Genomic DNA, 144,179 nt, shown 5'->3' with positions numbered 1-144,179 from the left:
CAAAAATTTTTTTTTTGAGGGAATGTCAAAGAAGAATCAATCTATGGAAGAAACTGATTTAGCTGAAATCAGAAGCAAATTGAAGACCTTGCTGCTTTGATGAAACAGGGCCAGAATGAGACTAATTCACCTAAATGGTGGGAGGCTCAAGAAAACAAGATTACTGCACTGGAGGCAAGGATCACAGTTATGTGGAGGATACACTGAAGATCTTAACTGGCAGAAATGGTGAACAAGAGCAGTCTGCCGGGGATCAGGTATATACTCCTAATAGCTCTAAAAATTGGGAGAAATATCCTGTTATGGTGACTGTAGTTAAAGATAAATCCAGATTCTCTTATAAAACGGATGAACCTGGGATTTTGAAGGATAAGCCTGATGCTTGTTTAGCACTTAAGAACAGTTCTAGGCCTGAGAATCAGATGGGTGACAACAGTAATAATAGGCCTATTATGCTGGGATTGGAAACTGAAAATAGGGGAGCAGGGGGTTCATTTAGCAGTTCAGGGACTATGTGGCATAGACCCAAAATAGAGTTGCCATTTTTTGAGGGGGTAAATCCTAAGGGGTGGATGCATAAGTGTCTCAAGCATTTTTCCTTATGCAAGGTTCCTGTAGATCAAAGGGTAGAAGTGGCTACTATGTATCTTACAAGAAAAGCAAAAATATGGTTTGATGGCTATATTATGCAGAAGCATCATGTAACTTGGCATGAGTTTGAAGCTGATTTGTGCCATAGATTCAGTGATAGGTCTTTTTATGATATTGTGGAGGAATTCACTAAGCTTACACAGAAAGGATCTATTGAAGACTATCAAGAAAGGTTTGAGGAGTTACAACCACACATGTTATTACAAAATCCTACCTTGAGTGAGGATTTCTTTGTGTCACTTTTTATAAGTGGGCTTAGAGATGACATCAAACATAGAGTGAAAGCTCTAGATCCTAAAAATTTATCTGAGGCATGCAAACAAGCTAAGCTCTATGAGTTGTCTGTGGAGTTTGAAAATAGAAGGTTGAGACCTTCCTTTAAAAGCCCACCCTACCCAAACCCCATTAATACTCCCAAGCCAAATTCAGTTCCACTGCCTATTAAATCCTCACCAAATTCCAATCTCATTGATTACGGAAGACAACACAACCTTTGTTTTAAGTGTGGAGAAAAATTTCAGCCATACCATCAATGTAAATCAAGAAACCTCAATATGATGACTGAAGAGGAAAATACTATTCCTACAGAAATTGTTCCTATTGATTCAGACCAGCAGTTAGTACAAGAAGAGGAAAACTTAGAGATATCTATGAATGCTATTACTGGTTGCATTAGTCATAATACCTTGAGGATTCAAGGCACAATACAAGGCAAACCTTTGAATATTTTGATTGACAGTGGAAGTACACATAGCTTTTTGACACCAGAATGGGTTGATGCTGGATTTCAGGTTCTAACTCCCTGTCCTTTAGCTATTACAGTAGCTAATGGCAAACAACTCTATAGTTCAGCTAGATGCAACAAGGTGGAGTGGCAGATGCAAGGGCACTCTTTCATACATGACTTTAGACTCCTTAAATTGGGAGGCAGTGATATGGTTTTAGGGGTTGATTGGATGAAATTATTTAGTCCAATTTTGATGGACTTCAATCAAATGACAATGAGTTTTCAGCATCAAGGTGAAAATATTGTTATACAGGGACAACAACCTTCACTGTTGCAGCAGATTTCAGGTGCTACTTTATTAAAAATGACAGCATCTGAGGCAACTATTTTGGGGCATGTAGTTTTGCTGAGTATGACTGAAATTCCTAAGTCAGTTCCTGCAGCTCTCAAACCTCTTTTAAAGAGATATAGCTCTGTTTTTGATGAGCCTAAAGGATTACCTCCTACAAGGACTCATGATCATGCTATTCCCCTCAAACCTGGTTCTAGTCCTATTAATTTGAGGCCCTACAGATTTCCTCATAACCAGAAAACTGAAGTAGAAAGGCAGATTGCTACAATGTTATCATCTTCTATTATTCAACCTAGCAAGAGTCCCTTTGCTTCTCCATGCCTATTGATAAAGAAAAAGGATGGGACTTGGAGGTTTTGTGTTGATTACAGACAATTGAATAATTTGACAGTTAAAGATAAGTTTCCTATTCCGGTGGTGGAAGATCTATTAGATTAGTTATATGGTGCAGTTTATTTTTCCAATATTGACTTAAGGTCAGGGTATTGGCAAATCAGAATTAAAGAGGATGATATTTACAAAACAACATTTAGAACTCATCAAGGGCATTATGAATTCAAGGTAATGCCTTTTGGTCTTACTAATTCCCCTGCTATATTTCAGGCATTAATGAATGATTTGTTTAAATCATTTCTTAGAAAGTTTGTTTTGGTGTTCTTTGATGATATACTAGTCTACAGTAATTCTATGGCTGAACATATTACTCATTTGCAATCAGTTTTGGAGGTTTTAAAAGCCAATCAGTTATTTGCAAAACTGTCCAAGTGTTTTTTTGGACAGACCCAGGTGAAGTACTTGGGTCATGTTATTTCAGCAGCAGGGGTTGCAACAGATCCTACTAAGATAGAAGCCATGAAGAATTGGCCTCTTCCTAAATCTTTAAAGTCTTTGCGTGGATTTTTGGGCTTAACTGGCTATTATAGGCGGTTTATTAAAAATTATGGTTCCATAAGTAAGCCCTTGACTCAAATGCTTACTAAGGACAGTTTTCATTGGTCTTTTACAACTTTGACTGCTTTTGACAACCTAAAACAGGCTATGTTGTGTTGCTCATGTTTTAGCTTTACCTGATTTCACTAAGAGTTTCTGTTCGGAAACTGATGCAAGTTCAGGAGGCATTGGTGTTGTGTTGTCTCAAAAAGGCAGACCTATTGCTTATCTAAGTAGGGCTCTCAGTCCTCGACATGCTGCCCTCTCCATTTATGATAGGGAGTATCTTGCTATTTTATTAGCATTTTCTAAGTGGAGACATTATTTAGAAAGTAAGCCTTTTATTATTAAAACTGATCATGAGTCTCTAAAGTATCTATTAGAGCATAAACTGACCACCACAATTCAGAAAAAAAGGCTGACTAAATTATTAGGGCTTGATTACTATATTCATTACAGAAAGGGCAAGTCCAATATGGTGGCAGATGCCTTGTCTAGGCAATGGGAGGATCAGGGCCAAATGTTGGCTATGGGGACTACTTTGATCATTGCTACTTGGGTGACAGAAGTTAAAGGCAGCTATAAAGATGATAAATTGGCTGCTGCATGGATTAATATTTTAACTGTGAATGCCAATGCTGATCCTAATTGGAAATTTTCCAAAGGCATACTAAGATTTAAAGGCAGAGTTTACATTAGTCCTACTGGGTCTCTAAGGCTTCAAATTCTCCAAGTATTACATGACTCTCCTCATGGAGGCCATTCAGGGATTCAAGCAACTTACCAGAGGATAAGATCATATTTTTACTGGCCTGGGCTTAAAGGTATGGTAGCTACATATATCAGATGTTGTACAGTCTGCCAACAGACCAAGGTAGAGCATGTACCTAAACCAGGACTGCTACAGCCCTTACCTATTCCTCAACAAGCTTGGGAGGTGGTTATTATGGACTTTATTGATGGGTTACCTACTTCATTAAGGAAGAATTGTATCCTAGTTGTGGTGGATAAGTTCACAAAATACAACCATTTTATGGCATTGTCTCATCCCTACACTGCAGCTGAGGTTGCTAAGCTTTATCTAGACAATGTCTACAAGCTCCATGGTCAGCCTAAATTGGCTAATTTAGATAGGGATAAAACATTCACTAGTCTCTTTTGGAGAGAACTAATGAAGCAGTTGGGTACTACAAACTTATTCAGTACTGCTTACCATCCTGAAACGGATGGTTAAACAGAGAGGGTTAATCAATGTCTTGAGCAATATTTAAAAGGCCTCTGTTTTTTTACAACCTAAACAGTGGGCTAAGTGGTTGGCTCATGCTGAATGGTGGTATAATACTACCTATCACACATCCTTAAACCTAACACCTTTTCAGGCTCTTTATGGTTATAAGCCTCCTATAATGGTTTGGCAACCAGAAGCTACAATGCAGGCTGTGGGAGAAATTATGAAAAGCAGGGAAGAAATCATGCAAATGGTTAAACAACAACTTGAACAAGCTGCTAACCGAATGAAGCAACAGGCAGATAAAAATCGTACAGAAAGAAATTTTGCAGTAGGAGATAAGGTTTACTTGAAGCTGCAGCCTTATCATCAAACATCCCTTGCCCTGAGAAAAAAATCTGAAGTTAGCAGCTAAGTTTTATGGGCCCTACAAAATTATTGAAAGAATAGGAGAAGTCGCTTATAAGTTACAATTACCAGAGACCTCTCGGTTACACCCAGTCTTTCATGTCAGTATGTTGAAGTGGCATATTGGGCCAACAGCAGTATCTTCGACAGAGCCTCCTGTGGTAGATGAAGATGGTCAGTTTCGCTTAGAACCAAGTCAAGTTTTGGGTAGAAGAATTATTAATCGAAACAACAGGCCAGTTACTCAGTTTCTCGTTCGATGAACTAACCTGGACGCCTCGCATGACACTTGGGAAGATTACTCAGTACTACGTGGTCAGTTTCTGTCTTTTGATCCTTGGGGGCAAGGATCATCTCGAGGGGTGGGTATTGTCATGGTGGGAGGAGAAGGGCGAGAACACGAAGAGGGCGAGGAAGAATTGGGGGAAATAAGACGAGGGTTAGGGATTGAGAGAGAACACGAAGAGAGTAAGGGAGAATTGGGGGAAATGAGACGAGGGTTAAGGATTGAGAATAAAGGATTGGGGATTATAGCACGTGAAGTGAACTTACCCTTTGGAGCAGATCATCAGGGAGTGGATTGGATACAGCAGGAGCGGCCCAAGGAAATTATTATATCTGAGCCCAGTAGTTTATATCTGCAAAACAAATGAGGAAAGCATGAAATTGTTAGATTCAGTTACAAAGGACAGCCAGCTGGCATCCTTAAGATTCTGGTATATTGTAACTAAATAAAACAAGATGTGATGATGTATTTCTCTCATGTTATGAATGAACACGAATTTCTTTCTCTGAAATCTCTCCAAATTCTCTCTATTCCTATTATCTACTTTCTTGATTTCTCTTTTATTTACCTCAAACTATAACAATATCCTACTTTATTTTAGGTTCAAGAATGTCTTCTCTTTTTCTGGGATATGGTTTAGCAATGTTATTTACTTTGTTTCAGCCTTTCTTTGCAATGGGTGCTTTAACTTGGATAAGACCAAGAAGAAAAATCTGGCAGCATTTAGGACTCTCAAAGTTTATGAATGCAACAAGAACAAGGTCCGAATTTACTGCTCTTTGTAGGATAATTGGTCGAATTTAGAACTAATCTCTGACAGGGTACAATTTAACCATTCTACTTTTTAATTTGGTTGAGAAAATGGTCAAAAGTGGCAAAATTATTGTGATTGGAAATTTATGAATTTGAAGGTTTACTTAATTTAGTACTTGAGTTTTGTAAACAGGAGCATATAAAATAAATAAATTTTACACTAACATAAATAGATATTTTTCACACACGTATATGCACATATATTAAGAGAGATTCACTTATATTAGAGTAATATTGTAAAAAATATCTTTAAAAGACAATTGGTCTGGTTGGTTCTTGAAGGAAAGAACTCTAGTTTAGTCTCTTCATATATGACCATTCTACTTTCAGTTGAATCAGATGCATTTGAAAACTAACTAGTGCCTGCCCCATCCTACAAGCAAAATCATGCTAATTAAAACATTAAATAACCTCATAACAATCTAGATCTATGTTTCTTATTGAGGTAATTTTATCCGACATCCGTGTCCGACACATTTTTAGATATGATTATAGATATATTATCCTCTAATCACCTTTCAAACACATTAGAACTTTGAAAAAGATTCAACATACCCGTGCACGTATTGGATGGTCACAGCTCAGTCTGAGTAAACATAGAGGCAAATGATGCTAACATAGTTGTTGCTACTAGTTTTAGCAGAATTTCACTTGGGAGGAGATCCATCCATTGATCTTCCAGGCACAACTTTCAATCGCGCAGTGAAGCTGGCAGAGAAATTCGGCAACAGCTTTTGGCCCTCATTACCAAGAAGAAAAACTAGGTATTAGAGAAACAAAAAACAGTGGCATCGGACTTGGTTGATTGCATGCTGATGGTGATGAAGTGAATGACGGAGGTTGTGGTAGGCAGCAAGATCTTAGGCTTCTCTATAGCCAGCCGTGACACACCTAGTACTGCAATCACCTAATTCATTGTTAGCTATCTCCCTGAGGTTTATAGGAGGGTCCTTGAACGTACTTTTTATTTAGATTTTAATTTGGGAATTCAATAATGATGTTGGGAAGTGGTGCAGAGCAAATGGAGGTTTTAAGAAGCAAAGAGGGAGGGGAGGCATTTAGATGGGAAGATATACACAAAATGAAGTACGTGGCATGCGAAGTAACGAGGCTGTGTCCACCTGCTAATGGATCTTTTAGAGAGGCCATCACTGACTTTACTTACGCTGGTTATACTATTCCAAAGGGATGGAAGGTAAGTACCCGAGGCCATATTTCTCATACTAGAGATTATGCATTACGTGACCATTGTTGTTCATCTGTAATTGGTTCAGGCGTTTTGGATGGTGCATATAACAAATAAAAATCCCAAATACTTGCCGGATCCAGAATGATTCGATCCATCAAGATTTGAAGGAAATGGTCCAGCGCCCTAGACGTTCGTACCATTGGGGGAGGTCCTGAAATGTGTCCAGGAAAAGAGTATGCACAACACGAAATCCTGACATTCATCCACAACCTTATCACCAGTTTCAAATGGGTCAAAATCAATCCCAATGAGAAGATTTACTACATTCCAACTCCTATTCCCGAGGAGGGTCTCGTCTCCCCATCAACATTCAACCGATACCCAATTAATTGTTCTCATCTCCCTTGCATCCATATTGACTGTGGAGTTTAAAAATCCCAGAGTATTTGTTGTCTTTCAAATTTTCTATTTGATAAATCTTTGCTGTTTTGTGAAACGATGTAATAATAAATTCTTAATAATAAAGTTAAAAGGGTAATAGTTTTTGGTTGATTTAATTCTACGTTCCTTATCAAACATGCGTACATCTATCTGTTCCATATAAATCCACACCATTGCTGAATGGTTATTAGATGTGAATTCACCGTAAACTCTTGGCACATGAAGAAGAAATGGACCTCAATAATTACCTAAACGTGAATTTTGTCAAATAAGTTCATATTTTATACTAACGGATTGGGATTAAATTCATTAATTTTTTATACATTATATTCTAATACATGAATCATTACATACGTCTCATTCATAAATTATAAATCAAACTTAAAATTAATGATTAAATTACCAAGACAGGAGTTGTTTCCATTTTCCGCTTCAAATTGTGAATACTCATGATAGAATTACAGAATAAAAGATAAGTGGATTCCTAATGAACTTTTGGTGCATCAAGTTAATTGTTTACCCACCAACATATAATCTTAGTATTTCAAACGCAGAAGACACTCCCAGGGAAAAGACTAAACAGTATTAGCTTATGAAATTTAGAATTTAAACCTGTTAACTAGAGGAACATCATCAAATGCATCAACTCACTCCTCTTGATCCTGGAAACAGGAAGAGAACTATATTAACTTCCTATAGAAATTCTTGAATCATATAATAAGTAGAATAACATTGAAATAAACTAAATTTTAGAAGCATCATTGACATGCTGATCTTTTAGATAGTTAAAACTAAATCGACTGTAACTAAAAGTGTCAGAAAAATTGACAACAACCACTTTAGACAAGAGAAATTAACAAGCACCCTTGATATGCTGATTTTCATCAGTATCACAGTTTCACTTAATACAATATTTCTTTTCTTTTCTTCCCATTTTAAAATATATATATATATATATATATATAGTTATTGTTATAAAATATTATCTTAAGAAGAAAGTTCACTAATAATCACCAATTTTTTTTATTCAGATCGATGACTCTAATAGAGTTGCTGGTTGGGTGATGTTGAAGTTGATGATAACGAAACTGGATATCAGGCATGTATAACCTAGCCTAGAATGGCTCCACTGCTGCTAATCCATAAACTCATTTGATACCTTGAGATAAGTGCTAATAGGCCGAAGAAAACTCTAATATTTATATAGACAAAGGATTACCACTAAACAATTAAAACATGAATACGCAACCCAGAAAAGGAAGAGTCAACAATATTAAACCCATAGTTCAATAATGCATTAGGCCAACCTTGGGTGCAGGAGCATCGTCAAGCTTAGGAGGAGTAAAATTTGGAGAATATCCACCTAAAATACTGGAACAATCTGTGTATGCAGATCCAATTCCAACCCCGGCACCAAAAGCTACAGATGCCCATCTAGTCACTGGACTCCCTGGCATGACAAATCAAAGTTATGGATTCAAGGAACTGTTAAGGAAGACAAGCAAAGGAGAAAGTACAAAAATGGAAAGCCACAGAAGCGACAACGCTTGGACATACAACTAATACAAGAAAACTCAAGCAAAACCCAGTGTACTTTGGCTACAGCCTAGATGAACATATAGTAAAAGGTTAAATGCATAATGACTTAAACTGTTTAGGATTTGCTTGGAAGAAATAATAAAATGTTTTAACTCAATGATTGAAGTTGGCTAGGAGGTATAAAACTAAAAACCATTCCTTTTCCTTCTTCCCTCCGTACAAAGCAAAGCAGTATTCAAGTTCTTAATCAATTCTAGGCAATCTACAGCAATGACAAAAAGGAGCTAGTTCTTATATTGGAATATAAGGCAAATCAAAATCAACACACACAGATGCAAGGTTGCTCGAACATCTTAGGCTATGAGATTCACTAGGTACCATATGGTCTCTCAAACTTTTCTCCTTAAGAAAGCCACTTGGTCTGAAACGTTGCCAACTAAATTTATACTAAAGAATACAGTAGCAGATTTAAATAGCAACCACAACGCAATATTGCATCTGCTATTTTTCAGTTACGTCTCTCTTTTCTGTCAAAATTCGCATTTGATATTTGTCGCAGTTGACTCATTACGTTCTCAAGCACAATAGAAAACAAAACATGTCCGCTGACTGCAGTTTAACATATTTCAAGTACATGTATATGCATAATATTTGCATCTAAATCTATGATTGTGGAGCATGCGCATGTAAAATTTGAAAAGCGAATGTCACATAGTGCCAAACAGAATTGAAAGATAAATAATTAGAATATAGTGAAACAATAACAAGAAACTTGGAAAAATGGTGACAAGAAGAAAATCAGAAAGCATAATTTCTAGAACCAATTAGGCCAATCTTCAATCCATAATTTTTAAACATCTTTAAACATCTAGCTTAATAACACTAAATTATAGTCATTAAGTGCGATCCAATTGGGGAAATCGAGAACAATATCTTAAAAGGATAAAAAATAACAAAATTAGGAAAAGAGAGACAGACTGAAGAAAATGAGGCCGGCGAAAGCGCCAGCCAAGGAAGAGTAAACGAAGCGGCGGAGAGAGAGATCGATGCAGGCGTCCCATTTAGCGTCCATGTCATACTTTGACGCCGCCGACTCCTTGATCTCTTCCATTTCAAAACCTTCTTTGAAACTGTTAGTTTCTCTGTTTATTCAGATTGTTGCTCAGATTTACCTTCCTTTTGCTTCGCCTTTTGTTTGTTTTTGGGTAATCGGCCGCAATGGTTCGACGATTGTCTGACGGATGTGTTTCTTACTATGGGAAATGTGATTTTCTGACATGCCGGTACGCATCGTATTTACCTAATTGTCCTTAAGTTCCTAATCTAGCCCAGCACAGTAAAAATTCAATTTTCCAGATTTTTTTAGTTAAAATATGTTTTCAAGTCTCTACTTTTTGTTATTTGAAATTTTGTTATCTGGTTTTATTTTTAATTTATATTATTAGATTTAAAAATTAAAATTCATCTATTCATAATATTACATATCTTTGATACTTTTATCAATTATGCAATAAATAATCAAGACTCAGTGTAATGATTTGACATTCTACCCCCCTGTAATAATAGTCACAAGTTTTGATTTCACATAATTTTAATTCATCAATGAAATAGTTCTATGTTTCGTCATTATATTTAAGAATATTAATTTATTATAAAAAATAATTATGATATAGAGATAAAAAAAAGTCTTGTGAAAAATCAAATAGAAAATGTCAACTTAATATTGCAAATTCACCTAAAAGAATATCAAGTTGTCATTAGTTTTTAACCTTGAGGTCGTGGGATCAAGTCTCACGGAGGGCATTTCATAATTCGGAGGTCTCTTACGGAAGCTGCTCTCAACCTGGTGTTGGGGGTAGCCTACTATCTTACCTCCCCCTTACTCCATATATATGGGAAAAAGGGACATCTATTTTTTTAATAACAAATTTATTAAAAATTAAAAAAATGATAATATTTAATGACTAATTTATCCAAATATAAAAGAGTGCAGGAAATTAAAGGTAATTTTAATTTTAATTTTAAAGTGAAACTTTCATCCCTAAAACATTTAAAGGACTCAACCCAAATAGGTCAGCTCCCAGACCAAACAAAAAAAATAAAGAAGGGCAAAGGCCTAACGCTCAGTCCAACCAAACCTAAGCCAAGGGATGGGCATTATACCCGAACCCGACATGATCCGACATCAGGTCGGGTTTTTTTTTTAAAATTGGGGTCAGGTCAGGTTAGGTTTTTTAAGTGTAATGTTCGGGTCATTTCGATTTAGGGTGAAAATACTCGACCCGACCCGAAAAAATATATAAATTTATCTTAGATATTTATGAATAATTACAATAATACCCCTCTATATATAATTTTTTCAATTAAGTCATTGTTTTTATTAAATAAAAAATAATATTTTATTATTATTTCGGGTCGAGTTTCTAAGTTATATGTCGGGTCGGGTGAAATTTTGTTTTGATCGGGTTGAGTCTCAGGTGAAGGATCCTTTGTTCTCGAGTCAGATCGAGTGGATCAAAAAACTGATCTGACCTGACCCATGTCCATCCCTACCTAAGCCTAAGGCCTTCAAGTTGCACAATAAACGCCAGGCGCTGTTAGGAATGTAAGGTCGATAGAACTCGAATATTATTAAATTTGATTCAATTTTAAAATTTCAAAGTTAAAGTTTGATTTTAATTAAAAGTTTGCAAAAAAACTCAAAATCAAAAATTAAAATTTAACTCGAGCTCGAACAAATTTTAAACTGGATCATTCTTAAATTTAATACAATTGAAATTCAAACTCAAATTCGATTTAAGCTTAAACTAAAAACTTTAACTGGAATATTTAGTACATGAAAATATTATATTATATTTTTATTAAAAAACAATATATAGATTTTGATAATACTAAATCAAATTTAATAACGGGGTGTCTTCTTCGACGTTTTTACCCAAAAATAACTCTGACAATAATTAATTACCTGTAAAACATCGTTTCAATTTTTTTACCAATTTAGCACTTTTTCTGACAAGGTGGGGATGATGACCCGCGTATTTCCCTTACATGGAGCCACATAATAAAAGGCACAGATGACCATCTGCGCCTTATCTGAGTTGGCACCACGTAAGGGAAAGGAGCAGATCATCATCCGCACCTTTTTGGGATTCTGACACACGCCTTTCATTATTGGTTCCAAATTTTTCAACCTTTAAACTCTCACTTCGCATATAAAAAACATCCCCTTCAACCGCAAATATCATCACATCAATTCCTCCTATATTTGCTTCACCAGTTCCTTCGATCTTTTGTTGTAAAGTAATTTTTTAATATATTATATTTATTTTATATATGATTATTTGAAGAAAAAAATTTATTGTACTATTTTTTTTGCAGTTGTAAAATTAAAAAAATGGGATCATACGTCGAGACATTTTTACTGATACGATAACAATATAAAATTATATTATTTAAATTATTGTTTAAATTTTTAAAAAAATTATTAGGTTATATTTTAATTCATATACTATTTATTTAATTAGGCATATTTCTTTGCAGATATAAGACTCTCAATCTTTCAAACTCTCAGAATGACGTGTATTTCAGCTATTGTTTACTATTATGGAGAAATTCGGGAAGATGAAACTGACATTGTGTTCGCGTCAAATCATTCTGTCAAAATATTCTTCAAGAGAAATGTAACTCTTGAGGAGATGATAACGAAGATTTCAAGGAAGGTTCATGTTGGAAGTACTAGAAGACTGTCCTCACTTCAATACAGATTTTCAACATCGGTGTTTCTGTTAACTTATACAACGTTCAAACTATCAAACGATGACAATATTGCAATGATGGTTAATTCTCAAAATCATTATTCAAACATCGATACAGAGATGTATGCGAAATTTATTGAAGTGCGTGTTATTTGTGGTATGTTATTATGCTCTCACTATAGACTAACTCAACAAGCTGATCAAGTTGACATCCCAACTAAAATAATGTGTAATGATTTTAATGTCATAATGAGAAATCCACATCATGATGTCATCTCATCAAGTTCAATGAGGAGACATTCATCAATGGGCTTTGAGAGGGTTTGAGAGGATTTGGTGTGTTTGAATGAAGAAGGGAGGTGTATTTATAGGGAGAGGGGAGGAGTTTAGCTAGATGGGATAATTAATGTGGGAGATATGAATGATTAAAAACTAATTGAAAGACGCAGATGGTGATCCACGCCTTTCTGTCGCGTGTCAGAATCTTAAAAAAGCGCGGATGATGATCCGCGCATTTCCCTTACGTGGCGCCAGCTCGGATAAGACGCAGATGACCATCCACACCTTTCATTATGTGACACCACGTAAGGAAAAGACACGGATGATAATCCGCACCTTGTCAGAATGGGTATTAGATCAGTAAAATTTTTCTGAAACGATATCTGACATGTAATTTATTCCTGTCAAGAGTGATTTTTTTTGCGGGGGTAAAAGCGCCTTATACTTCTCCCCAATTACAGCCTTAGGTGCCATCAATCATCTGCTGCCAACACAATCAGTCAGTCAAACAATTAAATCACAATGTAAGGACGGTCTCAGCCATCATTCGGATACCACTCTTAAAGGGAAAAATCCATGAGATAATGTTATCGAACTTTTTATTTCACGAGATAATGCTTTGGACATATTATTTGCTGAGATAGGGTGAATTCTACAGTGAAGCCGTAGGTCGCCATGCACTCCGGGAGACCAAGGAGCTGAGCTATGCATGCATGTGAGAGCTGTGCATGGGACGTGAACCAAGGAGCCGAGCTATACATGTATGTGGGAGTTGTGCATGGGCCAAGCATGTCGATGTAGGTCGCCATGGAGTCCCGGCGACATGGTAGGTTGCCATGCACGCCCGACGACCAAGGTCCTAGGAGATTCATGCCCGACGACCAAGCTTTAACCCTCTGCTCCCTCATGCATGCATTGCATCCATAGCTGGGAGATTCTTGCATCCATAGCTGTATTATTACAGCGTTAATTTAGCTGCTACATGCATCAAATATTATTGTTCAATTGCAGCCTTTCAACGCTCAATAGTTACACGATTCAACGCTAATATTATTTGCTTCAACAGTTAAATTTAATGACGATGTCCAACGCTCATTTGTTTTATATAAAAGATATGAGGTTTAGGGTAGAAGCAGAAGCACATATAAACTTTGTCGAGGGAAAGAAAATGAAGAAAAGAAGATAAAGGCTCAAACATAGTTCGTGAGGTAATTTTTTATTGTTTAATTTAGTTTATTATATGAAATTATTAGTTTGTTAGTTTAGGGTTTAGGGTAAAACTAAAATTTAGTTAATTAGTTTGTTAGTATAAATTATTAGTTTGTTAATTTAAGTTATATTATATTAGTTTGTTAGTTTAAGTTATATTATATTATATTATATAAAAAATTAGTTAATTAGTTTCTTAGTTTAAGTTATTAAATATAAAAAAATATTTAATTAATTTGTTAGTGTTTATTAAACATATATTAGGTTGTTTGTTGAAGTTGAAGTAATATTATAAAAAAAATTAATTAGTTCTTAATTAGTTTGTTATTTTAACTAAGTTATATTTTAATAAAGAAATAGTTTATTAGTTTAAGTTATATTATAATATATTATATTATATAAAATTAATTTGTTTAATTTATTGTTGTTTAAATAAATATTTTGTTTACACATACAGGGCATTATTCCATAACATTTGCCCACGTACAGATTGATTCGAAGAAAGAAACAAGAAAGGAAAGGAATAAGGCATAAATACGTGGGTAATTTATTATTTTTTGTTGTTGTGTATGTGTAAATTAGTTAGTTAGTAAGTTTATATTAGATTATATAAACTAATTTGTGCGAGATAATTTCCGTTTAAAAAAATATTGTGTTTAAAATTTTTTTAGTAAAAATTAATTGAATGAAATAATCCGGCCAACGCATTATCTCACGAAATAATTCTTTCGAGAATATTATCTCGACAGTTTTGCCTAACAAATTTGTTTGATATTTTTAAAAAATAAAAATTATTATCAAACTAATCATTATTATTAGTATTCATTACTAAATGATTAGTATCAAATCTAAATCATTAAATATTTATAATAAATAATTATTAGTAATCATGACTAAATCATATATTTATTAAATCATTAGATTAATAATAATTATTAAATCATTATTAGTAATATTAGTAATCAATCAATCAAGTTAAATAACAAATTTTATTTGATCATTAATATAATAGTATATTTAATTATTTAATGATTTATGAAATTATCTTATATAATTTTTTAATTTAAACTAATTTATTTTTTTATTTGTAGAGAAAATGAGCAACAACGTTTTCACGATTGTCCATTATAATGGACAGATTATGGAAAATGAGGTCGGAGTAGTTTTTTAGTCTGAAAAACTAATAAATATGATGCTAAAAAAAGACATCACATTTATAGAAATGAAGAATAAGATAGAAAGAAAAATTCGAGTTGCAGTTGATGGTTTGAGGTATAGGTTTATGATATGCCCCAACCCAGTCAGATATACTGCAGTTCCACTTGAAGAAGATGATGATATTGGAACCATGGTTGGATTACATGAGTCAACCAATATAGCAATTATTGAGTTATTTATTGATGTGTGTAACATATGTGATGTTCCTGGGTCATCAAGAGGTGTGGCTCAAAATTCATCTGAAATGGCTTTATATAGTCAGTTTGAGGAGGTGACATACATGTTCCTGAACAGTTTTATGGCACTATTGGAAAGTGTAAATGAAGTCAGGGGGACATCTGCAGCAGCAGAGTATGAGACGAGAAACATACCGGAATTGGATGTTGATATTGATGCTGAAAATCGATAGGGAGAAATTCATGATGATTCAAGCGAAGATGAAGAAACCGAAGAACCCGTTTTGGGCGATTATGAAAATATTTTTGGTGGAGGTGAAATCTGGCACCTAATAAAGCTACTCGTCACATATACGAGATAGACTATGATGCGATGAGGGCACCTGAATTCCCAGACATGCCACATTTACCTTCGTACCAAATGACTGAATCATTCGATAATTCATGTGAATTTTCAGTTAGGGTGCAATTCAGAGGAAAAAATAAAGCTACGCTGGCAATTAAAGAGTACTACATCAAATGCCTTGTTGATGTCCATGTTGCAGAGTCCAACCAGAAAACCCTATACGCGAAGTATGTAAAATATGGCCCAGAGTGCAAGTGGAAGATCAGAGTGTCGAAAAATCAAAAGCACGATGTTTGGGTCATCACGAGGTACAATGATCCGCACACATGTTTGTGAAACTCCATCGAACAAGACCACCGACTATTGGACTCCGATGTAATATGCGAATACGTGAAGGCGATGGTTGAAAATGATCCAATGATATCTTGTTCAGTGTTAGCTGCATCTAGTCGAAGCCAATTTGGATATCAAGTAAAATATGGCAAGGTGTGGAATGCGAAGATAAAGGTAATGAAGCTGACGTATGAAGATTGGGATACATCGTACAATGAGCTACCACATTTGCTACAAGCAATTAAGCGATTTATCCCAGGAACCATAGTGAAGTCTCAAACCATGCCCGCATATGACAAATAATGTCAACTTTTGCCAGGGAAGAAAATATTTCATAGACTATTTTGGGCATTCAAGGCATGTATTGAAGGATTTCCATTTTGCAAACGTATGATCAAAGTAGATGGTACGTGGCTGTATGATCAATACATGCATGTACTTTTGATGGCAGTTGCTCAAGATGGTGAGCGAAATATCTTCCCAATTGCATTCACCATTGTTGAGGGAGAGACAACAGAGGCTTGGGATTTCTTTCTGACCAATCTACGTCAATATGTCATTCGTGAAGATGGAGTTTGCTTGATATCCGATAGAGGAACGAGTATTTTGGCGGTAATTAAACGACCAGGAAGTCGTTGGATACCTCCGTATGCATATCCGGCATTTTGTATCCGTCATATTGGCAAGAATAATATCGACTAGTTTCATAACGCACACATTCGTAGCGAGATAGTCAGCATGGGTAAGTTTTATTTTCAATATTTGTGCATTTTTTACGTAGTTTTTTTAATTGCAGTTTAACACAATATATTATGAAACATGATACGAACTACGTCGACCAAATTTTGACAATAGATTGGAGAATTTAAAGGTATTTTACGATGATCATCGTATTTGGAAGTGGGCTTCAAAAATACCGCGGGAAAAATGGTAAAGATTGGCTAAAGTTTGGTCTGACAAAGGCAAGGAAATTGAGAGTCTCATAAATAGAGGTAAAACTTGGGATCCTACAGTGGTGGAATCAATGGAAGCAAATGAACGATTGGCAACATCAATGGTTGTTCATAATTTCGATCGAGCTGGTCATACTTTTGTCGTGTCGTACATACGCCGTAACGTTGGAAGAGAAGACCAAACATTTAGAGTTGATTTACAACACAAATGGTGTAATTGTGGTCATTTTCAGGCATGGAAATATTCATGTGCTCATGCAGTCGCTGCATGTATGTATACTGGTGTAAGCGCATACACTTATGTTGATGAATACTTTCACCTACTTAGGATATTAAATGTCTATAGCTATGCGTTCAGACAGATCCCGAATGAATCATATTGGCCCAAAAATGATCATGATGAATGGCTGCCAAATCCAATGCTTCGCACAAGTCCAAAGGGTCGACCTGAGTCTACTCGTATTCATATCAGTATGGATTTCCATGCTAGAGAGTGAGGTCAAGCAAAGAGATGCGGATAATGTAGGGGTGAATGTCATTCAAAAAATAATTGTCCTAATTTACCAAGATATAGGCCTCATCATTAGTAATCATATATGTATTTCTATGTATTTATCCGGATTTAATTTTGTAATGATTTATAATTCGAGGACTTGAACATATTTGAATGAATGTGTTGTTCAATTAACGCCATTTTCGTTACATAACTAATACTCATCCATGGAACACTTGTTTGATTTGTAATAATGATAAGATTTGATTTAGTAATGATTTGGTAATTATGATTTAATAATGAATTTATATTTAATATTATAATAATGATTTGATAGTAATGATTAGTAATAATGAAATTATTATTAATATTTAATGATTTGATACTAATGACTAGTAATAATAAAATTATTATTAATATTTAATGATTTGATAGTAATGATTAGTAATAATGAATTATTATTAATATTTAAAGATTTGATAGTAATGATTAGTAATAATGAAATTATTATTAATATTTAATGGTTTGATAGTAATTATTATTAATATTTAATGATTTGATAGTAATTATTAGTAATTATTAGTAATAATTAAATAATAATAATAATTTGATACTAATAAGGTGATAAATTATATATTCACATTGAAGTTGAATTTATGTAATTTTTGTCGATAAATTATTCGATCGAATTTTTTAAATAGAGGAACCTAATTGGTATGACATTTATAATTCGAGGACTTGAACAGATTTGAATGGACATGTGCTTCAATTAACCATAAAAATAATTTAATAATAATTTAATAATGAATTTAATATTTAATGATATGATGGTTTAGTATGATAACAATCATTATAGTAATGATTTGATAATAATCATTATAATAATGATTTAGTAATAATCATTATAATAATAATTTAATAATACTTTTTAAATATTTAATGATTTGATGATTTAGTAATGATTTGATAATATTATTATAATAATGATTTAGTAATAATCATTATAATAATGATTTAATAATAATATAATAATGATTTAATAATAATCATTATAATAATGATTTAATAGAAATTATTTAATAATGATTTAGTAATGATTTTATAATAATGATTTAATACTAATGATTTAATAATTATTACTAATAATTATAGAATAATAACAAATGAGTGTACAAGTGTGGACTACTCGAAATTAAATTTATACGTAGTCGAATTTATTAATGATTTTTAAATATTTAATGATTTGATACTAATGATTTACTAATTATTATTAATATTTAATTATTTGATACCAAATATTTTCTTAAACCTCAGAAATTGTCGCCTCTCTACCATTGTTATGAGGAACGGCTTTCCATTATCCCAAAAATAAGCAAGGTAAGCCGAAGTCTCAAAATTAAAGTCGTCGTCTTGAATGTCGTCAAGAGTTGGCATGAATGAAGCCATATTGTTCCAAGCATTAATGTAGGTTGCATGCTTCTCAACCCAATTAATATTTTCTTTACGACGACCATCAAATCTGTGCAGGTCGTCATGCGTCTCAACCCAGTTCACCTGACGACGACCATCCAAGTTTTGGAGGAGGTCATGATCCCATAGACTCCGCGGAATAGGTTGGTGGAAGTGGAATTACCTCAACACTCTATCCCCAAATTGGATCTCAACAAAAGCAAAATTGATCAATGGTGTAACATCACACCAATATTGAAATCCATCTAAAATATCGTGCGGTATCAACGCAAAAATTTCTTCATTCATGTATGGTCTCCAATTAAACTGTAAAATTACAAAAACAATAAAATTGATTTAAATCAAATAATATAGTTAATTTAAATAATAATTAAAAATAACATATTATACATACCTTATTTTTGGCCTTAATGTCGATCTTTAGCCTGAACTCTTTAATGTTATTATGCACCAACCCCGTGCCTTCAATTTTATGCCTCCATCTGTATATCAATCAAAACAAAAATATGACCATTTTGTTCAATAATTTTAATCAAAATAAATATTTTCTAATTAATATTTTATATTAAAATAGAGGATTCATATTACCTTCCGGCAAGTGAAAAATCAACCGCAGTCCGAGTCTATGCCAAGCCCATGATTATAGCAGCAACAGACATCCACCGATTTCTGTTGTATTATTATCATTCACGACTAATGACGCCTTGCACATCTCACGATACAAGAACACCAATATCGCCGATCCCCAACTATATTGCCTACTATTCTCAAAATTTCTTAAAAAAAGAATATATTGAGTGTGAACATAACTACAAGATTTATCAGACATCAAAATTCCCCCAATCAACTGTAATATATATGCTCGTGTTGCATATATAATTCCGTGCTTCGTACTATTTGGTTGAAGCTGAAATTCATTCTTCAACCATGACAACCTCACACGCCACCCTCTACACTCTGGTGGTACGGGTGTTTTCCCAAGAAACAAGCTGAAAAGTTGTGTTACATTATTAAACTCATGTGACATTACCACTGGCATCCCATTAGTTTGGACCCCGAGTTGCATTACCACATCCTCCAGAGTTATCGTACATTCGCCACATGGCAAATGAAACATGTACGTTTCTGGTCTCCAACGTTCAATCAACGTACTGATCAAACCTGGGTCCAACTTGTAATCTCGCACAAATGTTACATACCAAAATCCAACCTCTTGCAAGTTTTCTTCAATCAATGGGTGTGGCTTGGGCACTTTATGTAGCCGAAGACGAAGGACTCGCTGCTCGTCCTCCTGCAATTAGATAATGCAAAAAAATTATCACAATCATCATAAAATAATATTCAAATATTTATTAATTATAATTTATTAAACAAATATTTTATTCACCATTATTCCCAAATGACTTGAAATATGTTCATTGTCAAGTCTCAGTTGTGGAATTTGGTCAGCCATTGGAATGAATCTGTAAAAAAAATTAAACAACAATATTTAAAAAATCATTTAATATAATCTAATATAAACTAACTAACTAACTTACTAATTTACAACACAACAAAAAAATTAATATAATAACTTATAATATAATAAACTTATAAAGTAAACTTTTTAAAATATAAGCTAACCTATAACTATTAAATTATTTTTTCATTATAATATACTACTAATATTACTAACTAATTTCTTATAATATAAATTCAACAAACAAATATAACTTAACTATTTAACTAACACAAATTAATTAAATAAATTTTTTATATAACTAACGAATAACAAAACAAACTAATTAATTATTTTTAACTATATAACTATCAAACATACTAATTAAATAATTTTTTATTTCTGTATAATATATTTAACTTAAACTAATAATCATATAACCTTAAACTAACAAACTAATTAATTGATTTTTGTTTACCCTAAACACTAAATTAACAAACTAAAAATTTATAATAATAAACTAATTTAAATAATAAAAGTTTACCTCACAAGAGTCTTATCTCCCTTTCTTCTTCTTCCTTTCCTTTCTCCCTTTCTTTATTTCTTTCTTTCTCGGCTGCACTATTTTCTCCCTTTCTTTGGCTGCAATCTCTTCTCCCTTTCTTTCTTTTATGTTCTCACGTTAACCACCTCTCATATATACACAAGCTGCCTCAATTATTTCACCAATAATTGTACAATTCACGGGCTGAAATGGTTCACATGCATGCATCAATAATTGTTGTATGAAGCAGCTGATTTCACACTGCAATTGCAGCCCATATAGCTGCAGCGACATGTAGCGGGGAGCAGAAGGGGACGGCATGCAGCGGGGAGCAAGAGGAGACGTGCAGAAATATGCCATACAAAAAGACAAGGTCGCTGGGAGTGCATGGTGACCTCTTAGGTCGTCCGGAAAGCATGACGACCTATGGGTTGGTTTTTGCATGTGCCATGCAACGTTCAATCAACGTTTATTCTCTTTGTGAGTTCGTCGGAAGCTGACACGTCGTTGGTCGCCCGGAAAGCATGGCGACCTACGGCCAACACTGTTCATTTCGCCCTATTTCATCGATTAATCTTGGGAGTACATTATCACGTGAAATAAAAAATTCGAGAACATTATCTCGTGAAATTAGCCCTCTTAAAGTATTGAGCAATTCTAACTTTGTGTTGAGATCTATAAAGATATTAAGGAAACTTATTGGATTTCCCGTACCCTTTTGAACCTCCACATTTTCATACAACAAAGAATCACATGGCTGGTGAAACTCCAACCCAAACTCTGCCGCCGGTATCTACTACACCAACTGTCTCTGTTTCCGTTACCGAGTCTGTCTCAACGGCCATAGCAGAAAAGCAAGAACAAACGCCGCCACCCGAACTCGTGGAATCTGAACTTGATTCAACGGTTGAGGTGGAAAACCAAGAGATGGCTCCACCTCCACCAGTGGAGTCAGAATCTGAGTCACCAGCTGTGACGGAGAAACCAAATGAAGAAGAGCCGCCAGCTCCGGCAGCATCAACTGTGGTGATGTCGGAATCTGAAATGCATCAACCACCTTCAACGCTGCCTCGAGAGGTGGTTAGGGAGTCGAGGTCGCTGGCGGCGATGATGGATAAAGACAAGACTGAAGCACAAAAGCCTACTCTGACTAGCTGTACAACAACTAGTGCTCAAGAGGTGTCTGCCATTGTTGGCGACAAAAAGATTCCTCAAAATTTAGGCTCTTTCAAAGAGGAAAGTAACAAAGTAGCTGATCTATCCAATGTCGAAAGAAAAGCTTTAGAAGAACTGAAGCAGATTGTTCAAGAAGCCATTGATGCTAATCTCTTCACTTCCGAAACCAATACCGAAGAAAACCCAGAAAACCGAAAGAAAGAACATCCAACAGAGGTTTCCATTTGGGGTATCCCTCTTCTAAAAGATGACAGATCTGATGTCATCCTTTTAAAGTTCTTAAGGGCGAGAGATTTCAAAGTGAAGGAATCGTTTGCAATGATAAAAAACACGATTAAATGGAGGAACGAGTTCCGAATAGATGAGCTCTTGGATGAAGACTTCAGTGATGATATGGAGAAAGTTGTGTTCATGCATGGAAAAGACAGGGAAGGCCATCCTGTTTGTTACAACCTCTACTGGGAGTTCCAGAACAAAGATTTGTACCGGAAAGCATTTTCCGATGAGGAGAAACGAATGAAGTTCCTTCGATGGCGGATTCAGTTCTTAGAGAAGAGCATAAGAAAGCTTGATTTTAGACCTGGTGGAGTTTCCACTGTTTTTCAAGTCAGCGACCTCAAGAATTCTCCTGGACCTGGAAGAAGGGAGCATAGGTTGGCAACAAAATAAGCTCTTGAATTGCTTCAAGATAATTATCCCGAGTTTGTTGCAAAACAGGTTTATTTTGTTCTTTAATGTGAGCTTCAACTTCCATTATTCTCAATCAGATTATTTGTAGATGCATTGATTCTTGCTTTCATGTTTGGTTTAGGTGTTTATAAATGTTCCCTGGTGGTACCTTCATTCTATACAATGATAAGTCAATTCATGAGTCAGAGAACCAAGAGCAAGTTTGTTTTCGCAGGGCCAGCAAAATCTGCTGAAACCCTTTTCAAGTGAGTGATAAGAGTCTTTATGTAAGTGGTTTTCTTTTAAATAGTCCGGGGACGATTAATATTTGTTTAGAAACTTTTTCGGCAATTGACTACGCACACATTCTTCGTACGCTATTCTTTAATTATTGAGGTACCGTATAAGTGGTTATTTTTCAATATCTTTGGTTCCCTGAATTTTGATGGTAAAAACAGATACATACCGCCTGAGCAAGTTCCAATTCAATACGGTGGGTTGAGTGTGGATTATTGTGATTGTAACCCAGAATTCAGTGATGCTGATCCCGCCACTGAAATAACTGTGAAACCAGGAACAAAGCAAACTGTTGAAATAACCATCTATGAGGTGCAGTTATGTTGCTTCTTCAAGCCATTTTTACATTTGATACTTTAGATTAAAGGAAAATTACACCGTTCTTCACTATACTTTATTTTCTCTCTTATTTTGTTATTATATTTTCAATTTTTCTAATTTGCTCATTGAACTTTACAAATTGAATCATTTTGCTTACTCTGCCGTTAACTGTTTAACGGTGTTATGATATGACACAAGAAATGCCGTCGGCCACTATGCCATTTTCATTCTGGCCACAATCGTTGATGGTGGCCGTTCGATCCCAAATTTCATGGGTTGTTTCATGTCGACCCCTGAGTCCGAATCTAGTGGTTATTTCATTGGAAAATATCTCAAACCTCGTGAATCTAGATTAAAACGTTTCGGTTTTCTCACTTTCAATCTCAAAATCATGAACTGCAGAGCAAGTTCCGACAAAATGGAAGTCTGATTTTGACTCACGGTGTCGAGGTTAAGCGACCAATGAAATTTTAGACCGAACGACCACCATCTGCGGTGGTCGACGGTGGCTGGCAGTGGCATCCTCATTCCTTTTGTTAAGGACGTTAGAGAGATAACAGGGGAGTTAGCAAAATGATTCAATCCGTAAATTTCAATGAGCAAATTAGAAAAATTAAAAGTACAATTAGTAAAATAAGAGAGAATAAAGTACAGTGAGGAATAGTGTAATTTACCCTTAGATTAATGGGTAGGTTTTGCATTGCAGAAATGTGTTCTTGTGTGGGAAATCAGGGTGGTTGGATGGGAGGTGAGCTATGGATCAGAATTCAAGCCTAATGCCAAAGATGGCTACATAGTGATAATCCATAAACCCAGAAAGATGAGTGCAAAGGATGAAGCCGTTGTGTCTCAAAGCTTCAAAGTGAGTGAACTGGCTAAAGTGTTTCTTGCAGTTGACAACCCATCATCCAAAAAGAAGAACCTTCTTTATCGGTTTAAGGTTAAACCCTTCTAGGATTGATGCTACTGTTATTCTCACTATGGAACTTGAACATGGAAATTTTAGTTTTTTCTGACAACTTTACCATTATTTTTTATTTATTATTTTGCCTTGTATTTTTGTAAGCTGCTCGCTCGTAGTTTTGGAATTTGTTGGGTTTTGCAACAACAAAATAGATATCGTGTTCGATGAGCAATCACAACCTTTTTTCATTCTCATTCACTTTTCAATTTCTTCATATTATTAGTAGGGTTTGAAGATGGGTGACAAAATGCATAAAGAGAAAATGTAATGGAAAATTGGGGCTTAGTTTTCTTTTTTTTGTGGGATTTTAAAATTAGATTTATTGCAACGATTATTGATTAATCTCAATAGTAAAAAAAGATCCGATCAATCTCAATAATAAAAAAATTTATTTAATTAAAAACTACCATAATTAAATTTTTAAAAGGATCTGATGATTAAATCAAAGGATTCTAACTTCTAATTTTAATTAAGATTTATTTTAAAGTTTAGGATATTGAACCTTTAAATTAAAGGAAAGGGAGGAAAGTATTAATTTAATGTTTTTTTATTAGAGAAATGGTTGAATAAATGTCAGATCAACTGAAATTGAATTATATTATTTTTATGATTAAATGAAAATAAATACATATCAACTTAAAATAAAATTATATTATTTTTATGATTATATGAAAAAAATTACAATCGACGACCGTTCATTCCATTCAAAGTTTAACCTTTACAATAACTGTCGGTTTAAAGAATTAAATTTTTTTAGAAAATAAAAGTCCACATTAACATTTGTTAACAATAAAAAAATACTAATAGTTAACGGAAAGTAGACTAATAAAAGTGAATTAAATAATTAAAATTGATATTTTTTCAAACACAAAAGTAATTGAGATGCCTAATGCAAACTTCTTTATTAAACCTTAACTCTGTTGTGTCGTATCGTATTGTGTCGTATCGTGTGATTTGATAGCCAGCTCTTACTTTAACTATATTGATTGAAACCTGTAGAATTACTTCAAAAGACGTGCATATTCAACATTACAGTTTAAAAAGTTGTGAATGAAAACGAAATATCATTTAAAGGTTAATAAAGTATCTACGTAACTTCTTCAAAGTAACACATGAATTATTTAATTAGAATATAAATATTTTGTGATATTTATACAAATTAAATTATCTAAGTGATTAAAATAATTATTGTTATTAGATATCACATATTTAAGTACTAATGACTGTAAAATTGATTGAACGTTCATTGTAAAATAATTGAAAACACTTATAACATATATTATTTATAATAACTTTAACTTAGTAAAAAAGGTATTTTGTGATATTTAAAGTTATTAAATATAATTATATTATATTATGAATAATATAATATGAATTATTAGTTAACAAAATACATACTTTGATTAAATATAATATATTATAATATATAATCAAATGTTATTAATATTTTGTGATATTTAAAGTTGTTAAATATAATTATATTATGTTATATTATATTATAAATAATTAGTTAACAAAATCACATACTTGATTACAGATAGATATATTATAATATATGATCGAATGTTAAACTTTCAAATGACACTAATTCTAAAAGTACTATTCATATAAAACTATTTTAATCGATTAAATTATTCTTTTATTAAAATAAGTATCGAAGCCGTGACATGAAGAGAGGAAGGTGACCCAAACCAGTAGGTGACTACTAAAGATTCAAGTCATTTTTTGTATTTCGTTTAACTAATAATAACTTTAGTTTTGTTGAACTTAGATGAAATGAAGTAATATTATTTAATTCGTACACATTACTTTTATTAATAAAAATAATTAAATTGTTTTGTTGAACTTTCATTTCATAGGTGAATTTTGTTAGGTGGGATGGCACCCTTTATCTAGGTTTGCATTTAAAAGTAGCATACATATATATAGTTTTAAATAAACAAATAAAGAGATGCAATCATTTTTTAGCCGGGACCAGCCTTTATCCACCGTCTTTCTCTGTTCTCTGTATGTTATGTGTAGTGGTAGAGGCAAGCGTTGTTAAAGAATATATGTGTTGATTTTGAAATTTAATTTTTTTATATTAATTGTTTATTTAAAATTTTATTTATATCAATCTTATATAAAAATTTTATATTACTAATATATATATATATATACTCACTTTAAAAAATAATATTTTCTCGTAATATAACCATTGTTTGACGATCGTTTTTGTTTGTGTTGTTGTCATTGACAAAGGCCACCGGTTTCAAGCCCAAATGGAATTAAGTTGGGCCATATTCTATAACATTGTATTTGTTAGGCCTTAGAGGTTATGAGTCATATCCTACATGTAATTTTGATGAGTTTCTTTGATTGAATTATTAAGACATCGGATTTAAAATTTGATGTTAATCAAGATTGTTTTTTTCGAGACATCAAATTCATAAAACGATAGTCTTAATATATAAGATTAATAGGAAAAAATAGTTTCCTCTCAATTTTTATGCTGTTTGCCTCAAATTTTTTTCATATTTGTTCCTCTCAATTTTTTCACTGTTTACCTTTTTTCTTTTATATATATATATATTTTTGATTGACAATGGTATTAATATTAATATTGATTGAATTGTTGGTATCTATTATTTTTGTTTATTTTCATATATGACATCCTTTATTTTATTTTTTTAGTTTATAATAACTCTCCTTTTACGGCATACTTTCCTACGTCTTTTAACATGTTTTCGGTCTTCTATATTGTTTGTTTGGTCATGTTATTCGTTTAATTTTGTCGGTTGGATTGATTAAGATGATGCTTATTTGTTATCTTACTAGTCTTCCTTGCTTTGAATCATCGAATTAGATTTGAATACACGATTTACGTTCAAAGATAGTTTTCTCACAATGATTGACCCTAATTTACTCTTGTCGGTGGTCTTTTACTAGTATGATTCAATGTTGTGGCTCGTTTGTCGATCTAGTCAAATCTATTTGTATATATATTTTGTTCGAGGTTTTGGGATGAAATTTTCAATATTTTCCTTGTATGATCCTTATATGATCTCAATTGACTAGTTTATTGTTTCATTAATTATAAAAAATATCTTAATTATATGTTTAGTTTATGTTTATGGTTATAAACCTTTGTTATAATTTTAAATATTTCTTTTTTTTAAAAAATAATTCCTTATATTCTCATAAAAGAATTAATCAAGATTGTTAAGTTAATTAGATCATTTAAATGATTCTGTTTAAGTAAATGTTCATGGGTTTTAGTCCAGACGAATTTTTATTAAGTTTAAATGTTTATATATGATTTATTTATTTATTTTTGAAAAGTAGAATTATGATCATAAGGGAGAATCATGCAAAGAAAAAACATTGACACTAACCTCATTAAAAAAAACCTCTTTAAATTTAAATGGATGAAAAAGTGTGCTAAATGTCAAGTCCTGAATATGGAACAAACACATTACACCTCAAATACTCAGCACAGTGAAGCAACAACACCATCTTCACACCCTTAACTGCCTATGACATAACCCCACCAAGGATCATCACAAAACAAAGGTTGCTAATTGCAACAAGCACATGACGCCACACCCCAGTGTAATCATCCATACGCTAAAGGACAGAAACTATAACAAGACAAAATGAAAAAAATAAATTTATTATTTTGGGTCGGGTCGGGTTAGATTTCTAATTCATATATTCGGGTCAGGTCGGGTCGGGTCGGATGAAACTTTATTTTGTTTGGGTCGGGTCGGGTTCGGGTTTAGGGTGAAAAAAACCGGACCGACCCGAAAAAATATATAATTGTACCTTATATATTTAGGAATAATTACAATAATACCCCTCTATATATAATTTTTTTCAATTAAGTCAATGTTTTTATTGAATAAAAATAATTTTTTTATTATTTTGAGTTTTGTCGGGTCGAGTTTCTAATTCATATATTGAATAAAAATAGTTTTTGGTATATTTTTTGGTAACTAATTAACATACTCCGATTAGAATGTATCGAAATATTGCTCTATCTTTTGGTAACTTATTAACATATTTTGATTGCGATGATTTTAACTTATAATGTTTATTAGGATGATTTTTATAATTTATTGAAATGAATAATCAATCAATAAAATAAAAATTTAATATTTTTTAATTTTTATATATATTACTACATGTAAGTTGTAAAATAAATTAAAATAAAGCAAAAAAAATAAGAAGGGTAATTCTGTCATTTTACATTACTGAAATCAAATTCATCTGACATGTCTGCGAACCAAACAGAATATGGAATTGGATTCCGATTCCTATAGATTCCAATTCCTCCACAGATTCCAATTCCCTCGTAAACATTCCAGCGAACCAAACGCCACATAAATTGTCGATTCAATATGCAAAAAAATAAAATAAAATAAAAATTATTTAAAAAAAATTAACAACGACAAATTGGTATTAAATTGACTAAATATGTGTATATTAATAAAGAAAATCAACTCCTCATACACTAAACAACTAACCTAATAATCATAGTCGCATAGTTATAAGGTCAAACACGAATTGGTAAAGAAGTGGTGGATAAGGATGATCCAAGCATTTTTATTGAATATTTCTAGAAGCATCTGTGATGTTTTGAAAGCAGAAATATCTCCTTCATAAAATAATATGATGATTTGGGGTATCTTAGCATTTCGTCAAAATATCCACTTTTTCTATGGGCATTACGTGGACCAAATCCCATCCAAGTTGGATGATAAAATGTTTTGTTAATAAATGAAAGTTTTGCGCTATATTTCCTAAAAGATTAGCAAATATATTTAATTGGTTGATTAATTTATTCATCTTTATTTTATTATTTATTTTTAATTTTTTGTTTAGACCTATTAGAAACATTTTTTTCTTCTTAAAATCCTCATTTATTTTTCCTTTAAGTAAGATTAAAATTAGATTTAAAAATTATTATCGTTAAATCAAATGAAATAAAAAGAGTTAATGGTAGGAAGTGCAACGATTCAATCATGATTTAAGAGCAAAATGTTAATTAAGGTGGTGGGGCATACTCTACATTAAAAATCATCCCTTGGAGTCTCATACTCTGACAACTAGCCTTGATTTTCTGTTTGGTTTTAAGTATCAAACATTGATCTATACAAATTTAAAAATATTTCAGATTTTTATATTTTATAATTTATTTTACGTGGTTTCATTTTGTTTATTATACATGTTATATTCATGTGATGTTTCTTATATTTATCATTATCTTTTGTATGTATAAAATTGTTTATAAATGTCAGCTTAATCAAAGGTGGAGTCGCAATCTTTTTTCTCTTCCATTTTTAATATATAGTTATAAATTGTATAAAAGTAACTTATCAATATACATGTATTTATAAATTGTTGTTTAAACTTGTTCCCATTAAAAAGAATCAATTTATTTAGAAATAATGAAAATAATTTAGAATCGATTTTTACGATGCAATTCAAAAAAAAACGAGGGACAAATTTTGAGTGCATCCAAAGGCAATTAAACTATTAATTGGTCTATCAGACTAGTTTTAGTTTTCCTTTTAATTATAATTGTAGTTATTACATATCAAGCTAGATTTCTGACCGTTTATTTTGCCTGGTTTCACCTATTCATTTTCAGTGTTAATTGCATTGCATATCTTCAAAGTATGACTCTTGTTTTAAAATGGTCCCTAATTTTTTAAATATTTCAATTTCATCCCTAAACTATGATTATCATTCTAAATTAGTCCTCAAATTTTTGAACATTTCAATTTCATCCCAAAAATATGACATGTTTTTTTAAAATTTATCCTCAAGGTTTTTGAACATTCCAGTTTCATCTTAAATTATTTGTATATACTAATCACATCCCTTGTTGGTAAAAACATTAGACTAAGTTATATTATTATATGTTTCAAAAATAAAATTTAGGTTAAGCTATGGTTGAAACTAATTCCACATTTGGAAGAAATTGAAGATGAAATTGGAAGATTTAAAAGCTTGGGAACAAATTTAGAAAGAATGACATAGTTTAGGGATGAAATTAGAATGTTCAAAATTTTAAAGACTAATTTAAAATGAAAGTCATAATTTAGGAATGAAATTATAATATTTAAAAATTTAAGGACCAACTTAAAATGAGGACTATAATTTAGAGATATATAATGCAATCAACTCTTTTATTTATTTATTTTATATATGATCGCGTTGGTTTGTATTTATTATATGAAATGCGTAAATGTAATTTTAATAAATTCTATTAAAGTTATTTAACCGCTTGTTTCTTGTGTTTTTTTTTACAAACCACAATTTCAATTTTTTTCTTGTTAATTATGATTGTTTGTATTTTTTAATTTTTCTTAATTTTTTATATCGTATTTTATTTTTTTTCTTTATTTTGTTTTTTTAGTTTTAATAAATTTATCTCTATGACACGTTTTCATCTGTTTTTATAACACGATTTCCTATGCTTTTTGGTATGATTTCGATTGTTTGACCGCTATCTCATTTAGTTTCTTGGGGTTGGATTTGATGATACTTCAATTGATCAAAATGACACTTATTTATTATCGTGTTGAGCTTTTCTACTTTGGATCCTCGTATTGAATTTAGATATGTGGTTTGCGTTCGGAGATAATTTTCTCACAACGCTCGAGTCTGACTTACGATTGTCGATGGTCTTTTAATAGTTTGATCATCTGTTGTGATTCGTTTGTCAATGAAATTATATATGCTCTTATATATATTTTGTTCGAGCTTTTTAGATTAATTTTTTATATTTTCTTGATATGGTCCTTATATGATATACAATTGTGTTAATAATTATAAAGATGTCCTAATTATTGCATAAAAATGTCCTAGTTATATATTTATTATAATTTTTGATTTTATATTTTTTTAATAATATTAACTTATTCTAATTACATAAAAAATAAAATTCTATTAATGTAGGTAATATTAATCTTCTTAATTAATTATATCACTTGCTCTTAAAGTATGATCCTCATTTTAAATTGATCCTTAAAATTTTGTTTCAATTTTAACCATAAACTATGAATATTATTCTAAATTAGTCTTTAAACTTTTGAACATTTTAATTTCATACCCAAAGTATGACTTTCATTGTAAATCGGTCCTCTAACTTTTTGAACATTCCAATTTCATCCTAAACTATATGTATATGCTAATCACATCCATTGCTAATAAAATTGTTAGGCCAAGTTATATTATTATATGTTTTTTTTAAAAATAAATTTTATGTTAACTATGTTTGAAACTAATTATATATTTGGATGAAATTGGAAGGCTCAAAAGTTTAGGGATTGATTTAGAATGAGAGTCATAATTTAGGGATAAAATTAGAATGTTTAAAAGTTGAAGGACTAATTTAGAATGAGAGTCATAGCTCTGGGATGAAATTGAAATATTAAAAAATTTAAGAACTAATTTAAAATGAGAGTTATAGTTTGAGGACATAACTATAATTTTGTACTTTGATGACTAGTAATGAAGAAAAAGAAACTTTGAAGATTAAATTGCAAACAGAATCTGGGAAATGGGAGCCATAATTAATGTTCCATCTGGACAAGAAAAGGTTCCCTCAAATCACGGTTTCATGTAAATGACACAAAGGCTTTTTACCCAATTGAATATCCGTAGCTTTTTTAAACGTCTCATTTCTATTATTAAAGACAACACATTCATTACAAAAATTAAAATAGATATTAAAATGATACATAAAATTCTAATCAAATATAAATATGATATATGAATTTTAAATTTTTATGGTTATATACATAAATTTTATTATATTTTGATTTTTATAAATAATTAAAATTATTATTAGTATAACATCATTTTAGATTTAAACGTTATCATGACTTGTACTATTAAACTAACAACTCCTTAGTTTAAAATCACTTTTTTTTTATGTTTGTCTATCTTTAAAATTTTACTACAATCGAAATCAATTAATTGATCTAGATTTTAACTTAGGAAGATTTAAATTTCGTTATTTACCTTAAAAATATGGACGATGATGTCACGCTCGACCAGCACGGATGAGCATCGTTAATAATAAGTATCATTAAATTTATTTGTAAAATGTTAAATTATAAAGCACTAAATATATAATTATAAATTAGTTAAAAATCTAAATGTAATTTAACTAAAATATAATATTTATAAAAAATTATTTTTATAATGTTACTTTAATTATAATTAGATTACATATTGATTTGGGAAATTAATAAACTCTAATTTATTTTCATAGCTTTAAAGCTTCCACCTTCGTCACCATCGCCGCCGCCACCAGTATCACTTTTCACCACTCGGAAACGATAAAGACTAAATCGACGACGAAAGATGATATAGGTGATGGCGGTGACGGCAACGGTAACTTCAAAACTATGAAAATAAATTGAGTTTTATAAATTTTCTAAATTAATATTTGATTTAATTATAATTGAAACAAGATTATAAAAACTAATGTTTTACAAATATTGTATTAAAATAAAATACATTTAGATTTTTAACTAAATTATAATTATACATTTATTACTTTATAATTTAAGATTTTATAAATTAATTTGATGGTGTTCATCGTTAATCGTACTCATATACTCTCGACAAACGTTGTAAATTTTTTCTAAAAATATAATATATATCTACTTAAAAATAAGTCCACTCCAATCTAACATTTATGCTCTCTCATTAAGTCAAGTTTCCCAAATCGTAATTGGATTTAATTCTTCTAGTATTTTAAAATTTATATTATATTAAGACCACATTTGTAGTTTTGATAAAGCAATTCTATTTTTATATAGCGATATTAACACTACTCTCATTTAAGATTTGAATGATGTCCATCTTCTGATTATTAAAACAAAAAAAATTGCAACATTGATTTTAAAATTAATTTTTTAAGTATAAAAATTGCTAAATGTGTATTTAATTGTATACACTACATTTTACTTAAAATTAAATTCTCAAACATAACATTATATTAACTTGATGAATACTAGTATAATACAAAATACATTATTATTCTTTATTACTATTACTGTCGGAAAGATCCTTAAGTTTTTTAGGGCTCATGGCGGGGATCGATCCAACTTAATCTTGGAAAAGGTTGAGTTTTAAAATAAAGCAAATAAACATTTTCGGAGTCGCCATCGACCTTTTAAGTTAGGTAGATTGAATACCCAAAAATACATTTTAAAATAATTTTAAGAAAAATAATTTTAAAAGATAAAAAAATGATATGCGTTTAACCAGAATTCGTTTTGAAAAGGGTTCGGAAATCGATTACGTGTGGGGAAGGATTAACATCCCCACAATGCCTGAAATCGGTCCCTGATCGATTATACGTCATCTAAATATTGAAATTGACAAATTCGAATATATATTTAAATTATGACCCTTTTTTAATATATATATATATATATTAATGTTGTTATTTTGCATGAACAATTCTCGAAAATATCATTCTTGTCAGTTAAGGGATCATTTCCATGGATTCCCCATACAAAATAATATTGCTCAAAATTTTAAATAAAATACATACATTAAATATATTAAAACAAAATTCCATTTGAAAATAAAATAGATAATTTTGTTCGAACAATTCTTGGAAACACATTCCTTGTTAGTTAAGGCGGGTATCTATAAATTCCTCGAGTTAAATAATATTTGAAAATATTACAACTAGCGAGTAATTAAAAAAATATGATCGATTGATCAAAATAATAAAGATAGTGACTTTAGGGATTAAAATATACAACCAACAAAGAATAAAGGCAACCATTGCAAATATTTCACAATCTAAGCACTACAACCTTTAATACACCAACTTTAATCATTTAAGACCAAAATGGAAATTATTAAAGTAAGGCATTCAAATTAAAACATTTCTAAAAAAAATAAGATAACAAGTGAAATGGGACTAAAATGAAATAAAAATAAAAAGAATATCCAAATTATAAACCATCAGTGACTAAAATGTATAAATTGAAGATTTCATATATAAATTATAATTAAATAATAAACGGAATACAAACAGTGGTTAAAACGAATAAAAATAAAAATTTGTGACTAAATTTGAATAAACTAAAATAATAAAAATGACTAAATTAAAATAAGCACAAATTAGAGCACAAAATCAAAAAAAATAAATAGAGGACTAGTGATAAAAATATAAAACACGCATAAAGTAGAAGGACCTGTAAGAAATAAACTAAAAAGTTAGTGTTGAGAAATAAAAATGGAAATCACTAAATCAATCCCTAAATATTTTATAAAAAAATAAATAGTCACTACACATGACCAAAATATAAAATATATATAAAATTATAGGGACTAAATAGAAAATATATCAAAAAAATATAACATGAATCAGGAATGGTTAAATTACAAAAATGGTCCCTATATGTGACCATTTTGCAAGAATACGCCAAACTTAGGAGACCTAAGTGTAATTTACCCCTAAAATTTTCTATAAATATCAAATCTTTTATATAAGAGAAAATCGCCTCAGTGACCAAAAATGTCTTATAATATACGATTTTAACCAACTTTTTCCGGATTTGCCAAAATGACCAACAAAATCGCAATGCGATCGCTAATTCGCAACGCGATCTCCATTATCGCAAATTCGCGTTGCATTTCGCGTTGCGATAGTTGGAAATCGCGTTGCGATGGTCTACAGTGTCGTTGCGATTTTCCCAATTCGCAATGCGAATAAGTAAATCGCAATGCGAATTGGGAAAATCGCAATGCGATACTGACTATCGCAATGCGATACTGACTATCGCAATGCGATAATACAAAATCGCAACGAGATACTGACTTTCGCAACGCGATTCTGACTTTCGCAACGCGATTTACATAGCGCCATTCGTATTAACGCGTATTTTTTTTTCAAATTCCAAACACGAATTTTTTCTTAATAAATCGGAAACTGAACCGTCCACAGTAATCGCAACTCATAACCTCAAACCCAAAATCACAACACTCAGTCCCATCTCCATCTCTCACTCTCTACGGTGAAATCCATCCCCATCTCCGAAGATTTCCGTCCCCATAGCCGGCGAAATCCCTCACAACCATTCACAGTCAAAAATCCCTCACAATCATTCAGAAATGGAAAATCAACCTCCGAGTGTTAGTTTTTTTTATTTTTATTTTGAAAATTTTGCATTATTTTAGGTTTTTCATATTGAGATTGATGATAAGTTTACTGGTAATTTCAATAATATATTAACCATTTCACTTAGATTTCTTATTAAATTCATTCGATTGCTGCCAATACTGCTAAACTGTTTAGCCTGTGAAGTTAGTATTTGTCTTTGTTTTGTCTTTTGGTTGAAGTAATGCAGAAGAAGAATAGTTTCGAGAATGAAAATCGCAACGCGGAAATAACTATCGCAACGCGAAATAAAAAACGCAACGCGAAACCAAAATTGCATTGCGATTTTCATTTCGCGTTGCGATTCTCTCGTTGCGATTTTCATTTCGCATTGCGATTTTCATTTCGCGTTGCGATTTTCATTTCGTGTTGCGATTCTCTCGTTGCGATAGTCATTTCGCGTTGCGATTCTCATTATCTCGTTGCGATTTTCATTTCAACCAAAAGACAAAACAATGTTGCAAATTTTAGTTTCAAGAATAAACTACTATTTATGTTTATTGTTTTTGGTATATCTTGACAGTGTAGTTTTTGGTATATCTAACTTGGTATGTTTATTGTTTTTGTAGAAATTTTTTTCGGCTTCATTGACATTAAGGAATAAAGTTAGCCTAGCCACTACAATTGCTTCGAAGCTTTCACTTGCACAAAGAAAATTGTTTGAGGAAACCTGTTTCGGGCCATGGCTGAGAGTACAGCATCCGGGTGGAAATGCTAATTTGACCCATTTGTGGCTTCAGACCATGACTAGAGATCTACCCGACAGTATACAACGTGGTGAGGAAGAGATATGGTTTCATTTTCCACCGGCGTATACTTGTTTTGGGCGGAAGGAGTTCTGCTTAATCACTGGTCTACGATTCGGACACGATGATGTAGGCCGGTACACTCGTCATATCACCCGCCCATCATGGTTATCTAGGGTTTTTCCTGATGAGTCAATAGAGAAGCCGAACTTACACGTCGACGACATGAAGAAATTGTTTAATAAGAAAGATGGTTTTACTCGGATGAATGACGTCGATGTTGTCCGAGTATGCCTTCTACTACTTTTGTATACTGGCTTTTTAGGCAGAGAGGCCAGACAACCTATTCCTCAGGAGCTAATATTATTGGTAGAGGACCTAAATGCATGGAATCTGTTTCCGTGGGGTTCGTATATATGGAAAGCTACCTGGACTAAGTTGTCGTCTGCCTTTGATGACCGCAAAAGTTTGCGGGGCGATGGGTTGAAATACACTTTGTCAGGCTTTGTTTGGGCCTTTAAGGTAAGAATTTCTATATAATGTTTTCAAAATTATAATTAATTATTTAACAATTACTAATGTTTGTTATTATATTGTTTGTAGATTTGGATATTCGAGGCCTTTCCCGCCATGAAGACATATGCAATAAAAACTTCAAATGATATTCTCAGGGCTATTTCCTGGAAGAGGAAACGTCTGTTGGATTGGGAAGACTTAATACCATATGCGACAATAAATAATGTAAGTTAACACAAATACTATCATATATAAACAAGTTATTAATAGTAGACGTTTAACTTTGTTTGAGTTTTTATATTTTTAGGAGGCCAACATTCCATTAATGAGACTGACACCCACGGAGGCTGAGCTTGCCACTGATTGGTGGCAAGCTAGTCAGCGTTTTCTTGATGGCACGAATGATGAGCAGCCTCTACTTCCTCCACTTCGAGAGCCATCACCTCACCCAGAGCCATCACCTGATCGACCCGACTATACACCTCTACAACGAGAGCCATCACCTATCCCGTCACATCATCGAGCCTCTTCTCCACCATCACCTCATGATAGGCGACCGGCAAAGATGCCACGACTTCTATCTCCCTGTTCTCCACCTCCACGGGATGAGTCAAGGGAGTTACGTGATGAGGTCAATGCCTTGCGTGAGGAGATCGATACTCTACGCGATAACGATGGTGCATGGCGTGTGGAGGTCAATGCCTTGCGTGAGGAGATCGGTACTCTACGCGATAACGATGGTGCATGGCGTGTGGAGGTGTCTACTTTACGTGGTGAGGTTGCCGCTCTAAGTGAGATGGTAGTATCGTTGCAGAATGAGGTTCATACTCTACGCAACGAGGTAAGTTTAAGATTTTCCATATTTAACTTGATGATAAATTTACTCGTAATTTCACTTAAATTAACCATTTCACTTAGATTGCTTAGTAAATTTATTCGGTTGCTGCCAATACTGCTAAACTGTTTATTAACACTGTGAAGTTAGTATTTGCCTTTTTGTTTTGTCTTTTGGTTGAAGTAAATTTATTCGGTTGCTGCCAATTCTGCTAAACTGTGTATTCTTTAACATTGTGAAGTTAGTATTTGTCTTTGTTTTGTCTTTTGGTTGAAGTTTTGAAATATATTTGTCTTTGTTTTCACTGTTTAAATATCATGTCCGTTTATTTACTGATATTTGTATTTAATTATTTAGCGGACCGATAAAGTGGATGCTTTACGTCGGGTTTTTCTTACACGACAGAGTTCACGCATCAGACGGCGTGCACGTGCTATTAAGTCTCCGTATACCCCAATAGTGCGAAGACACCGCAAGAAGAAGCCCGACTCGCCTGTCATCCCTCAAGAGTCCACTCCTATCGTTGAAGAGGCCCCTATCATTCCTCGAGAGTCCCCTCCCACCGTTCAAGAGGCCACTGTCATCCCTCAAGAGTCCACTCCTATCATTGAAGAGGCCCATATCATTCCTCGAGAGTCCCCTCCCACCGTTCAAGAGGCCACTGTCATCGTTGAAGAGGCCCCTCCCACCATTCAAGAGCCCGATTCACATGGCGTCATATGTAGGATTCTTGAGAAACCCTCTGACGTGCTGGACATGATGGATTCAAGTTGGCTCTCGTATGAGTTACCGGCCAGTACCATACCGGTATCTGAAGTGGAGAGGGAACAACTACCGGACACAATTCTGGATAATACCCTTTGGGCTAAGACCGCAGTTGATTTTTATCTACATGGGTGAAGCCAGGGGTGTTTCACTGACATATGCAAGCTCAATGATGATATTTATTTGTTGCTTGATCGGTCTTGGTGGGGCATATTATTAGGGGTCGAAGACAATGGCTATTTCGATGGAGGGGTAAGTCTTATATTTTTCTTATATTTTAAGTTGATTATTTTTTTTGTAAATTTATGTAAGTTACTAATATATGTCTTTTTTTGTAAAATAGCATATCGATGCGTGGGTATCACGTCTTCTAATAATTAGGAAACTTAAGGAAAATAAAAGAAATACACGATATACAATTATGCCGACGTCTTTTAACGCCGTTCACTTGAAGAATCAACGAGATGAATCATTTGCGTTGGGCAATGGACAAGCTAAACTTTATCCTGCATGGTGGGAGGTCGATAAGGTTAGTGTTTATTTTAGATTGAGTTTAAAGGTATTCATAAATAAGTGCGCAAATGAATGAATTATTACTTATGATTGCAGGTGTTTATCCCTGTTTTGGAACGTAACCATTGGCTTCTCGTTGAGCTTCAGATCCCATCCCTTAAGGCAATAGTATATGACAGCATGATAAATTACATATCATTGGCTGATTTAAGAGATATTATTAAGGGATGGAGCTCTTATTTGGCTAAATTCTTGGATGCGATAAATTATTGGACTCGTTCTGGAAACAAGAAGCCAAAGAAGCTCAATATTACAGTTAGCAGAGACGAGACCGCACCACAACAAACGAAAGGACCCAGAGGGGATTGTGGTCATCTCGTATGCTTGGTGTTGGACCGTTTGATCACAGGAAGTATAAAGTATCTACCTCCCACCGATATAGATAGAGCTGCAGTAGGCTTGTGGTTTCGACATTATATGGCTAGATCGATATACGAGACGCTGCCTACCTGCATTCGCGTTATAAAAATGTCCATAAACAATTGGTATGTTTATAGGCTTGTGGTTTGAAAATGTTTGGTTAAGTACCTAGAATTCAATAATTTGCTGTTTGTAGGTTTTAGATGTGTAGAAAGTGTTGTTTGAGCAAATGTTTGGTTTATGTAGGTTAATCTCAGAAGTGAGCTACGTGAAAATGATGTATGGCTGCAAAAGTTGATTCAATAGTAGAAGTGTTATTTTCTCTAATAATTATTGCTTATTTTTTGATTGTTTAATTGATTTGTAAAAGGTGATTTGTAAAAGTTGATTTGTTTAATTGATGTTAACATAATTCTTATTTGTGCTTGTTTAATTGATTGAAATGTAATGGTTGATTTTGTTGATTTCAATCTGCATTATGTTGAAGGCAAAAAGTACTATCGCAATGCGAAATGAAAATCGCAACGAGAGAATCGCAACGCGAAATGAAAATCGCAACGAGAGAATCGCAACACGAAATTAAATTCGCGTTGCGATTTTCATTTCGCATTGCGATAGTAATTTCCGCGTTGCGATAGACATTAAGATGATTGCCTATTAAGTGATAACAACTGAACAGATCATAGCAATTTTCAAACTCAAGTTACTAATACATGCCTAACTGAAAATGTTAAAAGTTCACACATAAAATCTACATAATACAACGTTTGCATTTAAAAATCACCTAAGTTAACAGTCCCAAAAGGTGAAGCCAGTTGTGATTGAGATTTTAAAGGTGATTGCGATTTTGATTGCCTTTTTCTTGACACCATATGAGCTTTGGATTTTGATGATGATCCATATTTTGGTAGAGGAAAAGATGATTGTGATGGCACTGGTGATCCACATATCAACCTTATATGACCACTTTCCTTGCACCGACTACATGTCGATCTCTTCTTCTCTTCACCCTTAGACGGTATACGATCGTGACTTTTTGGTCGGCCAGGTAGCCTTCTGTCCATGGCTGGTGGCAAAACTGTTTGTAAGTCATCTGGTATGTCCCACTCAGAAGGATGTGGAATAGGGTAGACAATCTCGACATAAGTCTGTCGATATACTTTTGTAGTGTAGCAATCCATAGCGTATGTGCTTAAATCATCTTGGTTTAGATGAAGAGCAACTTTTATAACATGGCCACACGGATAACCAGATGTTTGCCATTTCATACAACTACACGTCCTTGCATTTAGATCGACAAGCCCATTTAAGTTATTATCCAGTACTTTAAACAAAGTGTTTGAATATGGTTCAACTCTCCATGACGTTGACTTCACAACACATTTCGTTATCTTTTTTCAGTCCATGGTGTAACACGATGTTCCAATGTTCCTGTAAATTTAAATAAATAATACTTAGTAAAAATATATGATAAGTTACGAATTCAAAGAAATAATACCTGCATGGTTTCTTTTCTTGTAGTACCACTGTTGAATAGAGGCTCGAAAAAAACTCCATTAACATAGTAATGAGTAATTTTCGGGAATGACGACTTAGAGCGTTGATTGATTCTGCACTATTAGACGTCATGAGACCATATCTTGCTCCAAGTTGATGTACTCTTGACCATCTTTCAAACCCGACATCTTCTAGTGTTTGAGCACACTGAGGCAAAACACGTCTTAAACAGTTTATATGCTTATTGAAATCCACTTCCCGATAAGCCTTTACAGCCTTCCAGTATGTCCATTTGTGCTTTTTTATACCAACAGACCTTGATTTTAGATTTCTATACAAATGAACACCACAAAGTCCATGAAAAGCATCTGGGAAACACCTTCTAACAGCGTTGTCAATTGAGTTTGCCCTATCGGATATGATTGTCAGATTGCTAATAGGACCTATACAATCCCTAAGATGCCCCATAAACCATGTCCATGAATCAGAGGTTTCAGATTTGCCAACCCCGTAAGCTATTGGCAATATCCCATTGTTAGCATCCATGGCGACTGCTAATAAGTTTACTCCAAGGTATCGACCTTTCAAATGTGCTCCGTCAACTATAATAACTGGGCACATGCAAGTAATAAACGAACGAATCTACAAAATAATATACACAAGAAATATAATCATTAAATGTGAAATGCATGTAACTAACAGAAATGAGTCAACAGAATTATATTGATTTACTAACCGCAGCACCAATGGCGATAAACAGCAACTCAAAGCGTCCATCTCTATCTGTTTTGATATGAGTTACCGACCCAGGATTTTTTAGCTTTTAATTGTGACAATAAGCCGGCAGTTGGGCAAACGATGCTTCTGGCGACCCCTCAACAATTCCAAGGCATAACATTTGGCTCTCCAAGCTTGAGAATATGTATACTAATCTTGAACCGAGCATTCATGTCAGTCATAATTTCATGTCCCCGATATACCCTGCCATTCAAAACATTAACTCAGCCAGAAAACCACCGAAAACCTTTTTGTTTGCCTGTCTATGGTTAGGAAAAACTTGGGTTCTTGAACATGTATGTTTATCAATAAAAGTCCTAACTTGAAACATTTCGCAATCTTTTATCCTCTTTGCAATCATACGCCACGTACAGTTTTTGTCAATCATACACCTTGTTTCGAAATGATCTTTGCTTGATTTGTTAACTTTTAGTTGATAGTCATCTTCCACACATTTCGTATACAAAGCTATCTTCAAGTCTTCCTTGTATCAAAACAATCATCTTTCTTGATACGAATAACTTTTGTGTAACAATCAACTGCTTCTTTGCCAACTCTTCTTCGGTAGCTGAAGTAATTCTGGCATATTCCAGTATACTCCCGTGGCATTTTTTTTCTTCGGGGACTTTTTCTTCTTCTTTTTCTTCTTCAGGATTATATGAATTACAGAATGGATGTTCAACATGTTCATTCACAGTCGTAACTTCCTCCTCATTATCATCAACAACATCTTCCTCGGCAACGGGTGTTTCATCATCAAAATTCGGGTATTGACCAATATCAAAATCATTACACGCAGGGTTTGTTTTTTCTTCTGAAACATCATCAAAATCCGAGTATTGACCAATATCAAAGTCCGGGTATTGACCAAGATCAAATTTCGAATACTGACTAGTACTCACAATTTTTCTCTTGGCTCATCATCGTCTAATTGGTCAATACGAAAACCGGAATTTGGTGCTGAAAGTTGATTTGGATTTGGATTAGATAAAGGTTGTGGGTTTTGAGACCCACTTAGTTGATTACTACCCGCTACTGACCCAATAATACTACTTCTAGGTTCAACAACATACAATGTAACATCATCACTTGAAACATTAATGTAAGCAATGAATCGTTCAACATCTTCATTGTCGGTTAATAAATAAACTTTACCATTTCTCTGATAAGATAGCCTAAATCAACTTAGGGGCTCTAAATTCAATTTCTTTGAAACACGTAACATTAGAGTTTCATAAGTTAATTTCTTTAATGACAGTTTTAGTTGAAGATTCATGGGTAAAGGCTATATTGTAAAACACCATGAACATTCTCCCATGACCCTCCAAAACACAAATCTATCCAAACATGATCAACATTAGATGATTTCATGGTTGTAAATTAATTTACTAAACAAACGAGATGCGAAACTAAGACTTGTTGCCGGATGGGGAAGGATGTCGTTGGATATAGGAACGGATGTCGCCGGAGTGAGTGATAGATGGAGATGGAATAAGTTGCGATTTAGGGATTTAGGTTATGAGTTGTTGCTACTGCGTAGATATATACACAAAAAATTTGGCTTGCGAAACTAAAACCTGTTGCGAACTTTGAAACTCGCATTGCGATTCTGTATTATCTCGTTGCGAAAGTCAGAATCGCGTTGCGAAAGGCAATCATTTGACCATCGCAATGCGAAATGCAAATCGTAACGACAGAATCGCAATGCGAAATGAAAAAGGAGTATATATGTTAACAAAACTTGCATTATGTGTATTTTATGTGTGCACTTTTAACATTTCAGTTAGGCATGTATTAGTAACTTGAGTTTGAACATTTCTATGATCTGTTCAGTTGTTATCACTATTAGACATTCATTTTTGACTATCGCAACGCGAAAATGGCTATCGCAACGCGAAATGGCTATCGCAACGAAAATCGCAATGCGAAATGAAAATCGCATTGCGATTTTCTCGTTGCGATTTTCATTTCGCATTGCGATTTTCATTTCGCATTGCGATTCTCTCGTTGCGATAGTCAGTTTTTTGTTGCGATAGTCTGTTTTGCCTTCACATAATACAGATTGAAAATCAACAAATCAACTATTACATTTCAACACAAATAAGAATTATGTACATCAATTAAACAAATCAACATTACAAATCATCTTTTACAAATCAATTAAACAATCAAAAAAATAATAATAATTATTATTCTTCATCAATTTGAATCAATGAATCAACAACTTTATGACCCCGTACATCCATTTCATGCAGCTTACTTAAAGATTAACCTGCAGAAACCAAACATTTGCTCAAACAAGACTTCCTACACATCTAAAACCTACAAACAGCAAATTATTGAATTCTAGGTACTTAACCAAACATTTTAAAACCAAAAGGAGTATATATATTAACAAAACTTGCATTTGACTTACCAATTAACAATGGACACTTTCATAACGCGGATGCAGGTAGGCAGCGTCTCGAATATATTGCTCTAGCCATATAATGCCGAAACCATAAGCCTACTGCAGCTCTATCTCTATCGGTGGGAGGTAAAAACTCTGTGCTTCCCGTCGTCAAACGCACCAAGCAAAGGCATACGAGAGGACCACAATCCCCTCTGGCTCCCGGCGATTGCTGTGGCGCGGTCTCGTCTCTGACAACTGTGACATTGAACTTCTTTGGCTTCTTGTGTCCAGAATGAGTCCAATAATTAATCTCATCCAAGAATTTAGCCAAATGAGAGCTCCATCCCTTGAAAATATCTCTCAAATCAGACAGTGATATGTAATTGATCATGCTGTCATACACTATTATCTTCAGGGATGGGAGCTGAAGTTGGACGAAGCCAGTGACGACGTTCCAAAAAAGGGATAAACACCTGCAATCAGTAATAATTCATTTATTTCCGCACTTATTTATGAACACCTTTAAAAAATTTAAAAAATAAACACTAACCTTATCGACCTCCCACCATGCATGACAAAGTTTAGCTTGTCCGTTGCCCAACGAAAATGATTCATCTCGTTGATTCTTCAAGTGAACTGCGTGAAAAGCCACCGGCATTATTGTATATAGCGAATTTTTTTTATTTTTCCTAAGCTTCCTTATATTAGTAGACGTGACACCCACGCATCGATATGCTGTTTTACAAAAAATACATATATTAGTGAATTACATTAATTTTTAAACAAATTAATCAAAATCATATATAAGACAAATATAAGACTTACATCCCCATCCAAATAGCCACTATCTTCAACCCCTAATAGTACACCCCACCAAGACCGATCAAGCAACAAAAACATTTCATCGTTGAGTTTGCTGATGTCAGTGTAATACCCTTGGCTCCGCTCATGTAGATAAAAATCAACTGCGGTCTTAGCCCAAAGGGTATTATCCACAATTGTTTTCGGTAGTTGTCTCCTCTCCACTTCAGATACCGGAAGGGTACTAGCTGGTAACTCATACGAGAGCCAACTCTCATCCATCATGTCCGGAACCAGTGGGGGTTTCTCAATACTTCGATATATTACCCCATGTGAATCGGGCTCTGGAATGGTAGGAGGAACCTCTTCAACGATGACAGTGGCCTCTTGAACGGTGGGGGGGAATCTTGAGGGAGGATAGGGGCCTCTTGAACGATTGGAGGGGACTCTTGAGGGATGACCGGTGAGTCGGGCTTCTTCTTGCGGAGTTTTCGCACCATTGGGGTGAACGGAGACGTAATAGCACGTCCACGCCGTCTGATGCGTGAACTCCGTCGTGCAAGGAAAACCCGACGTAAAGCATCCACCTTATCGGGCCGCTAAAAAAATTTAATACATAAATCAGTAAATAAACAGACATGATATTAAACAAAGACAAATATGTTTCAAACTAGCATTGTATTCACCCAAGTCATTATTCTATCATAGTTCACAAAATGCTCAGATAACATTCCAGAAGTAAGCACTTATATAAACATTTAAAAGGACAACATATATAAACATTCCAGAAGAAGAATAGTTTACTTTTGCAACACGAAACTTAAAATCGCAACATGAAAATGACTATCGCAACGCGGAAATGGCTATCGCAATGCGAAATGAAAATCGCAACGACAAAATCGCAATGCGAAATGAAATCGCAACGACAAAATCGCAACGCGAAACATAAATCGCATTGCGATTTCATTCGCGTTGCGATTTTGTCGTTGCGATTTCATTTCGCATTGCGATTTTGTCGTTGCGATTTCATTCGCATTGCGATAGCCATTTCCGCGTTGCGATAGTCATTTTCGTGTTGCGAAAGTAAACTATTCTTCTTATGCAAATGAAACTTGAATGGATTGCATTACTTCAACCAAAAGACAAAAACAAAACCAAAAACAAATACTAACAAAAACAGTTTAGCAGTATTAGCAGCAACCGAATGAATTACGAGTATGAAAAATCTTAAACTTACCTCGTTGCGTAGAGTATGAACCTCATTCTGCAACGATTCTACCATCTCACGTAGAGCGGCTACCTCACCGCGTAATGTAGACACCTCAACACGCCATGCACCATCGTCTTTGCGTAAAGTACCGACCTCCTCACGCAAGGCATTGACCTCATCACGTAACTCCCCTAACTCATCCCGTTGAGGTGGAGGTTGAGAACAGGGAGATAAACGTCGTGGCATCTTTGCCGGTCGCCTATCTTACGGTGATGGTGGAGAAGAGGCTCGATGATGTGACAGAATAGGTGATGGCTGTCGTTGTGGAGGTGTATAGCCGGGTCGATCAGATGATGGCTCTGGGTGAGGTGATAGCTCTAGGCGAGGTGATGGCTCCCAAAGTGGAGGCTGCTCATCAACCGTTCCATCAAAAAATGCTTACTAGCTCAGCTTCCGTGGGTGTCAGCCTCTGTAGAGGAGTGTTGGCCTCCTAACAATATAAAAGCTCAAACAAAGTTAAATGTGTACTAGTAATAACTTGTTTATAAACATATGGTAGTATTTATGTTAACTTACATTATTTATTGTCGTATACCGTAGTAAATCTTCCCATTGCAAGGTCCGTTCCTCTTCCAGGAAATAGCCCTGGGAATATTATTTGAAGTTTTATTGCATATGTCTTCATGGCGGAAAGGCCTCAAATATCCAAATCTACAAACAATATAATAACAAACATTAGTAATTGTTAAATAATTACTTATAATTTTGGAAACATTATATAAAAATTCTTACCTTAAAGGCCCAAATAAAGCCTGTCAAAGTGTATTTGGAACCATCGCCATGCAAACTTTTTCGATCATCCAAGGCAGACGATAACTTATTCCATGTAGCTTTCCATAAATACGAGCCCCACGGAAACAGGTTCCACGCATTTAGGTCTTCTACCAATTTGATTAGATCATTTGGAATAGGTTGTCTGGCCTCTCTGCCTAAAAAGCCGGCATGCAAAAGAATTAGAAGGCATACTCGGACAACGTCGACGTCATCCATCCGAGTAAAACCATTTTTCTTATTCAATAATATCGTCAGGTCTTCCACGTATAGATTCGGCCTCTCCAGCTCAGGAAAAACCCGAGATAACCATGATGGGCGGGTAATATGTCTAGTGTACCGACCTACATCATCGTGTCCGAAGCGTAGACCGGTGATTAAGCAAAACTCCCCCCCCAAAACACGTATACACCGGTGGAAAATCAAACCATATCTCTTCATCACGACGTTGTATAGTATCTGGTAGATCCCTAGTCATGGTTTGAAGAAATAGGTGTGTCAACATCGCATCTCCACCGGGATGTTGTACTTTCAGCCATGGCCCGAAGCAAGTATCCTCAAACATTTTTCTTTGTGCAGGTGAAAGCTTCGACGCAATTGTTTTGGCCAGGTTGACTTTATTTCTTAAGGTTAATTGAGCCGAATAAAAGTTCTACAAAAACAATAAACATACTAAGTTAGATATACCAAAAACTACACTGTGAAGATATACCAAAAACAATAATAAACATAAATAGTAGTAGTTTATTCTTCAAACTTAAATTTGCAACACTGTGAATTTCTTATTTGTCTTTGTTTTTTGGTTGAAGTAATGCAATTCATTCAAGTTTCAATTTGCAGAAGAATAATAGTTTTCTGAAAATGAAAATCGCAACACGAAAATGACTATCGCAACGCGAATTTGACTATCGCAACGAGAATCGCAACGCGAAACTAAATCGCGTTGCGATTTTCATTTCGCGTTGCGATTCTCGGTTAATAATAAGCAATCTAAGTGAAATAGTTATCTATATTGAAATTACCAGTAAACTTATCATCAATTTCAATATGAAAAACCTAATAATAATGCAAAAATTTCAAAAAAAAAATAAAAAAACTAACCCTCGTTGGTTGATTTGGTTGATTTTCTATTTCTGATTGTGAGGGTGGCTCTGAGAGATGGAGATAGACGGATTTCGCCGGAGATGGGGACGGATTTCGTCGGAGATGGTGAGAGAGTGAGAGATGGAGATGAGACTGAGTTGTGATTTTAGGTTTTAGGTTATGAGTTGCAATTACGGGATATACTGTGACGGTTCAGTGTTCCAATATTAATATTCGTGTTTGGAATTTAAAAATAAAATACTTGGCCAGGATACTAATGGCGCTTTGAAAATTGCATTGCGATTATGTATTATCGCGTTGCGAAAGTCAGAATCGCGTTGCGAAAGTCAGTATCTCGTTGCGATTTTGTATTATTGCATTGCGATAGTAAGTATCGCATTGCGATAGTCAGTATCGCATTGCGATTTTCCCAATTCGCGTTGCGATTTACTTATTCGCATTACGAATTGGGAAAATCGCAACGACACTGTAGACCATCGCAACGCGATTTCCAACTATCGCAACGCGAAATGCAACGCGAATTTGCGATAATGGAGATCGCGTTGCGAATTAGCGATCGCATTGCGATTTTGTTGGTCATTTTGGAAAATCCAGAAAAAGTTGGTTAAAATCGTATATTATAAGGCATTTTTGGTCACTGAGGCGATTTTCTCTTTATATAATTTTCATTTTTTATATTTTTTTTAAATTTTTTTCTAGTCGTCTTCAATCTGACCTTCGTTTCGCGAGAATCATCCCTAAGCTTCACAAAAATGGCCAAGAATATCTCGGCTTCTACCATCCGATCTCCGCCGTCCATCGTTGGATCGTCACCATTTTAGAGTATGTTGCTCACCATCCTATTCTCCACATCTTCACCGTTCGATTGTCGAGGTTGACCTCCGATCGCCAGTGAAGCTCCGGTCGAAGGGTAAGAAGCCTTTTCCCTATCTTTTGTTGTCGTTTTTTCATTTTGAATGTCTTTTTTGCTACTGATTTTTGTACCCTTTTGCTTTTCTTGGCTCTAACGAACCCCCTATGACGAGGCCCAGCTCCGACCGAGAGGAAAGTTTGACTCAGGTAAACGAGTCCTTTACCCCTCTTTTCCTTATTTTGGGTTTATTTCGAACCTTTTGCTACTGGAAATATGGTTGTATTGCTTAGTTTTATTGTGAGTAAAAAACTATTGATTATATTCACTGTGTATCGAGATAAAGAATGAAGAAGAAGACTTTGTATTGATTAAAAAATTGAGGAGAATCCTCTGTTACAAGTGTTTTTCCCCTTACACTTTTTCTTCCCCTTCGAACCCCTAATTTTCCAAAAAAACCCCATTATCCTCCTCCAATCTATTTTTTTTTGCTTTGGTTTTATCCACACAGTGCCCTCTGTCTTCTCTTACCAATTTACATCAAATTATCAATAAATTGATTGATTTGCTGTTGGCTTTGCTAATTTGGAAATGAAGTGTTGCAGTGGTTTTTAGGGAGATGGTGTTGTCAGAGGCTTCACGTGGGAGGCAGTAGCATGCGGCAGGAGATGAGCATGGGTACTGCAACCGGGTCCGGGTAGGGCTGTAATCGGGTCGAACTTGGGCTTCGGGTCAGCTGGGTTATATTTTGGGCCCGATTGGGCCTGTTATAATTTGGGGCCCATTTTCGGGTTCTTGTAATTTGGCCTGCAAAGATAATAGAAAAAGTTAATAATAATAATAATAACAATAACGGGTATCCGGACTAAAATGAGTGTCGACAATTATTACGTAAATACTTCCTCTAAAAATGGTTATTGTACTTGTTAGTTTTTAACTTTACATTCAATATGTAATTTGGTCCTAAAACTAGCTTGGAGCTAAAATAAAAAAAGTGAAAGGCCATGTTATATGTCAAATTTAAAGTCAAGGGTCAAATTGCATTCAACAAAAAATCAGGGGCTAAATTACAGTCGGAAGACAAAGTCGGATTAAATTTGATCCAACAAAAAGTGAAGAGCCAAATTATAGCCCCCCAAAAAAACAGAGGTGAAATTGTACTAAAAAAGAGCAAAGAGACGGAGAACAAAATCGAAGTTAAGAACCAAAAGATACATTAAGTCATTAACCCTTACAAAACTAAGACAAAGCTAGATAAATTGTATTGCAGTCAATTGAAAAAACAACCAAACAAGTGGACATCTGTTGTAGTTTTTCGCATTACATTTAAAATATATAGTAACAATAGAATCCATATAACGACTTTGGAAGTAGGTATCTGTTGTCGTTTTTCTTAAATATTTTATATGTGAATATGTATATTATGATTAAATATTATCTTATAATAAACTCAAACTATTTACAAAATATATAATAACAATTATAATAATAAAGTTTATAACAAATGATGAATGAACAATAGACAATAGAGAATATCACCAAGAAATTTACACAAACTTTACATATCCAAAACAAAAGGTATGAAGAATAACAACACTTCCTTTTTCACATTGCACACGTCTCCATCCCCATCCCTTTTCTTCAATAAATAAAAATAAATCCCCCAACAATATATTTATAAAATTAAATTTTCAAACAAAACAAAAAAAGAAACCTTGTTATTTCCTGCCCACGTGCACTGGTTTCCACTTTTTGACAAGTAATTTCCAAGGGAATTATTCACCATTGAAGAAGCTCTCAATCAGAATATGGTTTGGCCTTGGACCTATACAGAAGCTTCTTCTTCTTTGCGCTTTGGTTATCTATGGTGAGCACAATTTTCCCAGCCTCGCCTCTTTTGAAGCTGCCGGAGATCACTGTTTCATCGGCTGCACCTACTTTTCTCGTCTTCGATACGATCACGGTGTATCCATCTTCAGCTATGGGCACAAATTCGGCTCCATAATTCACGTCCCATCCCACAACCCGTAGCTCCCAGACCAGAGCACATTTCTGCTAATTCATCAACCAAATATAGTTCATATGAATTGAATTCAACCCAGTTTTAGATTGTTATTTGATTCATGTATCTTACCCCAGTGGGAAATTCAACGGTGTGTTTGGTTGCTGGTTTGATTATCTTCCGTTGCAGCATCAGAAACGGTGAATTCTTGTTCACTCTCCCTGCTCAATCCACCATACTGAACTGGTACTTGTTCAGGGGCAATATATCTACACATATAATAAGTACAGATATTTTTCTCTATGTTCAACCAATAAATAAATGATTAAGCAAATTAAAATGAAAGAAATTATTGGAGTCCACTTGCCTGAAAAGGATTCTGTTGATTTGGATGGACTTGCAAACACAAACTGCTCTTGGTTCTCTGGGTAAGGAAAGGACTAATCATCAGGTTGAAAGCCAAATACCACCATGGAACATTGATGAACACCTTCAAAATCCAAAACCCATATTCAAAATTTGTTAAAATTTAACACCATGATACACAAAGATTCAATTTTTTTTTCTATATTTGAGAATTTTTATTGTATGTTGACCTGTTTGGCCACAAACTCTGGATAATTATCCTGAAGCAAGTTAAGGGCATGGTTGGTAGCTTGTCTGAGTTCCCTTTTGGCAGGTCCAGGAGAATTCTTGAGATCATTAACCTGAACTATTGTATTGATACCTGTGGGACTGAAATCCAGCTTTCTGATACTTTTTTCCAAGAACTGAATCCTCCATCTCAAGAACTTAGATCGCTTTTCATCGTCTCCAAAAGTTTCTGATACAACTCCTTGTTTTGGAATTCTCCGTAAGCGTTGTAACATACAGGATGACCTTCTTTGTCGAATCCGTGCATGAAAACCACTTTCTCCAGTTCATTTCCAAGGTCTTCTTCCAGCAAACCTTCAACTCCGAACTTCTTTCGCCAGACGACAGTGTTTTTGACCATGTTGAATGCTTCCTTCACTTTGAAATCCCTTGCCCTTAAGAATTTCAATAGGATCACGCTCTTTCATCTGCGAGGAGCGGGATTCCCATATAGATATCTCTTGGAGATGGAGGAACATCAGCTTCCTTTGGCTCATCTTTCGCAACCAACTCTGGTTCCACAGAAGAAGAAACAGTTTCCTCTGGTTTGTCAACTGGAGGAGCCACTGCTACTACGGACTCCTCAATTGCTTCGACAGTCTTGGCACCATCGTCCTCGCCGGCTGGAGCTTTTTCAACCACCTCTGTTTTCACCACAGTCTCGGGTGCCGGCTCCTCGGATGGTGGCGGATTCTTGTCTTCTTCTTCCTTGACTTCAACAGGGGCAGATGCTTCAGCTTCGACTTTTTCAGGAGCTTTCTCTTCAGTTTTTTCTTCAGTGTCAGCAGGAGCAGGTTGGTCTTCCTCTTTCTTTTCCTCGATCGGTGGTTTAGATTCTTTTTCTTTGGCGGAGGAGGTGGGGGTGGAGCACTGAATTCGTTCTTGTTAAGAGCTTCTTGAATAAGTTGCTTAAGCTCTTCGAGAGCCTTCTTCTGTGCGTCAGGAAGTTCACCAACTATTGGTTTCATCTTTGAAAGAAGCGGACTGAGTGACCTTAGCTTCCTTTTCTTCGACCTTAGGCTCCTTCTCCACAGCTTCGACCTCGGCTTGTTTCTCTTCAACAACAGAATCGGGAGCAGCAGGCGGCGCAGCCTCCTCTTTCTCCTTCTCCACAACAACTTCCTCGGCAGGCGCTTCAGCTGCTTCAGGCTTTTGAGTCTCCTCGGCCATGATATAAGCAAAAGCAAAGATGAAAAAGCAGAAGATGGAGAGAATTAGAGAGTTGGTATTGAGTTTGAAAACTGAAGCGAAGGTGGGGCTTAAGATGGGGAGTGATAAGAAGAAATGGAGGCGACGTTGGTTGGAGATGGAGAGAACCGCTCTGCCAGGCCCCTTCGCCAGCTGTTATTATGCCACTTTGTATTTTGGACCCCACTCTTTATTTTCTCTATTATGTTTTTCTTTTTCATAATTTCCATTTTCAATTCTTACTTATAAATATTAAGCATTTTTAGAATCGTAATTATAGCACGTAATTGGAATTTGGGATAAATCCAAAACGCCAGTCAACTGCTAACTCCAAACCCTTCTCTGTGCCATTGGTTTTTAACTTGTATTTTTTTACATGTATTTTAAAATTTGTTACCAGCCCCGCCTTACTATTTGGGTTATTTATTCACATGCCACAGTTCAAAATTTTGTTTTCAGAAATGTATAATTTATTTTTATTTATAAAAATCATCTAAATATCATATAACAAAAAGATATGTCACGTCAAACTTATTTTATTTTTTCAATAAAATATTGTTTTATTAAATAATCATGTTATTTGTGGTGGTCAAATTTTGTTGATAACCATTTAATTTGTATTCAAATACTATTATTATAAGTAGTTTTGATTTTTTATTCAAACTCAATATGCACCTAGAGAAAATTGGCTTTGTCCATGGAAGTAGAAGCAAATTCGAACAATAATAATATTGAATAATATATTGAATCGGATTTAAAATTAATTAAACGGATTTAGGTTTTTAATAAAGTAATTGGTTAAAAACTCTTAGTTAACATTTCACTTCTTTTTGTAAGTTATAATTAAGAGTATGATATTATTTAAAAAATGGATGTAGTTTTTCATATATATTTAAATATTATATGAGATTTAATGTGCTGCCATTTTCATTCTATAGGTTTATATGTTTATCATTTAAATTAATCATGTAAAGTAATAAAAACAAGAATTATTAAAATATCGCATTCCCAAACACACACAAAAGAACATATAATTCGTGTGATGATCATATTTATTTTATAAAATTCATAATTTTAGAATTATTATATCTCATCATGACAATTGATTTTCTGGGTTATCCGCTTGAACAAGTTTTGCTAAACGTCCATCTCATCTACGCATTCGAAATTTGACCTTTACCCAACCATACCGCTTTTCATGCTCATCTTAATTTGCCGGTTTTTATATTTTATTTTAAAATTTTAAATTTAAGCTGCTCATCTTCCTTATTTCTAACTATCTATGTTGTACTGATACGGATAGAGGATGGAAAGCGAAATTTTTTAAAATTATAAAGTACAAATATGATAAGAAAATAATAAACATAAAATAAATTTTAATATTTTTAAAAATAAAAAAATATCATCAATATTTATTGAAATTTACAGTAAACTAGAAATTAATATTTATTGAAAAGACCTAGTGTCCTTTTTCCTTTCGCCTCAGCCGTTTCATTCTTTTTTTTATTTTGGTTTGACAGCCTATATTCTTTGATTCTTATTTTTTTTATATGCATAAACTTTTTTAATATTTTTTAGTTTATAATAATTTTGTCTTTATAACACGTTTTTCTCTATCTATATAACATGTTTCTTTACTTTCAATGCACGTTTTTGGTCTTTAACTGTTTTTAGGGTTGGATTTGTCGTCTTAAATGATCAAGATGGCGTTTATCTCGTTGATCTTCCTTACTTTGGACTCTCGGATTGGACTTGATACCGATTTGTATTCGTAGATAGTTTTCTCACGACGTTTAATTATAAGTATAGTTATCAGTGGTCTTTTAGTAGTTTGATCCCCTGTCGTGGTTCGTTTGCCGATACAGTCAGATTTGTTCAAATTTTTTAGATGAGTTTTAACTTTTTCCTGGTCCTTGAATGATCTTGAGTAGTTAATTTATTGTATCAATGATTATAAGAAAATATTTTAATTATGTTTTTTTTCGAATTTCATTGTAACTTTAAATATTTTCTATTTTTAATAAAATTAACAACTCTATTTGCATTAAAAATAAATTTTACAAAAAAATACAAATACAATGTTAAAGTATTAAATTTCAAAACAATAAATTAAGTCTATGAAACATAAATCAATTATTGTTAATATCCTTTTACATAAATTCGCTCTTCAAATCTGACTCGTCATAAGAGTTCTGCAAGCTCTAAATATCTACATCTCATAAAGAATCAAATGTATCTCTACCAACATCCGTCTTGATATTCTCATCCTCGTATATTTTTAAAATTTTCCTTGGTCCAGTTTTTTTATTCTTTTAACTTTACCATATCAGTTTATTAACTGTTTATGGTAAATTCATTATTCATGCAATATTCCCTTTTTGTATTTTTTAGATAATATAAAAAGGAAAAAGAAAAACGAGAAATATAAGAAGAAAATAAATAGGGAGAAGACACACCCAATTTGTCGGAGTTTCAAATTTTATTTCAGGCCTCATTGGTTAGTATCGTCTCTTGAATCGCATTATTGTTTTTCTAATATATGTTTTTCTAATTTTGTTGAATTTTTAATTAAATTTGTAACAAAAAAATTAAAATATTTGTAAAAAAAATTGTAAACGAAAAATAATCAAAATGATATCAATATAAAATAAGACATGTATAAGAAAAAAGATTTAATGTGGTTTCTGTTTTATCTACCTCTACTGATGTTAGAACAATAATTCACTAAGATACAAAACTGACAGAAACATAAGAACTGAAGGATATTTTCTACACTAACAGTGAAAAATAGAGGATACTCAGAAAACAATGGATAAACTTTCTGCATTTTATTGATAAATCACCAGCCTATAAATAGACAAGTACATAACTAAAAGCAACATGAAAATAGTCACTATCCAACGTGCATAAACAAACTCCTATTAACTAGGAAACAAATTTAAACAAACTACTGAACTCCTAAAGACTAGGACAACCCAAATTCTTTCTTACGTGTGCTGCTACTAATTTATTTAACAATCCCTCTCTTAAACTGATGTTATGTGGTACATAACAGAAAGCAACATGAAAATAGGCACTATCCAACGTGCATCAACAAACTCCTATTAACTAGGAAACAAATTAAAACAAACTACTGAACTCCTAAAGACTAGGAACACTCAAATCCTTTCTTACGTGTACTGCTACTAATTTATTTAACAATCCCTCTCTTAAACTGATGTTCCACACTTAACATCAGTTTACACTTAACATCAGTTTAATGAGACCCAAACTTTGAAGTGGCATCCCTCAAATAAAGTCCTTTGAACTACAAACTCCAAGTAGCTTCCTGAGCTTTTGAAATGCTGGAAATTTGAGAGGTTTTGTTAAAATATCATCAATATGATCTTCACTTCTGCAGTAAACCAAATTAATAACTCCATCATTTGTGAGATCCCTTAAGAAATGATACTTCACATCTATATGTTTGCTTCGACCATGTAGAACAGGATTCTTTGAGAGCTTTATTGCTGAACTGTTGTCACAGTAAATAAGAGTAGGCCTATCTTCTTTGAACTATAGTTCTTGAATAATCTCTTCAGCCAAATAGCTTGACAAGCACAAGTTGTTGCTGCAACAAATTCAGCTTCAGTGGTTGACAATGTGACGATTGTTTGCTTATTTGATGACCATGAAACAACTCCTTCCCAACATGAAAACATATCCGGATGTGCTTTTTCGATCATCAGAATCTCCTGCATAATCATTATCTGTAAAGCCACACAATCTGATTTTTCTCCCTTTTTAAAGAATAGCCCAACTCCTTAGTACCTTGCAAGTACCTAAGAATTCTTTTTGCAGCCAAAAGATGAATCTCTGTTGGACACTCCATGTATCTACTAATGACACTTACAACATGCATTATATCAGGCCTTGTTGCAGTCAAATACATTAAGCTCCCTATATCTGCTTGTAAAGTTTGTTAACCTTGTTTCCTCCCTCATCCTTATTTAGCTTCAAACCAAACTCATGGTGTATTCACAGGATTACAATCCTTCATCTGAAACTTGTCCAAGATTTCTCCCACATACTTCTTTGAGAAATAAAAATGCCAGCAATGATTGCAACACTTCTATGCCAAGAAATAATGCATCATGCCAAGATCATACATTTCAAATTCAGCCATCATGGATTTCTAAAGCTTTCAAACATGGTTGTATTACTTCCAGTATAGATTAGATCATCCATATATAAGCAAACAATGAGCATATTTCCTCCATCTTCAATTTTTTATAAAAAGTGTATATTCATTAAGACATTTTTGAAATCTTTCCTTCAAAAAATAAGTTTATATACGATTATACCAAGCCCGTGGAGCTTGTTTTAATCCATATAGAGCTTTTTTTAACTTATACTTTATGCTCAATGTCAAGTTTTTCATAACCAGGAGGTTGATCGATAATACCTCTTCTTCAAATCTCCATGGAGGAATGTTGATTTCACGTCCAACTGGAATATAAGCCATGAGTTTTGAGCTGTCATAGCAATCACCAACTTGATTGTATCATGCCTTGCAACTGGAGCAAAAACTTCTTTATATAAACACCAAACTCACTTGTAACCCTTAGCTACCAAGCATGCCTTGTGCTTGTCAATCTCACCATTTTCCTTCAAATTTGTCTTGTATACCCACTTTACGCCAATAGTCTTCTGCCCATTTGGAAGATCACATAGCTCCCATGTATCATTTTTTTTCAATGGCTGTAATTTCAGCATCCATAACCTTTCTCCATTTTGGTTCTGTGACAACCACTTCAAAACTAGTAGGATCACAATCTGAAAATAGAGAAAAGTGGGTGTGTGGGTCTTCAGATTGATCAATTCCAGCTACCTCATAATCATGCATCCATGCTGGTCTTCTTCGAACACGTTGAGACCTTTGTGATTCAGCTGCAAGTGGGCTTTGATCAGCTATTGGAATTTTGAGTGACTTCCTCTTCTTGCTCTCCATAGGGTTGATGCCCTTTTTCTTCATCATCAAAATCTGCTGGAATACTTTCTTTAACACCATTATGATTCCATGACCAAGTGACTTCTTCATCAAACCACATCACGGCTAATGACAATTTTCATGGTGCTAGGATTGTATAGTTTATAAGCTTTTGACTTATCACTAACACCAAGAAAAATGTGTTTTTCTCCCTTGTTATCTAGTTTCTTCCTCTTATCATCTGGAATATGGGCATAGGCAATACACCCAAAAATCAAGAAATGATCTACAACAGGTTTCCTTCCGCTCCATGCTTCCTCTGGTGTCATATTTTGAACAACAAATGTAGGACTTCTGTTCAATATATGAATGCTCCAATTCACTACTTGAGGCTAGAAACTTTTTGGAATGCCACTTGTTGTCAAAAGGCTTCGCACCATATTCATAATAGTGCGGTTCTTCCTCTCGCATACACCATTCTGTTGGGGTGTATAAGCTGCTGTAAGTTGTCTCTTGATTCCATGGTTCACAAAAATTTGCAAATTCATGTGAGTTATATTCTCCACCACGATATGTACGAAACTTTTATTGGGCAGCCAACTTCTTTCTCAACAAGTGCTTTATAGCTTTTAAAAGCTACAAAGGCTTCAGATTTTTCTTGCAAAAAAAACCTATATCTTACGACTATAATCATCAATGAAAGTAATTATATATCTTTTACCTCCATTAGAATGTGGTGTTATTGGCCCACAAATTTTGGAATGAACAAGCTCCAATGCTTTCTTCGCTCTCCAAGATTTTTCTTGTGGGAATTGATTACGGTGTTGTTTGCTAACAACACATTCTTCACAAACTTGAGAGGATACTGTAATTTGAGGAAGCCCCGTCACCATGTTCTTTTGTTGTAGTGTTTTCAATCCGCCAAAATTCAGATGCCCGTAGCGAAAGTGCCATAGCCACACCTCATCTTTTAAGTTTTGCTGAGAAGCATGTATGAGATGTATTGTGGAGATATAGTGGAAACAAACGATTCACCGTCATGTTAACTTGAGCAATTAAGCCCAACTTTGCATCTTGAATCTGACATACTCCATCTTTGATAAAAATTTCGTATCATTTTTCTTGTAACTGACCCACACTAAGCAAGTTGGTCTTTAAATCTGACACAAAATAAACATTAGCTATAGTGTGAGTGGAATTTCCTTTGGTTTGGATTGTTACTTTTCCTTTTCCCATAACATAAATTCTAGAGTTGTCACCAAACTTAACAGAGCTGCGAAAGGATTCATCCAAGTCAGAAAATGCCTCCTTCTCTCCACACATGTGATTGCTGCAGTCGGTGTCTAAAAACAACATTTTTTTGTTGAGTTTTGTCTTTCACGTGACACACCATCTAAAGAGACACCTCTTTTTCCTTTCCTGCAAAGTTAGTTTGATTTCCACTTTGTTTATTCAAATCAGTTTGGCATTCTGATTTATAATGGCCATACCTATGACATCTGAAACATTCAACATTGGACTTGTCTGCTGACTTTGATCGATAAGTTGTTGAGTGGTGGCCTCCACGTCCTCTGCCTCTTCCTTGAAATTTACTCTCTTGATGATGATGACTTTGTTGTTGGTTCCCACGTTCATTATTGTTTCTGCCTCCTATTCCTCAACCTCTACATATACCCCTTCCTCTTGAGTTTGAGAAATGAGTAAAGGTGGAAGCCTTTAAAGCTTGCTCCTCTGAAGTTGAACTTCGGTTCATCTTCTGTTCATGGACCAACAAGGAGCTATGCAATTCATCAAGAGAAAATGTATCTATGTCTTTCGATTCTTTAATGGAACATACGACATAATCAAACTTTGGTGTCAGGGAACACAATATCTTTTCAACAATGGTGACATCTTCAATCTTCTCACCATGAAAGCGCATTTTGTTGCTAATCTCCATAGTCCTGGCACAATAGCTGGTGACAGATTCACCATCCTTCATTTGTAGAGTCTCAAAATCTCTTCTCAGAGCTTGAAGCTGTGCACTCTTCACTCTAGTGGAGCCCTCATATTTTTTCTTCATGGAATCTCAAATATCTTTGGAAGTTTCTTTGCTAAGAATTGTTTCCAAGATGGGACAATCAATTTCCTGGAAAAGGTAATTTTTTGGGCATCTGTCAAGACTGCATTAGGTGTTGGTGCTTGAATTCCAGATTCAATAATCGACCAATACTCTTTGGACCGTAGAAAATTCTCCATTAGCATACTCCAATGGTCATAGAGACCATCAAAACGTGGGATCGCCGTCTGCACAAAATTTGAGTATGAAGCCATCAATGTTGTTTGGAAACTCTTTCTCTCTTGGTTTTCTCACGGCTCTTATGCCACTGACAGAAATAGAAGAACTGAAGGATGTTTTCTGCACTAACAGTGAAAAATAGAGGATACTCAGAAAACAGTGAATAAACTTTCTGCATTTTATTGATAAATCACCAGCCTATAAATAGGCAAGTAAATAACTGAAAGTAACATGAAAATAGGCATTATCCAACGTGCATCAACAAACTCCTATTAACTAGGAAACAAATTAAAACAAACAATTGAACTCCTAAAGACTAGGACAACCCAAATACTTTCTTACGTGTCCTGCTACTAATTTATTTAACAAGAACTAAGAATACAAATATATGCTATCTCATGTATCGCAAAACTCAATATATATACCAAAACTCTACGTATCTCATAACATTCTCCCAACATCTCTACAATGTTCATCTCTGTAACGTATATCCTAAAAATTACATAGACTTAGAAAAGGATTATGGTTCTCCAACAATATTTTTCGATCATAATTTTAAAGGTTGGACGTATCCTATACGTATAGAACTCCATTAAATACACTTAATCAACAAATAATATTTAATCAATATAATCGTAATAAAAAGTAACATAATTTTTAACTAAAATTTAAACTAATATCTAACAGAACTGTTGATCTTCATATGACCTGCTAGAAATATCAAAATATCCGTTGAAATACATTTAAAAGTTAGAATGACGTGTGGCAATATACATTTACACATTTTTAAAAATTTTGTATTAAAGATAAATAATGGAACTCTTACTTTATACGAAACATTATAATATTTAAGACATCATCAACCTAATGCGAAAAGCTTTGTAAGATATATTCAAACAATGGCTTAGCACACTTCATCTAAATAAAATAATATTCATCATTTTATTTATTTTTGTTGTTTTTCAAAATGTATAAAGTTGCAAATATACCCATTGGCACTTTGAACGATGGGTCTTACTGTAATAACAATAACAATGGTATTCAATGACTAGTGAAATCAATTATTAGAATATTCAATAAGCATATATATATATATATATATATGTTTATATGAAATTAAAATCTAGAAAGTGACCTCGAACCTTTTCTCATGCAATTTTTCTTTTATGAAAAATCTTCATTTTTAAAGAATATTAATTAAGTAGTTTTTATTTTCCATTTCTGCGTAGGACTAGTACGTATTATGATTTTCTATATAAAATTTAAAAGTTTTAATCTTATCATTTACGTATCTTGCAAGTTTTAATTTTTTTCTTTAATATTTTATAATTAAATAATATAAAAAATATAATGTAAATTTGTAAAAGATTTCTTCAATGATGATGCATCTTGCAGTAACCATAGAATTTTTAAAATGTCAAATATTTTCACAACTCGACATTCATCCAAGGTCCATGCATAACATAAATATTCATAAATGACCTTAAAAATTTGACACAATAATCGTACAAGAATCAACGCTCTTCAAAAATTCTAATATCGATTCCATGTATAGTTTTTAATCATGCCTCCAAACCTCGCTGAATTATTAAGATAATTTGAATAAATTACATTACTTAAAATCATTAAATTAATTGACTAATATAATATTTGATTACATATTTTATAAATATTATTTGAATCATACTTTAAATTTTAAAATTCAAAATAATAATAATTAAATTCAAGGTAAAGCGTACAAATAATCATCTATTATAGGGTAGTACTTTATTGAGTCACTCTACTATAAAAATTATAAAATCATCATCTAAATGTTCATATGTTCCAAACTTGTCATTTTTCGTTAAAAATTTGACGACTGTCTGAGTTAGACGTTAATCTATTGGCTAAGATATGATAAAATCTGATTCAGAACCGTTTGAGTTGTATTTAATGGATCAAATCTCCATTTACATTATATAGTCGAGCCTGTGCTTGAAACGTTATGCTATCGAGCCAATGCTTGAAAGTAATAACAATGTCAATAAACATCATAAAAATATCATTTTATCATATCACAATCAGTAGATTAATGTTCAACTCATATGACCGTCAAATTTTTAAATAAAAAAATGAGTTAGAACATGTAAACAATAAAGTGTCTATTTTATAATTTTTAATAATTGAAAACTCAACAAAATAATATCATATAATTAAAAACTATTATAACTTTTAATAATTTAAGAATTTAATAAAATAACACCTTATATTCAAAGAACATTTGTATACTTTACTTATAATTTTATAACTATAATAAAAGTACCTCCCCAGTAGAAGAACCTACATTCATCCCTAAATATATAAAAACTCTAACATAACAAAAGAGTACAGAGAGACAGACCTGTCATAACAAGAATAAAATCAGAGGAGCCGGTTTTCACGTTGGATCACGCCGGACACCGCATTACAACAACACCCTCTGGTTTGGACACGCGTCTCTGCCCCAGGAACAGGCTGTCATTTGATCACAACAATTATTCAGTTTTTGATTGATGGAAAAAATCTTGTTTATGGAAATCCTTAAGATTCCTCGTTGACATTATCGTCACCATTGCAAAATAGCCGGCCGAAGATGAAAAATAAAGATTGAAATAATTGGACCCACCAAACCCCATTACACAAGTGGTTTCCTTGCATCTCAAAGCAACACAAAGCTGTTGCTTGGTTTTTCTTTGCTGTCCTTTTCGATGCTATTGATTTTTATTTTTATTTTGGGGTAAAACTATTTGTTTTGATTTTTAAAATAAAAAAAATGTTTTTTAAAATAGCATCATCGACAATATATCGTGCCATTCGGATAATCCAAAACCAGGGGGAACTTGGATCTCACATTCTTTTAAGCATTCAACCTCAAAAGATGGCACCAACAAAACATATACACTCACTTTTAAAATATGTTATTTTGATATTAAAATTATGAAAAGGAAAATTACAAAGAAGCACACAATATATAAAAATTTGATACTTACAAATAAATAAATATGTATTTGTGATAGCGTAACATGTTAATGTTCTTGTTGTGTGGGGACCAAGGATACGAAAGACTTGGTCTTTTTGGAGTTACAGAGGTTGCGGTTATATGTATATATGATTATTGGTATTGAAATTTAACGTGAATACACTTATCAATAAATTTTAATGGTAAATATATATATATTATATGTTTTAAAAAATTCTAAGTTCATATTATTATTTTTGTAAGATATATATTATAATTAAATTAAAAAAATTTTAAACAATAATCACTTAAAAAACAGTGTGAGTGACGTCACGTGTCGGACATTCTAATAATGTTTCCCTCGAGTCAAAGTCTCAACTCAACTCGGTGGTTGGGCTTTGGCATGGCAGGAGCAACATGTGACACAAGTATCGGTGGTTGGGTAGTTGGCCCAGTACCTTCAATTTCATTCATTGTTTCCATTGTGCTTTTTGTCATCTTTGCTTCTTCTTTCATTAGCAGCCCAAAATAATTTAGTTCTCTGTCCAATTCTGCTATTAATCCCTGTAATACGTATACGTTATAGATTTAATTATGAATAATTATTTTATGTATTGGAGGTAAAAGAATTCTCATGTTATGAATATTATTTATATATTCTAAATTTAAATTTTAAATCTTAACTTTCTTTGTTTGACAAATAAATCTTAAATAAGACACGTGATAATATTAGAATTCTAATTATTATTTACTAAACTTTTTTAATTTGTTAATAATATTTCTTAACAACTGACAACACCCCCACATACGCAGTTGCTCGAATGAAGGATCTCAAGGAAGAACAACATTGACTTTAACTACCGAGACCACTCAATGAGTTCTAGTTTCATTACAATTATTTATAGTATTATGGTACATATTGATTTCAATTTTTCGACTTTCTCTAAACATATAAGATATATATATTTCTTCATATTATGTTAACGCTTTAATGTTATTTAATATATCAAATACAATCTAAAACAATAAAATACTTTATAATATTATATTTCAAACAAAATATTTTGAGGGTAAAATATTGATGAGAATATAAAAAAGTCAAGAAATTGATGGGAAGAAATAATTTATAAATAATTGCAATCAAAAGATCAAATTGAGTAAAATACAAAGTTAAATGATAAAATTAAAAAAGATATGACATATTTAGTAAAAACAAAATTGGAATTGAAGTTACATAGGTTTTCTACAATGGTATGAGTGTCACACCCCAATTATGGGGTAAATTAATTTTAAAAGAAAATTGTGAATGAGGATGATATAATAGGTAGAAGTGGACAAATTGTTGGGTTGGCATACCATAATTGAAAAAAAAAATTATTATTATACAAACTCAATCATGAAGACAAAAGTCTTTGGAGTCTGACAACCAAATAAAGTTGAAGACCTTGTATCATATACGTGTAGTTTTTTTTTTTGTGTGTTAATTATCTAAGGGTAAAGGGGCACGTAGAAGAGGAATAAGGAGAAAGCTGAAGATAGAGACATGAGAGAGAAAAAAAACAAAGTGAGCGGTATTGGGGATTGGTAACGCCAATTCAATTTTAATTTTGATGGAGAAAATTATGAATTTTTGCAGAACATGAGTTCTTCGAGACTGAGCAATTCGTTCGAAAAGAAAGCTGGTGCCAACTGGGGAGAGAATTCTGGTCCCGGTGGCCTCTAGAAATGGAGCCTGGCTGGAATCGGAGCTATCTGTTCGTTCAGTGTTGTTGCTGCTACTTTTTTCATCATCATCTTCGGAACTCAACAGGGGCAAGCTGATGTTTTAGCGTTACACCGATGACAAGCGAACCGGATGGGAACATGGAGAGCCTTGGATCCGAAACATTTTTGGTAGATCTACAGCTATTTATAAATATTATCGATGATCAGAGGCTAGATTTTTTATAAGGAGATGAGATGATTCGAACAGAATAATTTGGGTTTCGACTAGCGGTCAGTGACGACGGCCGATGTGGTGTCCACCGGCGATTAATGGCGGCCGATGATCAGCCGTTGGAACCTCCTTACTTGAGATATGAAGAGAGCACTGAAGAAAAAAATAGAAACGGTGATGGTTACGTGAAGTGAAGAAGTGATTTCATAATTTCTTTTGAAAATCACGAGTGTGTGGGGTGTGAGATAGTAAGATGGACAAATCATAGTTTCAGTCCTCTCTGTTTGGTAAGGTTCTAACTTTTCCATCAGTTTTAATAAAATTTCAACCAAGCTATGATAGTTTAAATTAATTCAATCTAGTACCTTATTTTAGTTATTAAATATTTTAACGACTCTGAAAGTTTTAGTTTAATCATTTGGGTTCCCGAACTATTAAATTAGTTTCTAATAATCATTTTTATTACGAGGGGAAATATATTGGATTCAAGTTCGTGTATTTGATGGTCCGGGTTCGTGAGAGAAAAATTGGAATCTCGACCCAGTACCTCCCGATCAATCCGTATGCTTTATTATGTATTCGATACATTATGTGTCATGGAATTAAAGTTCGAGATCAAGCGAATGGAGTTTAAATGGTTGATCAGTATGGCACGGAAAGTGAGGTAATACATTACTACCTCTTTATGCTTTATGGAACATGTTGATAATGGATAAATGCATGGACATATATATGATTGGTATATTATGTCTGTTTGATTATGGATGGATTCGAACTGAATACAGTTTAAGTGATAAATTAGTTAAGACTCTATTTGAATTACAAATTTTGTGATTGAGTGATAAAGGAATCAGTCCTGAATATGTAAATTATATTTATCTCATTAAAGGTACTTTGATGATAAATTATGAGAATATTTCGATTGGGTAAAATTACGAAAAATATCCTTATGTTGTAAAAAGACAAGAATTGACACTGGAAGTTGGATAAGAGGTTTGTTAATGAATAATTTAAAGTTTAGAGATTATCCGAAAAAGCGATTAACCCTAGAATCTCTAAATTATAATCATTCTTGTTAAGACTTTTAATACCAAATTATATGGTTAAGAAATTACGAAATTACCCTTGAGAGGAAAAAATAGCTCGAATTAACCCTGAATGGAAAAATAATCAAGAAGTCATGCCTACAACGATGAATTACTAGTTTCATCGTTAAGTTCACACGTTTATACAGAAAATTCCTGATAATTCGTAAATCTCCAAGTTATGAGCAAATAACTGAAGAATAATTTATCGAGGGTGCTATTTTGTCAGAATTGTTTGAAAGAACTAAGTAAATGATAAGTTGGAATTAAATAATAAGACCGGAAGGAAATGATTTAAATACTCTGAATCTATAAAATGACCAAAATACCCCTGGAATGAAAATGACCCAAGAATATCACCAAGCTCAGGAATGACTGGATATCTTTGAGCTCTTAAACGAATGGAATAAAATTGAACACCAGAATGACTAAGATACCCTTATGGCCTAGACTAAGCATATGTTTTGGACTAATTAAGGAATCCAAGTAAATATGGGTGTTGTACTACCCTTAAAAGTTATGGAATAACTTAAGTGAGCTGATCAACCGTAATGATATGTCAGTACCTGAACGACATAGGTATCATTTGAATGTGTATTCGTCTTCTCAAGTTTGGCTTGATGATTTTGGAAGTATTTAGCTTAGCTCAACTCTAGATCGTATTCAGTACTAAGAATTGGATATTTGTTCAACAACTCAACCACAAAGACCAAATTGAATTAAACGGAAGTACAATACGTATCTAAAATTTTGAAATGTTTGAATTACTCTGGAAAATTTTGAAGTAACTGAAATAGACTTGACTGCTAAATGAACTAGGTAACTTTAAGGGCTGAGGATTAAGTAAGAGATTGTAATAAGCCTGAAAACTCGGATGAACTTACGTGATGTATCATCCCTATGAATTATGAACCACAAATCAAGTACGTCGGTATTTTTTAGTATAGTTGAAACGTGGAAATGAAACAAATACCATTAGAATATATGTTCGTCTCCTTAAGTTCTGTTCAGTGTGAGACAGAAGATAATCTATGGATAAAAATATTTGGTATTAAAGAGTAAATACCCCGGAAGATTAATGAATTGACAAGTTGGAAAATATTAGTTCTGGGGGCTATTCATCTGGAGTTGTTAGATAATTCGATTAATCGCCATAGACTGTAAATGTCCTGAATCTTCATTTCTTCCTTACCAGCTCAAGTCATATTCTGAATAACTGATGATTCCGTCAGTTATTGAACTCTTCCAATAGTGATTCTGAATTCTGATATTCTATCGGTATACTGAAGGTTCGTTTTCCTCTACCTGTTAAGATTATCCAATATCTTTGAATAATATCTGTAAATTTTGGTGTGTTTACTACTCACATGAATATTTTATCTGATTTTCAATTTAAATTCTGATATGATACTTGACATGGATTCTGATCTGATATCTGACAGGGATTTTGATCTGATACTTGACTTGGATTCTGATATGATACTTGACCTGGATTTTGATCTCATACTTGACCTGGATTATGTTTTGATTTTTGATTTATCTGTTTACGGACGGACATGTTTTACTTGGGGATAATGTTGGAGGAAGATTACTTGGAGGCTCATCGGCTGTGTGCTCAGGGCCTTACTTACCGGTTCCTCGGCTTTGTGCTCAGGGCCTTACTGGACGTGACGGGGTTGTATGGTTCTAGGGAACCTACACATTTTGTACGTGACAGATGGGGGTATATATATATATGTTTTAAAAGATCTGTATCTTTTTACTGGTTTTACAGGAACACACTAGATAACCTATTCTAATCTCCTGAACTCAATCATTCGAATTATTTCTCTGAACTGAAAGCTCACTGTTTGTTACTACCTGAAATACCAGTATGATATCTGCTCAACATAAAAATCTATGGATGTTCGGAACCAATAAGGAAACATTTGTTTATTTGTATCTGCACGTTCTTTAACATCATCTGGTAGTTCTGTATTACCGAGCTTTTCAAAACTCACTCTGTTACTCACCTTTTCAGGTTAAAAGAATCGTACCAGTTCATCTATCAACATCAGTAAAAAAGTTCTTTCGAGGTTGCTTGCAGAGTATGGTACATGCGATTAGGGGGCATGTAATTGTATTTTGTTTTATATACGAGTCTGAAAATATATTCTATTTCTGCATATTGATAAATGATTTTATGAGTTTACATGTTTTAATAAAAGTTTTAAATTTTTTGCTATTTTTACAATGGGTCGCTCCGATGGCCCTAATGTAACACTCCAGATCGGATCGGGTTATCCGCATTGGTCTGAGGGGGTTACAATGAGAGCATGTGGTTCAAATTTGATAAAAACGAGCTTGAAATGAAGGGTGAATTGAAGAAATAAATAAATCATGAAAAGTTGAAGGATTAAATTGAAAAATAGAAAAACTTGTTGTCAAAAAGAAGAATTGAAAGTACATATGTATTTTAACTTTTAAGATTGTTTAGGAACATATAGTTCAAATTTGGTAAAAAATGATTTAGAATTAACGAGGAATTAATGAAATAAATAAACCAGAGATTAAATTATAAAATTATCAAAATACTTAGTTATTTTTTCAATTTTTGGAGTTACTCAAAATTTTTAAATTTTAACTCGACTCGAACTCGAAAACTGTCTCAATAATTCAAATTGATTTGACTAACTTGAAATTAAAAAAAATAGTTTTTAATTCGAGTCGAATTCCACTCATCCCAATGGCTTAAATTACAATTGTTATCGCATTTTCAATCGTGTTACGTTTATCACAGTTGCAGACATAATAAATATTATTGCTACCATTATGAGTATTACGATCGTGAATTTTTTTTTATAATAAAGTTGATTTTAGAAAAAAGGAACTGTTTTTTTAAATAAAATAACGAAACAATAATGAAAATAATAATTCGCTGTAACTGGTCGCTATTTGTTAAGTTGTGATTATAATCCATTACTATTGATGTGATTATACTTTATACTATTATTTTCTGTCATAATAATTTCAACTGCCACCACCATTACCGTAATATAATAACTATTATTTTACTATCATACCGCTATTTGACTCACCCGCTTCCTCAATGCACACTCGGCTATGGAGCTACGCCACACTCACCAACACTAATCGCAATGGTTTCAGACGCCCATAGGTTCACCATAGTCTCATCTAACCCTCAACATCCCAACTTCTTTTCACCCAAATCATAAGTCCCCGTCACTCCACTAGACCATATTAACATCACTCGTTTCGTTTACTTCCTTCACCATCCTCACCAAATCTATCCCTTACCTCTTTCGGCTAACCCTAGCCCAACCACCAAACCAAACCTCAATGAAAATCAACTATAGCCAATATCAACCAGAAAAAAGAAGAAATCAAGCAAGGGTAAGAACTAAACCACCCTTTTATTCTCGGCCAAGTAGAGTCGGCAGCGGCTCAGGCTCTAGTGGTCGAACAACCCATCCCAACGATGCAAAGATAGCAGCCAACGAAGAAACACATATCTCGATACAAATTTTGTTATAAGAGTCCGATATATATATATATATATATAACTCGAATTCATATATATATATATATATATATATATATATATGTGTGTGTGTGTGTGTGTGAGAGTTTTATATTTAATCAATAGATAAATATATATTAAAAGGCATTTAAAGTTTATATTTTAACCTTAAAAATTTGTAATTTCTTACAATTTAATGAATGCAGTCATCATATATTTTACGCTTGTTCATTTTTTTAATGATTTGTTATTATTACTATTTAATTATTAGTTTTGTTATCATTTATTATTATTATTATTAACATTGGTTCATTTATTTAAAAAAAATGAGATAATAAGTTGTTTTTAACATGGTAACAATTTTTTGAAGCTTTAATCTTCTATAAACGTAATTGATTTTTAAATTTAACTTAATCTTGATGTTGAACACAAATCAAATTATAGATATTGAATTATATTTATCCTAAATCAACCGATAACAATTTCATCTATTGACGAACATTTTAAAATAAAATTATTTTTAAAATCACCTAAATACAATTTTGAAATTATAATTATTTTAAAACCTCAGCTTGTGACGGGATAGTTCTATTCTGTATTTTAAATTAAACCTGGGAATTATTGAGACCGTGACGGAATAAAGTTGCAGAAATTAGTAAAAGAGACGATAGTTTTGGTAGATACGGGCGCGTGACGCCACTCCTAAAGTTGGCAAGTGGATGCTTAAGTTTAGGATATTAACCATACTTAGTATAAAAATTAAGGGATGTTTGATAAAATAAAATGATTAAGCGCTGAATGATTTAATGGTTCTATATGAATTAATGTGACATATTGTTTGATAATGATTATGAATGTACAATCTGAATTGTGAATATTTTTATTTTTACCTTCATATTGATTTATTATATTATAAGATATGATTGTTTAATAAGACAACATGTGAAAAAATAGGTATTATGATAAAATACTAGGTGCTTAATGATTCAGAATGTACTTTAATGCTGAATCATTCAGCAGTGTTTTGTTGTTTCATTCAACATAATCTTCATTCAGAGATGAAAATCAAACACGCTGAATGGTTCTATTCAACAGTAAACAAACGACCTCTAAGTGGAGAAATTTTATTTTGAAAAATGTTTGTGTCTAAAAATATTTTTACTAAAATAAGAGTCTAAAGTTTTCTTAGTTATATTGTTAGGTGTCTAACGTTATATTTTTTTATTTTTAAAACTTTTTAATAATAAAAATATTATTTTTAAAAAATAATAAATAAACTTAATTTATTTTAAAAAAAACTCAAAATTTTACTGAAATTATAAAAAACTCTAAAAAACTAAAATATCTCATTTTAACTCTTATTACCAATGGTCGTCGGTCATCTCTGACCACCATCGTCATCAATCATTTGGGTTTTGATCAGAATTGCACGGTGGTTCAAATAGTGTGACAGTATGACTTATTGATGTCGAGATCGGTCAAAATCGACGGAAAATAACGATGGTAGCATAAAACTCGATGGACCTTTAAACACTTCGCTATAACAAACGATGACAGTTTACGACGAAAGGTCATCGGGGGTTTGCTCAGGGTCAACGTCGGTACTGATAAAGATGACGATAACAATCACGATTGGTCGGTCGGTGACAGTGGAAAGAAGGAATGAGGAAGGGAAAAGGGGGACAAGGGGAGGATCACTAGTAGGCTGTCAAGATTTTTTTAAATAAAAAAATATTTTAAAAATATTTTTTTTAAAATTTTAAATAAACTTTTAAAATTATTAAAACATGACATATCCCTTCACAGTTAAATTTAACAATAATTACGGTTTAAATACTTAAAAATCTTCGAAGAAGAACTAAAATATTTTTTCGAGAGAGGTTACACACTTATTTTTTATTGAGTCAAATATAAATGCATTACACGTGATTGTAATACTTAAGTCTGCAATAATTCCTTTTTTCCGATCTCAATTCCCAATTCTTTCGAAGCTGGTGGAGATGTACAATTCCAATCTGGCCGCGGCTGAAACTCCTCTTTTAGATGACACAGTTCATGCCTGCCTTGATTTCAAAGGCCGCCCTGTCCGCCGCTCAAACTCCGGTGGTTGGAGATCGGCTTCTTTCATCATTCTTGTCGAAGTTGCAGAGAGGTTTGCTTATTTTGGGATCTCTACAAACTTAATTTCTTACTTAACGGGGCCTCTGTCTCAGTCCACTGCCACCGCCGCTGCTCAAGTTAATGCCTGGTCGGGAGCAGCGGCGCTTCTCCCACTGTTGGGTGCTTTTATTGCCGATTCTTTTCTTGGCCGATACCGCACCATCATCGTTGCTTCTCTTGTTTACGTTTTGGTAAATCATTTTTCCCTTCATTCCAAATTTAGAACTTATAGAAGAAGCAATAAATGTTTTAAAATAATTACTTCCAGTGAAACAAATAGTGGAGTTTAAGCTTGGGTTTAGACTTCAGATGCCTTAGCTGAAGCTCTCTTGAACTCACTCATCATTCCCAAATCAAGAAGTTGCTTTCAATTCAAGATTGAGTACACAGCTGTAATGTAAATTTGTAATGGATCAAGCTGTTGCTTAACTGCTGTTGCTTAACTTTCTTAGAAGATTTGGGGAAAATGATGATTGATTAAAGATTAGGGTAAACTACATATTTAGTGACAACTATCATTTTTGTTCTGTTTTGATCACTCAACTATTTTTTCTTTCAAAATAATACCTAGCATTTAGTTATGTTTCATTTTAGTTACTCACGGTTAAAAAATTAATGATGATATTGACGTGTTATCATAAAGTAATACTAATATCATCATTGGAAAAAAAGTAAAATTGATCTTGACAAAAGTTCTATTAACTTTGTAACAATAAATTACTAAAATGAAACCAAAACGTAAAGTTTGATATGATTTAAAAAAATAGTTAAGTGATCAAAACAGAACAAAAATAATAGTTGGAGTACTAAACATGTAGTTTAATGATTTGTACTAATTGATTTTATTTACATATAGGGCCTAGGCTTGTTGACTCTGTCTGCTACTCTTCCATCTGTCACCACTTCTGGTGCCCATAATGCAGATAATGTCACATTAAACACTTCATCAGAGCTTCAGTTTCAAGTGATACTATTCTTCTTCTCACTATATCTGGTAGCATTTGCACAAGGCGGGCACAAACCCTGCGTTCTAGCTTTTGGCGCCGATCAATTTGATGCACAAGACCCTGAGGAGTGCCAAGCCAAGGGTTCTTTCTTTAATTGGTTGTACTTTGGAACTGCTGCTGGTATCTTAGTGACCCTTTTGGTTTTAAATTACATACAAGACAATCTAAGTTGGGTTCTTGGATTTGCAATACCTGGTATTGTGATGGCTTTTTCACTGCTTGCTTTTCTGCTCGGAACGACAACTTACAGATTTAGTGTCAAAGGGGACGAAGTAAGCCCATTTGCGAGGATTGGTCGAGTTTTTGTTTTGGCTGTTAGTAACCGAAAAACAGCTTCTTCAGCAATTGCTAAAGAGGAAGCTCTTCCAACTGAAAGTTCCAAGCAATTCGGGTATGCCGCATATATTTGTATAAAGGAAATTAGGACCATCAATAACTGAAGTCTTAATGCATGGTTTCCTTAAAGGAAATAAACTAAAAATTCTGGAAAATGTTCCTATTTTGCATAATCTATAACGAACCTCTCTAACATGGCAATATGGATTTTGACTGTGGTGGTAGATTTCTCGAGAATGCCTTGCTTGATCCAGATGATACAATGGAGCAGGGAAAGTGTGTAGCATCAGAGGTCGAAGAAGCAAAGGCTGTTTTAAGGCTTGCACCTATATGGGCTGCAAGCTTGATTTATGCAGTTGTTTTTGCACAGTCATCAACATTGTTTACTAAGCAAGGTGCTACAATGGACAGAACAATTACAGCAGGGTTGAAAATACCAGCTGCTTCACTCCAGTGTTTCATAAGCTTTGCAATTATGCTCTTCATTCCTATATATGATCGAATATTTGTTCCTTTTACAAGAGCTGTCACCGGAAAACCAGGTGGAATTACAATGCTGCAAAGAATTGGAACTGGAATTGCTCTATCAGTTATAGCAATGGTGATTGCTGCTTTAGTAGAGATGAAGAGGCTTAGAACTGCTCGAGAACATGGGTTGATAGACCAGCCAAACGTGACAGTTCCAATGCGTGTGTGGTGGTTGATCCCTCAATACTCGTTGTATGGATTATCTGATGTATTTGCCATTGTTGGTCTTCAAGAATTTTTTTATGATCAGATGCCTGATGAATTAAGAAGCATCGGTGTTGCAGTCTACCTTAGCATCATCGGTGTTGGAAGTTTCTTAAGTTGCTTTCTCATCTCTGTTATTGAGAAAGCAACTGGTGGGGATGGCGGAGATAGCTGGTTTGCAGATAATCTAAACAAGGCACATCTTGATTACTTTTATTGGCTGCTTGCCGCGCTTAGTGCTGTGGGATGGGTACTCTATATATTTTCCACAAAATCTTATATTTATGCCAGGGGAGCTACCTTATAAAATTCTTCTAAGCCCTGAATTCGAGTGTTACCGAGTAATTGTAACCGTATTATGTTCTTTTCTAGAGCTTTTCGGAGTAAGATTTGTAATGCAATCAAGGAATACATGTATACATGCTATATGTAGAAGCTATGTCATTTTGAACTTTTCGTTGTTCGTAGACGTATATGTGATTAACACCATATTCATCACATACCTATATCGAACTGACACCCGAACCCAAATAACACAGTTTACAAGATATATATGATTTACTTACCTAGCATAAATATAAGACTTAGTAGAATATACATAGAGAGCTAATCCTATGGCAGTAAGAGCGGCAAGCAGCCAATAAAAGTAATCGATATAAGCTCTGTTCAGATTATCCGCAAACCAACTATCTCGACCATCTTCGCTAGTCACTTTCTCAATAGTAGAGATGAGAAAACTACTTAAAGAAATTTCCAACACCAAAGATGCTAAGGTAGACTGCAAGACCAAAGCTCTTAAATTCACTTGGCACCTAATCATAAAAGAATTCTTGAAAACCAATAATGGTGAACACATCAGATAATCCATACATTGAATATTGAGGGACCAACCACCACACACTTATCGGAACCATCACATTTGGCTTGTCCGCCAACCTATGTTCTCGAGCGGTTTTAAGCCTCTTCATCTCTACTAAAGCAGCAATCACCTTTGCTATGGCAGTCGGTGCAATTCCAGTTCCAATTTTTTGAAGTATTGTAATTCCAGCTGGTTTCCTAGTGAAAGCTCTAGTAAAAGGAACAAACTTTCGATCATGTATAGGAATAAAGAGAAGAACCGAAAGGCTAATGAATGACGGAAGTGTAGCAGCAGGTATTTCGAACCCAGTTGTAATTGATTGGTCCATTGTAGCACCTTTCTTGGTAAACATTGTCGATGACTGTACGGAAACAACCGCATAAATCAAGCTTCGCAGCCCATTGAGGCTCAAGCCTTCAAACAGCCTTTGCTTCTTCAACTTCTCTAATGCCACACACCATTCCCTTCTCCATGGTGCCGTTTGGAGCAAGAAAAGCTTTGTTTAGGAATCTAACACCACTTTCGGAAATCCATATTGCTATGTTAGAGACTTTATTTGCAAATAACACCCTTAACACATAATTAATTGTATCACTTACCACAGATTGAAGGAAGCTGTGCATTAAGACTTTAGATATTAATCTTCACAAAAGCTTCCTTATTCAGGAAAAAAAATTCACTAACTTGAATTGCTTGGAACGTTCAGTTGAAAGAGATCCACGGGAATCTTCCTCTGTAGCAATTAGCTGAAGAAGTTTTTCTGTTCTTAAAAGCTAAAATGAAAACTCTACCAACCCTCGCAAATGGGCTTACTTCATCCCCTTCGACACTAAACCTGTAAGTTGTTGTTCCAAGCACCAAAACAAGCAGTCCAAGTGTCCAACAGCCATCACAACACCAGGTACTGCAAATCCAAGAACCCAACTTAGATTGTCTTGGATGTAGTTTAAAATCAACAAGGTCATTAAGATGCCAACATAAGTACAAAAGTACTACTGATTAAAGAAACAACTCCTGGCTTTCCTATCCTCAGGACCCAGTGCATCAAATCGATTAAAAAAAATCATCGCTATCAGAAGAAAATCAAACAAAAAAGTTTTTTTTTCATCATGATCAGAGGCGAGTTAAACATAAGTTAATATCATGTTCATGTTAATTTATTTATTTTTTAAAATATTTGTGTTAGTTCGTTTAGCATTTATGAATATGTTCGTTTAACGTTTATGAATATATTCTTTTAGTGTTCACGAACATATTGGTTATATGTTCACGAATATTTTCATTTATTATTCAGGAACATGTTAATTTATAAGTTAATAAATGTTATATTCCACTAATACTTAAAATCCTTAAGCTTTATAGTTCAAATTTCAAATTTCACTATGCAATCAATTTAACCCCTACATTCACCAGTATTTTAAAATGTACAAGAATAAAAAATAAACGAGCTTAGAAACAAGCCATTAAACGAGGTTGTTTATGAACATAAATGAACAAGTTGATAAACAAACTTGTTCGTGAATATAAATGAGTCTAATACATATCTATTCATGATCGTTTGTATATTAAATGAAATTAGAAATTTTGTCCATACTCGTTTATTTAACTTAACAAACAAACGTTATACATGATATAACGAACATATCACGAACAATTTATTAAACTCTGTGTTTATTTACACTCCTAATCCCATTAATCAAAATAATGGTCTTATGTTTTGGCACTCGCGAAAAGTCGCATCGGATAGTTTTTTTATTTACCATTACAAACTTTGAAATTAAACAGATTCTGCAAATCGAATGTTACTCCTTTGAATTTACAGTGACTTGCAGGAAAACTTTTCCTAAGGTGCGAGATTGAAAGGTAATTTTGTGTATGGATAGATGCCTCGTACGACAATTGCTAGAGATTATGAAATTTCTTCACCCGAAACATGCCATTCACAAGTCCACAACCCATATCTGAAATCTACCCATAAAACAGATTCTTAAAATGTAAATACAAATTTACATTGAATACAACTCTTCCACATATACAGTAAGAATTATGTGAAACTAATATCTTGATTAAAAATTATGATATCGTTATGTAGTTAATAAAAAATCATATTTTATAGTCTACGTTAATATTGTACAACTACAATTATACCAAGTGATCTTCAAGGTGCAGTAGTACTAGGCAAGTCCAAGCAAAGCAGAGCTCTTGACATTAACTCTATAGCCTATTGTAGCTTCAGAAGCTGCCATATCTGCGTATTGCATGCCAAAGAAGGCAAGTGGAAAATCTAGTAATTACAATGTGGCTCTTCCAGCTAACTTTATCGGAAAACAACCGTAGTGTACTTCGGCAAGACGGTTATAAATCCGATAATTACGCTAAGCTCTTTGTAGGCAATCAATCTTTCGTTTTGCATTTGCACTTCGTTTGAAGCTCGGTGAGTTCCTGCGAAGGATCCAGGTTTCTCAGTTGGCAATTTTCCCCCTTCTTTTACAGCAGCACCGGTCATATACCGGAATGTTGCCTCCTTCCTCACTTTCATACGTGCATATAACCGAGTAGCCAAGATGTGAAAATAAAAACCTTTCGAAGACTACGTACCTGAATCTGCTTTTGAAGATATTTGACGTACTCTACCGCCTCTTCCAGCATATCTGCAGTGTTGGTTTGCTGGCAGTACAAGAAAGATAATTGCCAGGTTAAACAGTGTACATTAGAAGACTTTGCATGATATCATGTACACCTGCATGCAAATTTTCACGACAACCAATACATTTTTACTCAAATTAGAATTTATAGATATACAGTTTCATTGCACAGTTCACATGGCTCATGCCGTATATGTTAAACCGGAGCAATGGTTAACGGAGGAAAACTTTTCCAGTAAAAGATACACTAGACAACAAAGATCAAACCGCAACAGAGTAATGAATGCATATACCTTGTTATTTGTTTCCACAACCCTTTAGACCCTGAAATTTTGAGATTTTCCTTCTCTTTTCTTACTGACACACTAAAATTAGATAATGGTAACCTTAACAATGAATTACTCCATCTATGAATTTATAGTAACTAATACAAATATGTACAAGCGAGTCTCACACTCTAAATCTAAGGCTGCAAATAAACATAGTTTTTTTTCTTCTGTTTTCGAGCTTGTTCCAATAAAACATCTGCCGAATTGAACTAGCTCTCTAAATGAATGCATTTGGCATCAAACTTGATTAGGATGATACACTAATATAGGTTAGAATATAGAACTTCCAATGAGTTTATTTATTTATTAAAACTGATCTCAAGAAGTAGCCTACCTTATCCATGTTGGGTACAAGCTCTTGAAGTTTTCTGATACGGTCACTAATCCTTGTTCTCCGAACCTAACAAAAAATAGAACCGAATGGTTAGAACTCAACATAAACACCATTTCGGATCCTATCAATGAAATGAATACACTTACCCTTTCTGCAATGCTTCGAGGATGAGTCGCGCAACCACGCTTGGCGCGGACCCTGCAAGGAACCGAATCCTCCAAAAGTTTCTCCATATCTATGTCTAAAAGATTTGATATCCCACCAGAAATATGATCACTTGGTTCTCCTTTCTACACAAAAACAGAAGGAAAAAAAGGTATTGTAAATGAATTTTTATATAAAAATGGAACTCAACCATATATAATTTTGCTCAAAAGTGCAAATTTATGAGTATTGCTATTAATTGGTCAGCTTTACAAACAAATATTAAAGCCTAAATCACTATAAGAAGACCAAGAATCTTTCTTTTTTACAGGCAATTCAAAGACGAAACACCATATAAACTCTTAGCCTTACCAACTGGGAATGAAACTTTGTCGGTGGGAACTGCGTATCAAGCTCACTAGCCCCCTTACTGGAGGGAGAAACATCCATAGTTGGAGATAAATAGTTATAATTTGCAGCAACTCCAAAGTTAGAGAAGTAGGCATCAGAGGCTGCAGCAGAGTTATTCCCAAGAAAACCAGCAGGAGAACTGTTTTGTCTCTGAAAGCCAGACGGTTCAAACAACCCAGCTGGATCGGGCGAGTTAGGAAAAGGCAATGGGTTTCGAATGGTGGGTATGGTCGATGAATTGCCCGTGAGTAGCTGAGTCAAGCACTGGTTAGGTTTTAAAGGGTCCTCTTCGTCTTCCTCGAGAAGAGCTTCCAACCAGGTGGCTGGCGCTGAGCGGAAGCGGGCAAGTCCAGCTCGACTCCCTTCACCACCACCACTACCGCCGCTGGAGCTGCTACTTCCGGAAGGCGTCGGTTTCATGCTTCTCTGTTCAGTTCGAGGGAGTTAGCTTCGTGAACCTACGAACAAAAACCTTTCCTCTTTGGTTTCCCTTTTCTATGTGGATACACCCTAAACATAATAAACTTTCCTTATTTTTTTATTCTTTTAAACCGTTGGATTAGCACCGAATGTTTTGAAAAAGAAAGATCCAACGGTGGCTAAGTCTGTTCTATCATAAAATGAAACATGTAAGGCCCGAAACTGCAACCTCGTCGTTTTCTTTCAGATTAGACTTCCTCTCACCGTAACCTCTGGAAAGTAAAGAGTATGTAAAGTCTGTTGCAGATGCAAATGTTTCTCGTGAAATCACGAACCAATCAGAATTCAGAATAGCAGGCACGTGGACACACCGCTTAATAATTACGTGGTAGATTGGTGTTACTCAATATATAATTTGGAAAAATGTCTCGTGGAAAGGGTTTGGTGCAGGATGGCCCGAACGGCAGTGTCGACTGTAGATTTGGTAATTATTTCTAACTATTATGTTTATATTTTAAATCTTATTATATATTATTAAAACCCATAAAATATTTAAGTGATTTAAGAGAATATTTTTAAAGGTTTTAAGTTTAATTATATATATATATATAGAATGTATACTATTAATAATTAAAAAAAAACTTTAAATAGATATAATCATCACAGTCTATTCAAAAAAAAAATTCCAAACTATGAACATTACTTTTACATCGACAATAAATTTTATAATTATTTCTATTTTTTTATTAATAAAATTCATATACCATTTCTAAAACTATAACTGCTACTTTTTATCGTAAAAAATAATTTATATTCTTTTTTTTACTATTTTATTATGTTATATTATAATTGCTTTTAACATTATTTGTATATATTAAAATTTTTATGTCAAATAAATTATTTAAAGGTAAGTTTAGTTTGCAAAAATGAAATAAAGCGAAATATATATTATATGGTGTGATTGGTTAAATAGAGTAAATTAAGAAATAATAAGTTTAGCATTATATAAAATAGTATAAATGATGTTTCGTTTATATGGTTATTAATGGAGAAATTGATTGACATATTTCTTCTTTAATTCCAAAAAAATGTGATTTCTTCTGTTTCAGTATACTTTTATGTATTTCATTTTTGAAGTTTGATCTTTGACATCTATGTCAATGTGTCGAGATTCATATAGGATAAAAAAATTAATTAAATTTTGAATTTTAAATCTTTTAAAATGGTTCAACAAAATAAGAAAAATATAACGAAATCAAAATCTATGAACGATGAGTTATAAAGCGTGATAAAATGAATCATATAATATCTTTGTATATATCAAACTCTAAAAAATTTAAAACTCGAGATTTGGAAATTTATATTAAGGGAAACTAAATACCCATAAGAGTGCGTTTGGTTCAGGAAATGTAAGATTATCAGGGAATAGGATTATTGAGAATATTGTATTTTGTGTTTGGTTGGTTTAGCAGGAATGAAAGATTATCGTGTTTGGTTAAAGGAATAAAAGATTATCGGAATGTATATTTGATCAAATTGTCCTTATTATATATTTGTTTTTTTAACAAGTTATAAAATATTTATATATTTTCTTTAAAAAATTTAAATTTATAGAATTTTTATATTTTTTTTTACAAAATTGAAAATATAAAAAGGTTTAATGAAAGGGTAAAATTTTATTTTAACCTCTGAACTTCATATAACATTTTAATTATAGATTTTTTTTGTAAATCTAAAATAGTTTAAAGATAAATTTGTAATTTAACCTTCGTAGATTTTTTATTATTCAATGACAGAAGAATGATATTTTTTGAAAAAAATTTAAGTGCATTTTAGTTCAAAACGCCGGTAATCCAATAATACTTAAAGAAATAGAGGTAATGACATTTCCGGTAATATACACACAAAAATATACTATTGGTAATAAAACATTATCGGAAATGAGATTTCCGGCCAACCAAACATGAGAATGTGGATTTCATTCCCATGAGAATCTCACATTCCTTGATCCAAGCACCCGGTCAAACTCCAAGATGGAAAAACATACAAACGAAAAATAATAATAAAGGAGCACACGTTTTTTGGAATTAAAGAAAAAAATATATATTAGTCAAATTCTCGTTATTAATGTCTTATAAAAAATAAATTAATTATCACTTATAATTGTCATAATTAGTTAATCTAATAGAACGAGACACTATATTCTTTAAATAAGATTAAATGTTTGAATGTTAGTACGGTAAAGGCTTAAATATATAAAAAGTGTTCAATCTATGCTCGTTTTTCTAGTTTACTGCCTAACACTATCCCCCGTCGTCGTCCTTTCCGACCACGACCAACGCTGCTCACGTGGCCCTTGTCATTATCCTAGTTATAAGTCACCGTAATTGTTGTCGATTGATCGTCGAAATCGTTTGGGATTATGATTTTCATCCTAGAGTTCGTGGGGTATAAAACGTCAATTCGATTTCATAGGGGTTTTGGTCGTTGGGGGAGGTGAGGTCGGGTGGAGTTTTGTCGACGGCAAAGGGCGACGGTTGGCGTGAGTTTAGGGGATGAAATGAAGGTTTTTTAAAGTTTTGGGGTTATTTCAAAAAAATGTGTGTTTTTTAAAAATATATATAATTTATTTTTTTAATTTTATATAATTTTTTTTAAATTATCAGTTTGTGACACGTGTCACTTAACAGAAAAAACTAACGGTCCGTCACGACTTGACCTTTTTTGAGTAACGGAATGAAACGTTAAAACCAAACTGAAATAAAATAAATGTTAGACACTAAACCAAAAAATGAACTTAGATTGAGCACCTTTTATATATTTAAGACTATTGTAAATGAAAAGAATAAGGTAAAAGGATCTACCCATAATAAACTTTTATAATTTATGATCAAAATTAATCCATATAATTATAACCAACAAATAAACTAATAATCATGATATTATATAATCATATAATTATAATTTTTTGGTGTTGCCTTTCCGTTTGTTACTTACCGTCTTGGCTTGGGCAACCTGAATGTCACTTGAGAAAACCAAGCCCCCTTATTTTCAACCAATTTTATCAAACACGTTACGTGCATCTATCTTTCGACTCTGTTACCTACACAAAACTCGTTCAACGCTCCACCAAATCCAGTTGTTTGCTCCACGGGAAATTTGCCAATGCCCATATATTTAAGTCTGCTTTTAAGCCATGCCCCTTTTTGCTAAACAATCTTTTAAATATGTACTCCAAAGCTGGTGAAATGGATGTTCCTCACCTCTTGTTTGACAAAATGTCCAAACCAGATCTCGTTTCATATAACTCTTTGATTTCTGGGTATTACCAGATGGGTGCTTTCGATAAAGCCATGCAGGTGCTTACTCAAGCTAGAAAAGCATGTCTAAAACTTGATAAATTCACTTATGATGGTGCTTTAAATGTTTGCGCTCAAACTGGGGATCTCAAGCAAGGGAAGTTAATTCATGGATTGATTGAAAAAGCATTTTTGACCTACTCCTTAATAGATGTGTATTGCAAATGTGAATGTGTTGATCAGGCAATGTTTCTGTTTGAGAATTCCAAGGAGATAGATGAGATTTCATGGAATACATTGATTGCTGGTTACGTTCGTATGAATAAAAATAACGAGATGTTGAAACTATTAACAAGCATGCATCGAAATGGCTTGAAATTGAATACTTATACCATGGGAACGTCCTGAAGGCTTGTTATACGAACATGGATGTAGGGATAAGGTATGGGAAAATGCTCCACGGATGTATAATGAAACTTGGGTTTGGTAATCGACATTGTTGTAGGGACAGCATCGCTTGATTTCTACGCAAAAAGGAGAGAAATACATACTGCAATCAAAATTTTTACAAGCATGCCAAACCGCAATATTATCATTTATAACGCCATGATATCCGGATTAGAAACAGAGAGCATTAGCAGGGGATGACCAAATGAAGCCTGCAGACTTTTCCTTGAAGTACAAAGACAAGGATTCAGAACGGGTAACGTTACAGCCGAGGAATCTAAAGTGGTAACGTTTCTAACGTTAATCACTTGGATTGACCAAAAAAAAAGTTGAGACACCACATTAAGAAAAAAGATATAGTTTGAACACTTATTTTTACTTTAAGTCTTAAGGGTATGAACGTTTATTATGATCAAAAAATGATTGAGAGTGTCACACCCCAATTGGTGGGGTTAGATTTCTTAAAATTAAAATATGGGAAATGAATAAACACAAGTGGAAAGAGTTGTTCAACCACATCAATTATTATTACTATTTTTATAATATGAAAAATTTAGAACCATAAGTGGCTAAGAGTTGGCACGAAAGAAAACAAAAGATTCCTAACAGGAAATCTGTAATCTGTAATCTCAAATCCCCAAATCATGGTTTCATCCCCAATTCTACCCACTTTCCTCTTTGTTTCTTCGATGTAACTGCCATAGGCGCCATTGCTACGATGACCAACCCCTTGTATATCCTCCATGAACTCTCCAAACAAGTCAAAGACTCCAATCCCAAGCTTGTTGTGACTGTCCCGGAGTTGTTGGACAAGGTTAAGGGTTTCGAGTTCCCTGTAATTTTGCTTGGTCCTGGACGAAACCAACCACCATATGAAGTAAAACAATATCCCAAAGATACTGTCTTTTCACAATCTTCTGGATTTAGCGGGGGATGTACAAGAATTTCCTGTGATTTCTATTAAGCAAACTGATACGGCAGCCCTTCTGACTCTTCAGGCACGACAGGGGTCGGTAAGGGTGTTGTTTTAACACAATGGAATTTCATTACAGCGGCTTTGCTGGTAATCATGAATCAAAAACTTGCGGGGAATATGCATCGGGTTTACTTGTGTGTATTGTCAATGTTCCATGTGTTTGGGCTGGCAGTTATAGCTTACGGGCAGCTGCAGAAGGGGAATTTGTTGGTGTCAATGTCCAGGTTTGACTTTGGGATGTATTTGAGGAATATAGAGAAGTATAGAGTAACTCATTTATGGGTTGTGCCTCCGATCATGCTTGCCATGGCTAACAGACTCTTGTTAACAAGTTTGATCTTTCTTTGGTGAGGCAAATCGGTTCTGGTACTGCTCTTATGAGGAAGGAAATGATGGAAGATGAAGATACACGATCTGTCTGGCTCGGCTGTTGCGGCGGCCTTCATAACTATGCCCTTTGTACCATCAACAGGTTGCGATAGGGTTGCCAAGTCCAACCCGGGAGCTTGGATGATTCTCGTCCCGACGCTTTAAGGCCAGAGAGCTGGTTGCTTTGGGGAAAGCTCAAGCATTAACCCTGAACCCGAGCGGCTTTGTAATGAGCTGAAGAGTCCACGGGGAAAGTGAGAGCAGCAAACCGTCGGTGCAACTGGCCATGCGACATGTAACATGCATAGAGGATGTTGTCATCTTCATGGCACTCGCGGCTGTCGTTGACCATAGCTTTGGTCTTTGGTTCATTGCCACATGATACAACTAGATTTAATAATTAAGAGTGGTGCATGCAAGGGACATTCCATGTGGGTTAAGTGACAATGCTTCACACATCAATTATTTGAAAAATGGAGTTATGATTCCCAAAAAGGAAAATCACGTGGTTGGTTATTAAAATAAGTGGAAAATCATCATGAGTCCTCAAGGCTTGGTAAGAACTTGGTCTTGTCTCATAGTTTCCTTTAGTTTTATTTTATAGCTCAGTATTGCAAATTAATTTGGTTCGCACCCTAATTTTAATGATTAATTATTGAAGTAGCCCCACAAGTATTCTATTATATTAATTGGGTTTCCAAATTATTATTTCAATTATAATAAGCTATCTTTATGGCGAGGAAAATTATTTGGATACGAGTTAGTAATTTTGATGGCCTGGATCGAGAGGAAAATATTGGAAGTTGAATCAAAGATCGAGGGCGTTTGAATGGAATTTAAATGGTTGACCAGTATGGCACGGAAAATCGAGGTAATACATTACTATCTTTTCATGCTTTATGGAACATGTTGGTATTGGTAAATGCATCAATAAAAATGTTTGATCTCATATGTGTAATTAATGAAGTTCTACACTCGATTCGAATACAGTACAAATTCGATAACTGAATATGGATCAAATGACTAATATAAGAAATTGAATGACAGTTTGAATTCAATTACAAGTTATGAGATTAAGCGATATAGGAATCAACATTGGATATGAAATTTTATAATTTATCTCATTTGATAAGGTATGGAAATACTTCGATTGGTTAAAATTACGAAATTACCGTTATGTTGGAAAAATGAGAAGAATTGTCCTTGGAAGTTGATTTATAAATCTGAAAAGGCATATTGATATGATAAAACTACTGATGTGCATAAGAAATGTTAGTTTTACTTGGGAATTTGGGATAACCGGTTTTTAAAACCAAGAGGGTTTATACAAGATACTAGAAGTCTGTTAAGAAATCATTTCAAGATCAAAGAATGTTAGGGAAAGCGATTAACCATAGGATCTCTAAATTATAGTTATTTTTGTTAAGAGTTAATACCGGCATTATATGGTTAAGAAATTACGAAAATACCCTTGAGTGGTAAAAATAGTCCGAGTTGACCCTGAATGAGAAAGTACTTTGAGGATTCATTTTTAACTCAATAAATTACTGATTACTTGTTGAGATTCTATTTTTGTATGGAAAATTTCGGATAATCCGTTAGTAACATCTGAGAATGTATTTAACTCGAAATCTTCGAGTTATGAGTAAATATTTGAAGAATAAATTATCGAGGGTGCTCTTTTGTCAAAATTGTTCGTATAGAATGGAATAGATGATAAGTCTGAATTAAATAATAAATCGGATGGAAAGAACTGATTAAAATACGTGGAATCTGTAAAATAACCAAAATACCTTTGCAATGGAAATGACTCAAGAATATCACCAAGTTCAGGAATGAGTAGATATCCTCAAGCTTTGAAATGAATGGAAAAACATTGAGCATCAAAATGACCAAAATGCCCTTACGGTCTATACTAAGTAAATGTCTTGGATTAATTAAGAAATTCAAATAAACATGGATGTTGTACTGCTCTTTAATGTTATGAAACACAATTTAAGCCGGTCAAACAATGCTAGTGCTATATTAGTACTTGAATGGAATATATACCACTTGAATGATAGTTCGTCTCCTCAAGTTTGGATTGATAATAATTATGGAAGTACTCAGCTCAGCTCAACGCTAGAGCACATTCGATATTAAGAGGTGGATATTCGTGAGATAAATCAATCACGAATACCAAAATGATTTTAGTATATGACCAAAGTGAACTGAACGGAAGTACAACGTGTATTCGAAACTCAAAAATATCTGAATTACTCTGGAAAACTCTGAAGTAACCGGGATAACATTAATTGCTAAATGAACCAAGGAACCTTAATGATGGAGAATTTAGTAAGTATAATTGGATGAGTCTGGAAATACAATAAACTTGTATGTACGGTCCCTATGGTTATGAACTAAGAATCAAAGACGTCATCAATTCTTGATATTGTTGTAATGTGAAAAGAAAATAAAGATTATAAGGATGCCTGTTCGATTCCTTAAGGTATATTTAGCGATGATTATGAAGATGATTTATGGACAAGAATTGTTGGTATTATAAAGTGAATACCAGGAAGGGAAATGAATTGACCAATCGACAAGCATCAGTTCTGAAAGTTGTTCAGCTCAAGTTGTTCGATAATCCGATCGATTGTCATGGATGGTAATTTCCCTGAATATTCATTTCTTATTTTTCGACTCAAATCACTCCGGTTATTCTGGATGCACATGAAACCATAGTGGGATTCTAAAGTATTAACCTTAAATGTCTGTTTAGATTGATTAGTAACTGATTTTCTTCAATAGGACCATGTTACTGGAATATGATCAAATTGCATAAGTTTTCTGTTATCCATACTGATGACTACAAAATGCCTCTGATAAATATTGGGATTTCTCTAGTGTGTTCCTTATATTTTAATAAATTGTTTTATTGTTTTAATATGAGGTACACTGAAATTTATGGTTACTGTTTTATGGATGTACCGACTTAATGGTGATGGCTTATGGATTTGTATCACGGTATAAATTGTATCTTGGATATACATATTTGTAAAGTATAACTTTGATCAAGCTGGAAAATTTTTTATGGACCTAATGTGACTCTTAGGTAGGCTCTGCGGCCCTGAGATCATTCTCGGGTAGGCCTTGCGGCCCTAAGATGTGTTCTTAGGTAGGCCCTGTGGCCCCGAACTTTCTTGGTTAGGCTCTCAGGCCCTAAGATGTTCTCTTAGGTTAAATCTTTGTAAGATGGTTTTAAAATACGAGTTTAAAAAGCTCCACTACAATATGGTTTATGAGATTTTACTGAACTATCATTTGATTAGTGTACCTATTATGATTTTAACGTACTGAAGGAGCACACTAGACATCCTATTCAACCTCATGAAATCGTGATAGTATGAAAGGTTTCTTATGAACTGAGATTCGTGGCTTCTACTCGATGAACTACTAATGGAAACCCAGATTATTCCGCAATTGGTATACGTTTGATTCAATAAGGAAATTATGGCTTCCCATTTATCTGCATGTCATGTAGCATCATCTGGTAGTTCTGTATTACTGAGCTTTCCGAAGCTCACACTATTACTCACCATTGCAGGTTAAAAGAATTGTACCAGTGCATATATCGAATTCAGTAAGGGAGCTCTGCTGCCGTTGTTTGCAGAGTATGGTACATGTGATTAGGGGGCATGTAGATTGTATTTTGTTTTTATATACGAGTCTGAAAAATCTATTTTACTTCTGAATACTGATAAATGATTTTATAAGTTACATGTTTTAATTAAAGTTTTAATTTTTTCGCTATTTTTACAGTGGGTCGCTCCGGTGGCCCTAATGTGACACTCTAGATCGGATCGGGCTATCCGCATCGGTCTGAGGGAGGGTTACAGAGAGGAGTTGAACATGTATTTTCTTGTATTCACCTCAGATTTAATAATTAAAACAGAACATAAAATTTAAAATTTGAATTAACTGATACCTGCATTTACCTTCCAAATATAATATAATAGAAATGAGAAAAATATGTATTAGACTTCCAAATAAGATAGAGAGTCATTAAATCTACCCTTCTTTTCTTAAAAAATAAAATTTACGTTTTAGATTTTATGATTTTTTTTGGACAACTCATATTTTTTAATATCTCAATAATAAGATAAGTAATAATTAATAAAACTCGACTTACATAAATTGAATAAAAATAATTACAGAAAATTTTAATTAAAATATTTATTTTATTTTCATATATAAATTAAATTAATTGGTCAATTCTCCTTTCCCCCCTCAATTCTCACAATCCATTTTCTAATTAATTTACCTCGGCTATGAGTGATTTGAAGAAGGAATCTGTCTAGCAGCTAAACACTATTTCCCAGGGATGGTGATTTATCATTTCAATCCTTATTTTTATATTAAGCCTTAAGTATACGAATGTTTATTATCAAATAATTAAGAATATCTAAATATATACTACCTTGTATTCACATCAAATTTAATAATTAAAAACAAATCATAAAGTTTAAAATTTGAATTAACTGCATTAGATACCCATTTTTACCTTCCAAATATTATATAATAGAAATAAGAAAAATATATGTGTTAAACTTCCAAATAAGGTATATTTTATTAGATATTATAATTGATATGTTTTATTGATTTGAGTAAAATCGAAACAAACCAATTACACTTCAATTTTTAGGAAGAAGAGTGAGAATTAGAGTAATTATGTCATGACCCAACTTTAGATGTTGGGTCAGGCCACGACATAAAAAATCATTTATATATTAAGAAAATATGCAAGGAAACTACAACATTAGGCTTAAACTCCATAAACAATCAAACACCTCACATAACAAAAACATCTAGATAAACCTAACCATACGCACGATACACTGTGTAAGACTACTTAAACAAGAATAGTTTACCATATGAATACTATAAAATAAAATATATATCAATTTCTTATGAGTCAACAAAAACGTAGGCCAACCTTGAAAAGCAAGGCCCGATGCAACATCAAACACACAATCATCACAACATGATCCTACAGAGTCAAGATACTAGTTCAAGAGAGAGAGAAAAATATAATTTATAATAAAAAATTGGAGGGGCAAAAATCACAATACATCAAAATTTGAAGGTCTAAAAAGTATTTATCTCTCTATATTTTTTGTGATAAAAAAATTAGGGGGCAGTGCCCTCCGGAACTAAGCATAGCTTCATCCTTGACGATCCCAAAATATTGGGATTGACAAAACTTGAATCAACATTCACATATTTGTTATATGAAGGCAACTCTTTCAATGTCATTGAATCATGCAATGACCACGACACCACTTTATCTCCAACGTAACCACTGACGTCGCAAACGAGACAACGATTCCTACTTCTACAATTTATTCAGTTTGACAAGTTCGAGAACCACTTCTCGGTCGTCACTATCAATACTAAAATCAAGCTTCTTTGTAAACTCTCATGCACATTTTGATTCCCTCAAAATCACTTTCTCTTTAATTCTAAAATTCGAGTCCAAAAGAGATTTGACCAAATTATATACGATCATTACCTTCTTATTTATAATCATAATTTTGTTAAGTAAAAAAGAGTTGAATTATTATTTTTCTCTCCTATTTGGAAGGACTAGATTTGGAGGAAGAATTAAGTTAAAATTTCATTTCATTTTCTTCCTTTCTCTTAAGTTCCTTCTACTAAATGTACGACGTGACAAGAAAAGTATTTTTTTTTTTGTAAAGAGTGAAAATATTCTTCTCATTACTCCTATTTAATCCGATGAACGAGAATTCACCATTAACATTAACAACTATCCATCAATAAATACATTAATGTATTCCATAATAAACAAAATCTTCTCATTACTCCTACATAATCTCATGCTTTGTAACTTTTATTCTTGAAATCTATAAATTGAAACATTTCAAACATGATTTCTTTTTACATTTTAATATTCTATCTTCCAAATTCTTTTTTCACTCAATTGATAAAAAAAAACATTAATATTAAACCTTTCCCTTTCTTCTATTCAACATTCTAACCACTGTTTTGAAAACCGGACCGGTCGGTTCAATCGGGAATCGTTGTCTAGTTCGGTTCAATCTACACCGGTTGAACCGTTACTAGTGAACCGACCGGAACCGTTGAATCGTTCGAACTGGACCGGCTAAAAACCGGAAAAAACCGCCAATTTTGTTTTTTTTTTAAAAAAAATTAAACCAAACGATGTCGTTTGTTAAACGAGCCAAGTCAAACTCGAGTATTGCTGAGCTCTACTCGAACTTGAAAACTTTAAAAGTAAGCTCAACTCGACTCAAACTCACAAACTAAAAATTATCAAATTCAACTCGAACTCGAAATATAATATTTAAACTTGAACTCGAAAAGGCTTGAACTAAAAAAAAAAATAGAAGCTCGATTGAAGCCTAAAATTCAAGCTTAATTGAAGTGAAAGAATAGTTCACTCAATGCTCACCAAAAGGCTCCATGATTTTGAATGACAAATTACCTCTATTATTTATAGAAGTTAGTTGGGATGCTCTTCTATGTTTTTTAGCCATGTGGAATTGTTTTGTTTTCATATTTTTACTCTTTAAACTTTTGGGATGCTCTTCTATGTTTCTTAGCCATGTGAGATTGTTTTTAAAAAAAATTAAACCAAACAATATCATTTTATTATGATTTTTTTAGCCCCAAATTTATTTTTTAATTATAGTTATATAATTATATTTATTATTTAATATGTTTTACCTTAAATATTATGTTATAGTTAATTTGAATCATTTTGTTTTACTTGATTTTATGGTTTTTAACTTATATATGTTATGACTTGCTTGAATATGACTTGTGATATAAAAAATTATTTTTATTAAATATTTTGGTATTTTATTTAATTTTTTAAATAATTATGACGTCGTCCGGTTGAACCAATGAACCGGTAGCATGGCCGGTTCGTTAACCGGTCCGGTTCTAAAAACCGTGATTCTAACTCTCAACCTTTTCCTTTGCTTAGTCTTATTCTCAGTCATGAGGGTAAGCGTTCGATCTTGTCGAGTTGAGTGAGTAAAAAATTTTAAATTATTCGAGTTAACAAGTCGTATTTTATAACTTAAATTTAATTTAAAATTCTTTTGAGACGAGTCGAGATTTTAAGTTTACGTTTAAATTTATTTGTGAATATTTATAATATATCATGCTACTTTTTTATGTACTTGGTTTTAGTGTTGAAGGCAACAAACATGATGTGATGGCCGAAATTGTTAGGTTAAAATATATAAAGGTGGCTGTGTTCAGATAACCCACTTATTCCTAAACGAAAGACATAATAGGTGGACTGACTTAGGTGAGGATGATAAACTCCACGATTGTTCAGCTTCGTTTGCTAAATGTGCACGGCTCCAAATTTACTTGCAAATTAACAACATGATGAAAATTAGCAGTAATTAAGGCTGTCTGAAAAGAGCTTCTATGGATATGACTAGTACAGTATTTGTTCATGTGTGATATTGTAACACGGCTCATGCAAGTTGGCATTAATATTTTCAAAGAAACAGTGATTGATCGCGTGGGAGAAGAGAAATGTTCAAGTTGATTGTTACTGCTAGGGGTTATTTATAGGCAGCAGTTGATCATGATTGATCTGATTTCCGATTTACTGTTAGTAATGTTATTTATAGGTCAGTGTGTTATGGTCGTGCGTTCATGGTATTTTACTAGTATATTTTTGTCAGGTATTGATTGGTTGCAGTTGAATTGGTTTGATTTGTTTGTCGATTTGTTATTAATGATGATATTTTAAGATCAGTGTGCTAAGATCGTGTGTTCATGGTATTTTAATATTATTTTTTTAATCTGTTTCTCGAGGTGTTATTCGATGTTTCGAGTTTATTTTCATGTTTTATTCAAATATTGATTGATAACCTATTAACCTTTGACTAATTTTATTTATATTAATAAAATTATATTTGTTGTGGTCATCTGATTTGTTAAGATTTATTAGTTTTTTAATAGTAATAAAGAGAATAACAAATAGAAAGTAATGGTAGAAGAAAAGGTTCTATCGAGACACAAACAGTCTTTACAAAAATCATTATCTAAATTGTGTATCACCTAGGGGCAATTCTGAGACAGGATATAATTTTTTTTTGAATTAATCACTAGTATCTGATCTATTAACTAACTAATCTAAATCGAATACTACAGAGGCGATGGTGACCCTTCCAACTCAGTTTGCTCCATTCACAAACCCCAGAATTTGAACCCATGACCTTGTTTAAGGGACCTAGTGCCTCATCTTACTAGACCAACTGGTTGTTGGTGGAAAGGATAGATATTGGACACATAAATCAAATATTTTATTTTTTTTAATAAAGTAGAACAAAGCTTTTGTTGTGATTATTGACAGATATTTAGTGAATGGTTTAAAATTGGCAGGAGCCATAGAAACAACTACTTGTGTAATTAATGCAATCCCAAATTCCATCATTCCTCCACCTCCAACTCAAGCCAATACTCCCAGGAGAAGAAACCGGAGGGTAAGAGATAAGTGTGTTTATCATTTGAGTAGACTTATTAGCTGCAATCTTTTAATGTATTTTTATGATAATTATTTCATGGTTATCTTTGAATTAATGTTGTGTATATCAGTCAAAGCCACTACCTGATTTCCTAGAAAATTGGAATATTGAAGAGAGGGAACGTCCAAATGGGAGGATTGATAAGGTAATTCTCATCTTTAAATGACTTTTACAACCAGGGATGGCCACTCAACCCGAACCTGACTCGATCTGATCGGATTTTTTTTAAAATTTGGGTTCGGATCGGATTTTTTTAAGTGTGATATTGGGGTCGGATTTGGATTTAGGGTGAAAAATACCCGATCCGAGAAAAATATATAATTTTATCTTATATATTTAGGAATAATTACAATAATACCCCTCTATATATAATTTTTTTCAATGAAGTCACTATTTTTATTGAATAAAAATAATTTTTTTATTATTCCGGGTCGGGTCGGGTTTCTAAGTCATATATTCGGGTCGGGTCGGGTGAGACATTGTTTTGGTCGGGTCGGATCGGGTCTCGAGTGGAGGTTCCTTGTTCTCAGGTCGGGTCGGGTGGACCAAAAAACCGACCCGACCCGAATCCCTATTTACAACTCTTATAATTTTATATGCAATTGACAATAATTTTGGCTCTCCTTGATTAACAGTTCTATTATCATAAAGAATTGAACTTCATGTGCCTGTCGATCGTCGAGGTCAGAAGGTATGAAACGTCTGGCGTTCGACCTAGTCGCACTAAGAAGCCGAAGCCGAATGAAGATCTAACTAGCTTTCTTGGACCTCTACCAGTAAGTGTGCATTTTTAGTATTTTTTTTTAATTTCTGTGTGTATGAAAGAATAAGATAAATGAGGTATTTGTTTGTGATGCAGAGATAGAATTTGGGTATAAGTAAGGCCCTTGGCCTCTATAATTTTGATTCTTTTCTACCTTAGTTCCCAGATACAAAGAAACATTATGGTTATGTGAGTTGAAAGTTTCTTCATCTATTGTTATTTGAGCTTTTGCAGGCACAACCATTGAAAGACGAAGCCGAAGCTTCGACTGGGGTAGAAATCAATTCTGAAAATCCCAAAAACTCTGACGTCACAAAAGCTTCAACTGGGGAGGAAACCAGTTCTGAGAATCTTGAAAACTCTGGTGTCGTAAAAGCTTCAATTGTGGAGGAAACCAATTCTGAGGATCCTAAAATCTTCAATGTTGGCAGTTCTTCAAAGACTAAACACATTCGTTCGTACTTATTTAAACAATATTTATATTGAAATATATGCATGTATCAAATACTTTTTTGTTTCGAAATCAAATTAACATAGAGTTTTTTTTTTTTTTTTTGGTTGAAGGAAAGAAAAGGATGAAAAAAGTGGATAGATCAAACTTGGTCAGCAGTATCAAATGGGACGAGATGGTGAAGGTTCCAATCGTTTATATTAAGCAGTAAGCACTACAAATATATAAAAACTATTGCATTTTTGGTGCGAAAACAATCTGTAGCATCCATCTTTCTGGTGTTGTTTTATTATATCAACTATCAAGTATGTTTTCTTAAGACAAATAAGTATTTGTTGGCTTTGTTGGATGGATGCTCTTCTCAAAAAAACCTTATTCGATGTCTAGGTGAATGGAAACGATATATGGATATCCTCTTCTTTGTTTGAAGTTTATTTAAGTTTTTATATTATATTTAACAATCTTCCATCAAATAACCAATTAATGGCATATTGCTACACTGCTAAACAAGAATATACCCATCTTTTATTAGGGTTACAATTCCGTCTATGTATGACATTTTTATTTTACTAATATTAATATACTCGAATTCATTAAATGACATCAATAATAAAAGAAATTGCTTTTAGAGATCACATGTTTGAAGAATTACATTTTTCCCCGAGCTTCGATGGACTTGTACTGAAATTCCGTCTTAAGATTACCATTCTCTTTAAAAAAAAAACCTTAAATAGACTTTCTGAGTATATATAACATTAAATATTTTGATATATATACTCTATTATGTGGGTGAATGATAATATTTATATAAAAAATATTTAAATAGTTAAGTAATGTTCATATATAGAATGGAAATTGAGACAGATTATTCAAAATTGTCCTCAGATTTGTGAAGACAAATGTACGTCGGAACTGCTTTGAAACATTTCTTGCTTTTTAATGCATAGACTTACCCAAGAGGTAATTCTGATTCACGGAACTTGCATCTTCAACGGATATAAATAGTCTCGTAAATGAATATATATAACGACATTTGATTTATAAAGAAAATTATGGACAATCAAGTTTCTGAATTATGTTGACAATTGAACAAATCAGCGTTCTTCAGTATTAGTAATTGGTGGAGCAGACATTTGCCTATGCTGTTTTGAGAAGCATTAATGCGTGTAAGGTAAGTCGAAGCTTGGGGCAATACCCAACTGATCAAGTGACCGCCACCCGTTCGGTTGCATAATGATTCCGACGCCCACAGCTCGGAGCGGTTCCGATCTCTCTAACACCATGCTCTTCATCCCTTTCCTGCAAAATATAACAGCCACACTTAAATTGACCGGAATGAAGATGATTGAAAGGTGCCGGTTCTATAACTGAAGGAAAAATAAAAGAGGTGGGGGATCATCGAGGAGGCGGAGTGAAGAGCAAGGGCGGTGGCCAAGCCGCAAATGCCTCCGCCCACGATCACTATGTCTTGTTCACCAAGGTTCATCTTTTGCTTGACAATCCATTTCTTTCTATTCTCTATTTATTTGTTTGTTTCCCTTGTAAATGAATAGTTTTAATTCGACTTTGCCGGGGAGTGCTGAGAATGGTAGCTGGGTTTGTCCTGATGCACATGTCGATTTCAGGACCTCTGAATCAACACCTATATTATTTTGTTGGATTAAAATTTATAATTATGAATATACATGTATAATATATAATATTATCATAAAGTATGATATAAAATTAAATAACCAATTATGTTACATATATCATAATTATTAAAGTGTCATGAAATTAAAGTTGTATATACTTTATTGCATTAACGTAACCTATATGCTAGCAAATTAATACATATTAAGATTATAATCTACAACTATGAACTATATAATAATTTAAAAACGAAAAAGAAGGAGAAATAGCATGTATCTTTTGGGCGGAGGGGTAACATGTTTTGTTTGTATCTTGTTGGTCCTCGCAAATCGCAAAATTAACAATTTTAATGAATAAAAGATGTTTATTATTCTTAAGATTTTTGGAATTAATCATGATATTTACATTGATGTTTAAGCGAACTCACAGGGTATAAAACTACTACTATATCATCCCCACAAAAATAAACAAGAAAGAATGATCGACCAAAATCCTAACAAACCATAACTTTAATTCCTTTTTCACTGTCAATCGTCATCGACGCCTGTCAATCGGCCAAAATTCTGTCGGCGAGTGATCGACCAAACACTTGTTAGCTGAACCCCCATACTTTAAGCCGATTGCAACGAAAATTGGACAATTGTAGGACGACGACTCCGATTAGACGATTCCAACAAAGGACAACGATTTTAGCGATGATTACTCTCACAAAGCGTTGGCATTTGGTTAGATGAAGTGATCGACGATAAAAGATGACGATTAGGGGAAGGTCGGTGTGGGTAAAGAGATTTGGAGTTAGAATTTTTAGAGTTTTGAGTTCTTTAAATTTAAGAAAGAACTTGAGTTTTCTTAAAATAAATTATAATTTTAAGTTTTTTTATCTTAAAATTAAAATTTTATAAATCTGACATGTGTCATATAACGATTCATTTTAACGGTCGTGACGGATCAAACACCTAAAAAAACATCGAAATGTTAAACATTTATTTTGAAAAAAATTATTTAAAATTTTAAATTAAAAAGGATATAATTTAGGTATTAATTTTCGTATTAAAAAAATGACACTAGAAGAGAAGAAGTGGGACATAATGAAGGTAAGTGACAACCACCACTGCTTAAGCTTACTATCTTGGGTGGGCAATTCCGATGCCGCGTTGATGGCGAGGAAATAAATTCACTGCCACAATGAGAGTGGTCCCATTTATCCACATGCACACACTTTCCACTGTCATTTTCAGGGAGGACACGAGGTGATACCAGAGATCGAGAGTTTTAGAGGTTTTTTTTTAATATATTTTTTTACTGATAATTTATTTTTATTTCGAAAATTTAATAAATAATTAGTATATTTTTTAGTATCTAAATTATACTTAAAAGTATATATGATTTGGTTTTTAAAGAATTTTTCATTAAAAAAATGTATATAATGTTTCTAATGCTACATGTTTAGGTGTCTGGACCGTAACGGTCGTTAAATTTCATCGTTATCTGACACATGCCATGCATGTTAAATTTTAAAATTATTTTATTTTTAAAAAACTTAATATTGTAATTAAAAAAAATCTTCAAATTTATATCTTTCGTCGTCGAACGGTCATCGTCGGTCCGTGATCTTCACCGTTGACACAATCAAAATCGTTTCGACCAAAACCCAGTCTCCCACCAGTTGTGAAAATGCTTTGATCACCCACTGTGAAACTGCTTTGACCTTTTTGAAAAAACGTTGCTAAGGGTAACTCAATTTCTAAGTTTTTCATTACTATTTTGGACGATTTGGACAGCTACAATCATTCCTACGTTACATGACTGTCACCAATGATTTTCTCATCCTACTCTGAATAAACCCGACCAATGGTGATCATTTGTTGTCAGAGGTGGGGCGATGGAGAGAGCGGTTAGATTTGTTTTTTATTTTAAAAAAAACAATATTTTTATTATTAAAAAGTTAAAAGATTAAAAAATATAATGTTAAAAATATAAAAATATAACGGAGAAAACGTTAAACACCTATTTTTAACAAAATCGTATTTTAAAGTATAGTTCAGACGTTAAAAATGTATTAAGCCTTTAATAAATTCATCATTCTTAAAAATTTAAAATTACAGTCCAAGATAAAATTCTGGACGATAGAGTCATTATAAATTTATAATCGCAGCTTGAAAATGCAGCCGTACCGTTACCAAGGAAAACATATCTTTAGAAAATAGAGCAGAATGGGTAAATAGAGAAGTGAAAAATGAATGAATTTATAAAATTTTAGAAGAGATGAAACAGATTTGATAAAATTTAAAATATATTTTTATATAAAATATTTCATTGCGTGTATATATATGGATAGAACTATTATTCCCAACCCCAGGATCTAGCCCAACTTGGGCTTAAGATTTGATAGAATATAGGCCTAAGATTCTTTTAATGAAGTGGCACACTTTCTTCTATTGGGCTTCTTGCATTGTTATCTAAAATTGAAGATCACATTGGGATGGTAACAGAATCGATTCTACTTTAATTTAAAAATGTTTATTTTGTTTTGAATTTGATCCAAAGAGTTTATCATAAATTTGATCGAACCCGATTATATCTTACCACACTGCACATAATCCAAAGAAACAATATTAAGACAACAGTAGTATTGAAAATGTATATAAAAAAATATTAATATATATTATATAGATAACCGAACTATAATCATGGTAATAAAATGAAAGAAGAGCACATTAAATATGAATTCGTGATGCGGTTATTTAATGTTATAAAAAATCAATAAACAATGGTTTTTTCTCATTTCATGCCACTTGTATCTTTATTGATATAAAAAGACTTGATTGAAATTGATGTTAGAGATTAAATTTAAAAAAAAGTTTGAATTGAAGCAAAAATGAAATTTATTATTGTTAAGCAAATGGATTGAAAGAGAGAACGTGGAAGCATTTGAAGCGGGAAAATGATGGAAACAAGTTGGAATAAGCAGAGCAGAGGAAATGGGGAAATTGAAAAACGTGTTGGTCCACACATGGAACGAAACAAAGGGGCTGAGACATAGCCCACAAAACTAAGGACACAGGTACCTACCAAATCAATTCTATCTCCCTCTCTCCAACCACTTGCCTTTCGAGTCTATTGGCCCCTCCCCCCTTTTCTCTCACTCCGACCACCTATATATAATTTCTTACACAAGCTTCTTCCATTCCCCTTCCCATGTTTCTTTTTTCCTCATCTAATTACATCAATATTCGATAACTGGTTTGATTTGATTATTCAAAGTCATGGGACGATCACCTTGTTGTGAAAAAGCTCATACCAACAAAGGTGCCTGGACCAAGGACGAGGATCAACGCCTCGTCGATTACATCCGTCTCCACGGTGAAGGTTGCTGGCGTTCCCTTCCCAAAGCTGCTGGTAATTTACCATTTTAATTACTTCTTCTTCTTCTTCTTCTTTCTTAGTTATCAATTTGGTTTCTATTGTTTGCAGGGCTGCTTAGATGTGGTAAAAGTTGTAGATTAAGATGGATAAATTACCTGAGGCCTGATCTCAAGAGAGGGAATTTCACTGAAGATGAAGATGAGCTCATCATCAAGCTTCACAGTTTACTTGGAAACAAGTGAGTTCATCCTCCCTCCCTTTTTTTTTCTTCTTTTAATTTCATCGTATTTGATAAGTTTTTAATGTCGTCAAATGTATTTACAGATGGTCTTTGATTGCTGGAAGATTACCTGGAAGAACAGATAATGAGATAAAGAATTACTGGAACACACACATCAAAAGAAAGCTTATAAGCAGGGGAATCGACCCTCAAACTCATCGTCCTTCGAACGAAACTGCTGCCAATACCACCACCAACAGAATCATCACAGCCCTTACTGAATTGGATTTCAGAAACGCACCCAAATCGAATTTCATGAAAACCCCATCATCTCTGGAATTCAAACACAATGAATTTCAATTCAAGCCCAACGCAGATTCCCTCGAAGAACCCAATTGTACCGCCAGTAGTGGCATGACTACAGATGAAGAACAACAACAGCAACAGCTACACAGGAAGCAGTATGATAATCCAAGTGACGGGGAAGAGTTAAATTTGGAGCTTTCGATTGGGATTAGTTCAGCCGTCTCCTCTCGAGTTTTAAGCGCTAACTCTGCCGAGTCCAAACCAAAGCTAGAAAACAACAATTTCCAGTTTCTTGAACAAGCTATGGTGGCCAAGGCAGTGTGTTTGTGTTGGCAATTAGGGTTTGGAAGGAGTGAAATTTGTAGGAACTGTCAAAATTCAAATGGCTTCTATAGATTTTGTAGACCTTTGGACTCGTAGGGTCATTTTTACTTTTAGATGATAATTTGAGATAATTACTTAATCATTACCATCTTTTCCTCTGCTTTCTGTAATCAATACCTGATTTCTGCAGTTATTATTCAATTCTTTGATTTGTTTTATCAGTTAAATGAACATGCAATCCCTTGCCCGAAAAGAAAGAAAGAACATGCAATCCCTTGTCCGAAAAGAAAGAAAGAACATGCAATCCCTGTTCAAAAGAAGCATAAAAGATTAACAAATTAGATATTATGAACTTTGAATTGCTATTTTCATATTATAAAACAAACTTGTTAGATAATGACCGCTATACTAATTTAAAATTTTATAAATTATGGCATGTTATTAAAAAATTAATAGATATGATGTATTATTGACATTATCTTATGGTGATATCTTAGCATTATCGTTAATTTTTCTATGATACAAAGTAAAAATATTGAAATAGATAATCAGCTTAAACGGAACCGAAATTAATTAGGCAATTAAATAGGTAAAAAACATATATAACACAAAATACAAATACTTTAGACTTGTTTATAAAAAATATTTTTTAAAAAAAGAACTTTGAAAAAAATGAGAAATAAAAAGAAAGTAAAGATGAAAGGTGTTGAATTATTAATGAAAAGGTATTGATGTCAACATGCAAATGCAATGGAACCATGTGAATGAGATGGTGACTAATCGGTTTGTCTACGCTGGCAATGGCTGGCATGCATGTTTAAACCGTCTTACCTCATAACCAATACTATATTAAGATTTAATAATTCATACCAGACACTAAAAAATAACAGAAAAGTTTATATTAAAAAATAATAAAATAAAAATGTAACATGTACACTGACGGTGAAGGAAACAAATCCCAGTGTTTTAAGGTTTCGGATGGAGAACTACTACCTTTCCTTCTGCAGAAAGTTCCTTGGGAATAACAATTCTTGTTAAATAAATACGAGTATCACTTATTTTTATTTTATTTTGAGATAATAAAGCGATATTATTTATAATTTTAATACAAATAATAATAAGAATAATAAATATAGTTTGGGATATTTTTTTAAGATTCGAATTCAAACAGTTGAGTTTGCATGGTGTATATATGTTATTATAAACTAAAAAAATTCTGAATATATATTTCATTGTAATTACCATATAATATTTAAAATAAATAAAGAAATGTAGTATTGAGATAACTTAATTGAGAGTAGTTAAATTAAACAAGAATTGGGATGGGTTAGATTGGTATTGGGAAGATCATAAATGAGGATCATTGTTCTAAAACAAGTGCTGCATTCAATTTCAGTCAGTCCCAACTTTAAAAAAGAGGTAGGCAAAGGCAATGCATGTATTAATGGGGGTATTGAAGAAACTATTCGGCTCATACCAAAGCCATCCATGTTAGGTTACATTTAATTTGGTAATTGAATATGGAATAAAAAATAAGTTGGCAGCCAATGTTCTTCTATTTGGGCAAATTATATTCTAATTTACCCTTTTCCTATTTGGTTTAACAAAATTGATTCAACAAGTTTAAAAAAAATCTAAATTGAAGAAGTATTTAAATTTGAAAGTAAATCTTTATTAAAAGAAATAATTTTGTAGTCAACATCAGAAGAGAGCATCTATTGCTATTTTTGAGTTAAAAAATAATAATAATTATATAGTTCATTTTACATGTTTGAGCAGCAGTTCAAAGTGTTGTCTGGTGTCTTGTAAGTTTGTATTCTATTCAAAGCAATTATGGTCGTTTATGATGCTTTAGATATGGTTTTTGTTTGGCTATGGTAGGATTTAGATATCGTGCGTCCATGATATTCCATTTGCTTTAGGCATTATCTTGCTTGGAATGTAATCTGGTGATTGTTCTTGTCTTTTTGTTTTTAAAAGCAACAATTAGTAAATTGTGACATTTGGTCAATATTATTTTCTTTAAAAAAATATTGTACGGAAAAAATTATAAGGATCTAAAACGATGTCATTTTGGTGTCATTTGTCATGTAATAACATCATAATTATTTAATGGTATAGGACCAAAACATGAGTAATTTGAAAGTTTAATAAAATTGTGAATTTTTAATATTTAATGACCAAAACAGGAATAATAAGAAAAGAGAGTGATGGTTTGTGTAGTTTAGCCATAAAACCAATAAATAGGTTTAGGAAGTCAATGGCAATTGGAAAAGCAATCACGAAAGGCAAGTGTTTTAAATAGAATGGGTAATGTTTAGTGAAAAGGCATTTGGGATTGGTTGGAGGAGGGAGATAGAGACATGTGAGCATGTGACATGTTTGGGTTTGGAAAGGTCAGGTCAGGTCAAGTAGGTAGGTAACCAAATTTTCAATTTCTTCTTCTTATTTATTAATTATAGCATTAAATTAATTAATGAGAAAGAAGTCGGTTAAAGGTTGGTCGGGGAGAAAGATAGATAGGTACCCACTCATCTCATCTCATGTGCCCATTGGTTGGTAGGGATTGAGATTCACACTCTCATCTCATATGTAATAACATTATATTAATGGAATGATTTGGTATACATTTGGTACTTCAACTAAATATTTAGTCTCAAGCTAGTAATTAAGTTTTTTTATTCTTAAAATTGTATCTTTACTTTTAATTTTGTAATCTAATTGCAATTCCACTTATTATTTTGATATTTTTATAAACATTGTTAATTTTTAATGACGAAGAAATATATGATTGTATCACATGTCAATGTTGGTGTCATAATTAACATGTGGTACGATCTTATATTGTTATGTTATTAAAAATTAATATCATAAATAAAAAAAATATCAAAACAGTAGATATAATTAAAGTTCATATATCAATTTTGAAGTAAAAAAATTAAAGTCAACCATAAGTATTGTCACGATTCATGATCATCACGGCAGACCAAATTATGTACATATTGACAAATATTTTGTTTTAAAGAAAGTCAACAATAATTGAGCTACATTCCTATTCAAATTCAGTTTGCAGATGTTTTAATTAATTTAAGTCCAAGAGACTTGATTACATGTTAGTTCGAGGGGAGTGTAGAATATTACCGACAATTAATTTAAATGAGTCGAACAATGACGATATACATGTTTAAAATATTATATTTAAACAATTGAAAAAATCTCACATCTAAACCACATGATTTGATAAATTAATGGTTAAATATGTTGATTTTATGTTGTCAAAAAAAAAATATCATAACCTTAATCAGACTTATATCAATATAACAATAGATCATTTCTTATATTGGAATCTTGAGTATATCAAAAGACAATAATCGACAGGGTTGAAGACTTATAAAGTTTAGAATTTATCTTTGACAGCTCAAAATCATAATGTTTAACCATAAATTTCTCAAAATCTCACATTATTTAAATAAGAGAGTTTTTCAAATATTTAAATAAATGTTTTAAACATATCTTATTGAATGGTTGAAGACAAAATTAATATATATGCGTCGTTGTCGGTATTATACTCCTAATACATCAGCAGAAAGTATTTTCTAAAATTATTATTTCTGACATATTTGATTAAAAAAATCTTATTTTTTAAAACTAGACTAGACATATGTATTTTTAAATTTGGATTAAATTACAGTTTATGATAATTGTGCGAAACCAAGCTTTGTCCTTGGGAATGAATGTAGCTATTGAAGGATATGTAAGGTGGAAAGTAGTGGCTTAGAGCCTCGGATCCTGACGACGTTTGGCGTATTGCTAGGAATCGAAGTTGGTCCCCCATAGTCAATGTTTGTGGTAGGTGGAGCTTTGACTCATATGCCTAATCCAACAATCTCGCTTTCTTCAAACTCTTGTCTCTGTCTACCACCACCTCGTATTCTGCCGCTTTCACCAGATTGTTGGATGTTTTAATTGCCCATACATAGGCTTCCCTCTCTGTCAATCTTTTAAGTTACTTTCGTTTTTACCGAAAAATATACATTCGGACGGAGATAAAATCAAATATTAAGAAAGATAATAAATTTAAATTCAAAATATGCCGTTCCGATCAGTAATAACATTGTTAAAAAGTTAAATTGCATGCTTGAAATCAATAAATGAAAATTATTTTCAGGCAATTCAATGCATATAGATATGGTATCTGCCTCCACGAGCTTAAATTCCTTTCAGTGTAATACTTGAAATGGAAAACAATGCAAAATCCATCAGCCATGGCTGCAAAAAATGACTTCTTTTTTTGTCACTATTTTCACGGCTTGAAAGCGTAACGTAAAGAAGCAAGACTCGGTACTGATACAACAAAGGCTTAGCAGGTCCAAGAAGATGATCTCTTTATCAATGGCTTCATTTGTTTGTCCTCCTCCAAAGAAATCATCCCCAAGTGCGATGGATCCTCCACCATCATTTTTGCCACTAAATATCCAGCTATTGACCATGTCTGAAACTTCCTAGCCTGTTTACCGATAAATATCCCGAGTTTGCCGTCATAATGCTCCGGCCAGCCATCTTTCAACAACCGTGTCTCGGCAAGGTCGATTGCACGTCTTGCAATTCGAGGCCTTCCCGTTTTTATGCAAGCTGCTGTCAGCAACCACAAAAGCACTGCATGCAAAATGGGCAGAAATTGCAGGATTACGGAAAAGGGCAATTTACAAATACAACAAACAGTAATGTTCATGTTCATCAGTTCAAAAATTTATGGATAATCATTCTTTTATATGTATTACATGTCTTGGATTTGTGTAATGTGTATTTGACATAATCATCTAAAATACAAGAACTTTGTAGCTTCATAGTTTTCAAAAATGACACCAATAAATATATGTTTAATAACAAATATGAATATCCTTTCTCATAAGATCAAAAGCACTGAAGTGAAGATAGATTAGAAAGAAAAGGCCTTACCTGGCCAGGATCCTCCATTGTGATAACTCCATCTCGTGTTCTTCGGGTCACAACCAGCTACGATTCGCCATTCATGACTTTCTATTGCGGGATAAGCTATTTTTAGTGGCATTTCTCCAAAGCTCCCAACGCTCCTCAATAAGGTCCATTATAGCCATTGATTGCTCTGGAGTTGCAAGAGAACATAGAATTGCTATACAGTTGCCCAAACAAAACCATCTGAAATCCATCCTTGCAGGACTAACATTGCCGATAAAGTAGCCACCGCCTGTTGGCATAAAATCAAATACCCAGTCAGGGATGGAATCAGGAATAACATTAAACTTATTTACTGCAGTGTGAGAATACTCCTCGGTTTTATATCTATAAATATCATTTAGTTGTTGGAAGTCGAGCCAAAAGTAACTCCGCATGTGATAACTCAAAGCATGCAAACGCTTCACAATCCTTTCGATGCATTCTTTGCCTTCTGCATCATGCTTCAGCAATGATAGGGCACACCTCAACGCCATAAGGAAAAGTGCTTGAATTTCAATAGGATAACCATAAATACCCTGTCAATGTCGAAGAAAAATATCATGTTTTTATCACACAATACAAAATAAACACGCGTCTACTAACAAATATTTCCTCCAATGATGAGAACCAAGGTGGACCTTCACATGATAATTCACTAGCAATTAATATGGATCTGACCATCCAAAAGAACCATTTCCTTAAATGGTTTGCATTTCTGAAACAGATTACTCATCTTCAAACTAATAAAATAAAGATAATCAAAATCTTCATCACTTCTATCACCTAAATCGTACATGTTCTTGTCTACCCTATTATTTAACAGCCGAGTAAACTGCTTCAGGAATGGTCAATCATTGTTATCCATAGCTTGTTTTCCGCTACTCAACGCTAATCTGTCATGTACTTTCATTTAATTCTCTGCTACACAGGAATAGCACCACACATTTGAGATCTTGAGAACAATTTACTTGGAATATTAGGATCACATTCATTAATGAAAAAAGACAAACTAGACCTTAATAGAAATAGACATGAACCCAGAACCAGAGCATGAAAACTTATTTATGTTCAGAGAATCAGAACAGCAAAGATATCTGGTCGTATCTGATAAGATTCTCAAATAACTGTTTTATTTAAGACCACATAACATTATTACTGCAGTCACTTTCGCGCAAATATAAATGTGATAACATATAAAATGGAACATTTTGAAATCATTTGTTTCAATATCTTACGACGACATTAGGAGATTGATTACAAAACTAAGAGTAGATTGGCCTAAACGAACAAGTAAATTACGGCAGTTGGACCATTGCAGTAAACCACATCAACATGTTTGCAGAAGCAGCATGCTGCTGAATTAAAACCAAGGAACCGGATTTCAATAGGTCATGCTGCTCCACTCTCTCCACCACTCATCAATAACAATAATAAATGATCAGCCACACCTTTTTCCTCCATGAATAATGCGTATTACATCTAAATCTCAATTTTCATAATCTTGTGCTGCTTTTAATTTCTCAGATGCATTGCATGTCTCGCATTAAATCAAACATACTATAAAATCAGTAAAGAACATTTCATGTATGAACAAGCAAGCACACATACATACATCACAGAAAGAAAAAAAGATTAGACGGATAACTTACCATTCTGTCAATCATAGAGCATCCGTCAGCACAAAGTAGGGTTGGGAATGTATCGATTCCTTCTGATAGACAAAGAGTAAGTATGAGCATCATCCCTTTTTGACATTCAGGTGTCTCAGCTTGAGATAAATCCCCTGTAGATTTTGTATATGCACGGAGCAGAATGATCCACCAGAATCCAGAATCAACCGGAGCAACTCTTCCAATAGCGCTCTCTCCAAAATCTGCAATAATTGTATCTGATTTACGTACAGGATCATGGAGAACTTTGAAGCTAGCTGGCATTGCACCTTCCCCAAGCTTGAATCTATCTATTCTTTTCTCCCACCCTTGAAGCTGAAGAGTCTTCAAGAGAAAGTTCTTTACTATCTCAGGCTCTCCATTCATCAGAAAAGCCAGAGCACTGGGTACACAGTCTCGAACAAAAACCTGAAGAAAAATCCAAACAAAACAGTCTTAGAGGATTTCAATATTTTAACTAACTAGATGGTAATGGATTTCCAGTATTAAAAATAACAACAAATATCTTTTAACTAATCAAACCTACTTTTAGCAATCAGAAATCTCTATTCATGTTAAAGTTCAATTCTGCTCATGTTTGACTTGATGTTTCACCTAATCAAAGTCATCCAACTTGGATCAAGGTATTTAGTATTAAATGATGTTATCCTACATTCAACTAAGCTATAGTTTGCTATGATCATATATATTCAGGTTTAAACTTTCTATAATTAACAATTAGCTTTAGATTGAATAACTACCACTCAATATAAGCAATAATAAATGTTAGGATAATAGTTACAATCCCATACATATGCAACAACAATTTGAATATCTATAAATCTTACCTGATCATAGTTAAAAACTTCCTCGGAAGCATGGTCATATGCGGCAATGGTACCAACTGGCTGACCTCTGAAATACACCAAAGATCTCCTGAGAGCTTCCCATGCTTCAGCCACCATGGGGTGCGGTTCAAAGGAGTTTCTAGTCGATGAGGCAGGGGTATTGAAACCAGACCTCCAACCAGGCGAGTGCGTGGTGTCATAGTTGTCACGAGCTGCTCTAGATAGAGCATTAGAGAGCTCGCCCAGCGATCTCTCATCAAATGATCTTTGCCTCTCGATGTTAAGCCTTGGCATATCAAGGAGGCGTGAGAGATCATAGTCTTCTGTCTCGGAGATCGAGCAAGTTGAGCTCACATTTCTAAGCCCCGTCACTTTAGCCCCATCCATTTTCTTTATCTTCAATGATCAAAAACGGGGCTTGCAAGTTTCAGAATAAGAGATACAGTTTAGAAAAAAGATACAAAGGAAATTTGAAATGAAAAATCTCATTCGACAGAGAGCGAATAAATCAAAATTCTTGTTCATTGTATTACCAAGATGGTTGAAAAATAAAGGAAAATTTTCAACAACCAACCCCCAGCCATCATTTCTATTTATAAGATATGGATGGATTTGGAATGACGCACACAAAATATTTTTAAAAGAAATAGATAGCTCTGTCTACATTTTTAACTTTATATTTGACTATAAGAATTTTTATAAAGATGTTTAAAATATCAATGGGAAAAGCATGAAGATACAACAAATAAGAAACCTACAAAGAGCATGAAAAATAAAATACTGCAAATTATTCCACCGAAAGGAAGAAAAACAGATCCGAAGCTCATCCAAAACATGAAGTAACAAAAATACATACCCCCCCGCGCAAAAAAAGATATGAGCTTTTTTTAAAAAATAAAAACGAACCTAGCAACAAGAAAGTGTCTCTAAAATGAATTCTCCGGCGAAACTTAGAGAGAAAATGAACGGCGATTTCGCAGGAAAATGGTAGGAATGGGGAGATACTATGAGAAGGGAGGACGAAGAAGAAGAGAAGGTGTAGCTAATGAGGATCTGATACTTATAACGTTTGAGAAGAAAATGACCTGAAAAAGAAAAGAAAAGAAAACTCCCGTTCATTTGTAATAACAGTAAAGTTTCCCGGTATTTGCCAGTAAAAGCACGTGTTGAATAATGTCCACTTGCAGTCACCAAACGTCGCAGTTTGGACACGGACTTCTCAACGTCTGAATAATGTCCACTGTTTATAATAATATTTTTTAATAATAAATTAAACTATTGCACGTAACATTAAATCTAAAATTCTTTTACCCATATACGAATAATTGAAAAGTTGTCTAAATACTTAACTTCAAAACCAGTAATTAAGTTCTCTATTTTAAAATTAATTAAATTGTCATGCACACTTTTAAGTTCTCTATTTTAAATGTTATTTGATAGTTTAATTAGAATTTTAAATAGTTTTATTTTTAATATCCAATTGTCAGTATCTATATTTAAAAAAAATTGATTGATTTTTTTATAAAATTTTTCTTTATAAGATTATATTTTATTAATTAACTATTATTTTTTACTCTTTCATGATATTAATAAATATAGCTAGTCTAATTTAAATTTTATATATTATTTCGTTTTTTTAAATAATAAATTCTTATCGTATTTATTTATTATTTATTCAAAAATTAATTGCTATTAGTGTTTTAGAAAATAACTTACTCCATAATTCAATTTGATTATATGGATCTACATTTTAACATTACCGTTAAACGCGCTAATGCAAGTATCCTAATTACGTATTAATTATTAATCACTATCTATATTGTTTTTGGTGTTGTAAGCTGGAACAGGTTGCTTTAGTGATCTCGGGTGGGTAGAATTTGCGTGCAAATCCTTCCCTTTTGTTGGTTTTGCTCTCTAGGTTTTGGATACTGTGTGTTGTCTAATTGTGAGAGTGAAGCTAATCGCTTGTTGTAAGTTTGAAGTTTGACAACGATAAGATGCACTATTTTTCCTTCATTTAAGTTTAGGAAGGTTTTTTTAACGACATTGTTGTAAGTTTGTTCGGTTATTATTATAAAATTGAATAAATCACTTCTCAAAAAAAAAAGAGAGATACATCTCAAAACCATATTTTTCCCCTATTGTTTTCTCGATTTTTAGGATTTTGTCATGATTAATTTGAATCAACCTATACCATACATCTATATTAGATGTATGAATCTTCCAAAGAAATTCTTTTACGTATACAATACTATAAAACAATATACAAATTGCATACATTATATCATTCAGTACAAAATAGTTCAAATTAAGAGTTGGTATTTCAAATTAAAGTGTGAAAGGGTTATTGTTAACTAAATAATTAACAATACATATAATATTTACAAATAGAATCATATTTTAATTTTAAGATGAGATAATACGCCGAATCATGTAAAATATATTTTAATGACTCAATTTATATTTATTGATTAAAAGACACTCGTGCAAATTTGGTTTTATTTTAGGTAAAACCATTTCATCATTGCAATTGTGTCACATATAAGTCATTAAGCACGCGAAATTAAAAAAAAAAACACGTCCAATATTGTAGGATACTAGGACTGAGGGTGATGGGTATATGGCGGTGGGTGCAAGGGAAAGTCTGTTATCAAACTTTGTACTGAATACAAGTTATAAATTTACTTTCTATATTTAATTAATAATTAAAACATCTGTGTTTTTTAATTTTTAATCTCGATATAAATGATACAATTAAATTATATGAATGTAAATTTATATAATACAAATTAAATCCACGATATATGTATACACATTGACCAAACATATAATTAGATTTAATAATTATTATTGAGTCATAACAAAAATTTAAAATATATAGAATACATAAATTAAAAATATCAATTTAAGATATGTGAAATAAATATATATATTGAAATTCCGAGGATGTCTTCACGAAGGGCTTAAAAGTCAGTTTAGGGGATAGTAATTGCATAGATTTTTGGAATGACCACTGGACAAGATTCCCGTCTTAAAAACGCTTTCCCGATAATCTTCGGTTTGGTGATAAAAACAAGGGAAAGTGTCGGAGTTTGGCTCAAAATTCGAGGGGTGTGGAAGTGGGATATTGAGATCGGCGTGAGCTGTTTACTTGGGAATTGAACCTCTGGCATGATTTTATCCGAGTTCTAAACGAAGCGGCAGGCAGTCCCTCATCTGCTGACAGGCTATGCTGGTTGGGGTCCTCTAGCGGGCTGTACACCCCAAGTGTCTTTTGTCATAAGTCCACTCCGGTTTACAGTGAATATGATAATTTCTGGAAGTTAGTGTGGGCTAACCTGGCGCCTCCAAAAGTTGAGTTTCTTGTATGGAGAGCTACTCAAAATAGGCTTCCCGTTCTTGCAGAGTTAGAATCTAAGGGTATCCCTATCTCAGATTCCGGCGTCTGTGCCCTGTGCACAAAGAAGAGGGAAACGGTGAACCACCTGTTTTGTAAGTGTGAGGTAGTTTGGAGAGTGTGGTCAAGATGGTTCTCGGTGTGGAATATCCATTTTGTGTGCCCGGGAGATGTTAGGTCTTTTCTATCTTCTTGGGATGGAATGCCGATCGCAAAATCGAGCAAACAATTGAGGAGCATGGCTTTTTTTTGGCTTTTCTAGTCAATCTGGTTACTCAGAAATGGCATTATGTTTAGAATATTAGGTTGACTGAGGACAATCTGTTCGAGTTGGCTGTCACAAGGATCGGTTGCTGGTGCTGCTCGAAATGGCCTGAGGTGTGCTGCTCAGACAATAATTTCAAAAAAGGCCACATGCCTTCATTGTGTGCAGAAGGTGATTGATGGCTTGAGTGTTACAGGTGGCTTCTCGATGGTTATGCAGCTTGTATGTTTTGAGCTCTGTTTTATTCTGTTGTTTATACAGGGGCACCTCTTTAATTGTGGGGGGTGGGTTGGGGTGTAAATTGGGTTCCAACTTCTGTTTTTGCTGAGTGCTGTTTAGCGGGTGGTAATCTTACGTACAGTAGTCTGGTTCTGGTGCTATTGGCCCCGTTTTGTCGAGAGAGTTTGTGTGTTGGAGATTGGCTGGTTTAGTCCTAGTAGTCAGTACATGGAATTATATGTAGGGTCTACTTCCTGTGGTGTTGCACTGCTACTCCTTTCGGCGGTAGTGCTGCTGGGTTGTTGTGTGGCATGGTGGTACGGAGTAGATTCTGATTTCTGTTCGGTTTGGTTACACAGTGCTTCGGGAGTATCGTGGGATCTGTGTAGCTGGTTTTTCGTGCTGTTTTGTGTTATCTGTTTTAACATTAGATGGGTGCTGATGAATCAAGTAGTGCTTTTGGTACTTGTTGTATGTGCGCGCTGCAGTGAATTTCCATGTTGCAGGTGGGCTGTTTCGGATGTGTTGGCTGGGTGGATAGTTTGATTCCATGATGGTTTGGTGTGATGGATATGTGGTTATTCATTTGTTTTATCGTTTTGTCTTGATGTTGGCTTTGGGTGAGGCTATTGTTTGGTTTGATGTTAGCAATGGGAGGGTGGTATTTTGCCATTCTCTGCTTATGTTGCATGTACTGTTTAATATGTGGTGGTACATGATACACTCTTTTTTTTCTTTTTTTTTTCTTTTTCATGTAGGTCTAAGGAGGTTTTTTTTAACGAGACAGTTATTTTTGTCCGGTTTTGTATGTGACTTAATCTAATAAATCTATACAAAACTCCCATTTTAAAAATAGAAATAAAAAATAAATTTCACTGACCTAAATTTAATTTTATGTTTGATTTTTGAAAAATCTTTTGTGCTTTGATAGTTGATTAAATAATTATTAGTCATATCGGAAAACTGAATCTAAATCTTGGTTGATAGAAACTAGATATTTAAGGTGAGCAGTCCCAACACCCGACAGCACAAATATTACTTTTATTTATAAAAAATTACAACAATATTTTAAAAAATCAAATTAATTAATTAATTGCTAGAAATGCTAAACAGTGCTACCATGCATTAATTGATGGTTAATATATTTTGGAATTCTATAAAAGCAATAGATAAAAGAACAATAATCAATTATACGAATTAAATCATTTCAGTGGTTTAAAGAATAGTTAATATCTTATAAGTTTTAAATTTGAGCACGATGTTTATATGGTTGTTTGAATACTCATTGTTAAATAATTAAAATTAATTTAGAATATATATTATCTTATAATCACAACATACTAATAAAAAAAAATGGTGAGCTTTGTTTTGTTTGGAAGCTTTGATGTCCCACAGCATACTCATTGTTTGAATAGTATTTTGGCCTTTTACATGGAAATGAAGTGGAGATCTTATCCGTTTCCTCAATTAATGCACAAAGTCACGGTAACAAGGGAATTTCGTCCAATGAGTTCAAAGTGTATCCCATTTCATATTATTTTTGGTGCTGGGTTTACGGACTATATATAAGGTTGAATTCCCAAGCAATGCTTCCGGCGTGATTCATGTGTTTGAGCACCACTACTTGCCAAGCCTCACGTTTCGTCACAACCACTAACTTTTTTCTTTTTACATTTAAATTGATTATAATATTTGTTACTTATTTCAGATATAAAATTTTATACCCTTTAGCGTTTAAACGAATCTTTGACTTTTTAAGGTGTATTTTATTAAGCATTGACCTTTAATTTATGTTAAAGCAAATTTTAATATTTAATTTATGGTAGTCCATTAAGGAAAACCTAATCTAGTTAGAACTTTTAAAGAATCAAGACAGTCCAATTAAATAATGTGGGTTATAAGATTTGAGCATGACCCAACAACTATATAATTGTTGGACCAAATATTATATTAAGTCCAACCTAATGAACGAGTTCGCGTTTGGGTTACTTTAGTGATTAATTAATTAATCAAATCCTAAACCGTGAGGGTCTATATCTTTAGGAGGCGTTTGGTTCGCTGGAATGTTTCTGAGAGAATTGAAATCTGTGAATGAATTAGAATCTGTCAGGAATTGGAATCCAATTCCATATTCTGTTTGGTTGGCAGGAATGAATTAGAATCCAATTTCATATTCTGTTTGGTTCGCAAACATATAAGATGAATTTGATTTCAGTAATGTAAAATGACAGAATTGTCCTTCTTATTTTTTTCTCTTAATTTTAGTTTATTTTATAAATTACATGTAACAATATATTATAAAAATTTAAAAAAATAAATTTTAATTTTATTGATTGATTATTCATTTCAATAAATTATAAAATCATGCTAATAAACATCATAAGTTAAAATCATCCCAATTAGGGATGACCATGGGTCGGGTTTTTGGTCCACCCAACCCGAGAACAAGGGAACCTCCATCCGAGACCCGACCCGACCAAAATAAAGTTTCACCCGACCCGAATATATGAATAAGAAACCCGACCCGACCTGAAATAATAAAAAAATTATTTTTATTCAATAAAAACAATGATTTAATTGAAAATATATATATATATGGATATTATTGTAATTATTCCTAAATATATAAGGTAAAACTATATATTTTTAGGTCGGGTCGGGTATTTTTCACCCTAAACCCGAACCCGACCCGACCCGACCAAAATAAAGTTTCACCCGACCCGACCCGAATATATGAATTAGAAATCCGACCAGACCATACCCGAAATAATAAAACAATTATTTTTATTTAATAAAAACAGTGACTTAATTGAAAAAATATATATAGAGGGGTATTATTGTAATTATCCCTAAATATATAAGGTAAAATTATATATATTTTCGGGCCGGGTATTTTTCACCCTAAACCCGAACTCGACCCGACCCGAATATCACACTTAAAAAAATCGACCGACCCGACTAAAATAAAGTTTCAACCGACCCGACCAGAATATATGAATTAGAAACCACCCGAAATAATAAAAAATATTTTTATTCAATATATGAATAAGTTACTAAAAGATTGATGAGGGTAGTATGGTCAAATTTTAATTCCCTCCAACAAGGGAATTGAATTCTATCATAAAATTGATGGAATTCACTTTTCCTCATTTGATGGAAAGTTGAAGCCATGAGGGATTCCAATTCCCATGGAAAACTTGAACCAAACATGAGAAAGTGATGGAATTGGATTCCAATTTCCCTTAATTCCAAAGGATTCATGCGAACCAAACACCACCTTAGATTATTGTTTGCCCAGATTGGTTTTAAAGTTAATTATTGTTAAAATTTAATTACTTATAATTATTGGAAGATTTTGAATATGTGATTATATGGACTAATTGAAAAAAATCAATATATAGTTTGGACTGATAGAAATTGGTAGTAGAGTTATTGAACGTTCCTTTTCGTTGAAAAATTCAAGTCTAGGGTTCTAGATTCAATAAAAAATAGCTTTGGTACAAAAGAAAAGACTAAACCAAAATTATGATTTTTGGCTGAAATCTTCAATGTAAATTAAAAATATGCTGATGGATGGATAATGGATATGTAAAAAGATAAAAAAAAAAAAAAAGATAAACGAATTTGAAAACTTCTCATCATATGTACGAAGATGCGTGAATTAGGTTTTGTATGTGATATAGACATGAATGATGTTGTGATGAAAATGTTGATGATGATTAAGATTTATCTTAAGACCTCTTCTAGTCGCTGCTCTAATCAACTTTTCTAATCGTATTAGAAAAATAATTTAGAGTGTGAAGATCTCACTCACGTTGAACTGGCAAAATTTCATGATGAAAAAAATTTCGAGAGCACAAGATAATCAACACTTGCAAAATGTACTCACATTATATTGACAATCAATAACATTTTTTTACAGTCGTGAATGAAACCTCCTTTATATAGGGGGAGTTTTAAAGTCTTAAGTAACTAATGAATAAAATAATAATAAATTAAAGATAAAATAATTTTTTGTCTCTAACTTAATTCCTAGTAAATTAATAATTTTAATACTAAAAGACAATGCATCATCCTGTATTAATTATATTACAAATAATTAATAAAGATATTAAAAATTTGTAATATATATAAAATTTTGTATATGAATTTCGACATGCGATGTCTTCTTTAAAATTGATATATCTTAAGTTTTCAACATTAGATTGATGCGTTTTAAGAAATGTTGTAAAGTTAAGATATAATAGGTCGTCTTTCCAGAAAATATGTCTACAAAAGACACATGGATCCCATTCTAAAAGTCACCATAAATTTGTTGCTATTTTTGTATTTTCACCCAAAATTTGGACGTGTGGATCAATTGAGAGAGGTAGTTCATCTTACTTATATTAACACATATTTTTTATATGTACCATGTGTGTTTATTCTTTTATATACTTTTTTTTATATTTCCTCTTTGATGCATTATTATTATTTTATTCATTTTGATGATTTGCAATCAAATTTTCATTTTAAAAAAATTTAAATTCTTAAAAGGCGTACTTGGTCCATCATCTTTCACGTCAATATAATAAAATCTTATCATCTAATAATCGAGCATGTCATATAGGATAAAGACGGACATAATCAAACATATTGTTAAAAAATACACTATGGTTTGCTTTTACCTTACATGACACTAAAAGATATCATTTCGATAATTTTGAGAATGAGTAAATTATACTGATAGTTATTAATATTTTAGGATATTTTTATTTTGATCATCAAACTTTTAATATGAGTTATTCCCAAAAATAAAACTTTACTTTTTCAAACTTTTAATCTTTGCAAAAATCGAGTTTATGAGGATCAAAACGGTTGTCAATCAATTCTAACAATAGGATAGCCTTGTTTGACAAAAAAATTTAACATAGTTTGATTTCAAATTGATATCACGATTAATTATGGCATATAAAAAAGTTTTAGCTTTTAATTTATATTGAATCATCATCGTTTTTGTCGTTGTTTGTGGTTTATCTGGTAAAAAAATCACTAAACTACTTATATTTTATTCTTATCTTTATTTATTTTGGTTCAAACATGTCAAACAAACCCTTTTAATCTTCCCAAATTACAAGTAAACCCTAATTAAAATGAAAAGTTGAAACCTTTGAATTTGTTATTATCATCTGTCAGATTAGCTTGAAAACCAAATTATATTAGGTTTCTAGTAAAACAGATTCTTCCCACCTTTGGAATTAATCAACAATCATTTTGTTCATAAAAAATCAGTGTTGGTTACGACTGCAAATTTGAAACCTTAGGAGTTTTGGAGGGCAGACTCTAATGTGTGACATCATCATTTCTTATCGACAACTAACGATAGTAATCGTAATGAAAGTAAATTAAAAGTTTAATAAATGTAATGTAAGTTTTAAAAGTTTGATGATCAAAATAAAAACACCTTAAAAGTTCAGTGATCAAACTTATGGTATTTATCCTATAAAGTTTAATGTAAATGGTTGAAAGCTATATTTAAACATTTATTATCTTATACTTACTCCATATTAATCTAAAAAATATATATAATGATATTTGAATATTTTAAACGTATTCCTATTAAATTCAAGTTTAAATTAAGTTCAAGTTTATTAAATGACTTCAGTGATAAGTGATAACGTTATCTTTCTTAGAAGATTCAGATTCGAACAATTATATCTACATAAAATATATAATAGTTAATTTTTTTTAAACAAATATTACATTCAAATTATCTTATACTATTAAATAATTCAAATTAAATTCGTCATCGTTTCTAACTATTTTAACAATTTTGCGTAAAAAAACTATTTTAACATTTATGGTACATACTACACAAAGTTATTATTAATCCGATGTCATTGGATTAATTTATAATATATTATTGAATGCTAAATTTATATTGAATTGTTTAGTCAAAAAAATTATATTGAATTGTAAATATAAAAATGATTTCCATTTTTTGAAAAAAAAAACTTAGTCTTTATAAAAAAAAATTATAGAAATATTTAAGCCAAAATTTCCGATTTTATCCGACCAAAGAGAAAACAACGAAAAGAAAGCTACAGAAAAGGAGACGACGAGGACGACGATTTTCCTTTTCCATCTGGTGTCTGTTGCTTTTCTTAATCTGACGAAGCTTACAAGAAAAGCGAAAAACCCCACCTTTTCCTTTCAAGTTTCAACCCACCAAAATTTCTTAACTTCACCAAACTCAGATCCAACAGTCTTCCCCTTCTTTTTCAGGTACGAGTAACACTTCTTTTGCACAATTAGGGTATTTAGTTTCTTCATTTACAGCTCTAGTTCATTGTTTTGTGCCTTTGTTAATGTTCCTTAAAACCTGCATTAACTTTCGAATTTCTGTTGTTTTTGTTGTTGTCTGATCATAAAGCAGGGTGCTTTATAAATGATATTTTAGAACTTATTTTCTATATAAGCCTTTTATGCTTTCTGATTGTGTTGGCTTTGGCTTTTCTTTTCTTTTTTTGTATTTTTTGGAATACTTTTTGTTTGCAGTGTTTGTTTGGTTTGTTTATTAAACAATGGAATCGAAACCCAAGAGGAGAGGTGCTATGGAGAATGGGGATGCAGGGGAAGACTCGGTAGTTGCGACTATGATTGGGAATGGGGATGATTTGGGTCCTCTGGTTCGACGTTCCTTCGAAATGGGGCGGCCTGAGGCGCTGTTCACAGCTGAAGCATATTGTGAAAAAGAAAGAAGTGGAAATTGAGGAGCTCTGCAAGACTCACTATGAGGAATTCATTCTCGCCGTGTGAGCTTCGGGGTGTCTTGGTTGATGCCGAAGAGCTTAAAAGCGATCTTTCTAGTGATAATTTTAAGTTGCAGGAGGTCGGGGGTGCTCTTTTGGAGAAACTTGAAGAGCTTTCTTGAATCTTTTTCAATTAAGAAAATGTGACTGAAGCTATTAAGAAGTCCAAGATTTGTATTGAGTCTTGGAGCTCGTTGTCAAATGCAACACTTACCTTTCAGCAGGCCAGTTTTTCCTGGCATTGAAAACTGTGGATTTGATTGAGACAAACTACTTGCAGAATATTCCGTAATGCAATCAAAACAATATTCAGAAGAATATTCCTATAATAAAAGCACATATGAAAAGAAAGTTACTGAAGACTTTAATGAATGGCTAGCCCATATTAGGAGTTCTGCCAAGGATATTGGACAGACAGCAATTGGTCATGCTGCATCACTACGCCAGAGAGACGAGGAAATGATTGAACGACAAAGAAAAGCCGAGGAACTGAACATTTCTGGCTTAGGAGATACAGGTTATTCATTAGATGTCGAAGAGCTTGATGAAGATTATGTTTTGAAGTTTGATCTTACTCCTCTATCGGGCATATCACATCCATTCCTGCCTTGGAACCCAAGAGCAATTCGTGAATATTACTACAAAAATCGTTTATTACAACTCAATTCAGATTTGCAAATCTCTTCTTCAATACCATTTGTTGAATCATATCAATCCTACCTAGCTCAAATTGCAGGCTACTTTATTGTGGAAGACAGGGTCTTCAGGACTTCTGGAGGCTTGTTGTCTGCTGATCAAGTTGAGACGATGTGGGAAACTACTGTTGCAAAGTGGCATCAGTTTTGGAAGAACAATATTTCATATGGATTCTGCAACACATCTTCTTGGTGAAGGATTATATAGCTCTTCTTGGGGCAACTCTTAGCAGTATGGGTATGAAGTGGGGTCAATTCTCGAGGCCTTGGATAATAGCCGAGACAAATACCACGAGCTTCTTCTTGAAGAGTGCCGTAAGCAATTGATAATGTTATTTCTAATGATTCCTAAATCAGATGGTAATAAAGAAGGATTCTGACTATGAGAGTAATGTTTGGCATTTCATCTTCATACGTCAGATGTAATGCCAACATTCCATATATTGCACCATTCTCCTTTATGGTGCCTGATTGCTGCCGCATTGTGCGATCCTTCGTCAAAGCTCAGTTGATTACTTGTCTTTTGGAGTTAATTCCAATTTTTATGATGCAGCGAGGAAGTATTTGGGACAAACTCTTGATTGATGTGCTTAATGAAGTTGTACTGACACTGTTCAGAGTGATGGCATTACTGTATCTCAAGCCATGCAGATTGCTGCAAATATAACATTTCTTGAAAGAGCTTGTGACTTTTTCCTTCAACATGCTGCCCAACTCTGTGGGATTCCGGTTCGATCAGTTGAGAGGCCTCAGGCCAGTTTGACTGCCAAGGCAGTTTTAAAAACTTCAAGAGATGCAGCTTATCTGGCTCTCCTGAAATTGGTAAATAGTAAGTTAGATGAGTTCTTGGCACTTACGGAAATTATAAACTGGACTTCTGAAGAGATATCCCAAAATAATAGTGAGTATATGAATGAGGTAGTCCTTTACCTTGACAGTGTTTTCTCAACAGCACTGCAAATCCTGCCATTGGATGCATTGTACAAAGTTGGTTGTGGGGCACTTGAGCATATTTCCAATTCTATTGTTGCTGCATTTCTTACTAATAGTGTCAAGAGGTTTAATGCCAATGCAGTCATGGTTATCAACCATGATCTACAGGTGTTAGAGAATTTTGCTGAAGAGAGGTTTGACAGCACTGGCCTGAGTGAGATATACAAGGAAGGCAGTTTTCGAAGTTGCTTGATAGAAGCCCGGCAGTTGATAAACCTTTTGTCCAGCAGCCAGCCTGAGAATTTCTCGAATCTTGTAATACGGGAGAAATCCTACAATGCTTTGGATCATAAGAAAGTGGCTAGCATCATCGAAAAATTCAAGGACTCAGCAGATGGGATCTTCGGGAGCCTTTCAACCAGAAATACAAAAACAAGTTCACGGAAGAAATCGATGGATGTGCTGAAAAAAAGATTGAAAGACTTCAACTGAGAATGATTCAAATGTTGCTTGCATTAAAGCCGTTGTCTATTTTGATCTTCATATTCCTTTTCCCCCCTTATATGGTTTGTAGCTCGTATGATCATATAGATTATTATAATAAAGTTTTTACATTCCTATTGATTCTCTTGCTCTTTTCTTTTTTCTGGTTAACCAACTGGGGAAATAGTTCAGGATATCGCATGATACATGGGTTTAGGTTACTTTAAACTCTACTTACAATCAGTTTAGATACATATGAGGTTTGATATTCAGTTAATGGTAATGGTATTGGACATTCATGTTTCTTCATTTTATTTATTGTATTATATGTAGAATTTAGGTCTTTATGATCAATGGGATGACAATTCTTTACAAGGAACAAGCTATTTCTGGCCAAAACCTTTTGAGTGGTTGCAACAACACTCAGAACATTTTGGTCTTACGAGAACAACTTATAGCTATGTTACTTAGGCTCCGGTGTGAGCAAGAGATACTAGTAACAGTTGGAGATGGGTATGTTTAATCTTTTCTAACTTTCTGATGTATTTGAAGGATCCTTGGAGGTTATATCCTCGTACCCATATATGAATATGTTTCAGACATGAGTATTGGATACAGGTACTTAATGAAAATGAACTTAGGATTATAGTAACTGCTCTACCCCACTTTTCTATCCCCTGTTTCAGGTTCTCTCTACTTACAATTGTATTATCAGAATTAGTCTTTAAAGAGCTGGTTTGGAGCTGCATTTGATCAAAATTGCTGAATTACATGCGCGTGTCAAACAAGGTAAAATTATCTTTCAAAAGATGATTTTATGATTATCAGAGTTAGTCTTTAAGTGGATTTGTGCTAATAATATTATTGAAATGGATGCCATCCTATCTTTAAAAAGAATTGAGAAATATGTATAAGAAGAATGTCCGCAACACTTGGACTCACAGTCTTGGAAAGCTGGCTAAGCTTTCTTATGCTTCTAGCAATTGCCTTGTTGCTAACAAGGCTGGTCAACCATTTTCTGTTAATTGTTCTCTGAATATATGAACTCAAAAAGACATGAAACGTTTAGACTTTTATTTCGTTGATTAGGTGCAAGGTTTGGTTTCACCCTGGATGAAGAATTGAAGAAATCTGCTGCTTGTGATGATGTCAAAACAGCTCTTGCAGCTGAAATTAGCAGAGAGCATATTGGGACTGAATTATGTTTTTCTTACCCATTAAGAGTGCTGCTGCTCTGTGTATAATTATATGGGGATATTTATGTTAAGCCCAAAGGGACATTAGCTGCTGCTCTATGTACCTTTTTAAACTTGGGGATTGTTCTTTTTCTTTTCTATATTATGCAGGTTGATTTCATGATCTCTGGCAATCAACTTGTTAAAGCAATTGACCACATCTGTGACTTGTCATTATTTTCAGCTGGCTTCAATCTCCCACGAAAAGATGAGCCAGCTGTATCAGGGGAATGCTATAGGTTTCTGGCTAATTCAATAATGTTATATATTTTCTTCATCTAGACTCATTTTTATCGTAAGGCAAGTTTACTCGACTTCATAAGGTCATGTAAGAGTGAAATAAAATCTTAAATGTCCGGTTAGCTATATAATCAATGGGAGCAGTGCACCAAAACAATGGAAACTTGAATGACCAGGGCAATTTTAACTGCTTTTTCGGGCCATTCCTCCCTGTAGGATTATTGATCAAATAGATGAATCTGTTTAGCCTGCCCTCAATGTCCAGGGCAATGTTTACTGTACAGGAAGCTTGGGTTGGATCATGATTCTGTTTTAGAAATTTTAATGCACAGATTTGAAGGCAGTTCGGTTTGATTCGATACTCTATTTTACAGTTCATGTACTATATAAAATATAAAAAAAACATATACTTGTTGCCTAGTCAAACCAAACTTGTTGTCTAGTCTAATATGGAGAATGCAGAAGTGAAGAGCTATCAATGATTGACTTTTATTTATCATTCTAAAAAATAAATGGTATTACAATAAAAATTATATCTTTATTGTATTTTTACAATTTTGATATAATAGTCAGTGTGATCAAATATTAAAGAGATTGTTTAAGAGTTTCAAAGCGTTTCTTTCATAAAAGCATTTTATGTATTTTCTCAACAGCAGCAATAAAAGAATTTTAAAACAATAAAAAGTCTGGTAAATCCCCATATCCCCACGCCATAGTTTTTCCTCTATTTTTCTTTCCTATTTTTACAAATAACGAAAACAAAGAGAGAAAGAGGATAATAAAACAAAGACAACCCAACTGACACAATTACTCTCCCCAGTCCCCACCCCCACCATGCAATTGAAACCTCTCAACACCTTCACCGTTACGCTCATGTTGTTCTTCACTTTCTTGATCCTCTTCTTCTCCGGTTTCCTCGAATTCCCTTCCGTTTCCTCCTCTATCCAACGACCCTTTTCCACCTCTCCCCTTACCCTTTCTTCCAGCCCCCACCCTTTCACCGATCTGCTCTCTGCTTTCAGGACATGGGATTCTCAAATGGGTTGTGCCCGATTCAAGCTCAAACATCACGATTTGATCCGTTTGCTTTCCAACAGCTCTGGGTCGTTGCAGGAAGCTGGTGGCGAGTCTTCCTGCAATCAGTTGAAAATGGAGCATGTTAGTGTTTTGGTAAAAGGCTGGACTTGGATTCCTGATAATTTGGACAATTTGTATTCTTGTCGATGTGGGATGAGTTGCCTGTGGACTAAATCTTCCGTTCTGGCTGATAAACCTGATGCCCTTTTGTTCGAGACCTCAACCCCTTCATTTCAGGTAGTTTTCCTTCTTTCTTTCTTTTTTTGCCTTTGCCTTTTGCTGGAATATAGAAAATTTTGATTTATTTGCTTGAGTAAAGTTGAAATCATGGAGTTGAAATGGCTATTTGGTTAAGTATCTATCTGACCTGCTTGATTTGTGGATTCAAAGCTGAGATATTCTTTCAATTCGTATCACAAGAAGATCGTTGTGTAGTTCATCAAAATATCAGTGAAGTAAAGTCTTTTAGTAATTAGCTGCTGCCTGATGTGTACAAGATGTTTAGGAACAAGAGGGAATTTTATTTTTTTAGTAAGAGCAACCTTGGTAACCAATTAGATAGATAGATTGCAACGGTTTAACCTAAGAGATTTTACTTTTTGTTGTGTCAGGGATCTCTTCTCCCGTTTAACCATTTGTTAATTTGAGCATTAGATAAATCATTATGCATGGACATAGTTCAAAACTTTTAGGGTATATGACCAAAGAAAAGAAGACGAGCTTTGTTTTGCCTGTTGTGGGAGTAGGGTTCAGAAGTTGGGGTTCCTTAAAAGAAAATATCAGATCATGTATTTTTCCTATTTACTTGGGTTGGCTCATGGTTCATTAATTTATGCATTCATAGATGCTTTATAGAAAATCTCTCTTTTATGATATAGGAGACCCCTTCATCAACTTGCTCCATTGAATTTTGGTTGCTAAGAGGGTATTTTTATTTTAGGTCTGTAAAGAGAGGCAAGAGACAAAAATATTTCTGTCTTTGTGCCCTTCCCCTTATCTTACGCACGAGAAGATGAAAAAGAGGGGTATGCCTCTCTTTTATGATATAGGAGACCCCTTCATCAACTTGCTCCATTGAATTTAATTCAAGCTCTAATTCTTTAATCACACTGTAGGATAGGTCCTTCCCCTTATCACCCTTATTCAATAATCCTCTTTTTACTCTACTTTTGGTCTAATCCGTAATCAATTAAGCCCAATACTTGACCCGCTAGCCCAAACGAACATATAATCCATGATTATCGAGGCTTGAGTTAATGCACGAACATTGACTCGTAATTTGGGTTGTTACATGACCGTGGTAATTATTTCCCCCTTTGATTCAAAATGACTAGTCTAGAAAATTTTGTCCAAAGAACCTTGTTGGTATCTTGTTAGAGAAAAATATTGTCAGACGATAAAGTGGAAGAAATCTAAAAACATTCAAGATATAATTCATCACATTTTTTAAAATCCTGCTAATTAAAGCTAGTTCTGCCCCTACCGAAGGCTGAACTACTGTCTCTTGTTTTTCATTATCATCTTGAATATTGTAACAAACAAGGTCTTCTGTTGGAATGACCTTACCATATGAAGAGATGCAAGAAAGATAAAGTAATCTTTCACTTTGGTTTTTCTTCCAGCCAAGCATCAGTTAAGTCCTTTGATTTATTATTCTTTATCCTCTATAATTAATGTCCTTGCTTTTGCCTTATTCTTTGACATGTCCGTGCTTTTGCTCAGTTAAATATTGGTCAACAGAACTAGAAGATGTTCACCTTGGCTTGTTACAATATTCAACCAGTAGAATAGCTACACATGGATGTTTTGGTTTCCTGTTGCTGCTTTTTAAGATAATTATACATCCAATCTTTGATTAGTATTTTCCAGCATCATTTGAAATAGTCTTTTCTTTTTGTTTAGAGGCACAGAGGAGATCCACTTCGTGTGTACATGGACCTTGAGGCTGGCAGGAAGCGTTCAGGTCGGGAGGATATATTCATTAGTTACCATGCAAAAGATGATGTTCAGTCAACTTATGCTGGTGCTCTCTTTCATAATGGTCGAAATTATCACATATCATCAGATAAGAACAATGTGAGTAGCTGGCTTATATTTCTTTGTACGTGTGTTACCTCAATAATACCCTTAGATAAATACATGGTTGTAATCACATTAGGGGTTTTTCTTCTTCTTTAAATGTATTTCTAGGATACACTTGTTTATTGGTCTTCATCACGTTGCCTTTCTCGAAGAAACCAGCTTGCTAAGAGTCTTCTCAAGTTGCTGCCTCACCACTCCTTTGGCAAATGCCTGAACAATGTTGGTGGTTTGGACATGGCCCTTTCCTTCTACCCTGAGTGTGCAAATGATGCCAACAACCCAAAGTGGTGGGATCATTTACATTGCGCTATGTCTCATTACAAATTCGCCCTCGCAATTGAAAATACCGTTACAGAGAGCTACGTGACCGAGAAGCTATTTTACGCTCTGGACTCTGGTGCAGTACCTATCTATTTTGGAGCTCCCAATGTGCTGGACTTTGTCCCTCCGTATTCAATCATAGATGGAACCAAGTTTAGCTCCATGGAGGAATTGGCTTCCTACGTGAAAGCCATTGCTAATGATCCTGTAGCTTATGCAGAGTACCATGCCTGGAGAAGATGTGGTGTATTAGGTAACTATGCAAAGGCCCGTGCAGCGAGCCTCGACACATTGCCATGCCGATTGTGTGAGGTAGTTAGTACAAAAGGTGGGAGAAATGCAAGAACAGAATGAGTTTATTGTTTTATATACTTCACACTTTACTCTCCTAGTATTTGGTAACCCATTTGTAACGAGTCATCAATTTTGTGTTTGATCTAATAGAATTTAATGCAAAATGACCAATGGGATTTGTTGTAGATGTGTAAAGATCAATTTTGTACTTGGATCATTTGCATTCATGTTTACAAGATGGAGAGATGGTAATTTGTGGAGAGATGGTAATTTAGATCCATGCTCTTTGCTGAAATTATTCATCTTGGATGGAAATAAACAGATACATGTCTTCTGTAAATGAAAATTGATGGTCAATGTCATACACAGTTTAAATCGAACTTAAAATCTGAATACTTTCACCCTACCATTTTAATCTATAAGCTTCCTTTGGATTTACATGTTAAGCAGTTGTTTGGTAAAATCCATCTGTGAAAAATAAGATTATTTATTTGTATTTATTTTAGTGAGGTGATATAATTTAATCATGGACACCCTTTCGCTAAATTACTTGCACAAAAGCAAAACCCACATTAAAGAAGGGTTTCATTCAAGTTAAGCACGATGTGGTTGCTAATTAAATTTGCATTTGCTGCCGAATTTATTATTCCATTTATATATTGTATGTGACAGTATATGCATGCTGGGTGTCCATAAATAATACTTGAAACGCAAGGCATCTATGTCTGGTCTCGTGCGTAAACGGTTGTTGAATCTTGTAAGAGACGTAACCATCTGTTCTCAGATATTAATGGAACAAATACATATAGCATTTAATACTAGACATGGATCTCTGATTATGATTTGCACACATTGTCAGTAATTAAACCCACATTACTTACTATTTCATGCCAAAGTTTTTTTGCGTGAGAGATCCGTACCTTTTACCTCTGAATTTAAGAAAACAAATAAAATTTGCCGTGCACGGAAATTTCGTCTAAAAACGAAAGAAGCAGGTTTTCACTTGAAATAATTTATTTAATTAAGTGAATTAAACAGGGTATTAAAAAACTTCATCTACTTGAATAAATTCTTCACTGGTAAGCCACCAAAGTCTACCTACTTGCCCATCTCAACAAACTCAATTAATAATTCTAAAAAAGAATTGAATATCGTAACCATGTTTTGTTCTGAACCTTGTATCAATTCAGCTAATTCCTTGGAGTTCACAAGTCAACTAAATCTCATAAAACTTTCAGTTCCATCAACTGAAATTTTACGAGAAAGATAATTACTGGGGTCGAAATGACTCTACATTTATACTATTAATGGTAGAGTAAAATATATGCAACGGTGCAGGTAGCAGAGAACAATATATAATAATAAAGAAGGTGATAGATACAGAATCACCGCTTAACTTTGGAAAAATTAAGATCGATCTGGCTTTGTCTATGGTGGTCCAATGAAGCTCTGCATTACTCCCACATGGAGTAATGTAATCTTCACTCATATTCTCATTAAACATCACATGCAACATTACAGACGAGTTTCGATCTTGAAAACATCATCATCCATCATTCTCTCCTCATATTACATAGAAAATACAAAGATAACCAAAAGAAAGATTTTTGTTTTGTTTTATTAACACCATGATTAAGTAATCCCAGTAAGTGACTGATATGGCAATGGGTGTTGTATTTAACGAGAGCGACGATTAATTAGGCCATAATTAGCTGTTCTGCTACTAGCCCTTGGGAGATATACTATTGATTCTGTAAGTGAACAAGTTCTTTTACAACAAAGGTTAATGAACCCGAACCTTTCACTGATACTCCTTGTAACCTTAGCTCCTGCTGCTCTCCACAATTTGATATCATCGTTATCGTCATCGTTGTCATCCTTGGAACATTCAACCAACGCCGTGAAAAAGGGGTCCTTCCGGAAACTCTCAGCAGCGGCGGCGGCGGCGGTGGAAGTTTTCTTCCGGGATAGCAAATTTCCCAATATGTTCTTCCTGGAGGTTGGTGGAGTAGCCGGAGGTGGCAATGGAAGCAACTTGATGGATTCGTTCTTCTTGTGGTTTTGTAGCTTCTTAGGGATACCCGGTAAACGTTCCCAAGAAAATGGTACGCCTGAAAACCGGACTGGAGCCGCTGGACTGACAGGAGAATCATCTTGAAAATACGAGGATCCCAGTGAAGATGACAATGTTGCCGATGAAGACGACGACGAAGATGAAGAGAATGAAGGCGTTCGCCGGGAAGAAGGGTATTTGGCTGTGGAAAGTAAGGTGTCACGTTTTTGCGTGGATGAAGAAGCCATAGCTTATTCGCTATACAGAAAAAGGAAGGCTAGAGGAGACCAGTATGTGTTTTATATGGTGTAGTCTGATTTTATTTTTTTCTTTTAATTTGATATCTGCAATTATATATATTTATATAGATAGATAGATATATAATATTTAACTTATTATTTTTTCAAAACATTAAAGAAAAAGGTAAAATAATTATTAATATTAATTAATTGAATAACGACCCCAATGGGCAAGGCATTGATGGGAAAGGTTCAGGAGAGAAAAGGACTCAGCATGGGATGATAATTAAATATGAGAAGTATTTAAATAAAAATTAGGGTAAAATATATAAGTGGTCCTCAGACTATAGACATTTGTTAAGTCTCGTGACTATTAAAAATTATAAAATAATTCTTCGATTATAGGGCATTTTTTTGTTGAGTCCTCCGACTATTATAAATTATAAAATGATCATCTTACTACTTATATGTTCAAAACTCATCCTTTTTCGTTAAAAAATTGATGACCATTTGATATGGATATTAACATAATGATTGAGATATAATAAAATCTGATCACATAATCATTTTAGCTGTATTTTGTGGATTGAATTTGCGCTTAAATTATGTCATCGAATAGTGCTTGAAATTGTACTATTGATGCCTAAAACGACTTTATTTTAGGCACTAAACTTTATAGACGTATCGATTTTGCTACTAAGCTTTTAAACATTTTACTTTTTGTTACTACATTTTTTGACCGCCATCGATAATCAATTGTTTTCCATCACTAATCGTCTTTTGCGATAAGATCAATACTAAAATTTTGTATTTCACTCCCCTTTCTTCTCGTATGATTATTTTTTTCATGTAACACACTCAAAATTTACAAAATTAAACAAAAAAAATCATCACTTTAGGGGTTTATAGCTTTCTCATATTTGAGAGGTTTGTAGTGTTTGTTTGAAAATCCTAGCATTGAGAAACATTATGTCGAGAAGACGAAAAAAATACCTCAAAATTAGTCTCATCGAAAAACCATCAAAAGGATATGAGAGTATTAGCACATTGAATCTTTTTATGGATTTCGTCTGTTTGAGTAGGTTTCATAGAAAACCAATCATATGAGAAAAAAAGAGGAGTGACTGTGAATGTTTTGATGTCGATTTTACTGTAAAAGACGATCGATGACGGCTAACGATTGGTTGCTAATATTGTCAAAAAAGTTTAGTGCCTAAAATTGAATCTTTTAAAAGTTTAGTGGTAAAATTAATACAATTCTAAAGTTCAGTGCCTAAAATATTGTTATTTTGGGCCATGTCAGAATGATATCGTTTTGTTCACATCATCATAATGGCATAAATATATATTTTTCACATTATCATATCGTTAAAAATTTAATGATCTAATAGTATAATTGATGTCAAAATCAAAATATAATACTATAATCAAAATAATTAAAAGTTTAATAATATATATAATATATCAAATAAAGTTTAGAGATATTTTAGATAGCTTATATATATATATATATATATAAAAATCCGCGGCGTAACCGGGTAGATATTGTAGTTTGTATATAAAATAGAAGTGGCTTTGTGAAATTCGGAAGCGGAATTCTCGAAACAGGAAGACGACACGTAATGGCATTCTTTTTTTTTTAAGGGAAAGGAAATAAATTTCATTAAATAAATACACACACACAAAAAATTGAATTTAAAAGGGGAAAAGCAGAGCTAAACATATATTCGATATGAACAGAAATTTTTTTCTGAGTTTATTCTGTTTCATAATTGCTTTGTGTTGTTTGATCGAAATGGCTGAATCTGCAGATGCTACGGAATCATCGTCGTCTTCGCCGGCGATCCACATCATTTACACCGAGAAGCCTCAGGATGAGCAGCCTGAAGCCTACCATCTCCGAACCCTCGCATCCGTCCTCGGCAGCGAAGAAGCTGCTAAGGATGCCTTGATCTACAGTTATAAGACGGCTGCCAGCGGCTTTTCCGCCAAGCTTACTCCCGAACAGGTTGCCGAGATATCGAGTAAGAGCCTTTTATAATTAATTTCTCTGTTTTTAAAAATATATATTATTACCTTGTTATTGTTATGAATCACTATATTATTTCGGTTTCTTCTATTAAGAATTACGATTAACTTGGGAACTTGTAAAATTAAATTCCTGAATTGAGAATCAGGATTAGCATGTAATCTTGAGGAAGAATGAAAAATTATAAACAAATAGCAGAAAGGAAAATGCTTCAAGAGTCTTTACTTTATCCAAAATAACTTGGTTTTAGTTTTTCTTGGTAAAGCATGCTTTTATTTCTTTCTGGATGAATAATCTTCTATCAGAAAAATGAAAATACCAGTGTGGAAATTACTCAATGGTATTCAATTTCTCATGCAATCCATCATTGAGGAAGAGTTATCTGCTGAAGAACATTCCAGTCGCTAGAATTTGAGTCTTGGAACTTGAATGTTTAATCTATGTGGTGTTATTATCACTTTCTTGTGGTTTTGCATGGAGCATCCTCACAAGTCAAACTCGATGCGTGACAAAAAATGCTAATTAGATTTTCTTTTAACAAATTAACTTTGTTTTCTCGTTTGTAAGTTGTAACACAGTTCTTGAACGGATTTTTTAACTTAACATGTTTAGAAATCTCAAAGTAATATTTTTTTTCTTAGTTAAACAACTCAGTTCCCAGAAATACAACTTTTAAAGCATTTGGCCTTTTCTTTCATACCTTTTTTAGGATTCAGCTCTCTCTCTTTGAGGATTATAAGTGCAATATCTTTTCCCTGCACCATCAATCTCTTGTGAATTGCTAATGCATTTTCATTAAAAAGTGTTTTGGTTTCTAGATGTCTTATCTTCTCTCTCTCTCTCTCTCTCTCTCTCTGGTGTGGGGGAGGATAATGCTTGTTTTATTTTCTAAGTTAGGGACCTTTCACACTTTTCTCTGATTTCAGGCAATTGTGTCTATTGTTAAAAGATTTAGATTGTAATGGCAACTATGCGTGAACAAATGAGAAAGCACCTTGCTAGCTATGTATCTATTAATAGTAACTGCATTCAGGTATAAGGTCCAAAGAGACTGCTCGACAGTTGGAATAGAAAAGTAAAAAAAAAATCGGAAAGCAAAGTTAGGTATAAACGATGATGTGATTTGGGATCTAAGTTTTACTTGGCAGGTTGATGTTGTTGTGAGAAGGAATCATAGAAAGGCTGATATAGGATCAGGGTAGGCCTTTTATGTTAATTGTTGCATATACCCTTTTGTTTCTGTGAATATAAAAGTTCTTGTTACATGTTGATGTAGCATTTGGTACTATTATCTGATTTTTGTAATTGTATGTTGTAGAACAACCTGGAGTTCTTCAAGTCGTCCCAAGCAGGACACTCCAGCTGCATTCTGGACCAAGGAAGCTGCAATAGGGCTAAAGAAACTCTTTTTCCCTACTAAAAACAAAAACCCATCAAACAATGGTCTCCCTGTATAAAGCAGTTTGACCTGTTCCCTATATACTCTCTGTTATGGTTTGAGCTGCACTCTACATTTTATCAATCTATGTTTACATGTAGACTTATTTGATTATATAATAATAAGTATATGGTCAGTTTTTATTTTAGTTTAGCTGTTTTATTTGCCTTCATGAATAGTTTTGAAGTTGGGAAAATACTCAAAAACTGTTGGTATGATTGATTTTGTCATTTGTGTTTGAATAATAAAATCACAATAAGGTAGAGTAAAATAATTAAGGCAGTTGCAACGGTTGACACCAAATGAAATTATATTATCAAGGTGACACCTTCATTGTTAATGATCAGCTATGATGAAGAAGATGCTAAAGTAAATCAGATTCATCATTTTCAAATTTTGGTCTAATGATATTGATTTTTTTAAAACTTTGGCATACGAAATTAAATTTTGGTTAGACTTAAGAGATCATTTAAAAAAAATAGAATTATATACAAATTCAATTTGTTTTGGTTTTGTTGGGTTTTAATTATATTTTAATATTGAATACTGAATATTTCACTTGTTTGTTTAACTTTTTATTTATAATAAGAGAGGTTCAATCTATTAATCAATCAAGTAACAAACTTATGTTTATTAGAACTTTTTAATAATAAGAGAGGTTTAATCTATTAGTAAAATTGATGAATGTGGACATGAAACTCAAAAGTGCAGCGGCTTCAAACCGCCCCCAGCAACCCCCACTTACTTGGTTTACACTATTTTAATTTTCTTGTCTGCTAGTTAAAGCAAGCCCCACACCTCCCTTTTACGATATATTTTATTGAACGATCTTAGTAATTAAAATGATATTATTTTTAGAAGATTTGAATTTAAATAATTGTATTAGTATATATTGAATATATATTATCAATAAATTAAAAAATCAAATTAATATTATTTATAATTACACTTTAGAATAAATAAAAAACTAAAATATATTATTTGAGTAACTCATAACCGACCAAACCGCCTTGAAAATGATATATTCATTTGTCTTTGTCAACTTTATCTTTAACATATGCAACTCAAGTTAACTTGGAACAATTGTTAATGATCTTTTTTACTAATAATCACCTCGACTATATTCATGTATGCTATCATTAACAAAAACAAATTGACCTTACACTTTACATTTTGTTATAAATATTAATCAATAAACCTAGGATTTTATTGGCCAGAAGGCTTATTTTCTCGCTTGTGATTGTGCATATAGTTGAAATTAAAAATAAATAGCCAAGTTGCAGTAGTACTGACCTGTGTGAACGGAGGAGTGGAAGAGGCAAACAGACAAGAATAATGAAGAAAGAAGAATTGATGATTGAATCATTATGTCTCTCATGAATATATGAAATTACGGGATAGGTCACTATGATTTTCCATAATAATATTGTGATCTTCAACGCAAGATTCACCCGCTCTACCTTCATCTCAAACATTCTCTCTATTCACACTATAGTCTATATAAATGCAATCCACAACTCTCGTCTCAATTAATATTATTTAAATAATCTGAGATGATTATAACGTAGTATCTGTTCAGAATCTTTATCAACTATTTAAACTTACTCACTCTACAAACACAACTGTTTAAACCCAAGATTTTTAGAGAAAATAACACTCTTTTTTACCTCAAATTAAAATTAGTGCATGTGAGTAGACAATTAAAACAATCAATCTTTCATTATTATTTGATAGTAGACTCACTAAGAAACTATTAGTGTATTGGTCTATAAAACAACATACGTTAGTAATGACAAATAAACATCTAATAATGGTTTAGACATTTTTGTTTCAAGTTCGATGTAGAGAAGCGTCACAAAAAGTGTCTTTGATATTTAACTTGCATCACCGACAGAAATGAGTATACGAAGATATTTTGCTAAGACATCTATCAATGATTATTGCTCTATTATTTGTAACGAATTTGGTTTTACCATCACCATCATAACACTTTTTTGTTCATCTCGTCGTACGTATCAAGTTTTTGCCTAAAAATGAATGATGTGCTTCCAACATCACGACTGGCGTCGAGTTATTTGATGGGTGCAGTAAGAACTAGACTCAATCTACATAATATGATCGAGTCTATCTCGTCACTTATGCCAAGACTCAATTAATATTTTTAATTTATGTTATGAAGTTTAAAGTTAGAAGAATGATCCATGAAAGACAATCCTTAATATATATTTATGTGTGTATATGAATGGTAATCAAGTGGATAGATCGCATCAGATTGTGATGATTTTGTGAGATTAGGAGCATGATTTCTGTAGTTGATGACATGGGGCCCATCTTAGAGAATGTTGCTTAATTAGCAAATAAATTTTATAAAAAGGATGTAAACCGTGGAATTAATTAATTAGCGAGTGATATATTTCTAGAAAGAAACGTCAACCTTAACACTTCTTTGTGAAGCGGAGGGTAAATAATACTGGAGAATAGTTACTGATCATTACGTAACAACATGTAGATCACTCCAAGATCGAGATGTTTGTCTTATGATTTTATGATAATAAGTACGAATCAAACTATCTCAATAGTTAAAAGATTTGTTATTATTCATTGAAATTTCTAATTTAAGCACCACATATATATGCAGAGATATAAGCGTTTATATTTGTTTAAAAAAAATTTAACTTATAAACAACGCATCTTTAAAATATTATTCGAATCCAAAACATATATGAAAAACAATATTCTTTTCTACTAATGATGATTTTCGTTTATAGGCATAATTACGGAGCATAGATAACCTGCTTAGTGATCCCCAAAAGTCACTAATTATATATATTATAGTGGTGATTATAGTATAGGGTACTTTTGCTAGCGCGTATTTTAGGGTGTTTTTTAAGTTCAATTAATATATTATTATTGTGTTTTATAAGAATACATATTTTAATACATGAGTTAACAACAAAGTATCTTTATTTGGTAAATTTAATAGAATCGGTAAATATTATTTAATTTGAATATGTTATTATAAGATTATGTTATCATATAAAATAATATTAATATGTTTAAAATGATGGTTAGTGAAATTTTGTGGGACCTTTAAGGATTAGCATAGCATCTCATTGAAGACAAGTGAATTCCTCGATGACTCCACGCCTGAAATTTCTTCTAGAAGAAAAGAGCAATTAGTCTTTGATTAGCATAATAATGGGATTTTGTGAAGGTTTAACTAATAATCAAATCAGTATAATTTGACTGGTTTCACCAAACATACCACACGCCCATTGTTTCATATACAATATGTATAAATCCACAGATTCAATAAATACTCATCAATTCGATTGGTAGTTTTCTAGGCTTGTGCACTTGCTTTTTCATTTGCATTTCTACGTCTTTCACTCTCAATTTGCTTCATCTGATCCTTGTCTATTTTTTCTTACTGTTAGGCCAAGTTCAGTAGTTTGAGCTACTACATTTTAAAATTATTATTTTTAATGTTAGATCGGTGTTAAAAAGATCGAAGAATACCTTTGCATGCTTAATAAAATTATCCAAATGAATCTTATTATAATAAGATATAATACATAACTCTTCTTTCAAATTAGAAATGGTGAATCGTAACATGAGAAAAATGAAATTAAATGTCAAAGTACGAGAATAAGTAAAAACGTAATACACCACTGTATAGCGCTCTTTACTATTTCATTCATTATTAAAGAGTATAAAAAAAAGAGTAATAAATATGAAACCTCACTATTTATCGATGGTACGAAGAACAAAACTTAATATATCAAACCTTGAATCTTAAAATTGTTCTTAAGATATTTACTAATTCAAAAAACAAAATAGAATATAATTAGAAAAGATAGATATAATACAAAAAAAAAAATACACACTATGCTACGAGAGATTATAAGTCCTATCCCTCTTTCTCTCAACTCGAAATATATGTTCATATCAAGACGACTGAATTACATATCTCTTATCTATAATCACATATCATAAATTATCACTTCACCTATTGTAAATCAATAAACTATATATTTTAACTATAAATAGGGTAAAAGCTTGAGTGAAAATCCAACTTCCATTCGCACTAATGCATTTTATATAAGAATCTTAGTTAGGAAAGGAATATATGATATTATGCAAATTAAAAAGTTTTTTAAAAAAGTGGCAGGGTTGTAATTAGGAGATGAATTTCAATTATGAAGTAATAAAGGAGATAAAGCCAATGACAGATGATGATGAAAAGGACTGTAGCTTTAGTGGGACTCATCCATGGATGTCTTTCTCAAACCCATTTTATACCCAAAACAGAAGCAGACAGATAATAGAACACAACACAAATGTTTTATCCTATTCAACTTGATGAAGACAGCTTGTATATCCAACACTTGTCACAAAGTTAGCCATGCCAAATGGCAAAGGGCGGCGCACCAAACACAGACAGAACTGAATTGTGGGATGGAATATTCAATTATTTTCATACTAATAACAATACTAGCCAGTAATGTTTACATTCTATATGGTTAAAATACACATTCAATATAATGTGTATACAATTTATTTTAATATATTTGAAAATTATATTGTTTAGGTCAAGAGTTAAATAAATAGTAATAATTTATATTGGTTTTATTATGTTTTTTTGTGGTTGAGTTGTGTGGAAAATCTTAGGACATAAAATTGCGATGGGAAGAGAAGGTTGTGGGTGGCGTGCAAATTTGGTGTCACGCCGTCCAAACAAACCTTTAGTATCATTCATCCATTGCTGTATCTATGCATCTGCCACCCCACGCGCAATCAGTAGCCTCTTTCCTTCCTGCCAACTATATATATATATTTATATCCTCACTCTTTGTCTTTACATCAAACATTTCACCACTTCTCTTCTCTTGCATTCATCATCATCTTCTTTTCCACACACATATATATATAACAACTCTCTCTCCCTTTGCAAAACTAACACTGCCTTAAAAATTCTCTCATTCCAATCGTCCCGCAACAGTATATTCAAGGATCCCAGTATTTTCATCTTGTGAGTATTCATATGTGTGTGTGTTTAATGTTTATCATATATAGGAGCTCCCCTCTGCAATCTGCAGCACTGCGATTAGGGTTTGTCATGCATATAAATTCAAAAGTATATTGATTTCTCCTGGTTTGGTTTCTATATCATGCATTCTAGATCAAGTAACATTAATGTGGTAAGTGGATCTGAATTGGAATAAGCTGGAGAAGATGAAGCTTTGAGAACCCACCACCATCATCATATATAATGGTTTTAAAATAGAGGTTTAAAGCAATAGAACGGCTATATCTATGGGTTCGATTCCTAACATTTAATGAAACAAATTAGGTTAAGAGGATCATGCATATTAGAACTATCCGGTATCCTATCCGGAGCAATCAATTAAAAAAAAAGAGGCCGGCTATATCTAGGGAGGTAGTTTGTGGGGCGTGAAAGCATATTATCCACCAACACCACCACGGAGTGCACTGCACTCAAAGAAACACCATGCTTGTTTGTGCCAACAAAAAAAGTCAAGCTTTTCGGCACTAAATTTTATTCATTTGCCCCCGCCTAAGCTCATGCAACTCGACCAAACAGTAAACGTAACACTACTCTTAGGTTAAAACTTAAAGCCCATTCTTTTCGTTTATTTAGTGGATTCCATATAGCATGACATTCTCTGCTTCTTTCTTTTTATTTTATTATGGGATTGGGAAAAAAAAGCATGCAGAGGCCAACCAGCTTTGGGTCCCCTAAAGTTACATCTTAATCATCATTGATCACCAACTATATAATAAAAAGAAATAGCTACTCTTTTCAAGTCAAGAGTTGAGGAATGAAGCTTGCAATTGCATACATTATGACAATAACATGTATAGGCAAAACATGTGCGTTTACTTCCATTATCCTTTGTAAAATGCATTGGCAATTTCTTTCCTTCCAACTTGCCCTTGTTTTTAGGCTTACACCAAAAACTAACTTCAACCCTGTGTTTGTTGGGGCACAAATATATATATATATATAGGGATAAGATACTGTTACCTAATGTAGTTTTACACAAATTTAGGATTGTTACATGGTGAAAATAGATGGTTGAGATTAATGGTATGAAATGATAAGATATTCACTGAAAAAGAAAAAAATAAGGAATCAGTCTCGGTAATTTGATTTTACTAATCTAACGGTCCTAAATATATGTAAAACTAAAGAGTTTTACATTGTGTAAGTTGATCCTAAACCATATATATATATATTCACATAATCCCACACATTAATATTTTGTTCATGTTTTCCAGGAGTAGATCCATGATGGAATTGGAATCATGCGTGCCACCAGGCTTTAGATTTCATCCTACTGAGGAAGAACTTGTAGGTTATTATCTCCAAAGAAAGATCAATTCACTCAGAATTGATCTAAATGTTATTGTCGAGATTGATCTATACAAGATGGAGCCATGGGATATCCAAGGTAAATTTACTGAATAAACCTGTGATGTTTCTGAGATCCATTGGTTCTATCCTAGCTAGGGTTTGAATAAAGACATAAAAACACGCACGCATTCTTTTTAGTCCGATTCTTTTCTTTCTCTTAGTCATAAACTAAAGTAATCAATGTAATGATATATACATGACCATGCCATGACATAGGGTCAAAGAGATATTTTGAAAGATGATATGTTCACACTAATGTTCCAAAACCAGGTTTATCTATTGGCTAATACAAGTGGTTTGGGTTTGGTGTTGTGCAGCAAGAGGGAATGGAGAACAAAGCGAGTGGTACTTCTTCAGTTATAAAGATAGGAAGTATCCAACAGGAACAAGGACCAATAGAGCCACTGCAGCTGGGTTTTGGAAGGCAACAGGGAGGGATAAATCTGTGCTTTCAAAGAACAAAATTATAGGGATGAGAAAGACCCTGGTTTTCTACAAGGGTCGTGCACCTAATGGTAGGAAAACCGATTGGATCATGCACGAGTATCGACTCCAAACTTCTGAACTTGGACCGCCCCAGGCAAGTTTAATTTTTCATTTTTTTTTGAATTGTCTAGGACTCTGGGATGATTACATCTAGTATTTGTTTAAAATCTTTCTTAATTATTTACAACGGGCACTCACCTCACCTTACATATACATATATGTTAATGAAGGTGTTTATATATGAGTTTATTCCGATTGCAGGAAGAAGGATGGGTGGTGTGCCGGGCATTTAAAAAGCCAAGTTCTAATCAAAAGCAAGGCTTTGAAGCATGGGGCCATCATATTTCCATATCAGATCATATAGCAACTCCATCGCTTCTTCATCTTCACACGAATCAAGGATCAAGTTTTTATGAATCCTATGGTTCCAATAACCACAATTTTTTGGACAGCCAACAACAAGTCATCGAACTACCGCAAATGGATAGTCCCCCCATTACTGTCTCACCAAGTTTAGCAGAAAATGAAGTTTTCCGGTGCGAGGTAGAAAAGAGCAATAATAATAGCAGTCAAATACAAACAATCGACTGGAATAATTTTGACAACTTTTTCAACTCTCAGCTGATTGATACAACAACTTATCCATATCAAAGTACTGCAATATCACAATCCCAAAACGATGAACTAGAAGCTCAAGTACAACACCATCTGCTAGGTTGCTTCCATGAATCATAGCGGAAGAAGCAAAAAGTTCATCAACTGATTTTATGCTAGTATGCTGATTCATATAACTAAAACTCTTGTCTCAAATTAATATTATATATATATATATTGTAATTAAGTTTGAAAATCCTTGATCAGATTTACAAAAATATAATTGCAGTGTTAAAACTAGGTTACATATTGTAGTAGAGAAAGCATGGTTTTGTTATGATGAAGAGAGACTTCCTGCATGATATAGGGTGTACGCTGAAAGTTTTTAATTTTTAACAATTTATATATAGGGAGAGGGGAAGGAGAATTTTACTCATAATGGATACTGAACTTATACCCTAAGAGAGATGACAGGCCCAAAGGTTTCAAATCTACCCAAATTTCAAACACTAACTTGGAAGCCTGCCCAAACGAAATCCGTTATCTTCTCATATTTTCCTATTTTCAAGGGTAAATGTATATTTTGGTTCAAATTATAATTTATTGTTTAAATTTAATATGAAAATTTAATTTTCAGTTCAATTTGATATTTTTTATATAATTAAGTACTTAAATTTTAAATTTAAATTAAAACTTTTAACTTTTTGATTCAATTTATTACTTATGATTTTATGTCTAATTAATTATTATATTTAAAATAAAAATATATTTTAAATTATTTTAAATTATTTAGGTTCATGCGATCAGAATAAATTTAAGTTTAAAATAATTTAATTGTATGAAAAAAAAATTAAATTCAGATAATTAAATACATAAATTTAATCATTAAACCAAGTAAAAATAACAATTTGAATGGAAAAATCTAATTAAAAAAGTTTATGTACCAAATTGAACTATAAAACTAAGCTCAGGTATCAAAAATATATATTTACCTTGATTATAACCATGGCATGGGAGACAGATGGGTAAGCTTTATCTTCAACCACTAACAAAGTCCGGTGCTGATTCACAGATCTAGTTCCTTTGATGTTTGAACTTTGAAGACCAAAACTTAGAAGGAAGAAAAAAAGAAAATGCTTCTTCAAACGACAATCTCAGCTCGGCCTTTATATCATCGGAAGCATGCGTGCTTCTCAATAACGCAGCAGCACCTTCATCATTATTACTCGTTCCTCACATCTGGGTCTCTCAACTTCACCCGCAAAAACCTCTTTTCCCAGGTCAAAAACCACTGCCTTTTACTATTTCTTAATACCATTTATTTTCATAATTCTTCATGCCCTAGTTTTTACCTTAATCATCTCAACTTTTTCTACAAAACTCGGCATGCTACAGTAGTACATGTAGGAGGCAGAAATAGATAGATATGGGAATATAATACTTCAAAGAGAGGTCTATGTTCAGCGCATTTTCTAGGAACCATTTCTGGGGTTAAGAGGGTGGCTGTTTTTAGTTACTTTTAACCTTTAGGAGGAAACAATTGTTATTGGGCATGACATGAATTAGTTAAATATTCGAATTGGCTGTCCTAGGCTCATGCCATAGGAACGGTAGTAGGATTTTCTTTTAATGGTACGAACTTAAAAGTTTATATTCGAAATTTAAGGGTTACAGATATACAAAATTCCAGGGTACGAAATTAGATTATTAGTAAAAAATACAAATAAAATACTTAAACTATAAGGTAATTTGAAATTTCCTTGAATCCCTCCTCCCTCGGTACATCCCTGCTGCCTAGCACTAGTACTTGTATATAAACGCCATAAATATAACACCCTCTCTTTCTTTGCCTTTGCCTCTAATGGATTTATGCCAATTCTGATTGGCTCACTTGTATAGATTTGGAGTTTCTAAAATAATTTTATATAGTGGTAAACAAATAAAGGTAAAACGGAAAAAAGAAGAACTAGAAGGAAAGGTTTGATGCAAAATTTCCGTGCATTTAAAAAAAATGACAAGGTGTTCTCAAAATCAATTGTTCTTTCTTTTGTTGGTTAAAAAATTTCTCAGGGAAATAATTAGTAGCAAGGTAATCAAGCTGATGTGCATGTTTGATTGCTTCAATTGGAAAATTTTCCTAACAGAGGGCAAAAAAAACGATATTTACTTGTTTCTTTTACCTTTGTAAAGAACATTGGATAATGCTGCTTTCAATGGTCCAGGCCATTGTTAGGTGCTATCGTCAACCAGCTCTGAAAAACTCAGGGGCAGGCAATGGAGTGAATGACACTAAACTTCTCAACCTACAGGTAAGTGTTTTGTACTCTCTTAGCTCTGTTACCTACTTGGTCTTTCCCTTCATTTTCAGCTCTTTTGTGCATATTCAACTGTTTTTTCTTAAATCCTTAAAAAAAACTGTTTTTTCTTAAAATAAATTTAATTTATCATTTTTCTCACCACTATGACTTTAATCATTTCTACTTGGTGCTTATGCCTATGTATATTGGTCCAAATAAATGTCTTGACTGATCATGAGGAGTAAGGTTTATGAGTTTTGGGAGGTGTAATGTTGGTGAGCTGGGATGATGACGAGTGTTAAGCCCTATTTTAGTTGCAAGAGAGAATGTTCAAGCTTTTTTCAACATCATTGGCAATCTGGATTCAATCCTCATTGAATTTTAGCTTTGGTTTCTAACACTTTATGGGTCAAATAAGGGCTGAAGCTGACAGATTTAGAATTTATCTTTTAATAAGTAATTTTGAACTGGAAGTTTCAAGAAACTAAGCTATCTCAATCTATTGCCTTAAGATCAAAATTTGGTCGAAGGATTCAAAGTTTATGCTGTCCTGCTCAGAAGCCGTGCATTTCAATGGCACTTAGCTTCCACCAATGCGGAGTGGTGGTGGGGAGGCGGGGATGTCAGATATATTCAAGAAAATTCTAGACAGAAAGAGAATTCAGCTGCAAAGTTATCAATGTTTTTATGCTGTTTTTTAGTACAGAGAGAATCATGTTGACATTTTACCCCTTAACCTGATTATATTGGTGATGGTAACATTAATACTCATATGTGTTATATGCTAAACTAGGAACTAAAAGAAACGAAGTTAAATGGTTGCATGTAGTTTTCATTTATAGAAGGCCTAAATCATGCTATGGCATAAACACATAAAAAGGGAGTGTAACTTTTCTGTGGCTTGGACAATGCCCCATCTTCCATTTCCGTCCGTGCCTACTCTGTTGTTATATACCTACTCATGTCACGCTGTTGCGTATATAAAAAATTAAATGTTTGCTACATATGAAAATTGCAGTTTCAAAATTTTAATCAGGCTTTATTTTAGTGAATAGTGGTTAATATAAGATTCTCCGCTAACCCTGACATGATTTCTTATAATTTTTGTTTTCCATTTTTCAATTGATTGTGGATAAAGGCAGATGTTTCAAAAGGGAATGTCAGCAAAATCTTTTACCTCTACACGCTTTGATGGTAATTTCCATTCTCTTTGTTGCACTTTTTAGTATTAAGGTTGTTTAGCTGCTTATCATCCGTGAACGATGAACTTACATGGCATAAAGTGAGAAAGTTTGTACACTTCATTCTTGTTTCCTAGTATATCTAATACATAAAGGATGCGAATGTCCTTCCCTTCTAACATTTAGTCATATATTTTTTCAATATTTTTTCACCCAGCTGATAATACAAAACTTCATTTTTCTGAATTTTATTTGTATTGCATATTTAACTGAATAAACACTCGCTCCCTGCCAAGTCTCAACCTATCTTTTTCATATTTCCCATATAAGAAATTTGTCCTCAAATTTTCAAACTACCATTACTTTTTATGCTCTTTGCTTTCATAGCCCTTCTATGCCTAGATAAAGCCTACTAAGCGCTCAATACTTGGGTGACTCTAAAATTCAGGAAAACAAAATCCCTGATCACAAAGACAAAAATTCTCATAACTTGCATGTATTTGATTGTAGTATTCATATTTTCACAATTTTGCCACTCATATAGGATTTAAGTGGCTTAACATAAGCTGATTGAGTCTTAGCTCAATTGGCAAAAAAACGTTGCTATTGTAACATACAGGAGCATGTGGGTTCGAGGGCTTCGATCATGCTTAAGCATGTCGAACCCTTCGATTTATGGGTGTGAAGGGGTCTGGGTAGTTCAGGCATTTTGTATATAGAAATGGTGGATTAACATGATGTTTATTGCTTAAGTAGCGTTTTCCACCAAGCATTTGTGTGCAATCACTTGTTAAATATTATTTTGATGCGGTCCTCTTATGTGGTTATTTGATGGAACATCATTTGTCTTAATATTACCCTAACTAATATTCCTTATAAATAGTACATATGCAAAAATGTCATGGAGCCGAGCATTTCATTCTTGTGGAGTTTGCTTGAGTTGTGGTAAAACAGCAAGGTTTAATCATGCACTTTTAGATTTGTATTCTTCCTTTCTTAATCTGCCTTACTTTTAGTTGCTATGTTTTCAAAGCATGTTAAACAACATACAGCGATGCAAGCTACAAAATACTTTTACTTGCTATTATATATACAAAGATTTGAAGGGCAAAGGATACAATCACTAGCCTCTAGATTGTGGACATATGCTTTTTGTACTAGTTGGAATCTGAAACTCTTTCGCCGACAATTAACTATACTGCAATGATTAATGCAGTGATTAGTGGTAACATATATTACCCTTGTAAACTTAAGTGGTGTTATGTTGCACAAACTAACTATTAGCGCATCAGCTACCGTCTTTCCTGTTATTTAATTTAATGGCTATATTTTTTAACTATGACTGTCTAATTCTCACCCAAGGTTTTTGCCAAAATAGTAGATGAGAGACATAAAAAATAAATATTTATACTAAGATTCCACCATAATTGCTTGAATTAAATAATTGATGTCACCATTTTGTTGCAGAATCCTTGAAGAACCATCTGGCTATGGTTGATGACTTAAATGTGAAGAAGTCATTAGTTATGGTGCCTGCTTTCCTCTTTGGTCAAGCATTGTGGTTGATTTCTGCACAATTAGCAAATGCAAGTGAAATTACTAACGGAGATTCTGTCTACGAGATTGGAGAGTTGTTTGAGTTAGGAATCCAGCTATCTTATCTGCTTTTACTACTAGGTTTCCTTGGAGTCGGAACCTTCTTTGTAATCCGTCAAGTACTTGTACGTAGAGAACTTGACCTTTCTGCTAAAGAATTGCAGGTAAGAATCTGTTTTCCCATGCAAAAGAATGGTAATTAACTTGCTCTGCAATTATGTTTATTTTACATTTCTAAGTGTCTATGATGGTTAATTCTAGTTACCATAATAAAACGGAAAGCAAAATGGGTAAGACTTTCAACACTTTGTTCTTGGCGTCATGCTGAGCTTTCAGGAACAAGTCAGAAGTGGAGATGCCAGTGCAACTGAGCTTTTTGAGCTAGGTGCCGTTATGCTGAGAAGGAAATTTTACCCAGCTGCGAATAAATTTTTGCGTCAGGCAATAGAAAAATGGGATGGAGATGATCAAGATCTTGCCCAGGTATGATGTCATTTGGATCTTCCATATCTTACAAGCAGAATCAATTGGTTTTGTTTTGTAACTTGTTCTTTATGGAAATTGATATGATTGTCTTACCTTGCTGTTACAGAAAAAATATGCCAAACCATTTTCTGTATGAACATCCGTGCTTTTTAATCATTTGGATTATCATCGGCTGTTAACATGACATCATCATTCATTACTGAAATATTCTTCTCTTGTGTTGTGAATCAAGCGCTAATCATGTGTTCTAAAGGAAGAGCATTGTGAACCTCTCAGTTGGGACTTTTGTTATATATATATATATATATATTGATGGAAGCTTTGTAAGCATGAAAGCATTCTAATCTATTTTGCGAACCATTTCACAGGTCTACAATGCTCTTGGTGTCAGTTACGTCCGGGACGGGAAGCTCGAGAAAGGAATCAGTCAATTCGAAACTGCTGTGAAGCTTCAACCAGGATATGTCACTGCATGGAACAATCTTGGCGACGCATATGAGAAG

The 144,179-nt window shown here is 33.3% G+C and overlaps 14 protein-coding genes and 6 pseudogenes across 19 annotated transcripts in view; 12 read left to right on the top strand and 8 right to left on the bottom strand.

The window, feature by feature from the left end:
* The window catches only part of LOC120161637, a 12,297-nt pseudogene extending 9,548 nt beyond the window's left edge, over nt 1–2,749 (bottom strand).
* LOC120161466 lies at nt 135–2,168 on the top strand. The gene has a single exon (XM_039171706.1). The coding sequence runs from the start codon at nt 135–137 to the stop codon at nt 2,166–2,168; it is 2,034 nt and encodes a 677-aa protein (XP_039027637.1).
* A 3,587-nt stretch (nt 2,750–6,336) lies between the features above and the next one.
* Nucleotides 6,337–6,964, top strand: LOC120162031 (beta-amyrin 6-beta-monooxygenase-like). The gene is made up of 2 exons (XM_039172218.1): nt 6,337–6,590; nt 6,670–6,964. Exons 1-2 carry the CDS (start codon nt 6,390–6,392, stop codon nt 6,727–6,729), a joined length of 261 nt encoding a protein of 86 aa, XP_039028149.1. The 5' UTR covers nt 6,337–6,389; the 3' UTR covers nt 6,730–6,964.
* Nucleotides 6,965–7,432: 468 nt separating this feature from the next.
* On the bottom strand, nt 7,433–9,795 carry LOC120161579. The gene is made up of 3 exons (XM_039171800.1): nt 9,543–9,795; nt 8,333–8,475; nt 7,433–7,687 (listed from the first exon to the last, which is right to left on the bottom strand). The coding sequence occupies exons 1-3, from the start codon at nt 9,673–9,675 to the stop codon at nt 7,673–7,675; spliced, it is 291 nt and encodes a 96-aa protein (XP_039027731.1). The 5' UTR covers nt 9,676–9,795; the 3' UTR covers nt 7,433–7,672.
* An 11,754-nt stretch (nt 9,796–21,549) lies between these two features.
* LOC120161556 lies at nt 21,550–24,236 on the top strand (annotated as a pseudogene).
* A 25,868-nt stretch (nt 24,237–50,104) lies between these two features.
* On the bottom strand, nt 50,105–52,568 carry LOC120161738 (annotated as a pseudogene).
* Nucleotides 52,569–59,090: 6,522 nt separating this feature from the next.
* Nucleotides 59,091–59,495, bottom strand: LOC120161464. The gene has a single exon (XM_039171705.1). It carries the CDS (start codon nt 59,493–59,495, stop codon nt 59,091–59,093), a length of 405 nt encoding a protein of 134 aa, XP_039027636.1.
* Nucleotides 59,496–71,173: 11,678 nt separating this feature from the next.
* On the top strand, nt 71,174–73,915 carry LOC120161736 (protein NRT1/ PTR FAMILY 5.10-like). Its single transcript, XM_039171951.1, has 3 exons — nt 71,174–71,580; nt 72,246–72,787; nt 72,958–73,915. The coding sequence occupies exons 1-3, from the start codon at nt 71,230–71,232 to the stop codon at nt 73,769–73,771; spliced, it is 1,707 nt and encodes a 568-aa protein (XP_039027882.1). The 5' UTR covers nt 71,174–71,229; the 3' UTR covers nt 73,772–73,915.
* Nucleotides 73,916–74,026: 111 nt separating this feature from the next.
* Nucleotides 74,027–75,390, bottom strand: LOC120161463 (annotated as a pseudogene).
* A 1,116-nt stretch (nt 75,391–76,506) lies between these two features.
* LOC120161737 (transcription factor bHLH81-like) lies at nt 76,507–78,683 on the bottom strand. Of its 2 annotated transcripts, XM_039171952.1 has the most exons (5): nt 78,148–78,683; nt 77,778–77,921; nt 77,632–77,697; nt 76,922–76,990; nt 76,507–76,765 (listed from the first exon to the last, which is right to left on the bottom strand). In XM_039171952.1, exons 1-5 carry the CDS (start codon nt 78,604–78,606, stop codon nt 76,718–76,720), a joined length of 786 nt encoding a protein of 261 aa, XP_039027883.1. In that variant the 5' UTR covers nt 78,607–78,683; the 3' UTR covers nt 76,507–76,717. The 2 variants fall into 2 exon arrangements, with proteins under 2 accessions (XP_039027883.1, XP_039027884.1); XM_039171953.1 differs by lacking the exons at nt 76,507–76,765; nt 76,922–76,990 and adding an exon at nt 76,993–77,063.
* Nucleotides 78,684–81,833: 3,150 nt separating this feature from the next.
* On the top strand, nt 81,834–83,316 carry LOC120161462 (pentatricopeptide repeat-containing protein At3g13880-like). Its single transcript, XM_039171704.1, has 2 exons — nt 81,834–82,221; nt 83,057–83,316. Exons 1-2 carry the CDS (start codon nt 81,834–81,836, stop codon nt 83,314–83,316), a joined length of 648 nt encoding a protein of 215 aa, XP_039027635.1.
* A 9,589-nt stretch (nt 83,317–92,905) lies between these two features.
* Nucleotides 92,906–93,827, top strand: LOC120162075. Its single transcript, XM_039172254.1, has 3 exons — nt 92,906–93,046; nt 93,268–93,492; nt 93,593–93,827. Exons 1-3 carry the CDS (start codon nt 92,933–92,935, stop codon nt 93,593–93,595), a joined length of 342 nt encoding a protein of 113 aa, XP_039028185.1. The 5' UTR covers nt 92,906–92,932; the 3' UTR covers nt 93,596–93,827.
* A 4,494-nt stretch (nt 93,828–98,321) lies between these two features.
* LOC120162263 (transcription repressor MYB6-like) lies at nt 98,322–99,490 on the top strand. The gene is made up of 3 exons (XM_039172433.1): nt 98,322–98,515; nt 98,591–98,720; nt 98,807–99,490. Exons 1-3 carry the CDS (start codon nt 98,383–98,385, stop codon nt 99,426–99,428), a joined length of 885 nt encoding a protein of 294 aa, XP_039028364.1. The 5' UTR covers nt 98,322–98,382; the 3' UTR covers nt 99,429–99,490.
* Nucleotides 99,491–103,621: 4,131 nt separating this feature from the next.
* Nucleotides 103,622–107,887, bottom strand: LOC120162262 (annotated as a pseudogene).
* An 8,842-nt stretch (nt 107,888–116,729) lies between these two features.
* On the top strand, nt 116,730–119,730 carry LOC120161683 (annotated as a pseudogene).
* Nucleotides 119,731–121,807: 2,077 nt separating this feature from the next.
* Nucleotides 121,808–125,101, top strand: LOC120162049 (alpha-(1,4)-fucosyltransferase-like). Of its 2 annotated transcripts, XM_039172233.1 has the most exons (4): nt 121,808–122,378; nt 124,044–124,217; nt 124,332–124,924; nt 124,990–125,101. In XM_039172233.1, the coding sequence occupies exons 1-3, from the start codon at nt 121,899–121,901 to the stop codon at nt 124,896–124,898; spliced, it is 1,221 nt and encodes a 406-aa protein (XP_039028164.1). In that variant the 5' UTR covers nt 121,808–121,898; the 3' UTR covers nt 124,899–124,924; nt 124,990–125,101. The 2 variants fall into 2 exon arrangements, with proteins under 2 accessions (XP_039028164.1, XP_039028163.1); XM_039172232.1 differs by having other exon boundaries at nt 124,332–125,023.
* Nucleotides 124,058–130,563, top strand: LOC120162050 (subtilisin-like protease SBT3.17). Of its 2 annotated transcripts, XM_039172235.1 has the most exons (3): nt 124,058–124,065; nt 128,846–129,154; nt 130,478–130,563. In XM_039172235.1, the coding sequence occupies exons 2-3, from the start codon at nt 128,863–128,865 to the stop codon at nt 130,549–130,551; spliced, it is 366 nt and encodes a 121-aa protein (XP_039028166.1). In that variant the 5' UTR covers nt 124,058–124,065; nt 128,846–128,862; the 3' UTR covers nt 130,552–130,563. The 2 variants fall into 2 exon arrangements, with proteins under 2 accessions (XP_039028166.1, XP_039028165.1); XM_039172234.1 differs by lacking the exon at nt 124,058–124,065 and having other exon boundaries at nt 128,819–129,154.
* Nucleotides 126,516–127,139, bottom strand: LOC120161461. Its single transcript, XM_039171703.1, has one exon. It carries the CDS (start codon nt 127,137–127,139, stop codon nt 126,516–126,518), a length of 624 nt encoding a protein of 207 aa, XP_039027634.1.
* A 6,324-nt stretch (nt 130,564–136,887) lies between the features above and the next one.
* Nucleotides 136,888–138,259, top strand: LOC120162272 (NAC domain-containing protein 30-like). The gene is made up of 3 exons (XM_039172445.1): nt 136,888–137,073; nt 137,354–137,616; nt 137,784–138,259. Exons 1-3 carry the CDS (start codon nt 136,890–136,892, stop codon nt 138,255–138,257), a joined length of 921 nt encoding a protein of 306 aa, XP_039028376.1. The 5' UTR covers nt 136,888–136,889; the 3' UTR covers nt 138,258–138,259.
* A 930-nt stretch (nt 138,260–139,189) lies between these two features.
* LOC120162270 (tetratricopeptide repeat domain-containing protein PYG7, chloroplastic-like) overlaps nt 139,190–144,179 on the top strand; it is a 5,221-nt gene continuing 231 nt past the window's right edge. The window contains exons 1-6 of one of the 3 annotated variants that reach the window (XM_039172440.1): nt 139,190–139,396; nt 140,339–140,425; nt 141,556–141,607; nt 143,062–143,354; nt 143,527–143,673; nt 144,045–144,179. The exon at nt 144,045–144,179 is cut by the window's right edge and continues 230 nt beyond it. In XM_039172440.1, the coding sequence (XP_039028371.1) occupies nt 139,250–139,396; nt 140,339–140,425; nt 141,556–141,607; nt 143,062–143,354; nt 143,527–143,673; nt 144,045–144,179 (861 nt within the window). In that variant the 5' untranslated portion in view covers nt 139,190–139,249. Of the gene's footprint in view, nt 139,397–140,338; nt 140,426–141,551; nt 141,608–143,061; nt 143,355–143,526; nt 143,674–144,044 lie in introns of those variants that run through there. The other 2 variants (XM_039172441.1, XM_039172443.1) reach the window with 2 other exon arrangements.

This window comes from Hibiscus syriacus, unplaced genomic scaffold (genome assembly GCF_006381635.1).
Source record: "Hibiscus syriacus cultivar Baekdansim isolate YM2019G1 unplaced genomic scaffold, ASM638163v2 tig00111402_pilon, whole genome shotgun sequence".
NCBI classification, from domain to species: Eukaryota; Viridiplantae; Streptophyta; class Magnoliopsida; order Malvales; family Malvaceae; genus Hibiscus; species Hibiscus syriacus.
This window is presented reverse-complemented; position numbering and strand designations above follow the sequence as displayed.

Bases quoted from the DNA above. Each gene is read 5' to 3' on its own strand.
- LOC120161466 (XM_039171706.1), top strand. From the start codon at position 135: ATGGTGGGAGGCTCAAGAAAACAAGATTACTGCACTGGAGGCAAGGAT.
- LOC120162031 (XM_039172218.1), top strand. From the start codon at position 6,390: ATGATGTTGGGAAGTGGTGCAGAGCAAATGGAGGTTTTAAGAAGCAAA. The intron at 6,591-6,669 runs GTAAGTACCCGA...TAATTGGTTCAG, and splicing joins CTATTCCAAAGGGATGGAAG to GCGTTTTGGATGGTGCATAT.
- LOC120161579 (XM_039171800.1), bottom strand. From the start codon at position 9,675: ATGGAAGAGATCAAGGAGTCGGCGGCGTCAAAGTATGACATGGACGCT. The intron at 8,476-9,542 runs GTCTGTCTCTCT...TTGTCATGCCAG, and splicing joins CGCCGGCCTCATTTTCTTCA to GGAGTCCAGTGACTAGATGG.
- LOC120161464 (XM_039171705.1), bottom strand. From the start codon at position 59,495: ATGAAGAAAAAATATGAGGGCTCCACTAGAGTGAAGAGTGCACAGCTT.
- LOC120161736 (XM_039171951.1), top strand. From the start codon at position 71,230: ATGTACAATTCCAATCTGGCCGCGGCTGAAACTCCTCTTTTAGATGAC. The intron at 71,581-72,245 runs GTAAATCATTTT...ATTTACATATAG, and splicing joins CTTCTCTTGTTTACGTTTTG to GGCCTAGGCTTGTTGACTCT. The intron at 72,788-72,957 runs GTATGCCGCATA...CTGTGGTGGTAG, and splicing joins GAAAGTTCCAAGCAATTCGG to ATTTCTCGAGAATGCCTTGC.
- LOC120161737 (XM_039171952.1), bottom strand. From the start codon at position 78,606: ATGAAACCGACGCCTTCCGGAAGTAGCAGCTCCAGCGGCGGTAGTGGT. The intron at 77,922-78,147 runs GTAAGGCTAAGA...GTTTTTGTGTAG, and splicing joins CAAAGTTTCATTCCCAGTTG to AAAGGAGAACCAAGTGATCA. The intron at 77,698-77,777 runs GTAAGTGTATTC...ATTTTTTGTTAG, and splicing joins CTCGAAGCATTGCAGAAAGG to GTTCGGAGAACAAGGATTAG.
- LOC120161462 (XM_039171704.1), top strand. From the start codon at position 81,834: ATGTACTCCAAAGCTGGTGAAATGGATGTTCCTCACCTCTTGTTTGAC. The intron at 82,222-83,056 runs GTATGAATAAAA...TAACTGCCATAG, and splicing joins ATTGATTGCTGGTTACGTTC to GCGCCATTGCTACGATGACC.
- LOC120162075 (XM_039172254.1), top strand. From the start codon at position 92,933: ATGTGCCTGTCGATCGTCGAGGTCAGAAGGTATGAAACGTCTGGCGTT. The intron at 93,047-93,267 runs GTAAGTGTGCAT...GAGCTTTTGCAG, and splicing joins GCTTTCTTGGACCTCTACCA to GCACAACCATTGAAAGACGA.
- LOC120162263 (XM_039172433.1), top strand. From the start codon at position 98,383: ATGGGACGATCACCTTGTTGTGAAAAAGCTCATACCAACAAAGGTGCC. The intron at 98,516-98,590 runs GTAATTTACCAT...TATTGTTTGCAG, and splicing joins TTCCCTTCCCAAAGCTGCTG to GGCTGCTTAGATGTGGTAAA. The intron at 98,721-98,806 runs GTGAGTTCATCC...ATGTATTTACAG, and splicing joins CACAGTTTACTTGGAAACAA to ATGGTCTTTGATTGCTGGAA.
- LOC120162049 (XM_039172233.1), top strand. From the start codon at position 121,899: ATGCAATTGAAACCTCTCAACACCTTCACCGTTACGCTCATGTTGTTC. The intron at 122,379-124,043 runs GTAGTTTTCCTT...CTTTTTGTTTAG, and splicing joins CCTCAACCCCTTCATTTCAG to AGGCACAGAGGAGATCCACT. The intron at 124,218-124,331 runs GTGAGTAGCTGG...ATGTATTTCTAG, and splicing joins TATCATCAGATAAGAACAAT to GATACACTTGTTTATTGGTC.
- LOC120161461 (XM_039171703.1), bottom strand. From the start codon at position 127,139: ATGGCTTCTTCATCCACGCAAAAACGTGACACCTTACTTTCCACAGCC.
- LOC120162050 (XM_039172235.1), top strand. From the start codon at position 128,863: ATGAACAGAAATTTTTTTCTGAGTTTATTCTGTTTCATAATTGCTTTG. The intron at 129,155-130,477 runs GTAAGAGCCTTT...TGTATGTTGTAG, and splicing joins ACAGGTTGCCGAGATATCGA to AACAACCTGGAGTTCTTCAA.
- LOC120162272 (XM_039172445.1), top strand. From the start codon at position 136,890: ATGTTTTCCAGGAGTAGATCCATGATGGAATTGGAATCATGCGTGCCA. The intron at 137,074-137,353 runs GTAAATTTACTG...GGTGTTGTGCAG, and splicing joins GGAGCCATGGGATATCCAAG to CAAGAGGGAATGGAGAACAA. The intron at 137,617-137,783 runs GCAAGTTTAATT...TTCCGATTGCAG, and splicing joins CTGAACTTGGACCGCCCCAG to GAAGAAGGATGGGTGGTGTG.